The sequence below is a fragment of the Solea senegalensis genome, linkage group LG6 (genome assembly GCF_019176455.1).
Source record: "Solea senegalensis isolate Sse05_10M linkage group LG6, IFAPA_SoseM_1, whole genome shotgun sequence".
Lineage (NCBI taxonomy): Eukaryota > Metazoa > Chordata > Actinopteri > Pleuronectiformes > Soleidae > Solea > Solea senegalensis.
This window is the reverse complement of record NC_058026.1, coordinates 22,392,315-22,534,754: the sequence shown is the minus strand read 5'-3', so window position 1 is coordinate 22,534,754 and position 142,440 is coordinate 22,392,315. Positions and strand designations below refer to the sequence as shown.

At 39.5% G+C, this 142,440-nt stretch overlaps 10 protein-coding genes and 3 long non-coding RNA genes across 25 annotated transcripts in view; 10 read left to right on the top strand and 3 right to left on the bottom strand.

The window, feature by feature from the left end:
- The window catches only part of prom1b (prominin 1 b), a 29,019-nt gene extending 20,025 nt beyond the window's left edge, over positions 1–8,994 (top strand). For 2 of the 8 annotated variants that reach the window (XM_044028390.1, XM_044028388.1), the window contains 18 exons: positions 19–27; positions 121–280; positions 431–583; positions 1,032–1,155; positions 1,281–1,384; positions 1,496–1,580; positions 1,659–1,805; positions 1,900–1,971; positions 2,538–2,630; positions 2,997–3,014; positions 3,160–3,213; positions 3,300–3,380; positions 3,878–3,946; positions 4,866–4,955; positions 5,470–5,585; positions 6,285–6,383; positions 7,395–7,429; positions 7,555–8,994. In XM_044028390.1, coding sequence (XP_043884325.1) covers positions 19–27; positions 121–280; positions 431–583; positions 1,032–1,155; positions 1,281–1,384; positions 1,496–1,580; positions 1,659–1,805; positions 1,900–1,971; positions 2,538–2,630; positions 2,997–3,014; positions 3,160–3,213; positions 3,300–3,380; positions 3,878–3,946; positions 4,866–4,955; positions 5,470–5,585; positions 6,285–6,354 — 1,445 coding nt within the window. In that variant the 3' untranslated portion in view covers positions 6,355–6,383; positions 7,395–7,429; positions 7,555–8,994. The other 6 variants (XM_044028392.1, XM_044028389.1, XM_044028395.1 and 3 more) reach the window with 4 other exon arrangements.
- Positions 8,995–10,398: 1,404 nt separating this feature from the next.
- Positions 10,399–11,860, top strand: fgfbp2b (fibroblast growth factor binding protein 2b). The gene is made up of 2 exons (XM_044028940.1): positions 10,399–11,359; positions 11,499–11,860. Exon 1 carries the CDS (start codon positions 10,606–10,608, stop codon positions 11,338–11,340), a length of 735 nt encoding a protein of 244 aa, XP_043884875.1. The 5' UTR covers positions 10,399–10,605; the 3' UTR covers positions 11,341–11,359; positions 11,499–11,860.
- A 3,832-nt stretch (positions 11,861–15,692) lies between these two features.
- Positions 15,693–17,553, top strand: LOC122771363 (fibroblast growth factor-binding protein 1-like). The gene is made up of 2 exons (XM_044028898.1): positions 15,693–15,757; positions 16,070–17,553. Exons 1-2 carry the CDS (start codon positions 15,693–15,695, stop codon positions 16,815–16,817), a joined length of 813 nt encoding a protein of 270 aa, XP_043884833.1. The 3' UTR covers positions 16,818–17,553.
- A 7,889-nt stretch (positions 17,554–25,442) lies between these two features.
- Positions 25,443–34,974, bottom strand: anxa5b (annexin A5b). 2 transcript variants are annotated; one of them, XM_044028253.1, is made up of 13 exons: positions 34,825–34,974; positions 34,525–34,569; positions 31,660–31,744; positions 31,193–31,287; positions 29,102–29,215; positions 28,913–29,003; positions 28,292–28,371; positions 28,110–28,160; positions 27,551–27,644; positions 27,142–27,237; positions 26,980–27,038; positions 25,865–25,987; positions 25,443–25,773 (listed from the first exon to the last, which is right to left on the bottom strand). In XM_044028253.1, exons 2-13 carry the CDS (start codon positions 34,525–34,527, stop codon positions 25,711–25,713), a joined length of 954 nt encoding a protein of 317 aa, XP_043884188.1. In that variant the 5' UTR covers positions 34,528–34,569; positions 34,825–34,974; the 3' UTR covers positions 25,443–25,710. The 2 variants fall into 2 exon arrangements, with proteins under 2 accessions (XP_043884188.1, XP_043884187.1); XM_044028252.1 differs by lacking the exons at positions 34,525–34,569; positions 34,825–34,974 and having other exon boundaries at positions 31,660–31,753.
- A 2,712-nt stretch (positions 34,975–37,686) lies between these two features.
- On the top strand, positions 37,687–44,568 carry uchl1 (ubiquitin carboxyl-terminal esterase L1 (ubiquitin thiolesterase)). Its single transcript, XM_044028254.1, has 9 exons — positions 37,687–39,452; positions 39,547–39,558; positions 39,980–40,108; positions 41,390–41,531; positions 41,892–41,977; positions 42,149–42,196; positions 43,091–43,160; positions 43,246–43,304; positions 43,555–44,568. The coding sequence occupies exons 1-9, from the start codon at positions 39,420–39,422 to the stop codon at positions 43,636–43,638; spliced, it is 663 nt and encodes a 220-aa protein (XP_043884189.1). The 5' UTR covers positions 37,687–39,419; the 3' UTR covers positions 43,639–44,568.
- Positions 44,569–46,390: 1,822 nt separating this feature from the next.
- On the top strand, positions 46,391–74,019 carry LOC122770763 (LIM and calponin homology domains-containing protein 1-like). Of its 2 annotated transcripts, XM_044027851.1 has the most exons (31): positions 46,391–46,845; positions 54,557–54,627; positions 54,733–54,802; positions 54,889–54,995; positions 55,085–55,115; positions 55,210–55,320; positions 56,311–56,438; positions 56,616–56,686; positions 57,811–58,012; positions 58,132–58,338; positions 58,755–59,063; positions 59,268–59,528; positions 61,083–61,340; positions 62,378–62,737; positions 62,870–63,187; positions 64,272–64,619; positions 64,861–64,899; positions 65,984–66,113; positions 66,209–66,366; positions 66,507–67,146; positions 68,063–68,404; positions 69,262–69,364; positions 69,483–69,508; positions 69,716–69,829; positions 69,981–70,073; positions 70,172–70,373; positions 70,519–70,618; positions 71,726–71,815; positions 71,946–72,054; positions 72,207–72,309; positions 72,660–74,019. In XM_044027851.1, the coding sequence occupies exons 1-31, from the start codon at positions 46,735–46,737 to the stop codon at positions 72,683–72,685; spliced, it is 5,238 nt and encodes a 1,745-aa protein (XP_043883786.1). In that variant the 5' UTR covers positions 46,391–46,734; the 3' UTR covers positions 72,686–74,019. The 2 variants fall into 2 exon arrangements, with proteins under 2 accessions (XP_043883786.1, XP_043883787.1); XM_044027852.1 differs by lacking the exon at positions 69,716–69,829.
- A 680-nt stretch (positions 74,020–74,699) lies between these two features.
- On the top strand, positions 74,700–84,816 carry tmem192 (transmembrane protein 192). The gene is made up of 6 exons (XM_044027853.1): positions 74,700–74,848; positions 76,198–76,347; positions 76,921–77,182; positions 78,155–78,277; positions 83,477–83,582; positions 84,132–84,816. Exons 1-6 carry the CDS (start codon positions 74,816–74,818, stop codon positions 84,244–84,246), a joined length of 789 nt encoding a protein of 262 aa, XP_043883788.1. The 5' UTR covers positions 74,700–74,815; the 3' UTR covers positions 84,247–84,816.
- A 3,482-nt stretch (positions 84,817–88,298) lies between these two features.
- On the top strand, positions 88,299–90,198 carry LOC122770922. The gene is made up of 3 exons (XR_006360570.1): positions 88,299–88,366; positions 88,514–88,609; positions 89,962–90,198. It is a non-coding gene; the product is annotated as an uncharacterized LOC122770922 (long non-coding RNA).
- Positions 90,199–95,043: 4,845 nt separating this feature from the next.
- On the bottom strand, positions 95,044–96,197 carry LOC122770921. Its single transcript, XR_006360569.1, has 3 exons — positions 96,029–96,197; positions 95,711–95,920; positions 95,044–95,184 (listed from the first exon to the last, which is right to left on the bottom strand). It is a non-coding gene; the product is annotated as an uncharacterized LOC122770921 (long non-coding RNA).
- A 3,145-nt stretch (positions 96,198–99,342) lies between these two features.
- march1 (membrane-associated ring finger (C3HC4) 1) lies at positions 99,343–110,669 on the top strand. Of its 3 annotated transcripts, XM_044028145.1 has the most exons (9): positions 99,343–99,448; positions 100,555–100,976; positions 104,110–104,160; positions 104,826–104,899; positions 105,398–106,261; positions 106,406–106,586; positions 106,704–106,848; positions 109,655–109,699; positions 109,796–110,669. In XM_044028145.1, exons 2-9 carry the CDS (start codon positions 100,890–100,892, stop codon positions 110,140–110,142), a joined length of 1,794 nt encoding a protein of 597 aa, XP_043884080.1. In that variant the 5' UTR covers positions 99,343–99,448; positions 100,555–100,889; the 3' UTR covers positions 110,143–110,669. The 3 variants fall into 3 exon arrangements, with proteins under 3 accessions (XP_043884080.1, XP_043884081.1, XP_043884079.1); XM_044028144.1 differs by lacking the exon at positions 99,343–99,448 and having other exon boundaries at positions 99,973–100,976; XM_044028146.1 differs by lacking the exons at positions 99,343–99,448; positions 109,655–109,699 and having other exon boundaries at positions 99,972–100,976.
- Positions 110,670–111,187: 518 nt separating this feature from the next.
- Positions 111,188–114,249, bottom strand: tma16 (translation machinery associated 16 homolog). The gene is made up of 7 exons (XM_044028149.1): positions 114,164–114,249; positions 113,923–114,026; positions 113,800–113,837; positions 113,135–113,219; positions 112,729–112,877; positions 112,601–112,643; positions 111,188–111,839 (listed from the first exon to the last, which is right to left on the bottom strand). Exons 1-7 carry the CDS (start codon positions 114,164–114,166, stop codon positions 111,647–111,649), a joined length of 615 nt encoding a protein of 204 aa, XP_043884084.1. The 5' UTR covers positions 114,167–114,249; the 3' UTR covers positions 111,188–111,646.
- A 2,028-nt stretch (positions 114,250–116,277) lies between these two features.
- Positions 116,278–125,891, top strand: tmem154 (transmembrane protein 154). Of its 2 annotated transcripts, none has more exons than XM_044028147.1 (9): positions 116,278–116,550; positions 117,375–117,464; positions 118,027–118,083; positions 118,226–118,261; positions 119,347–119,532; positions 120,637–120,691; positions 121,399–121,475; positions 122,497–122,554; positions 124,346–125,891. In XM_044028147.1, the coding sequence occupies exons 1-8, from the start codon at positions 116,457–116,459 to the stop codon at positions 122,541–122,543; spliced, it is 642 nt and encodes a 213-aa protein (XP_043884082.1). In that variant the 5' UTR covers positions 116,278–116,456; the 3' UTR covers positions 122,544–122,554; positions 124,346–125,891. The 2 variants fall into 2 exon arrangements, with proteins under 2 accessions (XP_043884082.1, XP_043884083.1); XM_044028148.1 differs by having other exon boundaries at positions 116,282–116,550; positions 122,512–122,554.
- Positions 125,892–131,272: 5,381 nt separating this feature from the next.
- The window catches only part of LOC122770788, a 17,483-nt gene continuing 6,315 nt past the window's right edge, over positions 131,273–142,440 (top strand). Inside the window, exon 1 of the long non-coding RNA XR_006360552.1 lies at positions 131,273–131,759. This is a non-coding gene — a long non-coding RNA (uncharacterized LOC122770788). The remainder of the gene's footprint in view (positions 131,760–142,440) is intronic.

The window sequence follows — 142,440 nt, the reverse complement described above, 5'->3', positions numbered from 1 at the left end:
TGGACAATGAAACCATAGCTCTTCCTCGTAAGTCCTCTTTCGTCCCTTTTCACATCTAAGGGAAACGGGCATTTTCTAGTTTCTCTCTCTGATGTCATGTTTCTGCTTGTGTGTGTGCAGGAGTGAAAGGCATGCTGGATAAGATCGGCACAGAGATAAACAACTTCGCCAAGATGTTCCCGGTGGAATCATCTCTGGCCAATTTCACCATTTTCCTCAATGAAGGACAGATGAAGATTGAGGCCTTTTACCCACAGATTGACCAGATGGATTTCTACAGGTTTGTTTCTGTGGATGCAAAATATGTGTTATTTCAGGTTTATTGTTTGTATTTTGGTGAGGTTATCATTTGGCTGAGGCTCGAAGACATTTATGCAAATCATAATGACCTCACAAACAGTGTCTGTCTGTGTGTGTGTGTGTGCTGCAGGTGGATCGGCTGTGTGGCGGCTCTTTGCATGGTCGTCCTGGTCCTGGCTTTCAACATTCTGGGGCTACTGTGCGGCACCTGTGGCTACGACAAGCAAGCTTCACCCACAACCCGAGGATGTCTGTCAAACACTGGCGGCAACCTGCTTATGGCGTACGTTACCGTGACGACTATCCAACACTCAACCTGAAACGAGTACTGAGACAATGTCTGTCAAATTTGAAATGTAACATATGGTTAAAATATGTCTTAATAGGCAAAAGATACTATTTATGTGTATATATTTTCAATAACATGCATCAAATTAAATTGTGATGTATTTATCTAACATGTTTCTAAGAAATGTCTAGTTTACCTTGTTATCATTACATAAATGGCAGTAAAGTAGTCAGACCCATTGTAGTATGCCCATTTTAGATTTTTCAGGTTATGATTATTTGTTAACTTCTATTTTAAACATGGGAAACACTGGCATACACTGTCATGTGTCACAGGATTATGGCAGCATTGTCCCTGCTGAATAATAATGCCAGAAAACAGGAAGCAGATGCTTCTTCTTCATGAGTATGTGTCCCACACCATCTCTCTCTTGCTCTTTCAGTGGGGTGGGCTTCTCCTTTGTCTTTTCCTGGGTGTTGATGGGCATCGTGACCACCTTGTTTGTTGCCAGTGGCAACGTGGAGAAGCTAATATGTGAACCGCTGGCTAACAGACAGATATTCCAGGTACTGACTTCAAACTTCACTCTTCTCTCTGCCTCTCCCTGCCTGGTTTGTCTTAGAGATATTTATCTGAGCATGGATGTTATTACATAACAGACAACACTGTGTGTGTGTGTGTGTGTGTTCAGATCATAGACACACCGTTCATGGTTCATCCTGCCAAGAAGAACTTCCTTCCTGGGATGCTGTTTCAGAACCCAAACATTGACCTGACTTTGGGAAGCATGTACAGGTAAAATGACAGCATCTGATATGCACACTCTACAAAATGCATTAAGTTAAAAGGTTTTTTAAATAAAATCCTGAGGTCTGAATATGTGAAGATGCTGTGTTTGTCCTGTAGGGAGTGCTTCGAGAACAAAGGTCTGTATCACGCTCTGCAGCTGGAGACCATGTTCAACATCAACTCCTTCCTCAACAGAACTGTCGTGAGTGTCACTTTATTCTGAAGGAACTGATGGTCAGTGACAGTGAGGTAACATGTCGGCATGTTTGTCTCTCCACAGTACAACAAGGATCTGGCCAAAGTGTTTGAGAGTGTGCAGGTCGACTTGCATGACATCACACTCCTGGAGCAGGCAGGCAGAGACAACCTCATCAACTTTGCCAACTCAGGAATTGGACAGATTGACTATGAGACATACTTGGCTGAGGTAATCTGCTCAAATCCAGACTGATGCCTGAGTAAATTTGAGTTGAAAACTGAAAGGTGTTAACCCCGTGTTGTCAATAAATGTCTCGCTGTAGGTGAATAAGGGCGTCACTCTCGTGGATCTCCTGTCCTTCGCCACAGATCTGGAGGCTCAGGCTGACCAGCTGGTGAGTCTCATTGTTACTGTGCTGACAGGTGAAGTTAAGCAGAGGCAGCTCTGATTTCTGTGAGTAAACAGGACACATTTTCTACTCTTCAAACTACACAGACACAATGAGGACCTTCACATATACTTATTGTTAAATATTCCTGAAGTAATTGCTAAACAACTGTAGTGCTCATCATGTCGCACAAGTGAACGACGACTGTTGAGTTACTTGTTGTGTGGCTTTGGGATGTAAATGTTTTTGTAACACTTATTGAAGTCTGCAGGATATCATCCACCATATGTTTAGTCAGACAGGCTGTCTGGAAAATAATTTCCCCTCATGCTGACTGATCAGGGGGAACAGGCTGCCCATTCACTCTGAGCACTCTTACGTTTATAGCATTAACACATGTATAGGTACAGGGACTGTGCCATTGAAAGGCTTGTGGGACAAAGGGATTAATGTGTATACCGCGTGTATTTACAAGAAAATGCCCAAATGAGCCCAAAGATTATAGTATTGTAAGTTGTGTCGGAATAGATGTTTGCGTTCATTGCTTTTTTTGTTTGTTTGTTTGTTTGCAGCCACGCGGTGCCCTGGAGAATGCACTGAGAGGACATGCCAGCAGTATCAGGCAGATTCATAGAGATCAGGTGGTGCCCATGGAGCAAGCAATGGTAAATCCCCTCTCTCACAGCACAAACATGAACAATAACAATAACACAATTCAGTCCCTACACCTCTTCCTCACTTTGTCTTGAAGAAATTGATGTAAAGAGCAGGAATTGTTTTATGAATCTCACAAAATGTCCCTGTACACGGAGATAATTATTCATTTATTTCGCAAAGAGATTCTCAGATTATGTGACTCCTCATTATGTTGCTTTAAAAATACAGTATGGCAAAACGCATGTAAAAAAACAATCGAAACGAGTGATGTTGAAGCATGTTTCATGTCATTCCTAATAGTTAGTTTTACCTGTGTTCACTTCCACTCAGTGCTTTTTTTCTCTACCTCCTTTTCTTTCATAAAATGGTGACAGAAATATGTCAAAGCGCGGGTGAGTCGCTGGTGTCAGTTGTCGATGTCGAGTGTTTTTGTTTGTAGCGTTGTGGTTGGTGTTGTGAGGTGACACAGTATTTCTAAATGCACGTTTTGAACATGCATTTGTCTTGTTTGAAAACTCTCTGTGTCTTCTTTCTCAGAGCACTCTGAGTCAGAGTATCAAGCAGCTGCAGCGGATGTCCAGCGACCTGCCAGTGAGAGAACACACAAGCAAAAACCATCATCATGTCATTTGTAACTGCTTCCACCTCAAGTTCAAATAAATGTTTCTGTGTCTCAGGTCAAGGTCACTAATATCCTGAGTGCCATTGATGCAGCAGAGTACCTCATCATTCATAACGCCTCCCATGTGGTGAAGCAGGTATGAAGTAGCTTTACAGAACTATGTACATGATGTGACCTAATATTGTGGACAACTGTTGTTAGCTGTGTTATATTGGGTTTAAATTAATGCTTAAAATATACTGTGGTTATATACATTTGTCCTTGCCAAGATTCTCTTTGAGTTTCAGTATCTGAAATATCTATATAAACGCTTAATATCCTCAAATGCAGGAAAGGAATATATTCTGTAAATAAAAAAAATGACCCATTGCAACATGTCAGAAACAGTAAAAAAAGAACCACAGACAGCATATTCACAGTATTTTTAGCAATGAAAGAAACAAGTACAAGACTATATTTCCCGCCCTATCACTTAAATTGATCATGCATCAGAAAAGAATGAACATCAGTGATGATTAGAGCATGACAAATGTACTTCACAACTAATATAATATATGTACTAATAACAATTGTGAACTATTTCAATAATCCTAACAGTCCCGTGTATCCTAACACTGCTTCTCTGTTTTATAGGAAACAAAGGGCTACATGCAGAGTTTAGTGGGCTACTTCAAACAGTACACCCAATGGGTTAAAATCTCTGTGAGTATTTTATTCATCTTTTCTTTCTTTTTTTAAGTGTTGGAACACAAAAAAAGCACAAAAACTCTAAGTCATTGTGTTTATTTAGTTGGGGAGGTTCAGTGTTGCTGTAGTGTGTAGGTCTGTTACATTCACACCACTGTTAAATGAGTTCACACGATACTGATGAACCCATCAGCTCCAGTCTTGGTATAGCAGTGTGACAGAGCCCTGAGACGGCTTAAGTACGATTGTTCAGTTTTATGTGGTCGTATGAGGCACTGACATAGTCCGCACTGACAGCGCTGTGAAGAAACAGTCACTCACCCTCACTGAATACATGGCTGCCAGTGTGGACGTAGGGAAAATCAGATATGAGCCGATTAATCAAAAGCTACACCTGCTTAAGTCTATATTTTATGAATATAATATGAAGTACAAATACTTATAAATATTACACCACACATGGGCGACGTCTTTTTATCTGGCTCGCAACTTCCTCACAGGTTACCTCAAGTTGTAAATACAGACCAAACATTTTGCACCTTCACGTTAACAGAAAATAAATAAATATTTAATTAGTAAAACACAGCCACAGACAGCATTTTTACTTATATAAAGTTGGTTTTAATAACACTTTTTATTTGTGGCCCCCTTTGCTTGCTTCATTTATGTCAGTAGCCCACCACTGTATTAGACAGTCTTTTCTGACTGGAAACTGAAGTTTGTAAACTGTTCACTCCAACAGTCTAGAGAGAAAATAAGTGTTTTTTGCTTTTTGATGCATTTTAATTATGTGGGAGCTCCTGCAGGTTCACTTACAGTAACTGTGTGTTCATATCAGTAAAGAGGAAAGGAAGTTTAATGCCATTCATGCATTATCAATATTTTTATATGTATAGTATATTATGTGTGTGTGTGTGTTTGCTTTTCCTTACAGTTGACCACTGAGGTGGCTCAGTGTAAACCCATCAGTAACATAGTGGACAGCATGGAGATCGTAGGGTGCAGCTTCGTAGTCGATTCAGTGGTAAGTGTGTGTGTGCGTGTGTGTGCGTGTGTGTTTGTTTTAGACCACATGTACAGTATGGGAACAGTATGTCCTCCAGTCCTCCACACATGTTAGGAGGCAGGACGGGAACATACAGTACAGTACATGTACTGTATGTACATCTTCTGGCACTGCACACTCTGGCGCCCTTATAAAGTAAAATGCCAAGGATGAAGTAAACTGTTTGGTAGATAACAGCCTTCGATATATAATTATCAGCATTGTACATACAAGCTTATGTATACTCAGTATATTCTGCTCTATATTTGCTTGTCTTACTTTATGTTTGCATGACATTCATATTTATTTCACATTTATATTACTCAACAACTGAGACAGCTATTTATCATAGTAACATAACTAAATAATCCAAAATGAAAAAGGTTATATCGTCATATAGTTATAATGTTAAACATGTTTCAAAGAAGTTCAGTTTTATTCCTAAGGTCAACCAGATGAAATGTGAAACGTTACAGTTGATTTTGTTTTTCAGAACACATTCTGGTTTGGTCTGGGAGCCAGCTGTATCTTCATGATCCCCAGCATCATCTTCTCCATCAAACTGGCCAAGTATTACAGAAGGATGGACACAGAGGACGTCTTTGAAGAGTGAGTTCTAAACGACACGCATGCTCATTTATTCTTCACAGAGTTCTTAGTTTTACTCTGTGCTCCCTCAAACATCTGTCTGTGCTCAGTTAAAACATAATTAACAGATCCTTCTCTTCTCTCTTTCCCTTTGTCATTATTTCGGTTTCATGGCCGTTGATATTCTTCCGTCATGTTTTTTCGCCTCTCTCCAGCTCCTCTTACCCGTGGCTTGTTGCACTTTGATGCACACGTTTGTCTTCCTCCTCATGTGCACTCTCTTTTGTGGTATGGAAAACTTCAGCTTTGAATCTCATCCTGCCACAATCTTCATCACAAATCACACGCACGACTTTGTGTCCCTTTGCATTCTCGGATTCTTGTTTCGTCATCTTCCCTCTGCTTTCACCAGTCCTCCCGCTCTCTTTATCGCCTGTGCTCCCTCGCTCTTGTGTTGCATTCTGGGTAATACAGGTAATCATGGTGAACAAGTGTGCAGTATCCATGGAAACTTCAGGGTGGTCAGGTCCGAGCCGTGACCACCACGTGTGCTTGCTTGCGTGTTGAGGTACTAATCGGTGGAGGGAACATTTGGAGGGTGTGCAGACAGAACTAAACGAGCCACACGAGATTTCTCCACACATGTATTAAGAATTCCCCATGTATGTGTTTGTATTGTGTGTGTTTGTACTGTATGTGTTGTCGTGTGTGCACATGTAGCTCTCCCTATCCCGACACTCTGACGCGGTTTCCTCGGGCCTCTGCTCCCCCGAGCTACTGCGACTGTTGACCCACAGGAACATTCTTGCCTTTGAAGAGGTACTAAGTATACGTTACATAAACACAACCACTAATACACTTCTATATGAAGTAACCATCTAACAACCACCAGCCATCACCAATCTCTCTTAAACCAAACAGAGAGCGTCCCTGATGTCTCACCGTTTTTCTTTCACAACAGTGTTTCGTGTCTTCTTCTTCAACCCTCAACCATCCCTTTTTTTTGTTCTTTCTTTTTTTTTTGTCTTACTGCTATTAACCACTGACATGATTACACTCAACAAAGGACACATTAATACTTAATGACCACAGTCAGTGTCCAATAACTGACACTGGTTTCTTTGGTCGTTTTGAATGTTCCTTTGTGGATTTGCTAAACATGAGCAAACATTTAATGGTTTGCGGCAGGGGTCTCAAACTGGTGGCCCGGCGGCCACATGTGGCCCTCCAGTCGATTTCATGTGGCCCTCCAAACAATATCAAGTTGTAACGAGTCATTTCCATATGTTTTTATTTTTAAATTAATAGATACATTTTGCATCATAAATATGTTTTTTTTTTATTGTTGCATATGAAAACAAGCACTTATATAACTTTATTTGTAAAGCACAAAACAAACAGTGGATCAAAGTGCTGTACAGAATAATGGATAAAAGACAGAAAAGCTCACACGAGGCCAGAGTACATACAGTATAAAAAAAAGGAATTAATAGGGCATATTGATATGTAATTTTGAGCTCATAATGTCCACCGCAACTGTTGCTTTTCCCATAAACGTTGTTTTTTTTTTTTTTACTTGACTGGCCCCTGACTGACCAGTCGAGACAGTCAGTGGCCCACAGGTCATTTGAGTTTGAGACCCCTGGTTTGTGGGCTATAAAAAAGTTCTCACCCAATCCTTTATTTTGTTTTATTATTTTAAGAGTAAAATACAAGATAAGATTGTTCAATGTGCACTGTTGGTATTGCAATGACTGCAGGTTTTAGGCGTCAGGGAAAATAGACTTGTTCATAAACTCAGATTTCATTTTATTTTTTATTTTTCCATAGTGGACAAGAGAACTGGAACTGAGATTTCCCATGTGGTAAGTTTTCTTTTGTTTCATTCTCTTCATTACGTAGGAATAGTGTAAAATGAATTGCTGATGAGTTCTGACACGGATGCTCTCTTTTCCATGACTGCTGGACTGTCCATTTGTGAACTGTTTAGACCTTTTACAACTTCCAAAGACAAACGGGAAGAATGACAACAATCCAGAGCTGTGTGTGGAGGAGGTCCCACCACAGTAACTACTTCAAACCAAAGGACCTCCAATGCCAGCGAACTGTAACTTATATCATCCACACCAGCATCAACAGTTCCTCTAGTGTTTCATCGAGTACTTTAACCAACGTCAGAACATTTTCCTGCAGTTAGATTTACATATAGACAATGAATTTGTACTAACATTATCGGTTTTTACTTGGTGACACATGTCATTTTTTTATGCTTTCAAAACTTTTGAAAGTTTTCTATATTTTGTTCATGTTTGTTTTATAACATGTAAGTAGTTTTTGTAGTAGTAGCAATTTTGTGAATATATTTGTGTTAGCCTGCATCATTTTGGCTCCACGTGTTTGCACTGACCAGGTGGATCTTCAGGAAATAGTGTTATATTTTGATAAATGCCGTCCATGTCCGTGTCAAACTACCAGGAGTTTGATGAGCAGAAACCAATCTCTTGTGCGTATGTTAAATAACAGCAGCCAGTTAGCTTAGCATGATGACAAGACAAGACAGTTTTATCTGTCACCATTTAACTTTTACCACATCTCCATTGCTATAATACACAGGACTCACAGTGAAATAAGGAACAAAATGTGTTCCTTATCTGTTCAATGTGTCTTTTATCTTTCAAATACGGAACAAATCCTTATTTACTGGGGGGGTTTTAGCATGTGAGCATGCTAACATTTGCTAATTCACAAAAAAACCGAGTCAGATTGTTTTAAACCAAAGTTTTTAAATCATCCTCATTAAATATTAAATGTCAGCCTTATGTTCGGAGGAGGATTACCACAGTCAATGGCAGCGTTAACATAATCCATTTTAATTTGTTTTGGTCTGGACCAAAGCTTGTTTTTAGGCTAACATTGCTAACTACTCCTATGCCTTTAACATGGCTAAAGCATCCATTTGAGTTTGATTTTATACATATTAAAGTAATTAGTTATAAAGTGGTGACTACTTACTGGACATTTGGCTGATTTTGTTGCCACAGTAAGAATTTATCCTCTATCTCCAATGTTTGTGCTAAACTTAGCATTTAAGCTGTAGCTTAATATTATACAAACGTCATCTACTTTGCTAATTCTTAACAAAGAAGTGGAAAATTGTATTCACACATTTTTAAAATATTCCTCTCAACACAGACCAACAAAACTTTAATCCTTTAAAAATGTAGATTCTGTATTAGTCCAGAGTTTCCTAGTTCATGCTACCACAAGAGGCAAAGTGCTACAAGCTATTCAACACACATACGACCTAACGCGGTTTAAAGACAAACAACATGTTGTGTCGTAGGAACTTCTTGACAGACAATTTGTGACGGCTTAGTTGCTTTGTTTTGTCAGATTTATTTTTTGTTTGTTTTCTGGAGTTTTACAAATAAAACTCTCAAGAGGCTTTGGTTTCACTCACACACACACTCCTGTGTATACACAATTACAAGCAAAAGCCAGAGTTTGTGGCGAGGACAATAATGTGTGAATAAAAACGTCAATTCAGTAAGTTTCTGCTTTGTTTTTGTGTTTCTTCCGTAAAGCCACTGCTGTATCATATGTTAAAACAACTGAAAATGTAAGTAAGCGCAGGTATGAATGGAAAAAAAAAGGATTTCATCCACCAAGAAACACACCTGGGATTAATCCTGTAACATTAATCCAACAGCAAAAATGGCTCACGACTCTCTTTTTTTGGTGGGGTTGACAGGTTTGAAGGAAGCAATGATGGTCTTGGCAGTAACTGCAGTTTCGTGACGCTGTCACATCCAATCAGACCACACTGACTGTATTTAGGAGAACGTCTGTAAACACACACATCTTTCTTACAGGAGAACATTTTCTCTCCCCCCAACAGATTGATGGCTATGAAAGTAAGTCGTCCTTGGGGCATGCATGTGTGCATTTTTACATATGTGTACGTGCGGTCTGTTCTTCCGGTTTGCGCTTCATGTGGATTATATGCATTTCTTAAAAAAGTCAGTGTCTGTTTTTCTGTTCAGTATTGGACGTTAAAACTGCACTGGCACCAAACCAAGATGATTTAACTGACATTTAAAGCAGAACAAAACATTGATACTGGATACTGTTGTCTTTCCATGTGACATGCAATTATCAATAGATGGTGGTGATTTTTGTGCAAATCTGTCTCACTTTTTGTGCCACACAGTTGAAAGCGGGATAATAATAATAATAATATTAACCTAAAGGTTGCAAAATACTTTACAAAATAACAATAAAACAAACATAAATAGTCAAAAAATAATTCACAACATTAAGAGAACAGGTCAGTTAGTAGAAGAAACAATCAAAACTGTGAAAAGTCTGGTTTCCCTGCAATTCCCTGCCCTCTTGTACATGTATTCTATACACTAAGAATGTCATTTTGTGGCATTTCTTTTGGAAAGTTTTCTTGCCCTTTAAATAAAGTTCTGTGTTTGAATGTAACCACAGCATTAGTTTGTAGCTCTGATGCAAAACTAACGGTGCATCTTCAGGAGAACATGGAGAGGATTTAGTTTTAAAGGGTCAGAGATCGACTTTTAGCTCTTCAGCAAATTACTCCGGGCTGCAGTTGGGCTGTCGTCCTCTCCTCATCATCAGCAGTCAAAGAAACTCTTATGTGAGATTATATAATGTCTCACCACAAACTTTGGCTTCATGTGTAGCCTCCTTCAGTCCAACAGAACCACTGACCCTCTCCCCATTTCCTCCATCAGTTTATGTTCTCCCCCTCCCTCTATCTAACCTATCATTTTTTTTATTTTGTGTGTGTGTGTGAGAGGGAGAGAGAGGAAGAGGGAGGGTTTAGTGCAGGAGGAGGAGTTTGGGTCTTTCGCCTCACCTGAATAATACCTTCTTTGTGAGCTGAAACTTTATAAAGCCATTCACGTATGCGTCCTACCCTGGCACACGCTGACATTCTCTGTGGACACATACATACACATTATCCCAAACCCACATCCATCCATTCATTCATTCATTCATTACTGACACAAGCATGGAAGCTGTGGCGAGAGTGTCGCTGCTGTTCCTAGCTGCGACTGTTTGTGTGTCAAACGCTCAGACCAACAACGGCAGCAACGACAACAAACAGCAGCAGCAACAAAGAAGCATCTGGGATGAGCCCATAAGATTCAACACCAAGGCCAAGGACTCCTGTACTATGGTGGTGTCGGGAGCTGGGGACTATACTCGCCTGCGTGTCTCCTGCAAAGGTCCTAGCCAGGGCCAGACTGTGGGACGCTCCTACTACTGCGACTTCCAGGGAAAACCCAACCTGTGCCGTCCTTACAACGTCAACCCTCGCCACTACTTCACCCAGATGATGTGGGACTTGAGGAAGCTTAGTCATGCCTGCCAGGGAGCCAAAATCTACCGCCCACAGATGTGCAAGAAGCACCCTGACGAGGCCCAGATGACCTTCGTGACCTCCTGGCCCAGGTCCTCAAACCCCAAGCCCTCAAAGCCCGTGCAGGAGCCACGAAAACCTGTCGTGCCAGTCCAGATCAAGCCTGTCGCTACTCCTAAACCTGCCAAACCCCAGACATCTCAGCCCGTCAAACCTCAGCCAGGCAAGGCCCCCCAGATCAAGAAAACTACCCCCAAGCCTGGGAAGACCACTACTCGTACCACAGAGCAGCCAGAGTCCCCATCCTCCCGTATGGCTTCTGAGTACTGCTGGAAGAGCTTCCACGGCGTCTGCTCCTACGTCATTAGCTGGTTCCAAAACTGAGGCGATACTGCAGGCAAAGGTAAGTGAAAAAAGAAACTCTGCATACTCCAAATGGAAATCTATTACTTTTTTTGTAGAAATGTGTCTGTAACAAGCAACAAGAAATAACCTTTATCTTTATTAACGTTTAAAAATTCCTGCATTTCTTATTGTGTCAGGTTTAGAAACGCCAGCGACAGATCCAGTCAAGACTCTTCTCGTCTACATTTGACCACTCCAGGATCTGAATGGGAGCCTCTGGAGTCTTTTCATCACCTTGTGAGGTTTCATCTCCCCGCACTGCAACATCGAAATGGCTGAGCCAAAATCACTCACTCTACGACTGTGTGTTGTTTACAGATGTCATGTAATGTACGTTCCATTTTTTTATATCTGTACAACACCCGCGGCAAGACCAAGGGGAAATACAGCCGGGATGTGATTCTGTTTGTATACGATGTGAAATTCCCCCCTTTGTCAACAATGTTAATCACTGCAGTAAACGTGAAAGACGTAAAGTCAATAAAGTCTCCTCTCCGTCTGTGTGGTTCTGTTTCTTCGTCTGAGCTGAAACAAGCAGCAGTTTTGTTTTTTTTTCACACATCCTTTTTTCAAAGACGCCCTTGTTTGGTTTCACCGCCGTCTGTAACAACATGTCTGCTGTCCGACTGCAGAGGAAGCTGTTAATTCACAGACACAGACCGAGGTGACGACGCCTCAGCAAACCCAAACACTTAAGAGCCACTGTGTGCAGGGACAGAGGACGTCTGTGTGGAGTGGCTGCACACACAGACACACACTCACACTCAGACATAAACACACACACGTATAGTGGGTAAAGAAAGGGGATACAAGTCTCTTTACTCAAGTCAGTGCAGCTTCTTTAATTATTTAATCAAAAATAATTAATTTCAAACCCATCGTGTGCAACTGAAGAGTGTTAAACGACATCAAAATACAATAATAAAATGATGAAATAAGCATCTATATTCAACTTTATGTTATATAGGCCTCCATGAGACATCTTTTCTTTTATATCCTGATTTATTTTTTATTTTAGTTATTTTGTCTGGAAGTTAACGTACATGTCTTAATGTAAATCACAAAATTTACTTAAGATACAGTTTCATATCATATATTGTGTGTATATATATTTTCTATGTATATCTTTTATTGAGCGTTTAACTTCAACATACATTCCACATATACTCATTATGTGGAATGTATAATTATATACTTTATGGTCATTTTAAATTGTGCATGTAGTCCTAAGTCGTCAAATAAAAATGAAAAATAAATAAAAAGTACAAAAAAAAAAACAAGCAAACACTCACAAAGTGAAGGACAATGCACAAGTTGACTTTTCTAACAAGCCCTGAACTACCCCGGCCAAAGTGAAGTCACTCATAAATAAATAAATAATAAATGTTATATTTTAGTCTGATACATGGTTAAAGTTGATGCTTTTGTATTTCCAAACTGTTTTTTCAAGCATGTAAAGGAAAACCCCTGACATGTGTTGGGATAAATTATGAAATTACACAAGTTGTCCTAAATCAGTGTTTGTTCAACTGTTACTTATATTGTATATGCTACGTGGATCACTGATGGAAATGAAACTCTTGGATTTAAAGAGCAGGATGTAAATTATTTGTCATGTGCCGGTCCTACATGATAATCCCAGGGTTGATAAATCTTACTCTCTGCACTAATTTACTTTTACGTTCTTCATATTTTATTTATTTGTACTGAATTTAAATTGTGTAAACTCTGCCTATAAAACCCTCCTAAATGTCACGCACTGGTCCTTTAACTAAACTCTAATCTGAAGTAAATTATCCAGCATGCTCTAATCTTCAGTGGTTTGGATTTTCAGCACTTCACCAGTTCACCTGTTTCATTTCTACTGAAACTTTGTTTCTCATCAGTTTGTGTCAAAGTTGGATGACTTTACTCACGGTGAAGTGTTTTAGTGCAACCAGCAGGGGGCGTCGCAGCCATTCACCACATCAGCTTCAGTGACAGTGGAAGCTGAATAAAAGGAGAGTGTGTGAGAGAGAGAATTTAGATATTTGAGGAACTTTAACAGCTCTGCTGATACTTGACACCTGCACATTTTTTTTATTTTTTGAAAAATAATCAAATATAAGAACGAGCTGAGTGTTTTGAACGGCTCTTCAAGACCCCGGCTCCCTTCAAAGAGCCATAAATCCCAGCTCCATCTCAGTCACAGAACTGTAAGTCGACCTGAGTCAATGTCTAGAAACCAAAAGGTGGCGCTGTTGAGCAGAAAGGAAACTCTCTCTCTCTCACACACACACACACACACACAGATTGAAGAAGACATTTCATTGACTTCCATGCAGTCCCTGTAAATTTACTCTGTCCCATAAACATGAACTTAAACCTAACCTTACACCCTTTTTGTGATTGACATGTTTTTTTTTATTAGAGACACAAACAAGTGCAGCACGTGACTGTTTAAGCCCTAAAAATGAGAAAGAAAAGAATATAGATAATAAATAATAATAATGACAATGGAGCAAAACACAGTAGCATGTAAATATCTGTCACTTATATCCACATTTTGCAGTAAAATGTTTTTATACAAGAATCAGTTTGCCCTGTAGATGACCTTAAATCAGTGCTTCTCAAACTTTTTGAATAACACGTTTATTCAGATTTATTCCCAATAAGATCATTCACTCTTCCTCACATTCACACTGGTATAGTGAAATTAGATGAAGATGGAGCGACAGATAAACGTGACCCTAATTTTTATTATTTAATGTATTTATTAATTTCTTTGTTATTTGTTTCATTTTCAAAATTTCCCAGCTCCTCCTCCTTTTCCTTCAAGTACCACCAGAGGAAGCTCACGTACCATTGGTGGTACACATACCACAGTTTGAGAAACATGGGTTTAAGATAAGCAATGATAACAGAAGTTGAGCGGACTGTCAGGAGGAGCAGAAAAGTAGTAGCAATTTGATAAAACAGCAAAAAAGCAAAGGACTTGCTAATAAATATTAATTTAAATCTAATTTAATTGTATCTTATAATTTTGTTCACTTAAACAATTACAAACCAATCTAATCTTCAACATGAGTGAACCAATCTCGATGTAAATGCTTGGAAATAAATGCTAAAATTACTGAGCACTTGTCTTATCTCTTATCTCTGAGTGAGGATATAAAATGTGTTTTCAATTTTCTTTTTTTTCTTAAAAAAATACTCAAATGTTTCCAAATGTGTAAAAATAAACTGAACATGGAAATGTAACTAAAGCTTTAGGAGCCTCAGACCTCACAAGTTCAGGTAAACAAGAACATAACTTTATATGTGAGCTCAGGTAGATCTCTCACACACTCAAGTACAGGGGGATTCCCATAAATCCTGACACACCTGGAATCCTCAGCTATCCAACTTTTCTCTGACATTTCTGACACGGTGACTCACAGCAAATAAACTGATGTAATCTGTCAGATTATTGGACAGATTTCTATGGTTCCTTCCTTGTTATCACATGTCTTTGTGTGCGGTGTTGCGTCATTACAGGAGAGATAAAAGTGATGTATTTGTACAAACCTGATGTGCTTCTGCAGTAAAAAACATATCTTCTTACTGTATATTTCTATAAAGTACAGCTGGGAATGTGTGTGTGTGTGTGTGTGTGGCTGGGTTATAATCTGCCTTGTTAAAAGTCTTTAGTACAAACGCCCGCCGTCTACGAGGACACACAGATCCGTCCCTTTTACACATGAACAGTGTTTTTGATCTTGGGCTGAGCTCCTCCTCTAAAGCGGCAGTTTTCTTTAGTTTGGACATGTTGCTTCAAGACCCAACAAACACCAAAAACACTGCCAAGATTTTCTCAATGAATGTGCAGGGAGGTGTGTCTGTGTGTGTGTGTGTGTGTGTGAGAGCGAGAGTTTAGAGCTGGGTTTTGTGTTGGTGTTAGATTAGGTTAAGGTTAGGATTAGGCCAGGAGTAGTTATGGAGTAAGTCTTCAGGAAATGAATGTAGATCAATGTAATGTCCCCTGAAGTCATGGAAACCAGACTGTGTGTGTGTGTATGTGTGTGTTTGTGTTCTTTTATGTGTATCTTTGTGAGGACCAAAAACCGTATATCCCATATGGGGTGAGGACATGTTGGCTGGTCATTCTGTCACCTCTTAAAAGCGCTTTTTGAGGGTCAGGACTTGATTTAAGGGGAATATTAAAATTAGGTCGAGGTTAGGATTAACCTAAGGATTAGGTTTAGGCATTTAGTTGTGATGGTTAAGGTCATTGTGAGGGGGTTGGGAATGCATTGTGTGTGCGTGTGTTTGGGCGGGAATGGTGGGCGTGTCGCTCTACATGTATGAAAGCCATGTGTGGGACAACAGACGGTCACAAGGAGCAGCTTTTACGCACAGGAGCGCTCGGTAGTTTACGGTAAGTTAAGTATATATTTATAGATGGATTGTGTGTTTGTTTGTATAGAATCAAAATAGAATAAATGTTATTGCAAAGTATTTTGTAAACATAAGAAAACAACAAAACAACAGTGTTGGGTTCAATAATGTTCAATATAAAGATAAATGACACTAACTTTTACAGTATAGTTAATATAATGTAGGTTACTTTATTGTGGCCCTTTACATTTTAAACAGTTTAACATTTAAAGACCATTCACATGTGCTGAGTTTGAGGATTTAAGATTTATATTTATCTCCTAATTTGCGTCACTCTGTCTCTGTCTTTCAGGTTCAATAATAACTCTTTATTAAAAGACGACATGCTGCTGCTCGGCTCTGTCGCTCCCTGGATGCTGCTGGTCTTCCTTGGTCAGCATCTGTCTCTGTCCTCCGCGTCTGTGCGCAGTAAAACCCGTGGAGCGGACCGCAGCGTGGCGCCACAGTCCGGCAGAGCGCAGAGGAGCGAGAACAAGGTCGCAGCCATCGGCCGCGGCAAGTTCACACTCAAGGACAAGATGCAGTGCACGTGGACGGCGAGGGACGCGAGGGGCGCGGTGAGGCTGCTGGTCAAGTGTGAGAACCCGGAGGCGCGCGTCAAAGGCGGGACCACCGAGATGAAGTGCGAGTACACCGCCAAACCTCAGAGCTGCCCAGGCTTCCAGTCCGACCCCAAGAGCTTCTGGAAGCAGGTGGCCCGCGCGCTCAAGAGACTGCAGGGGAAAGTGTGCAGGGATGAGCGCGCGCTGGTCAAAGCTGGCATGTGTAAGCGCGCGCCCCGGGATGCGCATTTCGAGTTGGACATCAACAGTGCGGTGATCTCAGCTCAGTCAGGAGACCTGGAGACCACACCAACAACACCACAGCCCCGCACCTCCTCCACTCAGTCCTCCACTCGGCCCTCCACCTTCTCCACCTCTGTCAGACCCTCAGCCTGCAGCGGGCGCGCGGACCACAGGAAGACCGCAGAGGAGTACTGCAGCAGCTCCTGGGCCAGTGTTTGCTCCTTCTTCTTCTCTGTCCTGCAAAATGACTGTTAGTCTCCTCTCATCTCGTGACTCATTATGTATGTTGTTTCACTGTCACTACATTTCTAACCTCAGGGTCAAAGGTTAATATTATGATGCCTTTCATTAGTAGTGGGAAACCTTGGAGCAACCTCACTTACTCCCCAGGAGACTGTCCTCCAACAAAAACACAACTATGGGTCCTATGCAGGAATTATCACCCATTTTTAAATAGGCGCCCCCTAGCGGTAGTATGAATAGCATCAACCTGGTACCTTCAGTGTGTCATCATCAAGTAGCTTTAGGTTGTTTGCTTCGTGGTTGAAGATTTGTACTTAGGTGTGATTGTCACATGTTTGACTCCCATGTTAAACTTTTACAAGCACAATTTTTATGTCACAGTCTGTAACTTGCTCCCTAGTCCTGTCTGGTCTTTAAACCTCACTAACACATGTAATACCAGCGGTGCAGCTGAAAACGTACCTATTGGTCGTACTCAGGGGTTGACCAGAACGACCCATAGTTATGTTTCAGTTGCACTGAACTATAAAAATACTACAATCCTCCAACTCAACGTAACTATTGGTTATGGGTTATTATGACCCACATTTATATTTCACTTGCAGGACAGGTTGAAAAAACCATGTCGAGCGTTGCTATCGACAGGAATTGCCATGTGTTCACTCCCAGCTCCAACCTCCGATATAAATGGCACGCAGTATTAGAGCGACAAATTGGCAATAATCTGTGTGGGTGACCATATGATATATATATATATATATACATATATATATGTATATATATATATATATATATATATATATATATATATATATATATATATATATATGTATATATGTATATATACATCAGATTACTATGAGCAAGGACAGGTTATGTGATTGAAAAACTGTGCATTTTAAAGAGAACAATAGTCTATAGTGAGGGGACAAAGATGGGGATAGAGTCTTGTGTCCCGCTGTTAGAGGCTTTAATTCAAAGGGAAAACCACTGTCAAGAATATAATGATATAGCGCCTCAAAGAATAAAACATCATAATATTTTAGTGTATTGATATTTTCTTGCACCGCTTAGTAAATATTCTGTATATTTTTCTTTTACCACAAACATTTGAAACCTGCAGATGTTTCTTGTCAGATTAAAATATTAATCTACAGCATTTAATGAGATTATAACATTTGACAGTATACACAGTACACAGAACTTTATATATATAAATGACAATTATATGCGTGCTATTTTACCTCAATCATTTCTTTTAAAGGTTTACTTAAAAGCCATATTAATAGGTACACCTGTTCAACTGCTTGTTAATGCAAATATCTAACCAGCCAATCACATGGCAGCAGCTCAGTGCATGTACGCGTGTAAAGACGACCTGACAAAGTTCTGTCTGAGCATCAGAACGAGGGACAAATGTGATTTAAGTGGTTAAACATGGTCTGAAAAAAGAGAAAATATGAACTGAAACTACGACATCGAGCACAGAGGTCGCTGATGATGTTAGAAACCGTTTGTCATCCTTGATCTGATATAATGTCTTGTTAGAAAATAGTACATTTAAGTTGTGTTTTTATTTTTTTACTGAGTATTTTTTACCTGTGAATATCCTAAAAACTGTCACCACTGTTGAAGTTCGATGACAAAAAAAAGGAAGAGTGATTTTCTTCTACCTCTGGTCAACTGTAACAATCTGCTACACAAACTGAACCATTTCAACATCTCTGCTTGTATTCATGTATCACAAATAAATGGTTTATATTTGAATGTTGAGAGGAAGGTGGTTGTACAAACACTCGCCAAAGCATCTTATCTCATCTTTTATTATTCAGCCATAAAATATTCACACATTTAAAAAAAAACTACATTATTTTCAACCATAAGTGTCATTTTTTCTTTGTTTTAGTGCAGAAATCAGCCCATGATGACTTCACTCACACACATCTTGAATCCACCTTAAAAACACATAAACATTTGAACATGGACTCAATCTCTTAAAGGTAGAATCTATGCAAGTGTAATGTGGTGAAATCATTCTTAAAAGCTATTAATAGTCACGTGCACATTATCTTAAGTCACTCAAATATTTCATAATTTAGCATTTTTATATCTTTGTGTGCAGTTATTGTGAAAATCTGTATCTGCTCACAGTCTGTCTGTGTGGTTCCACAGACAGTGTTTTCCTGGTAAAGTGCAGTGGAAAAGTTGTTTCATGGTATCTGGAGAAACACAAAGAAACAGAAGAACTGGCACATGTTTTCTTAGACTTAGGTAAACTCATAAACTCATTCTGGGGGAAAAATAAATGGACTAAATGTCATTGATTTACTGTCATGTATACTGTGATTTAACCAATTACTGTACTTATGCCCCCACCTTTACTATCTACAAAAGTGGAGCAGTTGTGCAAAAGCCTCCAGTTTCATGCAACAACGTCTAATTAGTTTTTCTGTGACAGCAGCAGCTGCACGTTTCTACATACTGGACCTAAAGACTGCCATAATCCAGCATTGTGCACTGTTTGAATGTGTGTGTGTGTGTAATCCCTGAACAAGTGCAACCACAGATGTGGATTTTAATGTTTTCCTGTCTGTTCCGGGGGGTTTGGTCACCTCTGACCTCCTGCCCCTTGTCTGCTCAGACAGACACTTAAAAAGCCAACTGGAGAGTGATTTCCACATTTTAACGGAAGTCCACTCACTTTGATGACACAAAAGGGGGATTTTTGTAGACATATTGTTTTATTGACTCCTTTTCCCGAGCTCAAGGACACATTCCAGCAACATCGCTGCAGTCGGGGAGGAAGTATTTACGTAGAGGCCAAAGGTGAAGGAGGAAATGAGCAAACCATCCAAAGACTCCACCACCTTCTCTGCACCTCTTTGACTCATCATGAGGGTTTAATGTTTAAAATCTCTTGCCGCCAGCAGGTGTTGATCAAAAGAAGATCAATCAATCTGCTCAAGGCTTTGTTTAGACAGTGAGTGGAAGTAGCACAGAGCTGTAAATCAGTTTCTTAAAACAATAATTGCTGCTAATTGACCTTCAAGGAAAAACGGTATGTCCTTTCCTTTAAGTGCAACACTGACATAAACCTGACATAACCTTTTCCTACTTAACTCAGCTTAAAGCAACGTTATGCAAAATTGATAATTCATTTTTTTAGCATTGTTGCTCCACAATAAGAAGGATCCCTCTTTTGTGTGTGTGTGTGTGTGTGTTTTCTCAAAAACATACAGAGGTTAATGTGACAGTGAATGGTTGATGGTGATCTGTCCATGCCTTTTCTTCCCATGTCAGCCAGGATTGGCTCCAGCAACCCCATGAACCTCATGTGGAGGATAATGTATGAAAGTATGAAATAATGACTCATAGACAGCACTGCCCTGCATGTTTGAGATGTTTCCCTGCTCCAACACACCTGAATCAGCTCGTCATCAAGCTCTGCAAACGCCGGACAACAAACCACTCATTTAAATCAGGTGTGTTGGAGCAGGGAAACATCTCAAACATGCAGGACAGGAGTCCCTGAGGACCAGGATTGGGAAACACTGGACTACAAGGTGAATCTGAAACTGAAAGTAAGTGGCGACCGACAGAAAAACAAGTTAAAGAGTGATGCAGAAAAGAGGGCTGGTCATAAAGACAAATAAGTCATCAAAAAAACACTTTTACCATGGCAGCAACAACATACACAGAAGAAGTTACATCTTACTGCTTTAAATTGTGTTACTTTACTTTACTTTTTAGCATCTGACGTCAGGTCAGACATGACAGAGGAAGAAGGCCTTAGTGCAGTCGACACTTGCTGCTGAGACTGTGGCAGGAATATAACTGGCAGCATATATGCCAGGCACTATGTCTTGTGTCTTCGATGGCAGTATTCAAATAAATTGAAGATGGTGTGAAGCCATTGTTCACATACTAACTTTAATATCCATCTGTCCATCCACCTTTGTTATCCTCCATTGTTTATCTTGTATGCTTTTAGTAGGATGAAGGTAGTGTTTTTATTAGAAAGTTCAAGATGCCACAGTTCGAAAGGTCTAAATCAAGCATGTTTTAATTGGACTGAGTGTGCAGAAACTCTAGCAACAGAGGTTGGTCCTTTTTTCCCCCTCAATGTAAACTGCATGGGCCCAAATATCAATCAAAACCTTGTCAAACCACCTCTCCAGTTCAGTTCTGGCCAGTAAGACCAGGGCTGAACTTCTCTTCTAGTTCGATTCTGAAGACGGCGTTTGAGGCAGGTTGTGAAATTTGGTGAACGTCCTGCCTGTACTCCAACTCTATCGTTTCACACTCTCAGCAGAGAGTGGGCTGATAAAAGGTCAAATATGGGATTGTAGCAATGGTGACATGTTTGCTCACGATTAGCAGGGTGTGAGTGTGTAATTCACCCGCTCTATCATTTGTCGGTATTTTGAATGGAACTTTTGTTGCCTGCAGTGCCAACACTACAGTATGTAGTAACACTTTCATACACACAGGTATGAAATGTGCTCGAAGCAGATAAAGATCGCTTGATTGTGGTATTTGTGTGACTCAAACGTTTTGTGAAAGTGTTTTAAAATTGCTGGTGTTGAAGAGGCAGAACTGAGAGGTCAAGTGTTCAAAGAGTGAAATGAAGAGCTTTTGTCTTTAATCAATCAGTCAGAACCTGATAAATAAGCAAATATTTACTCCCACACTTTAATGTTTGCACTTAACAACATTGATGACTCCACAAAAATAGAAAGTCAGCAGGATTCTTCTCTCAGCCTTGCATTTGTGTCACATCTTGGCTGCATATTTGTCGCAACCTGGGACAGAAAGTCATGTTTGACTCCAGTAAAAGTACAAAATGAATGACATGATTCATCATAATGTAGAGACGTGTTGGGTATATTAATAGTAACTTGTAAAAGTCTGATCAGAGAGGCCTTTGAAGTGCATACTCGGAAACAGTGTCCATTTTCTATATAGAGTGTTTATTTACAACAAAGGTGTAAACAAAATATACAAGAGTAAAAACTCAGCATGTAACCAACGTAAAGTACCTTAGATCGCATGTGCACAGTGACAACTCCAATTATTATTTACTATTATGAATTAATGTTACATATTTTAGTTTTAATTATTCAGTGTCTAATGCATAGATGTGTGAGCTAACTTTATATACTGCTAATCACATACCGTACACCATCATTTATCAATGATTAATTGTTGTGTTTACATATGACTGTAACAGAAAGACACACAATATTTACCTGTTTACAAGTAAAGTGAGTTGTAACATGAGCTCTCAGCCGTTTTTGTTTTGTTAGCATTATTGTTAGCATAGTTTCCTGTTTTATTTTGTAACTCGTCGTTCGCTCAACACTTCAGACGACTTTACTTCCTGTCTTTTCCCGCCATTGAGATTAGCTGTTTTTACTTTGATGAGTTTCACCTGTGTCCACTTAACTCACCTGCCCTCAGTCTTTATTTAGCCACTGTTCACCTGTCCTTTTCTGGCTCTTTGTCTCGTTTGTGTCCAGAAAACCTTCCATTTCATTTTGTGTAGTGTAGTGTAGTGTTGTGTTTTGTTTTGGTACATTTACTCTTGTCTCTACAATTCTGGTTTGTTTGACATTTTTGATTGACCAACCTTCATAAGAAACTGATATTTATTTACCTCAACCCTCTGTGTCCTGTATCTGAGGTGTGTCTGAGTAGTGATGTTCTTGTTCTGTTATGATCTTTTTTTTTTAAGGAGAAAAATGTATTGGATTCATGAAAATAATTAAATAAATAACACCTTAGCCATTGTTCACATACTAACTTTAATATCCATCTGTCCATCCACCTTCGTTATCCTCCATTGTTAATCTTGTATGCTTTTAGTAGGATGAAGGTAGTTTTTTATTAGAAAGTTGAAGATGCCACAGTTCTAAAGGTCTAAATCAAGCATGTTTTAATTGGACTGAGTGTGCAGAAAATAATTAAAGGTCTTAGGTCTGTTTTTAATAAATAAATCATGTCATCAGATTGCCTATGGGTTGTGCTGGGGAAAAATAGGATATAAGACACACTATAGTGTACATTCTTATAGCCTCTGCAGCCTAAGTGCTCTGTGTTCTCATGGTTTAAGGACAACAAAGTACAGGTTTATTCAGAGGTTTTAAGAGTATGTCAAAAAGAGGACAAAAATTACTTGGACAGGAGACAAACATATGACAGCATTTGTGGCAAGTTACAGAGGTTTATTGTGAAGTGTACAGTTACCTCAGCAGCTGTGGTGCTACAATAGTTAAGTTCACACTCATACCTGGTAGAAGACATTGATTCTAAGTGATTTCTAGCACCTGAGAAACTGGTTTAAGTAAGAAAAGGACAATTTCAAGATGTCACCACATGTGAGTTAATGTTTAGGTATGTGTGTCCTTTTCCTTCTCGTGGTATTCCATATCTTGGTGCATGCTTCATCTTGTTCTTCTGTGTGGAAGGTGCGGTGTCAATGCACCAGCTTTTGACTCCTCCGCACTCAAAGTATTAAAACAGCCTCTTTTAAAAGCACTTTAAGGTTTGCATGTAAAAGCATGATCGCACAAACAGAGAGACCCACCTCTGACTGTTTCCCCTGATCAGACAAATGCGTGCGAACACATTTCAAACCGTAATGGTTTGTTTGGTTTTGTTCTCTTAACCATCCAGCATTTTACTGCAGATGTTACATCATTGTGTAGATTGATTCATCCCTCAATTCATTTAGTTGTTTGGTCCAAAAAAATGTTGAAGATTGTCTTTCTCAGATTATTTTACTCACGACCCAAAATAATTTGGTTTTAATGATCTGTTTGTTATATGTAACTTATTACATGATAATCAGAATAGTTGTTGAGTAATGTAGTAATCAATGAATAATGGTCGCAGCCCTATTTTTCATATTAGAATTGTAGAATTACACATTCACATAACCAAAGGCAAGAAACCCAAAACATATTTCAGTTAAGACTAAGGGGTATTTGGAGGATTTGATCTTCCTAAATTTAAAAGAAAAAAAATCTTGACTAATAAATCAACTAAATAAGTGCATCATGATACTATCAGCTTTTGGCTGCTTGTGTGCAGTGTTTGCCTGATTGCAAGTTCAGACAATTACAGATAAAATGATAAAGTTTCTTCTAAGAATTAATTTAGTCTTCTTGTGTCAGATGTAACGGGAGCTGTTACTGGAAAACAAACTTTTCCATTAGAGTCAACTTGAACTAGAGCCTCACAGAGCTTCAGTCAGTGTGATGGAGGAGGAGGAGGAGGAGGTCAAAACACAAGTCAGTGCTTCACTCGCTGCTTCACTCACTGCTTCACTCACTGCTCACTCACTGCTTCACTCACTGCTTCACTCACTGCTTCACTCACTGCTCACTCACTGCTTCACATGTGACCTACAAATCTGATCAACCACATGCCCACCCACAGACTCTCACACCCAAAAACACGCAAAGCAGCAAGGGGGGGGAGGAGGAGTCACAGTCATTGTTCTTCCTGTGGCTCGAGGTGGCCTGACCCCACACCCTCTACTCTAGACCTTATTATTGGCTGCCCGTTTCTGTGGCAACCATCAATGACAACAAGCGCTTCTATGGAAAGAATAACAGAGGGTAGAATGACAGGAACTGAGATGACACTACTTACACACATAGGTTCTCGTAGCTATCCTCTCACTGACTTCCATTCATTTCAAAGCATTATCCCAAACTTTAACCAGTGTCTTAATGCCTTACCCTTACTTAACCCTTACCTTACCTTAACTTAACTTAACATCAATTCACACATTAGCCCTAAACTTCCCCAGAAATGAGGTGGTCTCATGAAGACTACGAGTCCTGACACGTTCAGTGTTTAAAGCAGAGAGAAAAAAATAAAGTAGACAAAACACATTTTCTCTTTTGAAATCATTTTGATGCTTTTATGAGGTCCAATGTGTGCATGTGAATAACTATGGTTCAACAGGCAGGAAAGTCACAACTGTAACTTTTTTACAAGGCCTCTTCATCAGTAGATGATCTGCAGATTATATCTTTATGTATGTGACGCTGTAGTGAAGGTGTGTTGCCGTCTTTGAGTTTGTAGAGGAACCATACATCCAAAAACTTTTCTGATCAAGGATCAGGTCAGGAGGATTATTTTCTATCTTTTCTAGTGAAGGTCCATTTCAATCAGTGAAATCTATGTCAGACAAAGGTAAAATGGACAAATAAAACATCAATAATGTTTTAAACTTCATTGACCAAAAGAAAAACACTTGATTTGTGAGACAGTTGATGTTTCCATCATGTATCTGTGGCTTTAAAATTTACATTCTCCTGCACCAGAGTGAACAACATTTAGCCTCAGTTCTATCAAGTTTTTAAAATATAGTGAATACAACTACTGTTAGTAATGATTAATGGTTGTACAATCTCAATGCAAAGAGGTGTCAGATAAATGTAGTGTTGTGTAAAAGTTAAAATGAATACTCTGATGTGTCCTTGTGTCCAAGCTTAAACAATGATAAGTGATGTCATGTGAGCTGCTTTTACATTCAAGCCTCTCCTCTCTTCTTTATTTAAGCTCCCTCTAGTGGCCATAAGAGGTCAGTACAGGTCTGACCGAAACAAAAAAGAGAAAAAATAATTCACTGTTGCACACATTTAATGAAATGTTTATTTGTGCATACTGGTTCTGCCATACAATGTGCAAACAAAACAAATGCAGTTTCAAGGTGAATATTTCAGATATGTTAAAATGATTAATTATGGAAACATTAGCTATAGTTAAGATTAGTTGACCAGAAAGCTGCAATAATGTAGACAAAAACAAAATGTTAGCTACCCTTCAAAGACAACATTTGGAATCATAGTTTAAAAGGGCCTGATGGCCGGTGTTGTGCTTGTTGCCACAGTTACGCATCATCTCCAGCACAGAGCAACAGTAAGGCCTTACGGTAATCACCATTTGTATCTCCCTGAAACAGAGACAAATGAAGTCAAATTTAGAGATGTAAAAACATTGTGTATGTGTGTGTGTGTAGATGTTTGATTGTTGTATCATCATACCTTGATCATTGAATGCAGAGAGCAGGCAAACAACCTCCTGAACGCAGCTCTGATGTCCAACATGTCCACCTCACTCCGACTCACCATCACTCTGATCAGGGTGTCGTCGTCAGTACCTGCGCCCTGCAACAGACACATGAACACGTCATCACTCTACACTAGCACAAAAAAGACACAACACGCTTTTATAGCAGTGTCACATTAACATTAACAAGCATGGTCTGGACAAGGGCCTTTCTGCATGTTTGCATGTGTGCGCGGGTTTTCTCTGAATTCCCCGGTTTCCTCCCACAGTCCAAAAACATGCCAATTTGGGGATTAAGTAAATTAGTCTCTAAATTGACCGTAGGTTTGAGTGTAAGAGTGGATGGTTGTTTGTCTCTATGTGGCCCTGTGATGGCTCCCGCGAACCTTCATGTGGAGGATAAAGCGAAGCGGCCCCCAAAAAATTAAAAGAAGAAAACATAAATCACTTTATATTAACCTAACTAATATTATTAAGGTTAATTTAAGGTCCAGGTGCACTTCAGACCTGAATCTTCTATGTAGCAGAAATGTAAATCATGACATAATCAGAAATATTACTATATTACTATGATAATGTTAACAAAACATACAGACATTATTGACCATAGACTGATACAAAAATGGACGTCGTCTTTACTTCTTGTCAAAACAAATACACAATTTGAAGCCTTGAGTTTGGTGAATTGACTGGTGCCATGACATGATTCTTGAAACCTGAAATTCATAGATCATAGGTCACATAGAGCAAGGCACCTACTGACAGTTGTCAGTCATACTGGTGTCCACTCCTACATGCTGTGTATTATTGTATTTTCTGCTCCAAATGGGACCATTTACTAAATTGACTTGAAACTAGTGATTGAGACCATTAACTTGTCAGGAACGTGTTTACTAGATTAGATTTACTGTTATAAATCACGTGAGAAGTAATTTTCTCACAGACTTCCTTTCAAACTGATGTCTTTTTGCAACCAGCAGAGTCACCCTCTGGTGGCTAAACGCTGCTGCAGTTCAACCTTATTTTTCAAACCACAAAACTGTGTCACTTATATATAAAACTCATATTCTTGCTGGGTTTGTTGTCTTACCTTCATGGCGTAGTACAGAGTCTCAGCAAAGTAGGTTGGAACGTCCCTGGCACACTTTACTGTAGCCAGAAAACAGAAATGATTAGAGATATTGTATAAAATGGTTGTCATACAGCAAATCATGAGGACAGAACCAGTGTGTCATGAGGACTTGTTTCTTACCAACAGCGAGGAGCAGGTCTCTCAGGTTTCCAGATGTTTCCCTCTTGATGGTCTCCTCCATCTCATATCCAGTCATCTTCATGTAGGCATCAAACACTGAAACACAGAGGTTCAGAATTAGTCTGATTATGTCAAACTGTGAAATAACTACACACACACACACACGCGCATGCTTTATTCATAGTGAAGACCCTCGTAGACATAAAGCATTCTCTATCCCCTTAGCCAAACCTTAACCATCACAACTAAGTGACTAACCCTAACATTTACCCAAACTTTAACCCAATTCTGACCCTAAGACCAGGTTTTACCCCCAAAAAGCTCTTTAAAGAAGTGAGGACCAACCAACATGTCGTCCCTCCATATGGTTTATATGATTTTTAATCTTCACAAAGCAACACACACGCACCTTTTCTGAGATGTTCTGCACTGCGGTTGCCCAGGATGGTGACAAACTTTTGTTCATCAGTGCCAAACTTCTGCTCTCCTGCCTTGAACATAACCTACAAACACAGAGTCATGACAGTAAATAAACTAAGCTCATACAGTAACATTTCACCGGTTTCAGATTGTATTCAAAGTTATATTATACAAACTTAGAAATGTTTTTATTTGCTATATTTTTAGAACCCTTAATAAGAAAAGAAATACAATTAAGATTAAGGTCTTTCTGTCTTCTGTCTTCTCCTGTAATCAATGACACTTTGACATAGATAAAAGATGTTTAGTTTCTGACGGTAGACATATAGCCTATATTTACATTCCCTCATTGTTAAATTCAAATTATGTATTTCGTCCACTAGAGGGTGTCACAACATCATAATGGATCAGTCCTACCCCCACCTCCAAAATAAACTAAAACAAACTTCTCTTCACCTCTTTTACAGCTCACATGGAACAGTCGACACTCAGAAAACACACACAAAGGACACCATTGATCGTGAACAATAGAAAATATTTACACAAACCTGAGCATCATTCTCAATCTCTGCCCCCTGGATCCCTGTCTGTCTGTTTGCCTGAGGAGAGACAACATTTTTGAGAGGAGAGGCGAGGAGAGGAGAGGAGAGGAGAGGAGAGGAGAGGAGAGGAGATGAGAATTTACCTGAGGAGAGGAGAGGAGAGGAGAGGAGAGGAGAGGAGAATTTACCTGCAGGAGAATAACCAGGAGTCTCTTGAAATGACCTGAAGTGTCGCCACAAATGTCCTCCTCCAGGTCATCATCGTACTCTACAGGAAACCCAACAGACATTTGCTGTTTTAATCTTCACATTCGACTTTTCAGTGATGTGATTGAAAACACACACACATACATGTTAAGTTGTCAAATTATTAGGTACACCTAAGGCAAAACTAATGCATTCCAATAAAACTGTCTAGTAATTGATTCTTCCTCTGAAATGTGTGCAGATCCTTTCATGGATGGATGATAGGTGATCTATTCATCCAAACATCCATTCCTGCTCCTGATGAGGGATGATGGGGGGTGCAATTACTCCAGAAAGTTGATCAAAAACAGATATTTAATTCTATAAAATGCTACACTTGTTACCATTGTACTCATGAGCTTTTAATGCCATGCAGAGAAACTTAGGGAGCATAAAATATGTATGTTTACACTGTGCAAAGTTACAACTTAGATGGTTAATGAAATCACTGGTGAAACGAAATAGACTCTTAACACATCAACATTTTTATGATCTCAGTTGTGTAAGAGAGAGAGAGAGTGTGTGTGTGTGAGAGAGAGAGAGAGAGAGAGAGAGAGAGTTACCCTGTCTGTAAGAAGCTACAATGTCCTTCACTTGCTGAGGAGTTCTGGAGGCAAGGATTTGCACCAGCACCTTCTCATCCGTTCCTGCCCCCTAGAGGCCAAAGGTGGAAATTGTCACATACGTCACATTTAGATTTCCAGCTGCTAAACTTATATATCTGTTCACATTATGGAAACTGCAACTCCTACCTTGATGGCATTGCGAAGTGATGTCACATCATAGGCGAGGGGTGGGGTCATCAGAGCCACTATCAGGGTCTCAAATTTGCCTCCGAGCTCCCCCTTCAGGTCGCTGATCAGATCCTGTTATAAACATACAGTGTTTTCAAATAGCTCTCGTGAAGTATAAATCTTGTGTATATGACTTTTTGTGATTTCTTGACTCTTATTTTATGTGGCTGGGTTGTTTTTGTAATAGCTAGCGTGTCACTCTGTATTTAAACAATTTTAATTTCATTTTAAATGTAATAGTGATTTATGTTCTTGGGTGTGTGGTTTTCATGTTAATGTATTAATATAGCACTTTATTTAGTCTTGACAACCAATTAGTTATTTAAACTATAGTTTTCTTGAATTTATTGGACCAAACACTGCTCATCTTAGCTATCTAATTCAGCCAAAGTGAACCAATTTGCTTTGGATTGATTTTTATACACACTTTTCTGCTCTGCTTTGGTTTGACATTATGAAAAAATACAATTTTTGCAAAGATACAAATGAGACAACTGACATCATGTTTACGTCATTAATATAAAGTTACATGTGAAATTATAATTATTTTAAGATTTACAAGAAAGTAAACAATAGTTAACCCACTTGAAGGTAGCTGTGAAAACATTGATTAAGTCAAACTAACTCGGCCCCCTGGAAGAGTTGCCATAGCAACCAAGGTTGTAATTATACCATAGAAGCTAAGGGAGGTCTCTAGTCATACAGAAATGCCCCTCCCCCATCCCATGAGATTCCTTATACAACATGACTTACGTCTTCTTACAGGTATGGATAAATGTTGTGGCCCATGATGAATATCCTTTAAAAACACCCTGCAAATGTCTCAGGACAGTACTAACTTTTTTTTACTGTTATTATCTCTGTCCTGCTGCAGTTTAAACCATTTGGGTCTCCTCCTGTGACTTCTTCCATCAGCTCATCAGATTTCCATCACACATGGTTAACTTCTTTAAGCATCTGTTTGCAGTCTGCTGCCAGAGAATGGAAACAGACGCTTAAAAAAGATAACAAGCTCTGTCAGCATAATCCTGCTCACCAGCACCTCTGAAGAAGTTCTCTAATTATTAACATTTTATATCTGGCATAACCCCTGATAAAACCATAAAACCACAGTCTGTCATTTTTATGATTCATAAATGCAAAACTGGTGATAAGACAACTGAATCCTCACTATTGTAACATACATTTATGAGAGTGTAATCAGATTTGCCGTTAGGAGTGAGTTGGTCCAGCTTAGTATCGTTTTTAGTTTCAGTTTGTAGTCAGGTAGATCTGAAGCAAACTTAGCAAAGAGGTACAGGTGTTTACTGATTCACAGTCAAAGCGTGCAGAGCACCTACGGTTTGTTTGTTTGCATATCATGATCAATTAAAAAACTGTTGAACCAATTTCAGCTTGTTGAGTGGAGCGGATGTTTTCTTTCTCCAGTTTGTCGCACGAAAAAATTAATTTACTCAAAACAATCTTGGCACTTTCTACTCATCACTGGTAAAATGTATTTATTCTGGCTTATACTGCTTTTGTGTATTTTATAATTTTATGGTTTTACGATTTACATACTGTAAATTTAAGTCATATTCATTTCATTCACATTCATACAACATACAAAATCTAATTTTATTTATGCTGTTTTATGTTTTTTTGAATCACATTGAATGCTACATAAAAATGTTTAATTGATTGACTGATGATTGAGCTCAGAATATTTTAATAACTTATATAAATATAACTCATCATTGATGTATATAAAAAAAATGAATGCAGTCTTTGGTTGCAAAACAAACTCTCAGGCATCACTTTCATTGACAACAGTGACATCCTGTGCTACTGAAGAAGCCGTGAAAAAAGCGACTGAGACATTAACTCCTCAAGAAACTGATAAATAACTGCTACCTCCATCATACTACAAGGGCCTAAATTATCAAACCATAAGGCTACGTTCATTACTGTATACAGTCTATGTACTTCATGCAGACAGACTTGATTGACCTGTGTGTGTATGTGGGTAGTGATGTTATGAGTGGTCATGTGATTGTAAGGCTAACCAACCTTCCCAAACAGAGTCTTGTATGTGGTCTTGATCTCCTGCCTCTGGGCGTTGCTGCGAGATGTCAACAGCTCCAAGATGGCATCCTCATCAGTCCCTATGGCAACAAGCACCATGGTTACTCAGCTGTTTATAACTATTCTCACAGGACATGTGTACTGTATTATAAACAATGATGACAAGTATTTCCCTCCACATAATTACAACTTTCAGAGCAGGACAGTGTGTTGAGGCTCACAGTGACACGTGTCAAGTTTCACTTCGTGGCTCATGTGTTTCTGACTCACTGCTGGCTGGCTGGAGCTCCACCCAGACAGCAGGGATTACTATATTAATTGTTCAGATAGGAACTCCCCAAAGACCACTGGTTTGTTGGAGGACTACTACAGACTGGCATGCCAGCAACATATCAGATAACATTGTGCTGACAGAAGGTACACAGTACAAACACACACTGGCATCATCTTACCCAGGCCTTTCATGGCCTTGCGCAGGGTCTCGGCATCTGCACTGGCATTGAAGTTTCCGCTGGGTTTTACAGTTCCTCTGCTGGCCTGCAACATAAAAGATGAGGACAGATTTTCCAAAGTTATTTGTCTTTTTTTCTGAAAAAGAAAATCCCTTTTTCTTTGCAGCTGATACTTTTTCTTTTTACCCCACTGACACTGACACAAATTCTTATCAAATTCTTCCAACTACATTATACGCATATTACAGAACAAAGTGTCTCATGACATCCATAACTTCAAGGATAACATCATGCAAGTACCTAACAATTATACTGCATACATGTGACACCAACACTCAACAAAAAACATATTTGCCCCCTGCAGATTGCAGATGACACCACAGTGGTTGAGCTTTTATCAGCCACTCGGCCAACAAACTGCCACTGCACACCACTAACAAACAAATTACATGTTACACACTGGATCTTTAATACCTTTTAATACATGTTATCAGGTTAAAATCATATTCTGTATGTAATCTGCACATAAGAAGCCCTGAAACCATAATGCCAGGTGTCTGAACATTGATTTGTGGGTAATCATTTCATACATAACAGCAGTAAAGAATGTGAGAATGTGATAAAGCTGAAACACATTGACTGAATAATCAATCTGAGTTAAATATTTCATGCTGCGCCCATTGTGCTTCATTGTCTTTAAGAGATGTTTGGAGAGAGAAAAAAACCATGGGAGTATCTCTGGAATTCTGACCCTGGAAAACATTTGGGAAGTCCAGAAGTCTTGTTTCTCTGCATAAAGAAATGTCTACAAGCACAAACACTCACAATTGCCACAAGATCTAATTAACAGCTCACACAGACAAGGACGTATTCAGACAATCAGATCATGTCCATCGAACTGCGTGACTTAACTTTGGCTCCTTCAGTTGACAGGAGTTTAGGGAGCTAGTTCAGACATGACTGAGGTGGTGGGGGCTTCAGGTGAAGGTATGTTGACTCTCTACAACATTTCACCTGCTTAAACAACTAACTGGTTTCTTTTCTTTCAAGCAAATATTGTGACCCACTCCTCCACATACATTACTTACATTACGTTACTCACCACAGGGACTGTACACATTCCCCGAGGTCATGCGTGTGTGTGTGTGTGTGTGTGTGTGTGTGTGTGTGAAGTGAGATGAAATTTGTTGCTAACTGTATTTTTACAGTCAACATTGTATGGATGGATTTCTGTGTCTTTATCCACTGGACAAAGAGCATAATTATGTATTTAACTTTAAAGAGACAACAGACAACTTTCGTGGTCCTAGTGGTCCACTGCTGTTGAGTCATAACAAGTGACCCTGAGTGAAAAACATGGGAGAACTGTATTCTTTTCATTGTTTTGTGTAGGGAATAACATGGTCCCTTTGTGCTGTAAATTGAGTTTGTTGATGATCAATACAAGTGCACATTACACTGTGCAATAACATTATAATTCAAATTTTTAACAGTTGTCTATTTCAGCTTTAGAGTTTAAAGTTACATACTGAGTATTCTACAAATTAATAGAACAGTTGACCCTGGTGTCTATGAAAAACACACTGATTTTTACCTTTGAAACCAAAAATCTCTGAAATATATGCTACACATTTTCTACCACAGTTTTTGAGAAGTTGTAACGTTCTACAACAGCTGCTCTTTTTAGACAAAGGAGTGTCTGGGGTTATTTGTAGATGCAAATGCATACAAATATACACGAGTGAGTACAGTTCCTTTCACAACTGTAGTGTATGTGGGCCTGGCTCCAAATAAACCACAGTGTCCTTAAATATGTCCCCAAGCACAACGAGGAACAAACTGCACCTGGCTTTGATAACACAAAGTGAACTGAGAGTATGCGTTAATAAGATCCATTACTTGCTGGTTTTGGTTTTTAGGCCGGAAGTCAATTTCAATCTTTGGATGAAAAGACCAGAAAACAACTGCCTTCGGGCTACAGCAGTGTCATTTTAATGACTTGACTGAATATGATAATATTCATGGAGAAAGACCAACTCCACCCTAACTCACAAAGAAATTGACGGATTCCCCTTTAAGAGCAGGCGGAATGCTTCAAACTCAGGGCTGGTTGTGGACATGGGTGTAATAAACAGAGGAGAGGTGGAGAGACAGAGAGACCCACCCGTTTGGAATACAGCCTGTGTGAGTCATACACCAAACTTCCCAACTTCCCCAAATGAAACCTCTTTGTAGCCCCACAAGCAGCACACTTAAACTTAAACCACACACAAGTGTCTATACTTGTAGGAACCCATTTCTGACTATTATGCATCCTCTAAGTCCTATAAACTCAACCATGCTAATGTCAAACCGGACCTAATTCAAACTTGTTCAAACAGCCTTTAAAAGTATCAATAAAGGAGAGAGATCCTCTTTGTAATAGTTTAAACCGTCCTCATTGGCATAGTAATACAAACCCAGATACACACTTTTAAAGTTGTTTAGGTGCGATTACTCTGTTAAAATAGTGATAATACATAAGCTGCAAATACATGTACATGCCCTGCCTGTTCACTTCTATCTAAACAGATGGACTGACTCATTTAAACAAGTTTAGTTTTATTGCAAATATATAAATAGATCCGTTTATCAAGAGTTAATTAATAGCCCTTTTTTCTTTGTATTGATTTGCTCAGATAAAATCTCAGGATTATATAATGTGGATTAAAGTAGGCGTTGTCAGCGAGTTGAGAGGGTTAAAAACCAATGTGACTCACGCATTTGCATAAATAACGGACTTTTATACGAGGAATTATAACTTCTGTCGCCTCGCTGACATGACGTTTTCACTATTGCTTAATAACGGAAATAAAACAGACTCACCATTTTGAGGGTGCTGGGAGTTTATATCAACGGCGAGAAGAAAATCTGCGAAGGGAGAAAAACGTTGTTAAACTCAAAATGCTAAACTCTGAGGAGCAGTGTTAAAACTGTCACTCGGGTTAGACTTCAGTTTAGTAGTAGTTGTAGTAGTTGCTCTGTCCTGTGGACTCAACAGACTGTCTGTCCAACTTCCGTTTCTTCTTCAGTCCCCAGGTAGTCCGTCTGTCCCCCGCCGCTGTCCTCGCTCACCTGACTAATGCTGCCCGACATTTTCTACTTAAGAAGCCGAGAGAAACTCACCACAAAAGTCGCAGCAGACAGATGAAGCCCGGTGATGAAGGAGACAGAGAGTCTGAGCACACAGCAGCAGGAGCAGGAGGAAGAGGAGAAAGACGTGGAGAGAGAAAACCCACTCGGAAAAACTCTTCTGTGCGCGTGAGTGCGTGACGGGTGGCGCGCGTGTGTGTGAGAGCCACACCCCAGTGAGAACTCTGCCCTCGATGCATTCTGGGAAACGTAGTTTTTGATGGGTTTTGTGCTGAAAAAAGTTGTCCACGTTATTGTGACCTCTTCAGAACATTTGCCTGTAAAAACAGTGTTTATTAGGAAAAGGTCAGAAGCAGCAGTAGTTCTCAGGGAGACTAAAATCTGGTCCTAATGAGGCAGAATCTTAATGTTGAGGTCCTAGTTTATACCAAGATTGAACAATGGCTAGCCACTGTGTTCTAAAAAGTGTTCAGATGTGAAGAAACCTGAGTGTAGCTGTCATGTTTTTCCACAAGAGTAACTTTGGTGAAAACAACATAAGCTGTTTATGAACTCAATAATGCATGTGCTCCTCAGAAGAAAATGAAAATAAACATTCACCAGTGAACAAGAGGACTAGGAGGTAACAGAGAGTACTGCAGCAGGGTCAGTGCTGGTTGTGATCCCGATGATGTTTCTGTGATTATCCGCAGTCAAGATCAGCCATGTGACACCTGTATTGTATTATTGACAGGGCATGCAGATTCCATACATGCCAAAGCAAATGCAAAAGAAAGGCAGACATTCGTGGTGAAAACATGGTGGTTGAGATTAGAGCCTAGATTTGAACTGTGGTTAGGTTATGGTGAGGAATAAGCTTTTGGTTAGGCTGTGCAATCGTGCATATGTGTGTGTGTACATGTCTTATGCAGCCTGTGTGGACCAATTGTCAGACAAACCTCTTTGTGTGGACATCTTGGTACACAACTTTAACTGAATTTTTGAGGGTTAAGACCTGGTTTTAGGGTTAGGGTTAGGCAATTAGTTATGATGGTTCAGGTTAGGGTAAGCAGCTAGATAATGCATTATGTCTATGAGTGTGTATTTATGTGTGGATTCCATGACTTCAAATGACATTACATTGACTCACATTCATTTTCTGAAGACTTTTACACTCACCTTAACCATAACTACTACTGGCCTAACCCTCCACCTAACCTTAACCTAATCACACATGTCTTCACCCTAAAATGTAGTAATTTACATTATGGAGACAAAAGGCAAGTTTACATTTTAAGGTGAAGACATGTGTAAACTCAACACAAACAAACATGCGTATCGCTCTGTGTGTGTGTGTGTGCACGTACCTGTTCCTAATGAGGCAGAACCTAATTTCTATGAGACTAAACTTCAGGGCTAAGATTTGAATTGTGATAAGTTTAAGGTTTGAGTTTGGCTTTAGCTGGTTATGGTTAAGGATAGGGATAATGCCTTAGACTGTCCAAATGAATAGAAGTCAGTACGGACTCCTTTAAATGGTATGTGTGTGAACCTGTGTGCACGCATCCATATGTGTGTGTGTGTGTGTGTGTGGGTGTGGGTGTGTGTGTGAGTACTTGTATTTGTTACCTCACTAGGGCATAAATACTTTATTGAGCAGGTATTGAATAAACAATGTCATGGAATTGATTTGAATTGTTTCTACCATGAATGCCCGGCTTTCTTCTGCATTTGCTTTGGCATGTATGGAATCTGCATGCCGTGTCAATAAATCACCAAGTTAACTGAACCATGAGAGACAGAGAAATTTTATCAATGAGACAAAACACACACACACACACACACAGACAGGTACAAGTGTCACATAGTTGATCTTGACTGCAGATAACCACAGAAACCTCATCAGGACAGGATCACATCCAGCATTGACCCTGCTGCAGTACTCTATATCTCCTAGTCCTTTTGTTCACAGGTGAATGTTTATTTTCATTTCCTTATGAGGAACGCCTGTATTGTTGAGTTCACTAACACAGCTAATGTTGTTTTCACCAAACCTATTGTTGTGGAAAAGCATGACAGCTACACTCACACCCAAACAAATTTTAGAACAAAGATATTGATTGAAAGTCACACGGTAACACAGTGGCTAGCATTGATACCTCACAGCAAGAAGGTCACAAGTTCGACCGAGGGCCCTTTTGTGCGAAGTTTGTGGATGTGGGTTTTCTCCGGGTTTTCCGACTTCCTCCCACAGTCCAAATCATGCAGATTAAGTTAACTGTACAATCTTAATTGGCCATAGGTGTGAGTGTGAGAGGGAATGGTTGTTCGGCTCTGTATGTTGGCCAAGCAATGGACTGGCGACCTATCCAGGGTGGACTGGACCCTGCCTTTTGCCCTGTGTCAGCTGGGATTGGCTCCAGTCCCCCTGTGGTCCTCATGTGGAGGATAAAGTGGTCGACTATGAGTGAGTGAGATAGTGATTGAAGCAACAAGTCTAATAGTAATGTTGACTAAAAACACAATCACAATGAGAAGATAAAAATAAGACAGGCAATTTGTTGATTAAAATGTGTGTTTTGGCTTTTTGTTACTCATTGATGTGTGAAAATCTCTTTAAACAAGGCTAGTGAATCCATGATATTAATTGAATCCATGATATAATGGAATATAGTCACTGCAGTTATAATAATAAGTTTACATTTAATACATGGAGATGTTTTTTTGTCACAGTCGATGCTCAGACCATCATCTACTTCCTTCCTTTAGTCCTAGTAGTGTGTTTACTTTATGTTACCATCTTGTCATTTGTCTCCCCCATCTGGTTTATGTGTGTCATTGCTGTGTCTGTTTGTATGGGCACAGCTCCAGCTTAAAGTGTCTGGCACACCGGCACAGTGTGGGCAATCAAGTCATCAATCACCCTGTCTATAAGAGGTGTAGGCTCCCCTCTATCCTTTGCCAACTTGTGGAGTTGCTTCAGTGTTGTTGTTATGATTGGCCAACATATTCAAGATAAGTCTTGTTTTCCCTGGTTTCATGTGTAAAATAACCATTGTTACTACATGCTTGGGATTATGCTGTTGTGCTACGTCAAGATACTCACCTCTGTCAAGTCACACACCATCTGTATCCAGTCAAATCACAATCAAGTCAGGATACTAGTGACTAATACAACATATCTAGTCTGATGCTGCTTCTGGGTCCATAAACAGACCTTACCCCAATATAACAGTTTTGCTATTTATCGCAGTGACTAATATATCATGGGAAAAACATTACATCCTTGTATTTTCAATATTTATGGAAAATAATCTTTTTAAAGGAACTTAAGACTGCAACCTGTCACTTGCAATCATTTTTTAGGGTAGAAAATTAAACAACTGATCAAAATTAAACATTCAAATAAGGAAACAAATGTAGTGTATCACATTATTCACATTACAATCACCATATGAGTGAATCATTGTACAGATTGTACAGGTTATAGTGCCACCAAGAGGTAGGAAGTAAGAAAATCAACACAGCCCCAACCTAAATTTGAAAATACAAGGGGAAAGGAGGAGGATGAACATGGTGCTAATTTCCACTCATCTGCTTATTTTAACCGGTGTATTGTATTACCATATACTGGGTGAGAGATTTTAAATGATAGTATAGTAACATAACACACACTTTTCTAAAAAGCTGACATTACCTTCATGTGAGTAGAAGCTCATTCTGAGAAAACAAAGGGTTAAATAGTTGAGTCACTGTGGTTTTTTTTTTTAGCCCAGTCATTGCCAGAGAATGGGTTGGGATCCACAGATAGGGTCATCTGAGAATTATTATTTTATTTTTTGCTATTGTTGTCTAATCATTTTGCAGTTTTTTTAACCCTTTACTTAAGATTGATAAAATGTATCATGAGGCATAAGTTGTGAATCAGTTATCAAACATGTCTCTTCGAAATGGCTGGTTTACTTATTCAAAATAATATTGGGTGATACATAAATGTGTGTTTGGGCATCACTGATTTACTTCTGTCTTAATCAAACCAACTGATAATGATTCTAAAAAGGAAAAAAAAACACAAATCTAAGTTACTTAAAGTTAATTAAATTATCAACGCTGTATAAAAGTAATTCTGATGGCAGGACGATTTTTTCACATTAAGTGCACTATTTATTAAAATTATTGCACTTGAAACCTTTTGAGGGGGCATTTATGCTATGGCAGCTAGAATTTAGATGGTCAGTTATGTAACAGTAACAGTTATTATAATTTTATAATTTGTACAGGAGACAGGATCATATTAGGGGAAACACGCCTCAAAGTGATCTCGTTCTAGAAAGAACGAGGTGGTCTCAAATTCAGGGGTGTGATTAAAATTAAACGTAATTTTACAAAACAGCTATTTATTTATATGTTGTCGCTGTGTGTTTAGCAGGGAAACGCAGCGTTTAAATGTGTATAATAAATCCTCAACGAGAATAAAATCAGTGCACCATGAGGCTTTTGGGTTTAGCCCACCCCCGTCTACCTGTAAGATGGTATGACCAGGCAATTTAAAGTCTACGTTGTGTAACTTTAGCTGAACGGCGCCAACGAGCAGACGAAGGGAAAGAACACGGTCAAAACTCGCCGAGTCATCCTGAAACACTGTCACAATGGAGTGGACCGCCATGGAAATTAACCCCGAGGTGGATAAATGACCATGTTTGATAACTTTTACCTGAACGTAACGGTTTCCGACGTTGAAAACTCATATTGTCGCCTTTGTTTTTGTCGTTTCAGATGCTCAACAAGGTGGGTAGCAAATGTTTGATTCGCACTAATGGCGGCATGTTGGTAATTTCAGCAGTCGGGTAAGTTTTAAAGTCAGTAGTTGAATGTATGTACAGTTAAACCGTCTACGGAGGTGACCATTACGATGCTTTGAAGCCACTACGCAGTAGCGGAAATCCGTACAGTTGGATATTTCTTTTAACAGTTCAGTTAAAAAATATAAAATAATATTAAAGGATAGAGCCATAGTAAAAATGTCATGCGTTTATTTGTATGTAATGAGCTGCAGCATCCTCCCCTGCTGCACCGTGTCCCCGCTGTGTCTGGGCTGAAAGGGTGTGGTCACCCTGGATCACCAGTACAGCATGCTCACACCGTGGACACACGTCGTCACTTTCATCTCAACACCGTGTTTTGTCTGTTTACTCCTCGTGTGTTTCAGATGATGGACAAACTCGGCGTGGGTGACAGCTGGCGCTTCGTGGATGTGCTGGGGCTGGAGGGTGAGCAACTCTCCACCGTCCCGGCACCATGTTGTGCCCTCATGCTGCTCTTCCCACTCACACAACAGGTAGTAATAATGTGATGGTGACCGAGGGTGGGGTGAGGGTGGGATGCATTATGCCAAGACGTTTGAAGTTATTATAGCTGGATATGTAAAATATATGTTATTAAATGTCATCTAAACAAATTAATATCTCATATCCATGATACCATTCTTCCAATCCTGTTTCTTTTTTTCAATTCATATTATGAGGTTAATTTATAAATTCAAGATGAGTCCAAGATATCTTAAATTGGAATTGTGTCTAGTCTCAATTAATATAATTGTGGGTAGTTGCAGATATCCATTGTATATAAATTGTAGATATCTACAATTTAAGTAAAGATATCTGCAACGGCACACCCCATACACATGGATGAAAAAGTGATGTCATTTGTAATAGGAAGAATGTCATGGTGGATAGGTTCAACTGTTCTTTTGACTAAGAGAATGTGATTTCTGGGTCCAGACTACCTAGTTAATGTTAAAACGGCTTGCCAGAGATGCAGAGAGGGCATGAGGAGGGCGAAGCAGCTGTGCGATGATGAGGAAGTGATTCAGCAGATGCCAACCCGTTAAATCAAACTCCAAATCAATCAATTCCACTGGTCTTCAAAATTATGAAAACATTTCAGTTCGTCAACATGAGATGTCTTTTGTCTTATCAAAGACAATCATAACAGAAACTTAACCAGCAATTATTTTGTTTTTTTAAATAAATTGTTGCTGCTTTTCTTTGTCTTGATATTATAAGAAATTACATTTGTTATCATATGAAACAAGTGCATATGACATCATCGATGGAAAAATATGCCACGTAAACATGCCAATCTGAAAACTCTGACCCGATACAGCCACAGACCTTTCGGAAACAAATTTAATTCTGAATGAGGGGGCTGGTATATGCTGATCGTCATTCAGATCAGTGTTCAATCGATCTGATCATGACTCTTTATCATGTATCTGCTTCACGTAAACGTGACTTCTGGAAAATTAGATCACACTGCGCATGTCATAATAGTCAATTCTGATGGAACACTTGATGTGTGTTTACACCCATCGGATCATTTTATTTTGCATCCATGTAAACAATGGAATTATAAATTCTAGTCGGAACAAACCAGAAAGTGGTGATGGGCATTTTTAACTGGTGACATCTGTGATGTTCTGTAGATTAAAGTGTGAATGGATAAATCATAAAATAAGAAATAAAACAATTGTAAAAGTTTCAGTTGTACCTTCTGTTTGTCTACACAGTGTGTTCTTAAAGCCAGATGATAATGAACACTCTTTCTGTGTTTATGACAGCATGAGTCTTTCAGACAGCAGCAGGTGGGCAATATTGCAGAAGACTCCAAGGCTTATTTCCTGAAGCAGACAGTAGTCAATTCCTGTGGCACCATTGCCCTGCTTCATGCTGTGGCCAACAATCAGAGCAAAGTGACCTTCAGTAAGTGAAAGTGAAAGTGATGTGCATCCTGGAACAGTAGCACAGATTGATGTACAAAGCAAGCATGATGGGGCGTGGATTAGTAAAGCAGGCACTCCTGAGGATGAGTCCTACTGCAGAGATTATAATCTGTCTTGTGTACCTTTTGCTGCTTGTGAAATTAATTAGGTTTCCAAATCTTTACAAAGTAAGAAATATTTTTGCATCCATTACTTTGTAACATGTATAATCTGTTTGACAATTTCTGTCAGGAAAATGTGCATACTCAAGAATGTACAGAATTGTGTCTGTGGCATGTTCTACAACTGAAAAGAAATGAATATTTATTATTAATCTTGCTCTACTACTCTGTGTTTTCAGATTCTGATTCTGCCTTAAAGAAATTCCTAGATGAGACTGCAAACATGTCTGCTGATGACCGTGCCAAACATCTGGAAAAGAACCAGGTACTGCTGATTTATGTCAAATGTATCTTGTGCAGATTTATCTCACAAGATTATCTACTCTCTATGATCTCTGCTTGTGTGTACCTGGTCATTGTTTTGAAAATATAAAATAAATGTCAAAGTGGGTCATGAAATGCAAACTGAGCTGATACTATTGTGTTTCTTGTGCAGGCAATCTGTGATGCTCACAGTGAGGTCGCAGTGCAGGGCCAGTGCAGGGTAAGTAACTACAACCTCAACAGCTACTTATGGTAGGGATGCACGATATTACTGTCACAATATCAGTATTGGATGAAAGTGGCTTTCAAATCGGAAAATGCACCTAGATTAGGGATGGGAATCTGTATCAATCCGATACTGGCCAAAATCACTGGTTTTAATATCGGACATATAAAAATGTAAAATCCGATACAAATCCAAAACGCTTTTGTATCGCATGCTTCACTATGCACAGACTTTGAATTGGTATGACCGACTAAAACAGAAGGTAGAATAGTCTGCTACCTCATTGACTTCTGGGCTGACGCTCTGCCTCTCTACTATTATTTTTATATGTTCATTTATTTTGTAAAATGAAGAAAATGTATATCTATATCAGCTTTGTCATGATAATGCGTAAAGTACTATGCCAATTTCACTTCAGAAGAGACTAAATGACCTCTGCAGTTGGGCACATGGAAAACTGTATATATCAGTATCAGTTATCGACCCAAGCACTTCTGATATATTGGCATATCCGATAACAGCTAAAAGTCCAATATTGAGCATCCCTTACTAATGGATTACTGCCCATTTAACCCACAGTGGATTCATTATGCATGAACTGTCATCCTAATGGTCACTAAATGTTAACTGATTCCTCACTGCAGATGTTACAAATCTGAAAATGCTTTCAGTAATACCAGATTTAGGTAGATCTCTTCCTCTGTCCTTGCACAATTGCTCTCCCATGCATAAGTTGGGTATTTATCCTCAAAAGATAAGAGACTTTAGTAAACCAGATGTAGACGATGTTCATGAAGTTTGCCCTTTTTGTGCACATTTTCTCTGAAGCTTTTTTAAAATTAATTTACTAAATCAAAGTAATACTTACACATTATTTTACTTTCACAGCCGGAAGCTGACAAAGTCAACTTCCACTTTATTGCCTTTGTCAATGTGAATGGACAACTTTATGAATTTGGTAAGTATGTACATGCATCATGCATATTATTGTATGTGTTTTACATGAGATAGAGACATTGGATTCTCTATTTTTTGTTTTTAAGATGGGAGAATGAACGGGCCAGTGAAACATGGAGCCACCAATGAAGAATCCTTCATAATGGTATGTAAAACAATCATTCTTCAATTTAATGTGTCGGTTATGGATTCTTTTTTTAAATTTTTTAATGTTCCTTTTGAGAGCCCTTTAGTTGTATATCAAGCCACCACAAGATGTCGCCACATGCATTGGTTATAGAAATGAAATATGATTCACTGGAGTAGTATCCTCAGATGTCTTCATTGACACATAGTGGGTAGAGAGACATTTCAAATGTTGTTTCCTGTGTCTTCTTCTTTTTAATCATGTGCAGGATGCATCCAAAGTGTGCCGTGGATTTGTGGAAAGGGAGCAAGGTGAAGTCCGCTTCTCTGCTGTGGCTCTTTGTCGCAGTTAGATCATTGGTAGAGAACGATATCATCAACAGAGATGTCTGTCTGCATTCACATGGCCAACGCAATCAGCAGGCACCCACAGTGACCTGTGCACACACATACATCTGCAGACACTATGCACAATAAAGCACACATTGTTTCCACACATTGCACTCTCATCTCACGAACAAAGCATTCTTTCGCATTAGCACATGCCCACTCATACTATCAAAAACCCTTTCGTTCTGCTTACACTAACTAATACAAGCTGGTCCAAATATCTTTTTTCTGTTTTCTCATGTAGCTGTGAAAACTGTAAAACTTGAAGACCGATGTTGTTCCAGTTTTTTTTGTGTGTTATTATTGGTGCGTCTGTGTCCAACTGGGAAAAAAAATAATACACCGTCTTTTGTGCCTGTTTGTTTAAAAACAAAAATCTACATTTGAATGCCACCATTTGCTGTGTGGTCGAGGTTGTAAGAATCTTACATTCCCGAAGGAAGCCCAAATGTGTCTGTAGGAATAATCTCACCGTTGTTCAGAGCATGCATGCAACCTTTTGCATCGTATTCTTGGGTGTCATACTGACATTTCCCTGAAACTCTGTGTTCTCTCAGAAGTTTAAATTTAAAATGGAGAATTACAACATTAGCGGCAGATCACAGAAACGTTCTTTGGGCCATTTTCTTTTTGTTTTAAATGCACTTTATTTGAAAATGTCTCTGAATGATCTCAATGCCCTCATAGTCAAATGCACTGATACTGTGTTAGTTTAACACTAAAACAAAAAATTTGAAAATTTGCTGCTGTATGTTGCGGTTGTTCAGGATGATTAGTTCTGTATACCCAAGCTGTGTTAAATTTGTTTACTTTTCTGCACTTTGCAAATACTGTTGTAGTTCTGCTGGTGATGCGGCTGTGAAAATTCAATAAAGCATCCATTAAAATTAAAAGTGTCTATCGTTTTCATACATTAAGGATCACGCTTGCCATGTGCACCTGCTTTCTACAATTACCTGAAGTGTGTTGAACTGCAAGAACAATAACATTTGTCAACTTGTCAAATGTAAAAAGTAGCTATTCTTGGTGTAGTTTTGCAGGAGTGGTTAGAACAAAACTGAACATTTCATAAACCAAATAATGAAACATGAAAATTAAGAAAAAGTTGTAGCCCCAAATCTTAATAAATTACAAAACACAACCAATTATGTAGTATTAAATTATTCCGTTGGTCACAAATTTGCATTTAACCTGACCCACATTCATATTTTCTGTCTCTCTGGAGTATGAAGTTGTCAATATCCTCCGGCCTTTATGGCTCAGGGTTCATTCTCGCTGATCTGAACTCATTTTGAGATTTGAAGAGCTGAAACAAGAGAAGAATTCATGATAGACTGGTGTTTTACTAACAAGATCTTTCTTTAATTGGCTGTTAAAGACTAGCATGTGTGACCAGGACCTTTGTAAATGTACTTTTGGCCAACAGGACTGAAACTGAATGCATCAATCTGAGGCCAGGATTCAAACTGAAATCCTTACTCAGACATCTCTCCCTTTAGGTGATTTGTTGCACTGGAAATAAAGGTTTTACCTGTCATTTGAAAGGGCCATAAATATTTGCGCACAATAGGAAAGAGACAGAAGTTATCAATGTCCAAACCAGCTGTTTACACAACTGTTATCAGTGGCTTCTACTGAGGCTATCAGTGCTTATGTCTCTGATGGCTGCTCAGCCACTGATATGGATTATTGAACTTTGTTTGTGACTGAAGACAAAAAAATAGGTAGGTTATAACCTAGAAGGGGTTAACATATTAAGACTCTTGGTCTACTTTAGGGATTCAGGATATGTATTTCTACAACTCTTTGCTGTAATTTCATTACATATGATTGTATTTAGCATACTGATTAACAACAAAATAACATATCTCCACGTCTTTGGCCGTGAAAGGGGATTTAGAACCTCATGTTCTGACAAAAAGTTGAGACAGGGATGTCTGAACGATTTTGCTTTCAACATCATAAATTTTTTTTATGAAATGAGGCTGAATTTAAGTTTGTGACACAAAAAGAAATGGAATAAAACCAACTTTATAACAAAAGGGGCCTCAGACAAACTTTAACAAAAAAGTTCTCGAAACAACAGTTTCCATGCCAGACATCAAGTGTACATTTCTGACTGAAGTGTGATTATGTATGATGTAATGAGCCTTTTGAGTGGGGCTTTTCAGGCCCAATCAGTAAGTAAATCTCTGTTCAATGACTAAAAACCATGGGCACTGTAAGGTGGCGTGATTCCAAGGGCCCAACGATTAAAGGGTTTACACACTCACTGGCCACTTTATTAGGTACACCATTACCCTATCACATGGCAGCCAGCAACTCTGTGAAGATGAACAGCTGAAATTCAATATGAGCATCAGTGTGTGGAAGAAAGGAGTTTGAAGGTGACATGATCGTTGTTGCTCTGGTGTATTTCAGAAACGGTTTATCTACTGGGGTTTTCACTCACACACAACCATTACAGAGTCTTAAAAAGCGAAATTATTCAGTGAGGCACGAGGGGAGACGGGAGGGGGGGTCACAATCCATGGGCCCCAAAGCGTATATATTTGATATGTTCCCTCCTTTTAAAAACTCTGGCTATGGTTGAATGTGAAATAAAAGAGACGTATTTTGCAAGTCCACCACCCCCTCTGTTCCATGCTCCCCCCCCCGGTAGATTCCTGCCTGCGCGTTCACGTGTCCTGAAATGCGCGGCAGTAGGAGCAGCAGCGGCGGCGGCGGCTGAGGACACAGGACACAGGACACGACCACTACACCGCAGCAGCCTCACACAGTTCGGCGGCGCAGCAGAATTGTTATTTTTAGCGCTTGGTTCGTGCTGCAGCGTGGCTCGGTTCGTGGCTCGGTTCTGTCTCTGTTTCTGCCTACCACAGTTTAAACAGCAGTCGCTCAGTGAGTGAGTGAAGGCTGAGTGAGCGCGAGGCTGCGCGGTTGTTGACGGTCGAGAGGGAAAGGAGGAGGATAACGGAGGTGGAGAGACACAAACAGCAGCAGCACACATTTGAAGAGACCTACTTTCATCAGCTTTAAGTGAACTAACTGCCCGCTCACAGATGGCCAGCCCCGCTGCAGGTCGACCTGTCCCGGCTGCTCCGACGAGGGACGAGCCGCGGGAGCCGAACCATCCAGAACCAGCCTGTCAGGAGGCGCAGAAATGGATAGAGGTGAGTGAAGTTGTAGACCATGGGCCTGTTACTCCAGGGGAAATGGGTCAGACTGCCACACACTGAGGCCGAGGATATAAATACACGAGCCCGGCAGCAGCAGCGGCACCGGTGCGTCGTCACCTGTTGTGTGAACGATGCAGTATCGTGTTACCGCAGTAGGACTGTGCTGCATGCGTGTGAAAAGTTTTCACACTCATGTCAGAATCTTACTGAACCGTGACTCTGCTTTTAACACAAACAAAGTAGTGAAATACACAAACAAAATTATAAAAAACACCTAGCATTATTCCTTAATGTCCCGTTTATTTAGCTCGTTCATTACTTGCTAGCAGGGGAAACGCCCCCTATTCCGGGCGCGAGGAGATTCCGGTTGCCATGGTTATGAAACCGGGCCAGTATTCATGCGCGAGACGTTACTGTAACTGTACCAACGGTGGATGGAATGAGATTATTATTTGTGGTCTGCTGCCCGATCACCCCCTCCATCACCATCCCAGGATAAAATAACACCCCACTCTCTGTCTCTAAGCCTGGGAGGTGAAGCATGATTTGCCGGATGGAGCTTCGTTATGACCTATTTATTCCACCATCATGGCTGAGTCTGCTCCAGCCCAGCTTCCTGCCAGCTGCTCTATCTCACAGGGGAAGTCCAAGTTTGGACACACATCAAAATTACATTTAATGTCTACCATAATCTTCAGCTTTTATTTCAAATCCTTGTTTATCCTGAACCAGTTTGCTTTACAAATGACACAACATATTAACACTGTTGGCATTTAAATGAAGTTGGAAGGGAGGAAAAGACTTGGGCTTGTAACCGAAAGGTTTCCGGTTCAATCCTGGGAGGGGCGGAGGGCTGATGTGCCCATGAGCAAGGCTTGCTCCCCAGGCTCAGTGAAGTGCTGTCCAGACTTGTCCGCTTCCAGATAAGCATTTCAGCTCCATGTCAGAAGTGATCGGCATCTAATTTTCATACTATAACAGCTAAAAAATGTATAGATCATCATATAACCATTCAGGCACAATGGACGTATGCATGCCAATGTAAACAGGAAGCTGATTCTCTCCTCTGACTGCAGTTTCAGAAAACAAGATCCAGAACAGTGCTGAAAAGTCAGAAAGCAGTCATTTTTTTGTTAGGTGAAACTGAAACTTTTGTTTACATGTGATTAGATTAGTTTAGATGTGGCCAATATGAACCAACCAGGAAGTGAATGTGAGAGCTCAGTTTTTGCCTGTCCAGACTAATGGTGTGTTGGAAGTGCTGGAAATTAAATTGGTTTCTGTGCCATGTTATGAAGGCGTCACTGGAAGTCATGTAGTGTAAACTAGGCTTAAGTGGCATTAGACCTAATTAAGGAGTTTTAAACCATAGTGTAATTTGAGTCTTGTCTAAGTACAATTTAAAGTAGGTTCTCAAATGTTATTGTTGCTGTGAGGTATAATAACCTGCTGTATTAGGTGGTCCCCCTCTCATCTGTGGGCTCCAAGCAGTTGTCTGTTCCTACCCTGCACCCCTGAACACAATATCAAGTGCAAAAAAAAAAGTATAATCATTATCATCCCTCCAAAACCACAAAGCTGCAGGATATTAAAGCTGAAATCAAGTATAACTTACTGTGATAATAGTGTAGATGCTTTATGTGTATTCATGTGGATGGAGCATCTCTTAATGTAGCTTTCTCTGCCATTATCCCACTGTAAACTGCCTTTTCTTTGGCCAGGTAATTTCCACCCAAGTTTCCCTCATTCATTCTCGCAGTGCCACCGCGAGGAGACATGAAGTACTGACGCCCGGCGAGTGAAAATTGCAGGGGCTGTTTACTTTAGAGCGTGTTAATTTATTAATTAAAATATCTATATTTGCCCTGGTGTACTGATTATGTTATTGCACGAGCAAAGACGATGATATATATCACCAAATTGATGTTTTGACCCACCGCTAATATTAGGTAATAAAATTACCATGATATGTCATGATAGACTGAATTTGAATTGAATTGATATACTGGCTTCACTGCTAACAAAATGTAAACTTTCATTTGTGGCCACAGACTCTGTTTATGTTTTGATTTGGTGTTTTGGTTTTGGTTTTGTTGTGCCACAGCTAGGGCTGTTGTGGTTATGTAATGTTCATGGCGTTTAATGAAAGTGGCTTGACATCGTGCTGTGTAGTAATATTGAAGGGAAGCAAAAGCTTCAAACAAGATTAGCTGTACCTCTCTCATACATATTGTCAATGGATATTTAACATATATATTTCTTCAGTGTGTTATTGTCACCTTGTCTCTTCACATTATGAGATAATTATTTGCTGCTTTGTGCATGAACACAGAGTAATGCTAGGTTTAAGTGCAGCTCCTTTGGCAACCATGTTCTTGTTCTACAGTGTTTTGAATTGGGATTGTAATTGAAACAGTTTTAAATGCTAGAGGCTGCTCTTTTACATTACATCTGTCTCATTTAAAGCTCCTCAGTCACACAGTCTATTAAAGACCATTTAAGACTGGAATTAATTCTTTAACAGGAGTGGCAGTTAGTTTTGACATTTCAGAGGCCATAATAGAAGTGGAGCATTTGCCTTTCATTCACCCAGTTCTGATCTGCCAGTGTCCCATATCCAGTGCAAGAAAACCCAAGTTATCAGCATTTATATAAAAAATTCTATTTCTGTGGTCTGGAGAGTGATGACCCATTTAGTTTTCCATCAAACCTTTCTTCAATGGAAAATGTTGAGCTTGGTCACATGTCTTATGAAGTCACACAAATACCAGATAAATAACATTTCATAATACAGCTATCTTTTCTGTAAATAATGCATTATATCTTTTAAGAATTATTTTCAAATTTTTTAATCTGTCAATTTTTGAAATGAATTCATTAATCAATATCTTATAGTCTCCTGCAGTGTGGTCCTGCTTTGTCGTCTTTCTGTCTCCGAATTCTCCAGTTATTTTCAGTCTGGTCATGCTCACTCCATTTCTGGTGGTGTATTTTTACCCTCTCACAGGTGGGCATGATTCAGGGTTAACCATGTCACCCTATGCTCCATGCAACATTTTCAGTCTCTGTGTAAGAGTATGCAAAGCATATGCACACACACACCACACACACACATTCATGTCGATCAGCTACTGCTCACACACTCCTCAGACACACCCCAGTTGGGTGACGCTGGTCTCTATGGGAACATAACATGGACAGGATCTCAGGTGTCACTGTTTCCAGGGGGGCAGTAGAGCAGTAGGTGACATATCACCACATGACCTAGGCAGGAAATGACACTGGCACAGAGAAGACCATTAATGTCTTTTTATAGGTGAGACAATGGTGGATTAGACTGTCCCAAACCTGATATACATTCTCAGAATCCAAGGTGGTTTTTAGATTCTTTGAATGTGACATTGAGTAGGTCAAACTAACTAGTGACAGGAAACCTTTGCTGTAGAACGTAGCAAGGATTAGGGTCAGACACAGCGTGAATCTTATGTGACTGAGCGTGTGTGTGTGTTTGTGTATGCGTAGCTTTGTAGTGAGGACATTTTGGGAAAGTGAGGACATTTTGGATGGCCTTCACATCTTTAAAAGGCTTTTTTAGGGTTAAGACCTGACCTTTAGGGTTAGGGTTAGGCATTTATTTATGATGGTTAAGGTTAGGGTAAGGGGCTAGGGAATGATTTATGTCGAGGGTCCTCACAACTAATGCTGTAATGCTGTGCAACCGTGTGTGTGTGTGTGTGTGCCAGATGTCGCAGCTGTCCTGAGCAGATTATGCCCTCAGACAGCCAGCTGTGTGGCTGGTTGAGAGAGAGAGAGAGTGAGAGCTGGAATTCACCTTATTTCAGTGCGTCTAATTGTGTTTGAAAGAATGTGAAATAATGTTGACACAGACCCGCTGTTGTGTTTCATACCGCAGGGATTTTCTAAAGTTATTGTGATGTCAGGATGTTCACACTGTGACAGTGAGCAGGAGTACCCAGTGACCATTGAGCTGCGTTTTGGGGCTGTTTTTGAGTTTTTTGAGTTTCCAAAGAAATAATACTGATGTCATTTTGTAAAAATCAAGGATGTTGACAGTGCTAATATCTAAAATTTAATTATAGGAACATTTTGGTACATTTTGGTGTACGTCTGGATAATGAGCAAGATTTTAGTGTTAGCAAAGGTGTGTGCTCTATTAACAGTTTTAAGTTTTAGAAACTAAACACAACCTGATTGGGAACAGTAATATAACGGTACATATATGCTGGATTACACATTACATATTGTTGATAGTCTCAAATAAGAACTGTGCAGATAGTCCATTAAGCACTGGATACAGAGTACATTGAAATGTAATCAGGTTAATAGTATACCTTTGGTACTAATAATTTAATTATACAGATGCACAGTATGATGCAGTGATTAACTTAGATGTACCTAATATTTGTCACTCCAATTTACGTTGCTGAAAACATTTTCAAAATATGTAGTTAGTACAATAACACCTAAATGATGCTGCATTTCCTTGTATTGAACAGATAAAAGCTGTTAGCAGCAGGACGATCTGTCACTGTCTGATGTCGACTCACTCTGATCCAGATTACACTCATCCTCAAATCTACAATACATCTGGATTATGGACTTTATCTCTGTGTTTTTTCTCTCTTCCTTCTGTTCTGTTTTCCTGCTTCTTCATCGTGCACAATGCTTCCTGTACATTATAAGTTTAAATCAAGTGGCAACACCACAAATAAAAACACAAGACTCTCAGTAGAGCTGAACCACTCCTCATCTCCCCATCTTTTACCGATAATGCATTTCACATCAGGACTGGCTTTACTGGAAGCACACAGATGGTTTAGAATGGTTTATGCTATAGTCCCAGTTTGTGCTTCTCATGGATTAGTCATCTGCTAGCAATTTTTCAGAGCGATTCATCTGTTTAATTCATCCCCCAAAAATGTTTGTGTAAATCAAAAAAATCGCAGAAAAAAGTTATCACAGTTTCACTAATGACTTTCACTAAGTCTGAGGTCTTGTTTTGCTCCATCAACACATTTCAAAGCAGTTGTTGATTATTCATTTTCTGTGAAACCGATGAACTGTGTAACAAACTATTTCATCTCTGTTTTCCTCAAACATTTAATTGGAGTCACATATTTAGGTGGCAAAATAGCCATAGGTTATCAGAAAGTATGTATATTCTCTTGCAACAATGCAAACACAAAACTGTTTTGTTTGTAGTTGTATTTTTCAATTCTGATGTTGCTTGTCATTATATTTTTTTATACAAGATGTTTTATTTCTGTTTTTGGCAATATAAAACCTCAGTGTAAGTGTTGGTGATTCATCCTCTGGTTTGTCACATATTTTGATAAAATGATGCTTGGTACTAAGTCTGAGTTTAGAATGACATAAGGGACATCTTTTGTGGCGGGGGATTGTTCGACCCTGATCATCCCATGCCAGAAACAAACAACACTTGAGAGTAAATTGCAGCATCATCATTTTCTGTGCAACTACAGAATTCATGCTCTTGTCACTTAGTTGATTGTATTATGTACCAGAAATAATGCCACCATGTTAACAATGTGCCATTAACTGTGATTCCCAGGCTTCTCATTCTTTTCTGCAAATGCAAAAATAACTTTGGCCTACTTCTGCTTCTCTCTCTCTTGTATGTGTTACCTGTTTTCTAGCATAACACACCGACCTTGTCAGGACCAGTGGTCCTTATGGAGATGAAACGCTGGTCTTAATGAGGCAGAGCATAATTTCTGAGGGACTGGTTAAGTTTAGTGTTATTTGAATTGTGGTTAGGTTAAGGTTAGGGTTTGCCATTATCTGGTTATGGTTAACACCTTGAATGGAAGTCAATGCAGTGTCCTATTAAGAATAGCTGTGCTAACCTGTGTGAGTGTGTTTATGCCACACACCTCAGGATTTAACTTGTAGCTGCTGCTGTCATTCACTCAGACTGAGCAGGGCAAAGCCATCCTCCCTGAGCGCCGAGAGCAAGCGAGAGGGGGTCAAATTACCACTGCTGGCGCTGAAATACCCCAGAGGTCTTTGACTTGATTTTCATGGCAGAAGTGAATGCACATGACCCTCTTTTTTAATCAACAAACATTAATGTCATAATAGTCCCTTTTTCCTATGTGTGTTTGCTGTATTTCAGTCTCTGCTCACAACCAGTGGTCAACCACCTCCACCCCTACACCCACCGACATGCCTCCTCCACATGCTACTGAAACAAAACACAAACACACTGGTCTGACTCGCCTTCAGTACAGCACTTGCCTCAGTCGGTAAATTATGCATGACCATGGTGTAAATCTTTCAAAGACCTGGAGTCCAGCCTTAATAAACATGACGTGTGTGAGTGTATGAGTCTGTGTGCTTGTATTTGTTACGTCTTTAGGACCTTTTCTGGCATAAACACTGGCCCTCATGGGGCAGAACCTCATTTCTGAGGTTAAGGCTATGATTTAAACTGTGGTTAGGTTAAAATTAGGGTTAGACATTAACTGCTAATGGTCACATTAGGGATAATGCTTTGTTTAGTGAGGACACAATGAAGTGTGTCCTGAGAAGTATAGCTGTGTTTGTGTGTATGGGAGAGAGAGAAAGAGAACAGAAGGATGAAAGACAAGAAAAAGGGGATGCTACTGGGAAACATCTGGTTATCGCTTATATAATGAAAAACAATAGACTATTTTCATAGCTGCAGACGAGTGTGAAAACGTGTGTGTGTGTTTGTACACAGCAGAGCCGTCCATAAAGGTTGGAAATAAATCACAAATAAATTAAAGTGAACAGAAACTGAAGAAGCAGGTTGAGTACTCTAATAATGAAAATGCAAGATATTTAAACTTATTTACAAAATTATGAAGTGTTTGTGATTCTCTGAGATTACTTGTGTTTGTAGAAACATGCATCAGATTAGGAGCAGTGGAGATGGAGATGGAGTGTCTGCAGGTTAATGGTGCTAATCTGGATTAGATGTCTAAATGTTGTCAGTCAAACCTGTCGTCTGTCTATTGATCGTTGGCTGCTGGTTACACAACAGATCCAGAAAGTAGTGAGTGTGCGTGGGTTGGTGGTGTCATGGTAGTTTATGTCACTGTTTGTGTCCTGAATTCCTAAAACAGGCGTTGAAATGAGAGGATTGAGGTTATGACTGCATCTAAATCAAGGTCCTGCGTTTGGGAACGAGGACACAGAGCGGTGTGTCACTAACCTGGTGAGGGGAGGGGTAAGCATTGCAGCAGCATGGAGGGACAGAGTTAGGTGCAATCACAGGACTGGAATATGAAATATCTGTGCTATCCTGAGCAGATTATGCCCTCAGACAGCCAGCTTTCTGAGATTATTGATCTTCAATTAGGGCTGTAACCATTATTCGATTGCTAAATTGATAATCAATTATTCTGTTTTTGTTTTTTTTTAATAATTGAAACAAGCTTTCTGATTTTTCAGCTTCTTAAATGTGAAAGAAATCATTAAAACTGAAACACACCCACATGTATAAAAACATCATCATTTCAACCTGATCATTTCCTGATTGGATTTTTAAAATGTTACTCCCCGCTGTTTTGACGAATAATGAACAAAAGAAACAAAAAACAAAGAAAAAGAATATTTTATCATTGTTCCAAAAAAATCATCAGGTTCCAGTCTACATGTACGTCCATTACATCTGTCTCTTCCTGTCCCCCTTCCCAAGGCTGTCACTGGGAAGAGCTTTGGAGAGAAGGACTTCCGCAGTGCACTGGAGAACGGCATCCTGTTATGCGAGTAAGCTGTGACTCCACTTCACTTTTTTGATGTTTGAGGTAAGGGCAACATATATGAACTTGCCCTCAGAGTAAATCTCTCCTTCTCCCATCCTCGTCTATGCAGGCTGCTGAGTGTAATCAAACCAGGCCTGGTCAAGAAGATCAACAGACTGCCCACCCCCATCGCTGGACTGGTAACAAGACACTCTCTAGTCAAGGAAAGCCCCCTCTCCATCAAGTGATAAACTGACTGTCTCTGCTCTCCTGTGGTTTCCTTTAGGACAATCTGTCAGTCTTCCTGCGGGGCTGTGAGGAGTTGGGCCTAAAGGGCTCCCAACTGTTTGACCCCGGAGACTTGCAGGACACTTCTATACGAGCGAATCTCAAGTAAGTTTTTCACTGTTGCTGTCTTCTGTTCCTGTAAATGTTCATTTTAGTGTATTATCACATGATAGTAACACATTTTTTCTCAACAGAGACTCTGACTGCAATCGCAAACTAAAAAATGTGAGTTGTCGTCACTCTTTTTTCTTGCATACACTGAAATACTGGCGTGTGTAGCATTTGTACAATTCAGCAACTCCACATCTCTGTGTCACAGGTGCTGAACACAGTGTTCTGGCTGGGGAAAGCTGCCAGCGGCTGTGCCTCCTACAGTGGCCCTACTCTCAACCTCAAGGAGTTTGAAGGGCTTCTTGCTCAAATGAGGATGGTGAGTGAACACTGGGATGAGGACACAGAGGGGGAGCAGACAGAATGACTGATAAGAGTACAGAGGAGGTTCGGGGGATGGATATCTTTTTTTAAAGTTTCCTGTCTTTGTTTGGGCGCAGGAGAGAGAAGAAAAACACATTTTTGTTTTCATTACACCACAACTACTCCTGTTTCACAGAGCGACGGCCCTAATTAGTGCGGGAATGACCACAGAGTGTCGCAGGAAGTCATTCCTGCCTGGGGTCATCAGACTTTACAATTAATTTCCCCCTCAGAGTGTCAGACACCAGACACCCTGAGTCATGAGATCGGTCTTGGACTGACACTTGTGTGTGTGTGTGTCTGTGTGTGTGTATATATAGACTGCATATAAATATTTAATGTAGTCTTTTGGTTTGCTCGTTGACACCAACCAGGAATTAAGAATATATTGAATACCTGGGGACAACTCCGCTGTTTGCAAAAGCACCTTATTTGAATTTAAAGTAAAGATTTTCCTCTGGAGTAAATGTCTCAGTCTTAAATTCCAGGTCTTCAATAGAACACAGTGGCAGTTTTCAAATAATATCCTATTTATCTTTATTTGTATGTGGCACCAAATCGCAATATACATTATCTGAAGGTACTGTACATACTAAGGCAGAAACCTTTACAATATTATAGAGAGAAGAAAAACCCAACAGTTCACACAATGAGAAAAGTACTATGCATCAGCGGAGAGAAAAAAACAACTCTAACATGTGCGGCCATCTGCTTCAACTGGTTGCGGTGAAAGGAGAAATGGGAGACAGATGAGAGCTATATTAAACTTTATTTAATATTCTAGTTATTGTAATTCTTTGGTCTGTCTGTACATATTTCTGTTATTTTAATGAGTCGTTTCTTATTAGCAATATTGAGGGATCTGTGGAGAAAAGGGGCTTTAAAAATGGGAGACTGGATATGAGTTCAGAAAGAAGAAGCTTGACTCTGTAAAATGTGTTTGTAGGAGAGTGAGGAAGGAGGTGACAGTCCACAGAAGAGAAGTGTTAGAGACAGCGGCTACGACTGCTGGGACTCAGAGAGGAGTGAGTCTCTTTCTCCACCACAACACACTCGGGACAACTCCCTGGACAGGTGAGAGACATCTGTCAACACACATAAGTACACGCATACATACATGACTTAAATAAGACTTAAGGTTTTTGAGTGTTTATATAAAGCTTACATTTGACCCATGTGTGCCCCAAGTTGTTACATTGTGAAAATAATATATTTATTCATCAATGTTTTTTTTGTTTTGTTTTGGGACAGTCTGGACTCCTTTGGTTCCCGCTCACAGCACAGTCCTTCCCCGGATGTGGTGAATCGAGGCAACAGTGATGGTTGGTCCAGATAAAATTTAAATAAAGATAATAAACAAAAATAGTGACATTTTCTGTACTGTGCAAAGAGCTGCAAAAGCTCCCCCAGTGTTCTGGGTCAAGCTAACTGCTACTAACTACTTATATAACTCCCATAAGAGAGCAAAAAAAATCCCAAGCTATCCCTTTAAAGCAGCAATACAAAACCACTCATCCATAAATAGTCTGACTACTGTTCAGTAACATTTTGGAGTTGTGGGCAGTCAGGCTGGCTGTGTGGACAACAGCTGAACATCTCAGCCTGTGTGTGTGTGTACTTGTATTTGTTACCTCTGTAGAAACGTTTCTGGCTTTAACACTGACCTTGTCAGCACCAGCTGTCCTCATGGAGAACAAAACCTGGTCCTAATGAGGTAAAACCTCATTTTTGGGGAACTGGTCAAGTTTGGGACTAACCTTAACATAACTAATGTAAGTGTAAGGCATTAACTACTTATGGTTAAGGTTAGGTTTAATGCTTTGTTTAGGCTGTGTGTGTGTGTCTCTGTGTCTGTGTGTGTGAGTCTCAGACATCCTGTTTGTGTGCTGCCCAAGACAAGTGTGAGATTAATTCTCTGTCCTCTTTGGAGAACACTGCACTTTAGAGGATATGTAGATTTATACATTCTTCTATATAATGGTGCTTTAAATTTTCATAGTTTTTGTTGTTGTTGTATTTCAGCAATACTCACAAATTATTTGCTGAAATTTGGGAACAAATCCAAATTGGGTAATAAACACAACTGGTTAGATGATCGCAGAAGATTGTAAACAAGGCAAACGTTTTTACCGAAAACTGTATATACTCTGTCTTGTCTAATATTATTGCGATGACTGAAGAAATATGTTTTATTATAAATTTAGATTCTTGAACTTAAACTACTGTAGCCTTCTGTCTGCACTTAGGGTATTGTAAGTGCTTTTTATCACGATATACGATAATATCCTATATTGTCCTATATTGTCCCATCACGAGTCTGATTTAGAGTATTAGTGATTTAAGTTGCTAATGGCATGTAATCAGAGCTTATTATGTAATGACCATTTAAATGCTGACATACTTTCTAACCTCACTCTCTTGTTTCTCTTTTCCACTTGCTGCTCAGGGCGAGGTAGCGACTCGGAGGCTGATGGTTCCAACAGGAAGCCAGATGTACGGAAGGACGACATGTTGGCCAGGCGGACTGCCAGCAGCGATTCAAGAAGCTCCATCCCGTTCAATCAGTTTCTTCCCAATCGAACAAACGCCAGCTCCTACATCCCAGCTCCCCGACGAAAACCCCATGCTGAGGAGGGAGAGCAACGAAGGTAACACATTAGTGCGACTGATTATGAAATGTCTGGTATCGGGAACTGGCAGAAGAACAAAAAAACACATACTTTTCATGATATCTAATCTTTCCCTGCAATCACACACTGTTCCCCAGTCAAACTCAAGCCACTGTAGAGCAGGGCAAAAGAACTGGACCACACCACAAAACTCCCAAAACTGTCACTTGGGCCCTTGAGAACAATGGGGGAAAAGTAAAACAGGAAGAGGAGAGAGTGACCCAGGAGGTGTTGGAGCAGAGGCGGCTGCAGAAGTTGGAGAAGGCAGGAATAAAAGTTCTGCCTGCTGCTGCTCGCTACAGCAGGTCAGAGCGGATGGTCATGTGACTTCATGTGCAGTTTTGGCCGTGTTCACTAACGCTTACTTGTGATGGTCATTTTGTGGTTAGCTCTGACACTGTGGCTGCGTTGTGTGGTACTGATTTGTGGAGCGACTGATAACTAATGTTCATTGTTGGTGTATGTGGGACAGAGATTGGTTTGAATCGTGTCAGTTGCTTACAGTGGGAAAAAAAGTTTTGCTGCCTGACTGAGAGAGTGGTTTTGGGTTGGTGTTTCAAAAACCTTCCTTATCTGAAGCATGTCTCCAACTAATCACCAGAAGCTGCTATGAAGAAATGTGGGCACAAGCGAATGTTGCAAGTTGCTCAAAGTGTGGCACGTCGGAATTTTGTATCATTTCTGAAATGACCGTTTTACGTCATACCATCTCCAACTCCAGCCCCCCAACAATGGAGAAACAGGAAGTGAGGTCACCGTCACCAAACATCATCCTTCGCCGAGATAACGACTTTTTGAGCTCACAGAAATCTGCTCGGGAGTCCTCCTCTGAGGGGGAGGAGGAGGCAGCAGCACAGAAAGTTCCAGATGTTCGGAGGGATGACTTGGCGTCCAGACGGACTCATCACAGTGCTGTTGCTCCCAAGGTGCACCAGTTTGTCCCTTCACCTGTCTGTAGCAAGAAAGACCAAGAGCGCTGGGAGGGCATCAGACGAGCCTCACAGCAAACTCTGCAGGAGAAGGAGACCAGGTTCGCCCCGTGTGTGTGTGTGTGAATTTTCATTTTTCCTTCCCTTTCCTCTCACTCACTTCTCAACTATTTTTTCTGTTTCCCTGCTTTTCTGTTTTCTGTGTGTGGCTGTTGTTGTGGTCACTTGTGGTTTGATGTGTGTGCTCACTTGGACGTGTAACATGTGCTGTGTGCGGCCTCTGTACTGGCCTTGCGATTGGACAGTGAGAAGGAAGCAACCCCTGACATCATTACTCGCAGAGACAACTCTTTCCTGAACTCTGCCTCTCACCACGAGGAAGAGGAGGATGAGGAGGAAGAGGGCAGGGTTAAGGCGATGCCTAACAAGCAGAAGGACGACCTGGCTCATAGGCGGGCTCAGAGTCGGACCCTCCCTCACAGGGATGGACCCGTTAGTTTTGTTTCTGCCTCCATCAGCCAGGCAGATATGAAGAAATGGGAGAGATTGAAGATGACTGAACCCAGGTGCCCAACACACACCCTGCTTCAGAACACACACAGTACAAAGCACTTAATGCTGATGTATGCCAAGAGTGTTGTGAGTATGGAAGCTGATCAGAGAACATACATGAGTGAGTGAGTGTGCCTTTGTTCCAGTGTTCATTGCAGACAGATAGATCTACAGACATAAAGCAAATTTACATTTGAAACCTTTATCAAATAGCAGTTTAAATATGAGCAGGTGTTAATCGTCCTCACTAGACAACACAATACTGTATACATCATTTTAAAGGTCCAGTGTGTAAAAATGAATGATATTCTAATGGTTAGACTGCAGTGTGTGGCAAACACAGTCTCACCTCTCCTTTCTCCAAATGCTTCCGTAAACTACGGTGGCCTTCACATACCAGAAAGGATGTAACTACACGTTTACACCTCTCCTCACTCTCTCTGCTGTCTCCTCTACATTCTTCTTTGTTGGTTTAAGCATCGGATTCACATGGGCAGAGTCATTCCTCATTTGCATAGAAAGCCTGTGCTTCAAAATATGAAATGGACGTCCATTTGGACGGCATGTTCTGCTATAGAAACGTGTCAGTGCAAGAATCAAATAACCACTATTTTGAAGCGATTATACACTTATACAAACAATTATATTTTTTATTCACTTTCTATATTACATTTCTGCCAATGAAGCTTCCTTACATGTTTACAAAAATTCCCAATTTCCATTTTTTTCAGGAGCAGAAAAGTAGAAGCAACAGAGGATTACATTTGATTAGACACAAGAACATCTATGTAGATGAATGCAGAGAAAGATGTTGTGGGTAATTGAACGAGCCAGATTTGAGAACTTTCTTCCCTCCTCTAACGGTCTTTAATCGTTCATTCAGAAATATTAGCATACCTATTTGTCCACTTTATGTCTTCATTTTCATCTCACTTCTCTTGAATCTTATTGTAAGCTGTTATATATCTGCACAGACTTTGTGTACCTACTCTCCTTGTCTAAGCTCTCTCTCCATGTTCTCATCTGCCTGTTTATTTTCCTCATTATTGTGCACTTCAATCCTCTTCAGTCTTCTCTGACACACATTGAAACAAAGTAGGGAATTGGCCAGTGTGTATGAGACTCTGTGTGTGTGTGTGTGTGTGTGTGTGTGTGTGTGTGAGAGAGAGAGCAAAAAAGAACAGAGTCGACTGTTGGCTGTGAGCTCTGCTCTGCTCTGCCTTTGTTTTTTTTCTCCCTTGCACTGACGTCATTAGATAGGATAAAGAGTTTGTTGTGTTCACAGTGGAGCAGGAAAATGTGGCTACCTATAAAGTGGATGGAAAGCTTGCCATGTACGTGTGAATGCACTGGTGTGTTGAAGTGACAGTAAAGTACACAACCCCATGCTTTTGCACTGTTTTGTTCATCCATACTTCCTGTTTGATTCATCATTTCCACCTCATCCTTCCTTTGTCTGATTCTCTGTCTGTGGTTGCTCATGATTTCTTCTCCCCCCTGCTATTTTTCCTGGCTGTCGTTGCTGTTTTGTGTGTGCGTCTTCACGTGTGAGGGTGTCACATCTCCAGTGAGGGTAACCCGGCACCTGTGTGTCAGGCTTGTCTGGAGAAAAGTTATGGAAGTCCTTTCAGCAGCTCAGCAAAGGCTGGACGAGGTCACAGCAAAGTTGTGACTTTTGGGGGCGTGACTGAGATCAAGCAGCCAATAGACACAGTCACATCAAATGAAGGGGAGGAGACGGAGTTGCTAAGACGACTCCTTTCCAAGGCAACTGTAGCCATGCCTACCATTGGCCTGGGCTCCCAGCTTTCAGAGCGGGAACGCAGGTATGGACCAGGCCAAATACAAGACAGCCTAATCTAGTCTGTAGTGGCTTGAATCCAATGTGACGTGCATTATTATAGACTGCGAGGAATAAACAGGTCATTTTCTGTTGCATTCCTCATTAGTTCCAATTAATTGCTTGCCATTTTTATTTTGGAGAAATGTCATACCTGCCAAACATATTTGAATGAGTAAATAAGGTCGTTTGGCTGCAACTCTCTGTGCTGCACTGATATGCTTGTAGTTTTTAAGAAACAAAGGTACACACACATACTCAAACACACACAGGTGCATGTATACCTTAGTGTGGTTAGCGACCAGTGCTGCATTTTTGAGACCAATATAGTGTTTAAAAATAGAATTTTAGTACTAGTAAAAAGATAATGTGATAGATACACAATGTCGAAACTACCTCAAACATATCTTTGTCTTTTCTTTTCTGCTGTCATTCAGCAAGTGTTATTCTGAAAAGCTTCTCTAAATGCACATCCCTGATATTATAACACATAAACACTTCTTGCATCGTGTTCAAAATTTTATTTGAAATTGTGACATAAGCTCATTTTACATTTTCTTTAGTTATTTTTTTACTAAATCTTTTTCACACAGAGTTTCATGGGTCATACCATGTTGCATTTCACCACACATATACGCTCATGTATGTGACAAGTAATGTAGTAAATCCTTGAACCTCTCTGTTGAATGTTTTGGGCATTTTGAAGTGAATTACTGGTTATAGGAGATTCACTCTATGGATAAAGGTTGTCACATGACTCTGATGGACTTGAGTGGCTCAGATTTCCATCAGACTTGTCAGTGTTTCAGTTGACTTGCATCACTTTGGCATGTTTTCTTTTTAAACAAATGTTGTTGTTGTTGTTGTTGTTGTTGATGAGAGTCTCTCTTTACTACTTGAAAATGCAGTTTCCTCTGAACTCTAAGGGATCTGCTTTTCTGCATGTATATGCCTGGACTTCAGTTTGGCTTTTGATCATCAGTCTTTGTTGCAGTGTCAGAACTTTATATGATGCTCTCACAGCCAGGTGGACGGAGCTGACCTCAGTCAAACTACGCCTCCTTCTGCTGATCTCCCACCATGGACCCTTGTACTTGCTCAAACTCCCGCTGAGCTGGACGCTCATCTGGCTCAGTATGAAGGGAGAACAGAAGAGGAGGATGAGGACGACGAACAGGAGAGGATCCCAGATCTTCAGAAAGACGATATGATGGCAAGGAGGACCGGAGTTTTCCATAAACAAAGCACTGCTACAGTGAGTTACAACCGTTTCCTGCCTCTGCCTGCCACCAAACGCTGCACTCAGGGCGAGGACACTGCTGATGCTGCTCCGCGAAACAAAAAGCAAGTGCAGACTGACAGAAACAAGAAACTGAACGCCAGGTGGGCTGGGATTTGTGTTGGACTGTGTCTAACAGTGTGCAGAGAGCACTAACACGCTTGATTTGGTTTGCATCCTCAAAGAGATTAATGTTGAATATTTAGTTATTTTAATTGCAAGAGTTTCTTTCATAGAGTGGAGCAAGAAGAACAGCCCAGAGTTCAAACAGAAACTCTACTGCCCAATTTGATGGCAACATCTCGCAGCAAACAGGAATATGACGATGATGAGGATGAGTATGATGAGAACGAGCCTGTGCCTGATCTGGAGAAGGACGACATGATGGCACGAAGGACTGGATTGTTCCAAAAACCAGTTGCACCTAGAACAAACCAGTCCTTTAGCCAGTTCCTGCCTGTTCCTGGATCAGTCAAATATAACGTCAGCCCGGTGTCTGCAATGAAGCAGCTCCGCAGCAAACCCAAACACGCAGAGAAGATGCCTAGTGAAAGGTATTTACTGTGTCTGAATGACGGAGAGATTGTGGTTTTCAGCAACTGATGCTAACAGCATATTTGACTGGTGAAGATTAAAAATTTAACCATGTTTTATGTCTTGCAACTCTAAAATTAATTCACCCCCGTGGATGGTCTGTTTGATCGTGATTTGATGATGATGTGTTGGTTTCAGCATGTGTGCTTGTCTAGCTGAATGATTGATGTGGTCTCATTTTTATTATTTGTAAATCAAAGGACTGATGGATTTGATTTGTTGTTGTGCTTGTGGACACTTGCAGCTCTGTTGCTCACATGGTTTGGCTCAGCTTGTGCTCGGTTTGGACTCATCTGGCCTTTGATGTGTCGGTGACGCCTAACTTTGGCTTTGTTTGGCGTTTCGGCTTGAATAGTTCAGTTGCATTTGAATCAGCTGTGAACTGTGCTTTGAGTGTAAATCAGCACTGATGAAAACTGTTGCTGCACTATGATCTCCCTAAATAACAGAAGGCTTATACAAGTCTATAATTACATCATACGTTTTGAGGAAAGAATTTCGTCTAATGATAGAGAGACTAAATATTTCTTTGACAGAACTGCTGTGGTTTTTATTCAGTTGTTGTTAATGGAGCTTTTATTTTCCACATATGTGAACGTGCCTGAAGTAATTTCACATTTTTGTGTGTTCATTTCTGCTGCTGTGGATTAAAAAAGACCACAAGGCTTTGAACGCTCGTCAGCTCTTCTTTTTCCTATAATTTGTACAAATTTATTACACACTACAAATTATTGACCTGTAAAAAACAAATCCAGCAACACTGATCATTTTGGTTTTATTTCACCAGATTTTGAAATACGTATCTTTTTATGTTAGTCAGAGACAACTCCATATAACCTATTTATTTAAAAAGAAAATAATCCAATGTACAGTCACTGTAGTACACTGTCAATAGTTTTATTAGGGACCTTTAATTCAGTAATTCAGTGTTGTGGTGAGAAGTGAAGTGCAGCTGCAGTTTGTTGTCTGTTGTTTGTGACGCCGTCTCAATTCACCATTTAAGGTGTGTTTCTTAGTAATCTTGGCCTTGTCACTGGATTTTAGCAGCATCGTTGCCATAGCAGCTGAACTTCAGGTCCCGCCCCCCACTACCCCAACCATCCCCAAGTGTGCAAAGCTGAGGGAGAGGCAGGAAGTGGAGGAGGAGGATATTAAACAAGAGGGAGACATTACAGCCCCGATCACCTCTGTCACAGATGTGACTGAACCCATCTCTTCTCCATCACTCACCCTTCCACCTCCCCCACCACCTCCTGCTGCTCCTGCTGCTCCTGCTGCTTCTCACATCTCTAAAGTGGAGGCAGAGTTGAGAAAGATGAGTGTGGAGGAAAAAACTGAGGAAAGAGAGGAGAAACCCTTCTGGCAGGATGACGATGATCTACCTCCCATGATGTGAGATGCCCGTTGAAGCTTTTTGCATAATGTCTTCACTTCCATTCTCAGATCTGTTCCTGTTTTTTTATCTCACTTATGCATCAGATCTGTGAATGAAAGTGAAAAAGAGCCAAACAATTACCACCTGCTGGTGTTTCTGCTGCGACGAGACAGTCTGCAGCAGATCTACATAACACCATGCTCCCTGTGCCCTCATCTGCTCTGTCCTCACATTCACTCTACTCTGTTGTTCTTTTAGGGTGAGCCGACGAGTTGCTTTTATGTCTGAGGACACAGAGTAAGTCTTTCAGCTTGAGCCTGGAAGAGCTTCTGCATGACAACATGTGCTCGCTGTGCACGTTCAGTCAAAAAAATACAAGATACAACAGAATAACTCTTCAAGTCATTACATCATTATTGAATAACATCTAGCTTTTCATTGTCATATTTTGCTTTTCTTTTGTCCTTAATGCAATTCTGTCAATGGTAAGAGACGTGCATTACACGGATAAACGTATAAAAACTAACTCAAGGTACCAAACAGTCTGGTCTAAGTCCTACAAGTAAAACACAATAGTACTGGAGAGCAGGGACACAATAGTATTACCTAAATGTACTTAATCCACAAAGGTTACATTTCTTCAGAACACTGGATATTATATTATGGTACTGTACATTTCTAATTAATGCAGTATATATTAAAATGTTAAAACTGAAAAAGGTAGAGTATATTTTAATTACTTTAAACTGAATTTCCCATATAGGATAAGTTGAGTTGGAATTAAAAGTTATACATCAAAAAGTTTTCGAAAGAATGTTGTTTTATTAACCTGAATCTGCAAAATAAGTCATGTTATCAATAGCAAATTAAATCGAGGGATAAAAACTGAAACAGCAAAAGTGAAGTAAAAACCTAACATTTATTGCATTAAGTAAATGTACTTTTCCACCACTGTTATGTATTTTTTCTTGTTTGTTTGAATTAGTCAAAGATACAGTATATTCCACTCATTAAAGTTACTTGTTTATTTGCTGTGTTAGTTTAAAGATCAGTTACATATTTTTGTTATCATTTGAGGCAACACACAACTAATATCAATCCACCACATACAGAAAAGGTCATAAAGAATAATGATGTAGATTTTGCTGTTTTGGTGGACTGTTATTGGTTGGTATGTTTTCCCGTGTGTTCATATCTTGTAGCAGAAAAGCTGTAATAACCACCAGAATTTCATATTTGTGTCATCAGTTTATTTTTTGATCATGGAATGTACATTAATTTGCTGTGCATATATATCTCTAACATTTTGTTTTGGAAATGCAACCATATGCATGTTGTGTCAAGTCATTACACCAGATTGTCCTGTCTCTTTCCTGTGTAGGAGTGTGAGTATGAGTGACATTCTCAACGAGGAAGAGGCGGAACACTTACCACCGTTGAGCCAATCACGACATGATCGCATGCAGGAACAGTACAACCAGTTTCAGGAAGAGGACGATCCCTGGCGAAATGTGAGAAACTCATGACAGTCATTATTAAATAAAGGAAATATCATATGAATAGACTGAGATATCCTGTATAAACTCTGCCGACTGTTACTTGACAGGACTTGGCTCGCTGGAAGACTCGCCGTCGCAGCGCGTCACAGGACCTGATCAAGAAAGAGGAAGAGAGGAAGAGGGTTGAGAGAAGGATGAAGGAGCAGGAAAGTGATAGCAACAAGAGGAAAAGCATCAAGACCTACAAAGAGATTGTGGAAGAGAAGTAAGCAGTATATAATAATAACACATTGCTCTTGACATTTATCTCATTTAAGTACAACAAACATAAACCTTGAATAAATGATCGAACAACAGCAACAGGACCAGATGCTTTTCATGTCTCTGCTTCCTCCTCTTTTCTAGGGAACGCAGAGAGGCAGAGTTGTGCGAAGCATACAGGAACGCAGCCACTCCAGAGGAAGCAGCCATGGTTTTACAGCGTTATGCTCTCCGCTTCACCATCAGCGATGCAACACTGGACAGTCTGAAACTGCCCAGATCCACCTCAAAGCCCATATCAGAACTAAATCAGGTGGATGAAGAGCACAAACCCTCATCACCTGTTAATGACGCAGAATCACAGCCTGCACACAAACCAGAGCCAACAGAACCGAGGGTCACCGAAATTGAAGAGACAGAGACAAGTTCAGTCACTGAACAACAGCTGTCAGTGTCTGTCTCCACCAGTTCCCCGCCATCTAAAAGTCTCCTCACCACATTCACAAATTCAGAATCTGCACCACGTCAGTCGTTAGAGCTTCATGAACCTCAATCCAAATCGACAGAGTCTCCAGCCACACACCAAGAACAACCGACTACAGGAGACACACAGCCACAGACCAAGCACACACCGCCTCAGATTGCACACGTGCAGCCGCACATCGAACAGCCAGCACACACATTCCCCTCGGTTCCATCTGTCCCCTCCAGACCGCTGCCCCTCCTGGTAGCCAAACCTTATCGCCAACCCAGGAGCACGACGTCTGGACACAAACCTGTCAAGGTGAGGACGTCAGTCAGTCACACCAGTCGGCATTGTCTGCTACTTCATCGGGTATTAGCTTGTTAAGAGCTTTTAGAAAACACTACTATTTCATCCAGTGACATGGGTTTATCCCTCACTGTGGGAGACCTTAAGTCTCAGTGAGGCTGTGTAAGAACAAAGACATCAAGAAATATCAAGCCAATAAGGATGGAAACATAATAAAATAAAATAAAACAAATAAAACAACTCAAACACATACATCATACCAAACAACCGGCTCATTTAAAACGATTTGTCCATTTCTTCTCGTTGCAGACCATGCTCACCCTTTCATTCTTGGCTAAATGTTATTTTAATAATATACTATATGTTTTCTATAATTAAATAACAGTCTTCCTGACTGTATTCTCGCTGCCCAGAAGTCTCTTCTTCAAACCTATTTATTTAATTTTGGCATTTAATACCAATTGAACTTATATATTTGTTTTCCATTTATTAATACCATTATTAGTAATCGTAGTATTTCATTGGGTCTTATTGTTTCCTCTCTATTTTTATGTGTTTTTTACATTGCTTTGTTTTTATTTGGTATTTACTTATTGTATTTTATGGCTTCCTTTAACTTTTTAAGCATGTAAAGCACTTTTGGGCAACAAGGGCAACAAATTTGACCTATAATTAGCATCACTATATGTTGTCATTTCCATTAGTTTGGTAGTAAATAATATAACCTTAAATCTTGAAGGTAAAATAAGTAATTGTATTAATGTAACATTTAGTTTGACATTTGTTAAGAGTAATTTAGCAATGGGCTAAAGAGTACAGACATAATTGTTGTGTTTGTGCAGGAGCTCGGCAAGTTAACCATCTACAAACAATAGAGGTGAAATTTGTAATTCTGATCTTTGTGTATATATCCACTATATCCACTTAGATGGATGGATTGGTCCGTGTGAACGGAGACGCGACAGAGGATTTATCTGCTCCCATCACACCTGCCTCTCCTCAGCCCTCGCCACAGGGGAGTGAAGACACCACCCCCAAACTGGTGGAGGAAGAGGTTCCACCTAAAGAGACTGTGAAAAATCAGGAGACAACAGAACAGCCTCCACCGCGGCCGCCAATGCCACTGCAGACGGAGAAACCAACCACTGCTACAGGCTCCGCCATCAGCTCTTTGATCGGAGGCCGAAACTGTATCATCACAACAACGATTGTAACAGAGCTGACACAGACTCTCGTGGAGCCTCTTCAACAAGAGCAAAGCAACGAACAGGTAATGCAACAATAACACAGTCCTACACGTGGGAGTGGGAATTCTTTTAATTAATTTTCCATCCCGGTGCATTCGGGTGTTTCTGGAAACATGTGACACCTGAGACATGAGTATCACCTGTGGAGTCCTTCTATTCATGACCTGTGTTGGAGGAAATATAAACCTGCAGACAAACAAGACACAAACAAGGACATTAGGATAGAGATATTGTAAGTTTAGGAAACACTGAAGATGATTCTTCATCTATGTTGTCACAAAGTGATAAAACAAATTAAATGTAAAGAGAAAAAGATTATTCCCTGATGGGGAATACTATGCCTCATGTGCATAGTAAAAACAATAAATCCAACAGGGAAAACACTTCTCTAGACAATGAAAAACAATGATAAATGTTACACAGAGTGTAATCAGTGCAAATGCAACCATTTGTGGCAAATTATGACTTCTTACATTTCTTTACATTTTTATCAGATGATAAAAACTGATAAATATTGTTGCAGTCCAATATTTTGATACTTTTGGAAACTAAATGATATGGCAATAAATTATGTATCACAGTGGACAGAAACTCTCTGATGGAGAACGTATGTAAAGCAAGTTTCAAGTGTCTTCAGGTTGATTTTAATAGTGCATTTACATGACCTGAAACAGGTGGCTGCGAGGCAGGTAAAACGACAACACATTACAACCTCAAGAAAGCTTATGCAATATTTTCAAAGAATTTTAATAACAGCGGGGATGTAGTTTAGTAATTATTTTAGAATCAGGACAGCCATCAATCCACTTCCTGTGGTCTGGCTTTGAGTAAATTTTGATTTATAATCTAGTTAAATAATAAGTGAATGTTCATCTTTCAGGTCAGTGGAACCACTGGTTTGTTTGGGAGCCCAGTGCAGGAAAACAGGGAGGAACCAGTTTCATCGCCCACCAGCATGCAAGAATATTCTCCTACTGTCACAGGTAACACTGCTCTTCCTTACATGCTCTCTAATGACTATACAGAGCTGTAATTTATACTCTTGTCCTGCACCTTTTTGTTTTTAGCAGTTGTGAACAAGTTGTGTTTGTCTTTCTGCAGAAGGACTTGAGGAGAGCAGTGTGAGTGTGAGTATCTCACTTAAGTTCCTCCTTGTTTCTTTGTCCTGGTTCTCCTTCATTCTTACATTTGAGCCTGTCCTGACCCTTTGTCTCCAGTAGTGACCGTAGTAGAGACTTGTCTTCTCACCTTTCCTCTGTTTCTGTCCTTTCCGTCTGTATACATGTACTGTATGTGTGTGTGTATGTGTTCCTTTGTTGGTCGTGTTGGGGTAGATTGAGACCCCCATGTTGAACTTGGCTAAACGTGTTAATCACTGGGTCTGGGACCCCAATGAAGAGCGTAACCGCCTGGAAAGGTGGCAGCAGGAGCAGGAGCGCCTCCTACAGGTACACTGGCTCAAATTGTGTGCACTGTTCATGCATGGATCCAAGAATGTAGCACGGAAGACACAGCCTCCTCTGGATGTTTGTATACTGTAAATGTGTATTTATGTTTTTGTGCTTACAGTTTTCTAACATGTACAATGTCTCTCTGCAGGAGCAATACCAGAGAGAACAGGAGAAGCTGAAGAAGGAGTGGGAGAAAGCACAGCTAGAGGTGGAGGAGGAGGAGCGAAAGCACAATGAAGAGGTACAAACTCACAGACGGACACACTTTCACTAAAGAACACTTTCTTCTGGTTGTGTGAGTGTATTTTATCCTTCCTTTTGGGTTTATTGTATTTGCAGGAGAGACGGATTCTGGAGGAGACTGTGACTCCCCTCAATCCAACCAGCTTGTTGAACCAGCAGCTTGTGAAGACAGAGACGACTTCATCAGCTCCAGAGGAAATCAACATGGAGAAGAAAAATGTTCCACCTCAGCAAAACGGCCAAAGAGTCTCCACAGGACCTGAGGATCAACATGTATCAAAGCTGCATTTTTTCCAGGGTGAGGATTCACGCAGAAATACTCACAGGCGGTGTCCATATGTTTCAGTACATGACTCAGGCCCTCTCTCTAAAGTAGTCCTCAAATGATGTTTCCTTTTCTGCATGTGTCATGAAGTTTTTACTCCCTAATGTCTGTTCTGTAGATACTGTGAGTGATGATGAACCGTCAAAGAAACAGGAACTGTGGAAAACAGCCTCATTAGACCGCAACCCTCAGCTGAACCAGCCACATGCTGTTAAAAGGTAGGATGGCGCTGAATGTATATGATGTTGTTGTTTGTTATTTTCAGAATTATTTCACATTTTGTGCTGATAAGATACTGGTGTAATGTGACAGAGGTTGATTCAATGAATGGGTCTGAAGGCACTTTTTTGTTTAGATTGTAGCTATGAATTAATGAATAAAATGACGGCAAGTAATGAGTTCATTAGTCAATGATCCATTCTTCTTAAAACAGTGACTCAGACATTTCTTGGTATTAAGCTACAGGAATTTATGGAACAGACTGCATTAAATAACTTTGATTTTATGTTTGTCTTTTGGTTTGTGAGCATCATAATCACAAAGTAAAGAATAGATTTTAATAGAATCTTTTGGGCCAAAAAAAGAATTATTAGATTGTGGTAATGAGCTGGATATTGTTTTTTTTTGTGAGATACTTGTGTATTCACAGTATGAAACTGACCGACCTGAGGTGCTGGTTTCTGACTCTGATTGCGTTCTTTTGTTCACGCATTAAATCATTATCATGTGACATGCATTAGCTATTTTTGGATTCTTTAATTAATTGTTTGAGACATTTATTTTGAACTCTGGGTGGAGCATGAGACTGCAAGATACTGTGTATACTGTTTGTGAGGTCACTGGAGCAGGTAAACGTGATAGAGGCAGCACAGTGTCTGACCATGTAGTGATGTGGAGCTGTTTCATTTATGTAAGTGTTCAATAAACCTAATTTCAACACCATCTTCCATCTTAACATCTTTACTGACCCACGATCAGTGGCTTTGAGTAGCAATAGTCAACACAACTATTCATGACCTAAGCAAGTGTTTCATACCAGTGCTATAAATTGATTGATCGACTTGTATTGTCTTTGAATTGCAAGCCAAGCTTTTAAATGATGACTAATGCCTGGCAGGACAGCATTAGTGTGTTTTATGACCATGTGGTAACCATGGGAACAGTAGATCATTCTGCTGTATAGATGGCTTATAATTTCTGAGCCACTCTTTCTATGAGAAAGATTTCACTTGTCAAGCAGGTTTATATTAAATTTTAGTTTTTAAATAGATATTTTATTGTTATGGACATTGACTGAAACGTTTGTGTGCTGTTTTTGATCAAAGGTCTGGATCACATGACATTGTAGCAGGCAAACAGCAGTCTTCCTCCGCCTCCTCCTCATCACCATCACCACAGCCTCCTTCACCCAGCAGGTAATGATGACTCATGCACATATGCAGAATAGAAAAGCTACACAGTTTGAGCAGAAGAGACTGAAGTGTGGTGAACTAGGACTAGTATCTGCATTAATGTCTATTTTTATACTGCTGTGTATGTGTGTAGGTGTGTTAGTGGGAAGAGACTGTGCTCTGGTTGCTCCCAGCCTCTGGGAAAAGGAGCGGCCATGATCATCGATACACTGGGACTTTTCTTCCACATACAGTGTTTTAAGGTATTTTTTATTCTGGAACATGCATGTGTACGTATCCCTGAAGCCCATGTGTACTTGACAGTGTTCTCCAAGGTCATGCACACATAATTTAACCCATTAGAAGGATTGGTCCAAACAGTGCTTTAAAAATAAAACCCTGTATTTCTCCTCAGTGTGGAGTGTGTAATGGGCAACTGGGTGATGCCACTGCGGGGACTGACGTAAGGATTCGTAACGGACTGCTGAGCTGTCATGAGTGCTATATGGCAACTCGAGGTGAGAAGACACAAAATGAAACAGAGTAAATGTGTTAACACGCTTACAACTAGTTTAAACTGCTTACTATTACCACAGAATATTATTTACAGGCATTATTCTTTGTGTATTTAAGGATGTCTTTTCTGTGAAATATGTGTTTATTGATATTATATTTGGAATCATTTGTTACATGATGATGACATATGTGTAATAGTATAATTCACTAAATGACACATCACAGCTTGTTACAGTATATTTTTATAGTGATTATCTGTCATCTTCTTCCAGCTCTGTCAGTTCTCCATGCTTTGCATTTACAGTAGAAATTGATATGAATGTTTATTTTGTGTGTGTGTGTGTGTGTGCAGGCAGAGGACAGCCCACCACACTATAATGACCTGCATTTGAACTGGATCCCCACCATCAGCACCACACTCTGTGTTTGGGTGTAGAAGGGTTCGAGAAGCTTGAATCATATTCTGGAAAATTCCTGGAATCTCTTTGGAAATGTCTTTTTTTTGTCCCCTGAAATGAACAAACAGCTTTATGGAAGTTTCTGAGAGGAAAACTGACAAGTGGACTTAACTAAACAAAAGCACACACACAGTACAGTATGTGCTTCTTAACTGTACATGTGTATACCCTTCTTGTTTGTGTAGCATGGACATAGTAAAGCAACCATTGTCTTTAGGCCTTTGCACAGTCAAGACAGCAAAATAAGGATCTGTTCTGTCACAATGTTTCACGACAAGCTAAACACTACTGTCTTTAACACAACACTTTCAATAATCCTGATTCATGCTTCTGCACTGATCATACGACTCCATATCTCAGAACGTGGTGTGGGTTGAAGTATAAGCTGAAGTAGCTTGAAACATTAAAATGCCTTACTCGTCATATTTTATCATTCTTTTTCTTTTGGTTTTGTGTTTACAGTTTTGCATGAAAGAAGAACTTATATATAAGTTATTGTGCGTATTTCTCAGATGGATAGTAAGAGTTTGATTGTTATCCTCTCAACAGCAAAACTTAAACTCTCCTCTCGTATCTTGTACATCGTATTCATCGTCATTTTATAATTTTTGCAAATATGGCTATCTTACACAAGCTATTTCTTTTAGAATTAAAATGTACGGGAATGACAACGCACTATACAAAGTAATAATACTTGTTTTGGATTTTAGATATTTTCCCTTTAAGATGTTTTATCGTGTTGTTTATTCTCATAGACTGACTGCGTCCCAAACAGTGCCTTATGTAATGGATGCGATGGCTGGTGTACGTCATGTGTTTTTCACACTTACACCGACCACTAGCTCATTGCATTGTGTGCATGTGTGTTATGAGTGAGTGTGCACTTACATGTATGCTAAGTGTAATTTGACTTGAAGTACAGTTCCATACCAGCAAAAAATGTTACATGGATCACTCCTAATCACCTGATGTTCTCTTCCATCCTTCTCCAAGAGCTTAACCAATGACACCATCACTTGCTGCTTCCCTGTGAGTTACAGCCTGATAATTTATCAATCGCAATCTCCCTAGAAAAAACCTCTCCTTGTTTGCCTCTCTCAAAAGTGTTGTCTCCCTAAGAGCCTGAGCTGAACTCCTCTGTGTATTATTGCCTCTATCTGGACACTTGACAGTGTCCTCCATCACTCAGAAGAGATAAAGTCCATTGTCTTTTATAGCAAGTGTATGTTTAACAATAAAATATTTTAGATGGGATGATCTTTGTCTTGCCTTTTTCAAGATGAATCCAGTCAAGGGGCCAAAAGCATTATGATCTTATATATATCATAATGAAAAAGAAAACATGAATACCACAGTATTGAAATACTCCCAAGTGAAAGCAATGTTGTAGGTACATATCTATTATCTGCAAAGTTGTTTTGTAAGTGAAAAATGATGTAGCAGTTATTATTATTTGGGTCCGAGCACACAGTGTGAGGAACCCATTATAACTGAAGGTGTTTTTGTTTTTGTTATTATTACATTTTCTTTTTATTGTTACTTAAATTAGTTGTTTTAATCACAATGTGATATTGTAGCTCAATATACATTATGTCATAGTGTCTTGTTGTCCATTTGTTGTTATTAGCATGGTGTTTCAGAGGTGTTATTATTATATGTTCTATCATTTTCCTACAATAATTATTTTATTGTTTTTTTATTCAATTAACGTTATCGCCAATTCCATAATATACAAAACTCTGGATATGAACATGTGCATCCTTCTTACATTATAGAAACATATATTCATTATGAATACAAGGCTATTTTACAATTTGCATGAATGAACGTGATATTTGCTAAAACTATGATAATATTGACCTGTTCTGACGTGCTGCCTGGCGCGGAATCACATGTGCTAGGAACCAAAGTTCAACAGACTACGGAACCAGAAAATACGACACCCGGAAGTGTATGTAAGTGTACCTGTCCGCCTGGTAAACAGTATGTAAGCTAATGTCAGTTGTTTTTGTTGGATTTTTCTTCATAAACGTCGAAATATCTCAACAAAATGGAGTCAAAGGGACGCTCGCTTTATGCTGCAGTATGTACAAGTCATTTCAATTTAAATGGCCACAATATCAACGAGTCGTTTGTTCGGAAGTTAGTCCAGGAGTAGGTTATAAACAACAACGACAACTTAGATATACATCTAAGTAGCTATTTAATTTGTTTATTTCCTCTCCTACAGTTGAGCATTTCTCTTTAACATATTACTAACCGTAACAGAACAGAAGTTAAAACCCACATTTGCATCTGTCAGCTGATTTCTCAGCTGCTTTCCTGTTTTTGATATTGACGTTTTTTGCGGTGCACACAGTAGATCTAACGCCATAGTTTCTCTTATCTGTCTTATCGCTGTGTTTTTTTCCTCTTACTCCACGAACTGACTGTAAATTGAAGTGAATCTTAATGCATGTATTTGATTAATTAAACTCGTTGCTGAACTGAAATACATTTGCATCTGGGATCAAATGTGAGGCTTTTGTTTTGTCTCAATATCTTTCTTAAGTATTTGTGAACACCTCACAGGAGTTTAACAATGATTATATTTCATAATTACATGTGTTGCACTGTATTCAAAATAGTTAATTCAGGGTGTGAATCGCTAATGGTTGCAAATAAATGGAAAATTATATGGATGGGACGATACCACTTTTTTGTGTCCTATACTGACATTAGTCCGATTCACCATTTATGTCATAGAGTCATTTCAAATACATAATTCTCCAACTGTGTAACAAATATTGTTCTCCCAAAAAGAAGTAATAAGCAGCCCTCAGCATGATTCAGTTGAGATCATTTTAATTTACATTTTTACAGTCTGTGTATATTGAAGCATGTGATATACAGGATTTTTGGATTTTACATTTTTTCTGTCCGATAACCGATCCAATGACCAGTATTGGACTGATACTGGCTGCCACTGGAAATTAGCTTCTAAATCACGCATGATGTGAGAAAATTATTTTCAGTGTAGTATATTAATGTGCATGAACCAATCAGCTGCACCGATAGGTGTGTTATGGTCTTTGTCAAGTCATTAAGCCACTGACAATTTTTTGATTAATTTTTAGAAACAGGGCCCAGACATACAATGGCTTAAATTAAATTAAATTAAATTAAATTAAATTAAATTAAATTAAATTAAATTACCTGTTTTAATGTTGAGGCTGACTGGTGTAAATAAACTGGATGTGCAGAGACAGTTGTGTTTGCAGTTATACACTTGTGGCTCATCTGCCTTTATGCCCTGTTTTTAGTGACAATATAAATAATGTTTGGACAAGATTAATACAATATTAAAATAAGATATGTGTATTAACATCAACTAGATAATGGTAGAAGACTTAATTCTCTGTGTGTTATACTGATATAAGTTCATTTTACCAGGCAGGCACCTCAGATATGACGCAGAGTATAGAGGAAGAATCTTTGGTGGATGGACCTCTGATCTCCGCTGACGCCCTCCACTCTGCCATCAGGAGAGAGTTTCAGACTTTACCCACCCACTGCCATGCCTGTCTGCTCTCTCTGCTGCATGTATGATACACACTCTATCACACAAACATCATGATTACTCATATTTTATTCCTTTATCATGGTGTTATTATGATGCTTTTTTCATAGTAAGTTAGAGCTGAATTGACTAGACAGATAATTTATCAACCACAATGTATGATTTTTAATTAGTAAATCAGTCATCAATCAAGTTTAAGTGGGAAATCATTGTGAGGATGAGCTACATTTCACAATTTTATATTGCACCATTTTTTAAATATATTTGGGTTTTGAACTGTTGATTTGACAGAACATGATATTTGAAAGTGTCACATTGGGCTCTGGAAAACTGTAATGGCCTTTTTTGTCTTTTTAAAACATTAAAGTAACTGATTTATTAAGAACATAATTGTTATATGCAGCCAGGTATAATTATTTAATTAGAAATGTAATTGAATCCCTTTTAGATGTTAATCTGACTAAAGAAGCAGAGTCATATAAACTCGCAGTAGGTGTTTTATATCTATGTAGAATAATAGTCTGTGTAATAAAAGTATGTGCTGGTCTGATAAATCTGTCTCACTTGAACTACTCTCCTCCTTTTCCTTTTTTCAGATTGTGTATGTGGTGTTGTCGGTTTGCGTGGCCGTGCTGTGTGTTTTGAAATTTGGCCAGGTGGAGGTGTGTGACAGTATTCTGGGAAACATGTCAGGTGATAGAGTCATTGTGTACGGGAAGGTGTGTTTGTGGGTGCTAGTCCTGGTGTTCACTCAGTGTGTGGATCACCATCACACTAAAGCCAGAAGGAGAGGATACCTGCGATTCTACAGACGGATGCAAGGACTGAATCACCTGCCGCTTGCTGTTCTCTCTGCAGGTAAGGCTGTGTCTACTTATGCTGCTCTCAGACATGCACTCAATAGGTCTGAAGAAGTAACTGTTGCCATTCTCTATAGATTCTCTTGTCAGCTCCCCAGTCAAATCTTTGGATAATGTCTGAGTGAACTCATGTGAGAACACAGCAGGAGAAACTCGTTCATCATTTGCAGTGAGTTAAAGGTTCTCGCCAAGATTTCCCTGCTGCTGTGGTCGTGTCTCACCCACACAGTGTCCTGCTGTGTTATTCACATGTGAACAACAGACTCTTTTTCTGCTGACATTATCCTCTTGGGCTAGTACGATATTTATTTGTCATGATTTGATTTAATCTTGATACTTGAGAGTGCACATTTGATTTGCACCACAATTCTGATTTATTGAGATTCTACAAGTATTGTGATTTGACAGTATCTGTAATAGTGCTTTTCTTTTCCTCCTTCAAACAAAATGGAATGATACGTTTCTAGAGACAATAACCCACAAGACATATTTCCAGAATCAATGCAGATCACATGTCAGTCCGTCTGTTGTCAGAATGGGACAGTGGTACATAACGTACATCAGACCTGCTACATTTAGCTGCCCCTGCTAATAATAAAATAAATTCTACCAGGTCAAGTAGACAATAAAGTTCTTTTTAGCTTTGTGGGTGGACTGAGATAGTGCTGTAAAACAATAAAATGCAGGGTCTGAAGTAGCATGCTTCAGATGAAACTGAAAAAATGTTTTCAATACCCTGGATTGCTTCTAACACTGAATAACATAACCTCTAATATTTTTTGAGGTAAACTGACAACTCCTACTTAGCTTTTTATGTTCATTATAATATGTCAATATATATTAATATTTCAACCTTTTCGCCACAATTCTTTCTATGATCTGGAATTGGTGAATGAAAACATGCTTTGTTTTTATTTTTCTCCACCAGGGGGCAGTGATACTGAAGGAAAAATGTGTGTTGTTTTCACAGGGAACGTTATGCTGTTGGTTGTTGTGGCTGCTGATTTGTCAACATCAGTGCACACCTACATGCTGCTCTGCATCCTGTGGTTGGAGCTGTTGGTGGTGATGCCATGCCTACTCTGTTACACAGGTAAACTTATCATTTACTGTTGATGTAATAATGTTGCTGTGTGACTGCAGGTAGACACTTTGAGCAGTATTTTTTCAGCAAACCTAGATGTGGTTTAGTGACGTTTTTCTACATTTTCTTTGTATGCATATACATGCGTCTTAGTATTTACGTAAACCCCCTTGTTCCCACTTCATCGAGCCACACACACACGCTCACATGTATTCACATCTGTTTTTCAAGTCCCGTCCCTCCTCTCCATCTCCGTCCTGTTGCCCACCCATACACCAAGAGGCTTGTTAAACAGATACATTCTGAAAAAAGGAAACTAAGCCAGAATTCTTCATGGCATGAACTAGTGAAACTAAGTTGGCTAAATTCTGTTTTTGTGCCACAGCTATTCGATCAATCTGTGAAACTGAGTATAAGTCTACTCACATGTTCAACTTCTTAGATATTGGGAGAAATTAGTTAAATGTTAATTGGGGATAAAATTGGTTATAATGCACCCAATAGAAATAAGAGAAAACTCTGTTGAATATAGACTGTAGCAGCAGCAGCAGCAGCAGCAGCTACAGGATAAAGGCTACCATGTGAGTAATGTACACAATCCATGTAATAAACCTTGTGCAGTTATGACATATTATGTCTGATAAATGTTTGTAGGTTTCTCTGTGTTTGCTGCTAGTAACATCAATAGTGATAATACTCTGGAGAGACACACCCTGCAAGTTATATCACAAACACACTCTTCCCCCACTCTCAATCGGAGCAGATTCGCATCACAATGCCTGCCCTGCCCTTTTCAGACTCAACAGCATGACAATCAACCATTCAGCTCTGTGCCCCCCTCCACCGCACCCCACCCCCACCCCTCTGCTGATGCACAGATTTTTCTTTGCTCGTTCTGAAATACAGACTTTGATAACTGATGTAAACATTGCTGGATTATACTTGTTCTGTTTCATTATCTCTGACCTCTCTAGAGTCTGATGGCCATTTTGTTTTTTGATGCCATGAAATTTTAAAGCGTTACCTCTTACATGATTTGTTGTGGAAAAAAAGTCATATTATTTAAAGTGAATAAAAAGCCAGAAACATGAAAGAAAGTAGTGAGTATTTTCAGCTTCTTGATAGTGAGATTATATAATCTTATTTATGAGCATGGGTAGTGTGGTTTCAAAGCTGGTGCTCATATGTTTGAGTTTTGAGCTCATATCTTTTTTTTTGTTGTTTTTTTTTTCAAAAGAAGAAGCTGAGAAATGCTGGAAAGGATCATTAAAGCCATCTGCATTTAGCTTCAGCATGTTTTCTGCACACACTTCACATAAAACTGGTGACACCTCACATGCTGCGACGTTGGTCAAGCTCTGGTTTTCAAGGTATCATGCATTAGGGTCGGCTGTTAGACACCCCTGCTGTGTTACAGAGGTTTTAATAGAACATTGACTGGTTGTATTCAACTCAATAAAAAACTTTTAACATTTAACTTTAATTGCAGCATCAGGCCTGTAATAAGTTGAGAGTGATCTTTTTTGTTGTTATTATAATTTAAAGTAATATTACTTAAATATCTTGTTTGGTTGATTTAGACAATAAATATATTGACATTAATTTAAGAATGCCACCACACTAAGATGAGACACATGATATATAAACAGTAAATACTGCTGAGTTTGTGAGGGCTAATGCAGTGACCCTGCTCTCAATATGTAAAGGAAAACCGCTGTTAACGATGTTTTATCAGAGGATATTGATATTGAAGAATGCGTATTGAAAGGAAATTCATATTAAAGGTGTGTTTGGCAGCTGAAGGGCACAGATTGGAGAAAGAGATACCAGAGAGGCAAAGAGCGAAGATAAGAGGCATTAGGATTTAACCTAGCCAAGGGGTAGGTAGCCCTGAGCCCACTCCACCCAAACACAGACACTCTCACACACACACACACACGTGCATGTATTGTCCTTGTGTTTACAGTGATCCAGTGTATGAGGGGGTTTCTCTGCTCACCCGTTGCATTCCTGCTCAGATCAGTGCAGTCAGGCACGACGGCGCAAACTGAACCGATGGCCTTAAAGCGCAAACATTTAAAACATCACACACACACTCACAAAAACACACCGACTGGTACAGAATGTCAAGTTGGCACTGACAAAAAAGACAAGGGAACTTTTTAAAAAGAGGAGTCAGAGAGGGAGTGATATAAAGCCTACAGCTATGAAGACCATACAGGAAGGCCTCGTTCAACTTCTCTTTGAAGTGCGGGCTGCGTGTGTGTGTCTTTGAGGTTTTTGGTATGTTTCTGCCTCTCTCATTTTAACATGAATGCTCTCTCCTCTATAGACCTCCATGCACATCAAAGCAATGCCTTGGCCTTCAAAGACTAAACTTAGAATACATCTCTCTCCTCTGCCTGGTCAGAACATAGTTTAAGCACTGCAGGGCAGGCACACACACATAGCACGTAGCATGTAACTATTCTTCTTAGGACACTGCATTGACTTCCATTCATTTGGACAGTCGTAAACAAAGCATTATTTCTAACCTTAACCATAACAAGTTAATGCCTAATCCTAATAAACACAATTCAAACGTTAATAGAGGTTGACAACACAATAGGGAAACAAAAAAAACAAAAAAAAATTTCACTTAGAGATATTCATGGTTTCTGGGAACAAGAATGTGTCATTTGTAATAATCGACCCTTTCATGAATAATAATTGGCCAATGTCGATGATCAAAAAAATTACTAATTGGCCCAACCGATTAATCCGGGTAACTTAACCGGGTAATTTAACCGGTTCCTCAAAAATGAGGTGACAAGTGGTCCTGGTCAGTGTTTTTGCCAGGAATGTTCCTAAAAAGAGAACAAATACAAAAACACACAAAATCATATCATAAGATCATAAGAAACTGATTACTGTTGTTCGCTGTGTCTCCCATCAGGACTGGTTACATAATAAATGTAAATGTTCATGTTAAAATTACACTTATTTAGCATGTGTTCAATTAAATCCATGCCAATTGTGGCATTATTTTATTTGGAAATATAATAAATTAAACTCATGACTTAAGTTTCTGAGTGTGTTGTTTATTGTGGAGAATAAGTCTGAGAGAAGCGGGTTTGTTCTTTTAAACTTTTGATGTTTTACATAGAGTGCCCCCCACACTGTGTTCAGTGTGTTCTGTGGATTGTGTTCACACTGCTCTATTCAAAAGTGAACACCTCAGTTGTTGGCATCTATTTCCAACCACTTCCTACCACTTTCAGTACATCAGGCTCTGCATCTTTGTTGAGCACTCTGAGTGCTACCGTTAGCTGTTAGCACCTCTGCAGCTTCACTGTTATCACCTGGAAATGTGCTCCTCTCTCTCTCTGGATGGACGCGTGATTGAAGCCTCTCAGTTGTGAGCAGACATTGTCTGAGCAGACTGTCTGTGCAGCAGCATGAGAGTCTGTGACAGGGACGTGTGAAATGTGTCACCTTCCCTCTCACTGCGCCATCCATCCATCTCTACTCATCCTTCCAGTTACTCATCCTTCAATACATCCACCCAACCATCCATCCATCTATCAACTCATCCTTCCATCCATACACTCAACCATCCATTGATCCATCCATCATCCTTCATCCACCCACCCATGCACGCAACCAACCATCCATACATATACCCATCCACTCATTATTCTATCTATACACCCAACCACCATCTACTCATCCTTCCATCCATCCATCTACTTATCCTTCATCCATCCGTCCATTCAACCTTCTATCCATACACGCAACCAACTATCCATTCAGCCATTCCTCCATCCAACCAACCATCCATCATCCATAAATCCATACACCCAACCAACCATCTACTCGTCCTTCCTTCCATCCATCCATCCAACTATTCTATCTATTCATCCATCCCTCCATCTACTCATCCTACCTTCCAACCATCTACTCATCCTTCCACCCATCCATCCATCTACTCATCCTTCCCACACACTCATCCATCATCCACCCATCCTTCCATCAATATACTCAACATCCATCCATCTATTCATCCTCCCATCCTGACATGTCTTTTCTTCCTGCAGTAAACCTGAAACTGAAATCCAAAAACACACCTCTCTCATGTTCCTTAACAAACCACAATGTTTCACAAATCACTGCTTTTTAACCAGGAGGGACAATAATCAATCAATGGTGATAGTTTTGATTCAAGTTTTAATTAAAGTAAATTTTGTGTGACTGTAAATTCATTATGTTGTGGAACTAAAGTATCTACAGTACTTTTTAGTACTTCTTAGACTTACATCTGTATAGATTTCATTTTCCGAAAAATGTAATGAAAATGTCAGGAAATGGCAAGAATTTCTCGTCTTGGTATTTATTGTAAACATTTGAACCCTAGTCGCCATTTTGTGTCATTGTCTTCTGCAACAAATGCTCGGAAAACACCGGCTCATCATCGCTTTTAGTCTTTTTACTTGCTTCTATTCTTCTCCTCTTCACAACCACAGTCATTTCTCTGCCTCTCTGGAATGTCTTTCTCTCACACATACCTGCTTACTATTTCTTTATTTACACACACACACACACACACACACACACACACACACACACACGCTCACGTAGATTCAGGGCTTCATTATGCAGGAATGTGCAGTATTTCTGAGGATTGTGTTTGAGTGGAGATGCTGAGATGCTTGACTGTAGCAAAGTAAAGATAGCGCTCTTTAGAACCTGCCTGACAATTTCCTCTGGCTAATGACACTCACAGTCTTATCAATTCCCTCTGCTCTTCCTCACTCACTCAACCTGCATCCACACACACACACACACACACATACACATATAGCACCGCCTTATCTGCTTTTAAACAGCTCCAGCATTCAGCCAATATGTTGGCTCTGACTCCTCTTACTGCTACTGTATCCTACACCCTCACAACTTCCTGCTAACCCCACCTCTTTTGTAAAGGTGTATGTTTAGGGTGTAAGAATTAGAGGTTTGAGTGCAGGATATGGCAGCCCGTAAGAGCTAAGTGCAGGATATAACAGACTGTGTGTGTTTAGGAGAGGGAGAGGGATGGACAACCAGTAAAAAAACAAATGTGTGCTGTTTCTCACCTGAATGATTGCCATTTTTAAGAGCGCTCTCACTGCCCGATGCTGTTTGTGTGTCTGCATGTGCAGCTCACTAAAGATTATGTGTTTGTGTTTCTAGTCAGGGTGATGCGCTTCAACAGGGAGCGAGCTGCTCCAGACGTGAGCCAAGAAGAACATTCCCACAACTACACTATCACAAGTCTGCCGACTGAGACCGGCTTCAGGTACACATATAAGTCACCTTTACCTCTCTCAATTCCCTTTCAGACACGTTACATGATATATTGTCTGAGCCATTTTCAGCTCATGTTACATCTGTTCCAGAAATGTTTTTGTATATTTTTGCATCATGTGGTTGAAATGAGAGATTAAACAGTCAGAAAATCACAGAATCACACGTCCTCTATATCGTATCGTTTTATTAATTTTTGTACATGAGGGTTAAATACAGTATAAATCGACACATGACAACATATATATGCAACAATATAACAATATATATGCTAAATATCTAAAAACAACTGCAAAAATCCTTTGGATAAGATAAACAAAATAATAACCATTTGATATTTTTAACTGTTCTTGGAGAGTTGCAGATCACTGTGATGCAGACAAATACGCTGTATCAGCCTTTGGACATATGTAATATTAACAATGATCAGGTTATTGTTGCGTTTACTGATTGTATTGGTCTTGCAGACAGACTTATGTTAAAACAGAATGCCAATATTGTTCCTGTCGTAATAGCGTGTATTTGCTATTTTGTGTGTCAGAGAGGGATCCAGTCTTGAGGAGGTGGTGGAGAAGCAGGCTGACCTGATAGAGTACCTGAAACAGCACAACACCTTACTGAGCAAGAGGCTGCTTAACCTCACGGCTCAGCACTGACCACAGTCCAGCAGCCTCTTCCCCTTCTCAAGTGACGGTAAAAGAGATAGAGCAGTGTGCCACTGAGAGAGAATCTATTGGTTTAAAAGAAAAGACTGAAGCCCTGAAGAAACACTGGATAAAAGACTGAATGAGCCAAATGCACCTGTACGTACAGACTGAGACGGACAGATAATGCCGGAGGAGGTGAGCCGTACATGTGGCCAAAGAAAGAGGAGGAAGACAGGAGAGGAGTCAAGGGTCACAGATCAGAGGTGAGGGGTTTTTATCGCTCTTTTTTATCACCCCCAGTGACCCATGTATGCTGCCGCTGGTGTTACAGAAACAGTGAAGGTGAAAATGTTTGAGATGATCTGCACTTAAGAGAAACCAAAAGAGTAGAAGATATAGGAGGAAGTTTCTTCAGGGTCAAATATGAAAGAGTGCTTAAATACTATGTGCTACAATGTGGTATTTTAATGTCTGAATGTGTGTAAATGCATTATTTGTTGAAAGTTTTTTTTTCCTCTTTGTTTATTCAGTTAGTTTGTGTATTTGTGATCAGACTCCAATAAATCTTTGATAAAATCATTTATGTTTGAAGTGTTTTTAGACAGAGAATTAAAAGAGTAAAGTGAAAAAGAGTAAGTGGCTAGAGTTCAGTATTTATCTTGTGTAGTATTTGTAAACACTGAAAGAGCCCAAACAATAGAAAGACTGCAGCGTCAACATTAGCTGGTGTGAATGTCTTTTCCCGCCTCACCTTTGCCGTGTTAAATTTCAACAGACACGGGAATCTACATTAATGAAATATCGAGAACGTCATTTGAGCCCTTGGTGTTTGTTCCCCCATTGTGTTTCCTTTATGCTCTGGCGTCCGTAACTCCACAGGGAATGCAGCATTTACGACTTCTTTCCCATGTGACCTCTGCCACGAGTAATTCAGAGAACTACACATATCGGGAGCAGTGATTGATCTAGGACTTCTCGATCAAACAATACAGACATATTTATTATGCCGTTCTGACTAGAAGTACCCTAACATTTAAATACATATGGTTGGGTCAGTGACATGAGTATAAAATAACACTTTTCAACTAATCAGGAGTCAGAAAACTCTACAAAGGTCTCTTTTTTGTCAGTTTAGGCTTCTTATCTGCATTTGTACCAAACAGTATGGTAGACATCAGCTCATGATTGGTATGGTTTGAAATGGTAAACACTGATATGTAAATAGCACAACATCACAAATATCTCTGATCCACCTCTAATAGAAGAGTGCGAAATAAATAAGTATGGATCGCTTATTTTAGTATCCTGCACAACTTTTGACATTTTGTAACTTACGAAACTGAAGTATTTGGTGCAAACAGGGCTTTAGACTGTCCATAGATGTTTTCTCTCACCAAACATGTTCATGAGGTCAAAAGACGACACCACTGCACACAAATCTCAATAAGTATATTCATACATTTTTATTAAAAAGTAATTCAATAAACATTTGAAGTGCATACATGCGTTATAAACACTTATTAAGGAATACTATGAGTGTGCTGTTCATCATAGTTGCAGTGGCTACGACGTTTCCAGCTCTTTGGTCTGTAGCTTTTTAGCAGTGTCTAAATTAATTAAATATGGATGATGATGCTGCAGCTCCGTCTCCCATCTCGTCTGCAGCGGTGAACGTAGTAAAGGCTCTTGAAGACGAGGAGGAAAGGTACGTGCAATGTGAGAAATGCCGATCCATGGCCAACAAACTGCCATACTCCTGCTAACGTTTGGTAATAGTTTCACTTTGTCTTTGAAATGAAAATCAGTATTGCCAATGTTGATGTTGCTTGTGATTGTGTGTATATGAACAATGACATATACAGTATATAGCATACACATTGTCTTTAGAAGGCATTTTTCCTGCTATGCCATACAGTTCTTTTTTTCCTCCATTTCAGTGCATGGCTTAGCACCGAGATCCATGTACGGATTTTCCTGTAGCTTCATATATATTTTTCTCTCCTTACATCGATCTCGTGTATATGATTTCACCTGTAAACGAAAAAACGACAACATTTAGTGTCCTGCTGAGACAAATTCAAACAGAAATGTGTTTGTAACTGTGGATGTAGAGGAATGAAAATTAAAGCTGAAATCCCCCCTTCTCTCTGTCCACCAACTCTTCATGGCACTTAGGCCTTTCTCAGCATCATTAGTGAGATTTATGTCTAATCCTTTCCCCGACTGCACTCCAGCATGAATACACGCCTCTGTCACTAATCACACACACCTCCTTAATTGCTACCTGGCAGCTCTGTAACCAGCATTTTACTCCATGTATCACACATTTAAGCCCATAATAACATAAACGAAAATGTAGGGGTGCATGTCTTACCTCAAGGGAAGGGAACCCTCGAGTGGAGAGGCAGACAGCGTCTGTGTGGGCAGTGGTGTCTGTGGTATTTTCTCCTCAGGTTCAGGAAATCTGAAAGAAACATATTTTTATTAAAGATGCAGTTTGTTTCAGTGCAAAAGTCATGTTGACTCAATGTTGAACAACTAATTGTGGTTACTATGCAGTCTCAGCAAACATTAAAGATAAATCACATCATCTGCAGTCACAAATTTCTAATATGGGGAATAATGGCTCCATGAATGACCAGGAAAGAGCCCAATATCTTGGGTTTTATTGTTTGGACCCATTTACCAGGCAGCAGCAGCAGGGCGACCCCCTTTGCTAATAAAGTGGGACCTAACACATGATTATTTTAAACGTCCCTAATAAATCCACATTGACTCCCGCACAGACTTCCAGCCAAGCCCAGGAAGAGATAAAGTGCCAGATGACTTTATGGCCCCCTCCTCCCTGTGAGCACCTCCGTCACAAACTGCTCCCCACCACCGCCTGCAGAAACACTGCTTTACACTTAACTCTGCTACTCCATGTCATGTTAATAAACCTCGTGTATTTGCATGGCGTTTTAACACCGTGACTCACAAAAGCGCGCCGGAGAGCCCTCCAGCCGCGGACAAAGGTTCTCACTGGGGTCACTGTGCGATCCCCGGCGGCGATGCGCTCCCGTCCCCTCCTCCCCACCATCCTCTCCACCGACATCACAGTCACATGAATCTAATGACGGCGTGACCAGCCACCGTTACCGTTTACAAAAAACTGCGGTTTGGTTTTTAAAAACACAAAACCGCAAACCAGCTTGGTTTTAAGCATTACGCGCACCTGTTACACCAGATTATTGGGTACAGCCGCAAAAACATACGCTTCTTCGTCACAGCGTCGTATTAATGAAAGAGCCGTTAAGATCGTTCCACTACGTTAGAATGTGAAGGGTTACAGTAGGACATGGTAAAATATAACAGAAAAACTAATAGTAAACATGAACTATAATAAAATAATATAAGAGCAGATACTGAGATGACAAAAATATAATAGTAGGCCTTGTAAACAATGTAAACAATGTGTAACCAGAATATAGGTTTACAACATTTACACATTAACCTTACTTATACAACATTATATTAGTATGCTAAGTGTATTGTTGTGCCGTTTCCATTAGTGGTACATTTTTAAGTAGCTGACTAAAAACCAACAACCTTTGACACATATATTTAACGTTGTTATAAATTCGTTTAATAATTAGTACTGTTGCTCAGATTACGCATCGCGCAGTGATTTAAAAAAAAGAGACCGGAACTACATTCTGACTCAGAGGTCGAAGTTAATAGACACCTGTCGGTAATTTAATGAAACTGGACAGAAACCAGACATCATGACATTTTTGATATATTTATTTTATTTTTTGTCTTCACCGTGTGTTGTAGTAAAGGAAGTGTGTAGTTCAGGATTTAAAAACAACTTTTCAGCTGTTACTAACCTACTACTAAAAGTTGAAGCCGTTTCACTAATTAGCTTCAGCTAAAGTTAGTTAACCTAGCATAAAATAACATACTCTACGCTAGGTTAACCACCATACTTTATACAGATTAAGGACTGGTCGAAACAGCGCGGTGTTAAAGCGATGACCATTATATTATTATATTATATTATGATGACTCTTTCAGGGAGAGGTGGATGCTTACCTGGTCGTGCGGAAGAGGCTGGTGCTACAACGGCTACAAGCAGCAACAACAGCAGGTAAAGCAGGTTGAAGATCTTCATGGTTTTCTTGTAGTCGGCCTCAGAAGAGCTTAATTATTTTCCCCCGAAGTCCTTGACGGATGAAGATGATGATGACGGTGATGATGCTCAGTCAGGTGATATTTTTCTTCTCCTCTCTTTCAGTCCAGAGGGTCTGCTGCCACCACAGAGGGCGAGAGTGTCCAGTACCACAGAAGTTCTTCTTTTCTCTGGAGGATGACCAGTTTGTCCCTGAAGAATGTGAGTGACCACAGAGTTTATGTGTGTTCAGTGAGAGTGTGATTGTCTGCGTCTAAGAGCAACGTGACAAAGGTGCTGCTCCCCCAACCTCCTTTATACGGTTTTAGGAGGGAGGGAGGGGGGAGATAGGGGGTGTAGCACCAGCCTCAACCCCTCTCTCACACACACACACACACTTAAGCATTGCACATATTGACCCCACATGTAGAGGGTAATTCAAATGACAGGAAGCCCCCTCCCTATCCCCCAACTGCCCCTTGAACACACACACTCTCCTGCATTTTGTATATATGTGTGTGTGTATGCAGCTTACATTAAGTGATTGATATGTTTCAGCAAAGAAAATATGCAGGCATTTTTGATTTATTACCTCCAACAGTAGAGCAAAGATTTAAGAAGCTGTAATTAGAAATGGTAGGTCCTTCAAGAGACTTGTCCTCCTCCCTTGGCTGTCCCCTGCCCCCGCACGGAGGGCACACACACACACACACACACATCTGGGGTCTTTCGATGGTGTTGATGGGCACTAAGTATTTTGGGGCAGGACCTGATTGAGATTCAGAGGTGCACTGAACTAACTATAGCCTGACTGTCTGTCTGGACCTCCAGCTACCGTCTCTGTCTGTCTGCACAGACATAGTAGCTTTGTCTGTTCATCTTAATAAGTGCTGCAACATTATTTGTTTGCTGTATCAGACCTGACTGAGGGAGCATTCGTGTGTATACAGCAGCAGTCAAGAAGTGTTTATCCTGTCAAACTGCTGAACCACCAGTAGCATTGAGAGGTGGAATTCACCTCTAAAAGTTTATCTCTGCACTTCTTTGTGCTTTCGCTTTTTTGTCATACTCAAACTTGTTTGCATCATCTCACTTTTCTAGTGCAATGTTGCTGTTGCCTTCATCTTTACATAAAATAAATCACTTTCTGTGTGCAGCGCATGACGCAAGATCTATGTGCTGCTATTCTGAGAAACACAGAGAGACTGAAAAGTTCTTCAAAGATCTGAAAAGTTTAATCAGCATTATGAACTAATTTGCCATTGATTTAAATGTAACGGACATTTGTTTATTTTTTAAATGCTACGCACTGCAGTTTTAAGTTCAGTAAGTTTGGTTCCCTTTTTTGCACTTTATTCTCAGCACACCTGTTAACTTAAATTGTTTTTTTTTTTTTCTGGATACAGAGATGACTTTGTGGGTATCATCCACAGCAGTGGCAACATTGAAATCATATTTAAAGCTACACTTACATCTAATTATTTTGTTTTGGCAAAGTTAGCTCAAGCTTGTCATTGAAAAAATGTCAGATGCAGGTTGTCAGTTTGTGGTATAACTGGATTTTCTTACGGCAGGTAACCCACTTCACTTGGCATTACATCTGTGGTTGCCGGAGGCTGTGCAAAGTGTGGGGACTCATTAGCTTGTCTGCTTACAGCCGTCTCTGTGGACCGAGACTCTCCATTCAGCACTCGGCTAATGAATTAACACATTATGATGAAATGTCAGCCATTACATGTGAATGAGGATTAGAGAAGCAGCAGGACACTAATGGACCACAGGGCTCAAACTAGTCACTGAGACTTTGAACAAGCGTGTGGACCATCAGTTCTCTGTAGCCTTGAAAAAGAGACAAAAGAGGCCACGATCTCTATTTGTAATTTTTTTTGTGCTTGTATGTGTCGGTGTCGCTGTGTCTTTATAAATGTTGCCTTTATTGCTTTATGGTGTTTTCAAAAATGACAGCAATTCCACATGGATTTAGGTAACGTACAAACACAAGCCCTCATATACACACATTCACTCTGTTGAGGTATGCTGTTAGTTTCTGTGGCAAGCTGCACTTTGCATATCGGCTGCCATTGTCTTTAAAAAACTTCTATTTTCACTATTTGAATATGCTAATTTGGTCTCAATTGTCATTCAGAGCCACCTGGTAACCACTAACCACAAAGTGCTGGTAACTCTGAGTTTCTGCCTCTGTCTGCCCCTAAAAACAGAAACAAGTGAATCTAACCATGTTGTCCTTGCCTGGTTTTCTGTGTTACTGATTCAAGTGTGTTGTAATATTTGCTCTCCCTGGGGATTATATGTTTTTGCAGGGATTACCCAGCCTGCTTAAACATTCCCCTACGAAAGACACACATACACACACACAAACAGGGCAGACGCCTATTAAACCACTTCACTAACTTGGTATTGCACCATACTCACTAACTTAATATTTTGTGTGTTGGGACATAAATTATTCTCAATAATCTCAATTTTTGTAGTCAATAAAATGGTCTACTGTTGTTCAATCAACAATCCAAAAACAAAGAGTGTTCTCGGTTACAATACACACCAGTCATAAACCATAATTGTTGTCATTTGACTAGTTTATTAATAACTTACACTAAGGAGGTCATGTTTCTGGCCAAGTTTGTTTTCCTGCCTGTCACTTTGTGTGCATTATAATTCAAAACATGATTAATTTTGATTAAATTATCTGAGGTTGGAGGTAAGTAATTATGTGATTTTGGTGATCAATTGTTGGCACGTTGTGTTGGATTAACTTAGACCCTGTGGTTGTTATATTGACTTTATTGTCACATTTCACATGTTCCTTCATACTGAGTGCACGTCCTGGTGACATGAAGGCATAATGCTACATTAAAAAAGAGAGTATGATCTGTGCTTCATTGATTAGAGTTAGATTATAGAGCTGATGTTACTGATGCTGTGAAATCAGTCGAGGTCCTCGTCATAGCTGAGATTTTTATGATTACAAAGGAAGTTCCAACCTCTCCTCCCCTGAGAATTTTCACTTTCTTCTCCTTCCTCTACCATCCTCTCTTGACCAGGAATCCACTGATAAAGAACTTCCCCTCTGATAAAACTTGTCAAGAAGGACAGTGGGCCATAAAGTGAGTGTTTGTTTTCCACTGGGCAGAACATTGTTGCAATTACTTGTACAGGTGTGATTAACAAATAGTTGTATACAGGGCATACTAATAAATGACATACAGGTTATTGAGTAAGGTGTTGAGTCATCATGAGATTGGTGTTGGGTTCATTTGTGTCTAAATCTTGTGACGGCACTAATGAAATCAGGTTTGCGTGATCTGAAGATGTATTTCCTGCTAAAATATACCTTATTTGTTTGCAGTTATAGCTGTTGCCTTAACATTTATTATTCACATTACTGCAGTTTGATATATGTATCAGACCTTCATTGACAACAGGACTGCTCCATGGGAATTTAAAAGTATCAAAAACAAGTTTTTCTGCAGAATTGCTCGAAAGTTAATGATGATATTGATTAGTCGATTTCTCTGAATATGTTTTATAGTTTTGCTTGTATGTGCAATAATTAAACATTAAAATTACCTTTACAATTACTTGTAGTGAGTACAGTGGAGTACAGAGCAGAGATGCTATGTGCCACTTTGTCTGAAATTGTTAGGGTGTAGTCCAATGTCTCTGGACGAGTGCTGATTGTGATGTGATGGGTCAGTTCGTTGTCCATCGTCAGAGTGATGGTGTCTCTCTTGTCATGCCAAAGGTCTTCACTTTTAATGAGGGCCACTGCCAGCCAGAGCTTAATTACTCTTAAGACCCTTTATCTCCATAATTGCCCAATACAGACCTCAATGGTTGCACATACACTTGAACAGCAGTGGACACACAATACACAGACGCATACACAGATAACTCATCAAGACCCATCACACAGGCTGAATCACAACACAAATGAGCTGGGTGTTTTTGTTCTAATGCAGTTCTGTGAAGAAAAAGATCTCACGACAGTCGATTAACTGTGGAACTCCTCCTCTGCTTCGTGTTGGTCACTACACGGCTGACTGCGGAAGAGTGACGGAGGGCTCAGGGGTCAAGGGGCAGACTCAACAGGGAGCAGCCTCTAACCCCCCCCAGGATGTCGCCCCACTAGGGCTACAGGGGCCAAAAGTCATTTTGTTTTGTTTAATCCTAAACCAGACATGGCGGCTTCTATGGACACAGAAGCCCAGTGTTCAGGCTTTGCACTGCAAGGCAATGAAGGATTGCATGTGCAATTGTCTATAGTAGAAATTCATCAAGTTCTGCAGAAGCTTGAGCATTGTCTTTTGGGTAATTTGGGTTCCATGTCCCATTCATTCATTTATTTTCTCCCACTTTATCCTTCATATGAAGGTCACCGGGGGAGCTGGAGCCAGTCCAAGCTGACAAAGAATGTGCGAAAGGCGGGGTACACTCTGGACAGGTTGTCAGTCCATCACAGGGCCAGCATACAGAGACCAGAACAACCATTCACTCTCACATTCACACCTACGGTCAATTTAGAGTGTCCAGCTAACCCAATCTGCATGTTTTTGGGCTGTGGTGAGGGAAGCTGGAGAACCCGGAGAGAACCCCAGCACACAAGGGAGAACATGCAAACTCCACACAGAAAGGCTCTCGGTCAAACTGGGATCCGAACCAGTGACCCTGCCTGGGTCATACTATCTGCATTCCACATTTTTGGAGAGCCACTTTGCATTTTCTTTACTGAGTTGAGTTGTATATGTATGGGCATCAGTGGACTTCCTTACATAAGCAAGCGTCCATGGTTACTATGTTCTTGTTTATTTTGACCAAAACAAAATAAGAGCACACCACCAACTGGAGTGGAAGGTGTTATACAGGGATTGTGCACAGTCGGCCCACATGTCAGGGAGACCCTAGTGGATCTCTGCAGACATACACACAAAAACTAAGACCGAGAATGAGCAGATCAAATCAAATAATGAGCAAATCTTGAATCTTTAAATTGCCACTTTTTTTAAATGTTTTTTTTAGCAGTTGATGGAGCTAATTTGCAATTCCTCTCTGTGGAATGCTGTCACGCAATTCAGCTACAGTGCAGAGTAGAGTATTTGAATGCATCGTCAAAGTAAGAGGGGTCTGAGAATTAGAATGGACTGGGAGAACATTTCCAATGTCCTAAATTAGACTTGTCAGTTAAAACGGATTACTTCAGACCTTTAAACTGGATTATTAAAACTGTCACTCAACACCCATGAATAACATGGTGATGTTTTTCATTGAAGTTAAAGTAGCAAAACAAGTAGTGGGACAAAAATGTGCTTTAAGAGTGAAAAGTAAAAGAAAGTTCATAAAAAATAATTCTTTGATGGATGCAGATGTCGTGGAAATATAGTTGATGTCGTATTTGGTCAGGGTGGAGCTAATTTATAGGGATGGGAATCAGTACCGGTCAGTATCGGTCCGATATTGGTCAAAATCACCGCATCGGATAGCGGACAGATACAAATGTATAATCCGATACAATCCTATATATGACGTGCTTCACTATTCACAGACTGTAAAGATGTGAATCAAAATCGAGTCAAATTTGATCTGTTTATTTCTTCTATTTGGGAGAAGAATATTTGTTACACAGTTGGAGAATTATGTCGTTAAAATGACTCAGTACAACAGCTTGGTATCGTCCTGACCCAAGCTTATTTCAGATAATCCTTTAATTAACTTTTAGATAAAAGTAGCTGGGAAGTAAAACCCTCTGAAAAGTATATAGTATTAGTTATATAATACCTTTATTGAAGTACTATTTTTACATTTCAGTCATCATCTCTCACTCTTCCTCCTGTCCCTTCTTTATTGTACAGCAGAAATCCTGCAGGTTTTCTCTGGTTTGCTTCATTCTGCTTTGTGTTCAATGGTCTCGGAGTGTTTGCTTCATAGACCTCATCCTCTGAAAATGAACAAACGTACAATTGACAGCATTAGACATTCGTCTTTGTGTCTGATTAAGGCTCCATCAATTTTTCTGCATCAACATGCTCATCAGGTTGTGGTTTTACTAGTTTATCATGCATTTGTCTTAACATTCACACACTCTTGCACTTTTCCCAAGCCACACTCCATTTCAACTGTGATGGTGGAGTTTTATAACTTGGAACATGTGTAGTAGACAAGCATATAGTTGCACATTTTTGGTTTCCTCCCACTGTCCAAAAAACAAACTGAACAGATTTGGGGATTAGGCAAATTGGACACTCTAAATGGAGTGTGAGAGTGGATGTTTGTCTCTATGTGGCCCTGTGATGGAATAGCGACTAGGATTGATAAAGTGATTGATAAAGTGGTAGAAGATGAATGAATGAATGAATGATTCAGAACAGATGGTGTTTGGTACCTGGCTCTGGTCCATTAAACCTGGCATAGATTGAAGCCAGAGTGAAGAGGGTGAATATGAAGAAGGCAACGATGATGAAGGTCAGTTCTAAGTTTGTGAATGGCAGTCCCATCTACAAACTATACAATACAAATCACATCATTACAATGCAGAAGAACAGAGAAGGATTTAGTGTGTTTGTTAAAAATACACTTTGTAATTGTGACAACTGCATGAAGAAGAAAAAAAATCCCCGGCGCAGAATTGAGCTCACCTTCAGCAACAGCTGTAATTCTTGGCTGTTAGAGTTTTCTTCTTGGTTTACAGTCACACTGGCCCTTGAGATGACCAGGAAAATATCCTTGGTTGGTACACGGCATTCACAGCATTCATTCTCTGCATAAGAAATCTAAGCTGTGGTCTGTAAATCAAAAGTCTACAATCAGGATAGAATCTTTCTTGTATTTATAGTGAAATTCTGTTTTGCTAAAATTTACCCAATCGCTATTCTTTTTCATAATAGTATTTCATAGTAATACTGTTTATTGCTACTTGAAATGCAGCAGCCTTTCAGTACCACTAGAGGGCATTAAAACCTTGTTTTTTGCAATTATCAACACTGGTTGGTTGTGGTTAAGTGACTGATGGTTCTCGTTCTACCTCCAGTGTTGGGCTTCCTGAGTTCAACACTCGACTAGGAGTATTTCATTTACTGGATATAGAGAAATTAACTGTAGAGAATGTACTGAATGAATTTGGAAGCTGGACTGAAATAAAAAAAAAGTAGGATTTCAGGTTTCAGTGAAATTTAATTAATCCATTTTTGATTTTGAGGTTAAACCTAATTTCAGCCACAGAGCTGAAGAGAACAAAACCTGACAAAAAATGTACATATGCTCTTAAAAAAATCCCAAAAAGACAGACGATCCCTCTTCTTCCCCCCCCACCTTTTGAAGTAATGCAGTTGTACATTATTGCTTCAAGGCTGAATGAATAATTCCGAACACAGATGGCCTGTGATTCGCTCAGTTTTTTTCTTGCTGCTGTGGATCTGCTCATTGACACGTAATCTTTGATGGCTGTCAAGAGTGATTCAGATGATGTAATCCTGAGGAATAATTTGAAAACATATTGGCAGTGCACCTGTTGTGTCTGACCTAGATTGAAAGAAAAAAACAACAAAAAAAACCTCAGAGCAGCTTTAAATTTAAATCTCTTGAGCAAATCAGTTACAAGAAGAAAAATGTTAAGGATATGGAACTTACCAAGAGCAGAATCACAGCAACTTTAAAAAAAATATATTTTATGTCTAATATGTGTATATGTTTCCCCATGTACACGCGCTCTCTTACTCTTGTAGAAGAAGAAAAAACAGGCACGAGATACTACTCTGTCACTCTGCAAGCAAGCATTTATTTTTTTTTTTTCCAGTTCGACCACACCTCTGTCTCATCCTGGAAGCAAATTACACTGGATCCTGTATCAAAGTATACATTGACACACACAGTCATGCACACACTCACACACATCCAGAGGTTGCCATTTAGACCACCACTCCTGGTAGATGATTACACACACTTAATCCCTAAGGCTTTAACAGATGCATCCTCATAAAAGGGCAACACACAGGAAGAAGAAAGAGTTTGCTGTGGTCAGCAGAAGTTCTTCATTCTTTGTCCTGACGCTCATCTGGAGTCAAACGACTTGCTCCTCACTTTGTGGTTGTGTCTCTGGAGAAGAGGAAGTATGAAAAAAAAAAGGTTACCTTAGTTTTCCAACTCGATTAATAGCATTTTTTCAGTGTGGAAAGAAAGAAGAAACATTCTGGCTGATGGGTTTAGCATACATATTTGATGTCATAAGAGAAATCTACCAATAAGTGCATTGTGCCTTTGCATTTAGCTTTGACTTTCACTATATGGTCACTAACCTCTCACTCCCTGAAAACAATGTTCTTAACAGTTTGTCTGTCATATAGAAAAGTAATTATTCATTTTTTTTGTCTCTTCTTTAGTATTTTTCTGCAACACCACTGTCATGTTTCCAAATGGACTTAAACTCGTGCTACTGTCCTGAGTAGTTTCACCCCTATGTCCCTTTTTAATGTCTGCTGCCTCATTACCTTCCTCACAATATCTCCTGGCAGCCAGAGGAACCCAACTGAGTGCTCAGCTACTTGACCGACATCTCCACCACTAGGTTTAATCAGCCCCCGTGTCTTGATTTCACTCATGTCACAAGAAAAACATTAGGAAAATCACACCTGCTTGACATCCTGCACTGCAGTGGACATGTAACCAATACCACACGAGAGATTTGCACTGCTGCACTGAATGTCAGCACGGCTGTGATATCTGCAGCATGACCACATCACAGCCGTGCTGATGATCAGTACATTGGCATAATCTCTCATGTGATATTGCTTTTATACAACAGTTCTGCAAATGATATTTATTAGTTGACAGAAGCTTGAACAGATCATGATTTTAAAAAAATAGAATAGTTATTTGGCCCCACCAAATCAAACTGGACCAACTTGACTGATGGCTTGCAGCACCAACAAATCAACATATTTATGCACTTGTGTTTACTTTACACATTAGAGCAGGTTGTGGCTGTTAGCTTGTTACTTTTTTTTTATCAAGCTCAAGACCTGCAAGATTTTGTGTTTACAAAGCTCTCTCTGTGATAGTAAATCACCTGGGCCAATTTACTGCCATGATCTGCTTCACCTCAAGTCCTACATCAGACACTTTCTTCTGTATGTATTTCTTGCTGTGGCTCTCTGTCTTCGGTTGGTGTATGACATGTATCACATGTATGTATGACCCAGCTTCTGTGCACATTCTGGGGAACATCAGTGACGGCTGCTTCACTCCCAGGGGAACTGTTGTTTAGCAGAAGGTGTCTTTTGCAGCTACTTCAAGTTCAGTCACTGTCTTTCATCAGTTGTTCATAGGGTTTTTCAGTCAGTTAGACATTCTATTTTCCTTGCTTATTTCATTGCTCATGTTATTTTAACAAATAACAACGACCTGTCATCACTCATCTTACACATTTTATACATGTTTTTATTTAGGGCTTGCTGAATTCCGAAAAGAATTCATCACTTCATATTAGCCTAACAATACCTTGCTGGGGTGTTCTATCATCAACACCTGTGCCATTAAAAAAACATGGACCCAACTGTACCCAGTGTCTGGTTCTTCAGAAACCCTTCAATCCACTTAATGTAGCTTTATGTTCACTGTCAATCTACTGCCGTCACGTAATTTCTGATTTTATTGTTGCATTAATCTTTTGCATTAGTTATTATTTTTTATTAGACAGCTTTATTTTAATGTGTTTACCCAATTATATAACTTGTATAATTGTGTGAATCAACATGCCATACACAAAATCAATTAATTATATCAATTTAAATCACATTGTTAGAGTTAAACACAAAAACAGAGGTTTGTAGTGTGCATGTATGTACTTTTATGTATATTTTATATGTTTTAGGTCCTTGTGTAGGCTAAAACCTGGGCCAAACCTCATTTCTGAGGAACTGTTTAAGTTTTGGGCTAAGATTTGAATTACAGTTAGGTTAAAGTTTGGGTTAGACATTAACTGGTAATATTTAAGGGGTTTGGTCTCTGGTTAGGCTGTTCAAATGAATGAAAGTCATTGCAGTGTCACAGCACACCTGTGCTAACCTGTACGTGTGTGTGTGTGTTCCAGATGTAGCAGCTGTTGGTCTATCATGCAAATGTGTGTGTTAGCCATACCATGCAGATGTGCACATTCCTCATTGAGCATCCCAGTAAATGTGAAGAGGGCAAACACCAGGAGAGAGAACAGGATCGTCAGCGCCTCCAGCTCAGTGAAAAGAGATTCCATCTACATGTGATGGGATGAGACCACTGCCACCGCTGTGTGTCGACAGCAAATACTTCATCTGTCAGATCACCTGCTTTCCATCAAAAGTCAAATCCCCTCCCAATCACACGGTGAATCAGAGTTAGAATAAACACTTACCCTCGGGTGTTACAGGAACACTGTCAAACACGTTCTCTCTTTATCACCATCCCTCTGTGTCTGGGTGTGAAACCCACATGCCCTCTCCATTTCAGGTGAGATCATATTAGCCCTAATTATTAATGGACCCTGTGCCTCACTGTGTGTCTGTGAGTGTTACACTGTAGGATTGCCCTACTTACTTTGTGTGAATGTATTACTTTTTATACATCTATGCCTTCTCAGTTGAGTATTTGTCAAAGGTTGTCAGAGTACACGTGTTATTTATCACTAAACATTTGCATGTGATTCTTGTCTCAGCCGTGTTAGCTGAGAACAGACCTGCTGATGTGTTACAGACAACTTCTGAATACAGGTCAGTACAGTTCAATTTTATTTTATTTTTTTAACTGCCTTATGATAAAATCAAAATATTACAATTAATTTCTGAACTCAGGACTCTACAATGTTATGGTAAAACAGGATTTTGGAATGTTAAATACATTTATAAAGGAAAATCTTATCTCATTCTCATTCTTCAAGTATTCAGATTCTTTGCCGTGACACTTTATTTTTTTCCATATTTACTGTTTCCAGCTTTGGGAAAATGTCCCTGATGTTAGAGTTCAGCAGCCAATTTCACAAAGGGGGCACTGCATTCCTATCATTTGCTCAACTAAGCAGGTGTGAGTAATCATCCCTTCTTACAAAGATCACATTCAAGCAAGCATTTTGGTGTTTGAACTTGCTCATCACTTTTTTTCAATTTCCACAAAGAAGTCAGTTTGTCCCACATGGTGGCTCAAGGTCTTAAGGTGCTTCCTCTCACCTCTATGCTACAGATTTTCTCTTAATGATCAAATCTGTTCTCAACTAACAAGCTTTGCTTTAGAAAATTCATTTCTAAAGCTAAACAAAGATAAAGGATAGAATGCAATCGGAGAGTGGAAACCTCTGCCAAGGCCCCTCAGTTTCCCAGTGTCAGTACTCTCCTTTATACTTTATACTGCAATAAATCACCACCAAAATTGAATTATTTCTTCCGTGGATGGTAATCTTCATCCCTAGAAATTGTCATGGAAAGTCTGTCGTTATCCTTTGGGGTTATGCTGCCCACATTCAAAAGCCCAAAACACATGTTCCCATGTAAAAAATATATTATACAAATATGACACAAATATGTTAAATAAATGATTAATATGTTTTAAGATTGTAAGATTCTAACAGTCGAGAGCATCAAAACATTTTTGTGAATTTGCCACATGCATGTCTTTGGTCAGTTCTTTTACTCTTTTATTGTACCACTCATTCTTACGCATTTGCCATTTAAACTGAGTAAATTAAATAATCACTTTAAGTCCCTTATTTTCTGGTTAATTTAACTGTTACATAACACACCGACACATCTATATAAATGATCTGAACAGGCTGATATGTTCATATGTGATTACTCTTTTTACTTCATGGCCAGTCAGATGAGAAATCTGTCTTTATGCTTTTAACACAGCAGAGTAACCAGGGAGTCCCTGAGCAATTGGGTTGTGTGTGTATGTGCGTGTGCATGTCTGAGTGCTGTCCATGTGTACAAGTATAAGCTTATTAGCAGCACCACTGGTCAGAGGAAGCGATTGAGGTTAGTCTAAGCCTTAATCCTCATGGACCATATGCTTATTACCTAGCTGCAATGACAAAATCCTGGCTCCACCCCTTCAAGAAACACACACATCACTTTAAAACAAGCTTGTTTACTGCTCAGCTCCATCACAACTCTTGCTCTCTCATACTCTCCCAGCAGGCAGACAGTGGAAGAGGAGGAGGAGGAGGAGGAGGAGGTGTGCACTGTTGAGGAGTTTCCCAGTCGTCATGACGACCTCACACCCCGCCATCTTCAGATCTATCTTTCTGTTGCCACGGTGACCTGATCCTGTTCCATCTCCACTCCTAGTAATGATCCAGTTCGGACGGATGAAGGAGAGCAACCCTGGAGTGCCGGCTCTTTTCACTGACAACAGCTCTTGGATGGGACGGGGAATTACAGACAGCAACGAGAATCTGAAGCCAAGGAGGTGCAACACACTGGGAATGCTGTGGCAATAACGCACAGGAGTGTTGCCTGGAAACAGCAACATGCCAGTACAACAGATAACTGTGGTGCCATCCAGGGACGCAGTCAGCAACGGCAAGAGCGCGCCTAGCTCCAAAGACAAAAACGAGGTGAGTTTGTAACATAGTTATGACATTTATGGTCCGGGTCATTGTGACATCATAATATTACACAAAACATTTTTCTTCCCATTCACTTTTATTTTCATTTACTGTACACCCAAGTAGTGATAACCCAAAAAACACTTTACAACTTTTATTAAAACGCTTCACTGTCTCTACAGCACATGCGTCTGGACAGACACTGACTGCAGTCAGGTATATGAATAACCCTGTGGCAGTAATGATGTAAATTTTGAGTTTTGGCTATTTTGTAAATATTTGATGGTAGGAGGCTTAAAAAAAAAGAGAGAATTTGTGCGGCCATCGTAAGATTGTAGTGCACAGCAGTTATTAGATCATTAGGCCTTGAGGATTACCACTGACTTCATATGTAACACGCAAATCTCTTATGATTGTTTGGCTACACCACAGTCTACAGTTATATCATAATGATAACTTGTACATTTATTTAGATTTGTGGATTTGCTGGCTGGTTAAAGCCTCTATCCATAAGATTTTTTCTAATGACCCAGGCCTCCATCAGTTGCCATTTGTATCTTTTTGTTTAAACATCAGGGTTTTATACACCAGTTCAATTCCTGGCTGAGGGAATTTACGGTCGACCTAAGAATCTTCTCTCTTCCGACACTGTAAATTATCAGTGGCATCTCGTTTAAGATGTCAAAATAACCTGCTTTAATTTTCCCTTTTTTACTCTATAGAAAGGAAAATTGAACTGAAAATGAAAACAATTTGTTTTTGAATTTTATTTTTGATTGTAAGCTATTTGGTTTCCTTCCACAGTCTGTAAAACATGCAGATTTGGGGATTAGGCAAAATTGGACACTCTAAATTGACTGTGGGTGTGATGGTTGGTTGGGATGGTTGTGTGTCTCTCTGCGTCCCAGTGATGGCCTGTTGACCTGTCCAGGGTATACCCTGCCTTTCGCCCTATGTCAGCTGGGATTGGTACCAGTGCCCTCTGCGATTATGTGGAGGATAAATCTGTAGAAGATAAATTAGTTAATGAATGTAGCCTATTTAACCACAAATATATCACATTGTTAAGAAATATCTCAGGAAACTGAAATGTCCCTCACATTCACACCATTGCTGATTAAGCCTATCAGCTCCACACGACTCTCTCTTGGTCAGTACAGTTGTGTTCAGGTCTCGTGTCGCCTGGTGACATCATGTCATGACAGATGGAGGCAACAGCAACTGGTAAAGCTGGTAGAGCAAGACAGCTGCAGACAGGTTGAAATATAACTTAAAACACAGAAAAAGCAACCCATGTTCGCCTGGATGTTCTGCTGTTTGATGAGATAAATGTTTATTGCCCTCTTCCTCCATAATTCAGGTCTGTATTGTTTGACAGGGTCTGTTTTCAGATGAGGGACACAGCATACAAATCATTTTTCCTTATCTGTTCGCAAAGACCAAACAGAGGCAGAAAAATAACATTAAAAAATTATCAAAAAGTTACAGCCTGCAGCTTTGTTTTTCTTTAGAACATTGATTCTAAGAACCTCTGCAGCCATGCTGGCTGCTTGTCTAAATGTGGCTGTAGGTGTTTTTGATCCAAAGCCAGAGTGCAGAACCATAGTATAGCACTTTGTCCACACTACATCACCTAATCCCCTCTGCAGCAACATGCACATGTCCACACTTGAGTCTGTGCAGTGCATCAGAGTCACAGAGAGATTCAGGTTCAAGTGACAGATGAAGCACTTGAATGGTACTGAAGTGTAAGTTGAGGCATATACAGTACATGGCTCTGGTAAAACAGACTGTGTTTTTGGTTTACCACCATCTTCAGATGTTCGGTTTCATTGTAATCACTCACAAGAGTTGTGAATGATTTGTTGCACCTTTGACTTGTCAAAGCGCTATTTTAGTATACTTTGGGTGTTAAATTGCAGTATCTATGCTTGTTGTTTTTACAGTTATTTTAATCAATATTGAAATTGGGATTATTCATAACAGCATTTTAATTTCAATGTTATTTGTCACCTCTCATGTGTTTTATCCTGGAGGTCTTGACCAAGGGTTCGTTATCTCTTTGGTCTATTTCTTTTTTCTTTCAGCTTCTGCCTCTCTAGGGGTTGTCTCTTAATAAATCTGACCCTTTCAGTCAACAAAATAATCCAATTAAATTGTATTTGTAGCGCACCAAATCACAGCATACATTTTCTCAAGGCACTGAGATTGAGAGGAGAGAAACCCAACAGTTCACACAATGAGCAAACACTAGACATCAGCGGAGAGAAAAAACTTCCTTTTAACAGGATGAAGACATCTCTGACAGAACCAGACTCAAAGATGTGCGGCCATCTGCCTCGACCGGTTTGGTTGAGAGGAAAAATGGGGGAGAGAAAGGGATAGAGGCAGGTGAAGTAGAGACAGAGAGAGACCAGGAGCAGATATAAGAAATAACAGTTCAGTAGCCACAAGTAACAAGTGGTAAGTTAATAATGTGAACACACACACAGTAAACAACATACTCTCAAACATAGGAAATTAGCTTTTTTTGGGAGGCCATTCATAAAGCAATTTTTCGTCCATGAACTTTCCCCAAAAACCGACATCTCTGCTGTAATTTTACCGTTGACCTCTTTCTCCAAAATAACATGCATCATGATTTGGTTGCATCCATATTCACCACTTGTAAACTGACCTGGTTTAGAAGTGTGCTTGTGTCTGAAAGTAACACCAGATAAGTTACTGTAGGTATTAAACCGCATCCGTCCTTGTAAACTCTTACACACCAACGTCTACTGTTAAACTTGTGTCAAGAGTGCATGAGGCCACAGGTGTCTGAGTTCAGGTTCTACCAGTGGAATTTCATCAGTGCTCTATGTAGTTCTAGAAAAGTGCTTGACGTTGACTTTAAATAGAGACACATTGCAGAGCAGCATCAAGTAGATTTAGTGGGACAACCAGGTAATAGGATTGTCTGGCTTTAGCTCAGGTCACAATGAAATACCAAGGGCACGTAGCTGTGCTTGGCTCCTCACGCTGGATTTCAGCCCATTAACACATTGTTTGTTGCAGCTTTAAAGCAGGTCACTCTGAAATGTTATGGTGAAATGATTCTCCACTGAGTTTTCAAAGGATTTTCTGCCTCTCTTTCTCCCTGCAGGGAAGGAAGGCTGCTGGTCGCTCAGGAAGTCGATCCAGCAACATCTCCAAGGTAACTGCTGAATATGAGTCTCCTTCAAGGACCAAATTTAAGGTCACAGTGCGTCATTGTTTGTCCAGGAAGAAGTTTGTTTATTTGAGTTCACAGTTGTGTGACCGATGAGTCACAATGCCATGGTTTAAGCTTCTTTTATTCTTTTACTATTTCGTCATAAATTAGTCATATTTCTTTATGTAATAAAGGTTAATCAAAGTAACAAACCCAAAGACTTGCATTATCCTGTAGCTCAACAGGTGAGTCTCACTCATCCTTTTTTGTCATGGCCTTTGTCAAAAATCAAATACACACCCAATGACTTGGCTGCTTAAATCTGAGAGAATATTACACTTAAATTTAAGAAATGCACTTTATACAAACAGGGAAAAAAGGTATATTTATTTTCAGCAGCTTCTAGATGAGAACAGAGACTATGATTATTCACAGCAACTTTGTAATTTTATATATTATGGCTACATAAGGTGTCAGCTTGTGAATTTTTTTTTTTGTTTGTTTGTTTGTTTTTTTGCCCTCAGGTGTTCACAAACTATGTTCATGTTATGTTTTTTCAAAATTTTTATCATTATTTACATGTGTGCCATCACTATGATAATTTTTTGATTTAAGTCTATAAAGAATTCAGTAATAATTGTCTTATTCATGTTTCTTTGTCGTTGCAGGCCAGCAACTCTACGACAGGACTAAATACAACCTCAAGGGCATCAGTCACTCCTTCTTCTCAGGACATATGCAGGTAAAACAGCTGCCTCTGTCCAGTTTTAGTTACATGGGCAGAAAGTGAAAAAGCAAAAGAAAACAATGGCTCCTTTTGTTGTTGAAAGCCAGTCACCAGAGCAGCCACAGTTTCCCCTGTGATATTATATCGTGCATAGTTTAAAGCTTTTTCTCCTTTGAGTGGGAGAATGAATTTAATATGTTCTGATGCAACCCAAGGACACAATAAAATTAAAATGGATACAATGGTGAAAATCCAATGGTGCTCCCATCAGAGAACTTATGCTTGTGTGCTTTGGCCTCCTACTTACCATGATCAGTCATTCAAAAGTCACCATTTCCTGTTTTCTTTGCCTTATATCACACTAAACTGCCATTTTGTTTTCAGTCTGACATGATTTTGTTTGCTGTTTTGTACACATTATAAATTGCTTTTGTTTAATTTATGTCCTCACATTCATTACTTTCATCTTGTTTCACCTGTCACCTCATTTTTATGTGTGTGTGTGTGTTCTAGCCAGCTGATGCGTTTAGAGGAGGATGCCTCTGAAACACACAAACACAGTAAGCACACACGCACCTCTGAGAGGACAGTCACCAGCAAAACCATGGCTTCATCGGCTCATGTCCAGAAGAAACTGGTGAAGCGTTGTCACCGCCGCAAGAGGAGCAGCTGTGCTGCCACAGACTGCGTGGAAACCATCAGCAAACAGGAGCAGACAGACCGCAGAGACCGTAGCCTTAGTTCTGACCGCAGTGAGAAGGGGGAAAAGAGGGAGCAGTCTTTCAAGATTCGAAGGGAACTTCCCCCTCGTCTCCGCTGCACAGGTGCCCCACAGTCTGACTCCTCTTCTGAGAATGAGACGTGGCGTGAAGCTCGCAGCTGGAGTAAAGAGAAAGCCCGAAGGGTGCACCGGTGCAACAGAAACAGTCGGGAGAAGGATGGGGCAAACAGGAATAAAGGAAGTGAAGACAAAACAGAGATCATGGAGCTACAGTCAGTGGTCTCAGATGAAGGGACAGAGAAACTGCCTCTGGAGGAGGACAGTGATGGCTTGAACAGGGGGATGGAGGAAAGGCCTTTGGTGGAGGACAGCGGAGGCCTTAAGAAGCGGCACAGCAGCCAGAGTTCTATGAAGAGAGATGACCACACTTCACAGAAGGAAGTTTCACAAAGCAGAGATAAGGAGAAGAGCTACAAGTCACATGACCCAGGAGGCAGTTCATCACAGGCGGAGTATGACAAAGAGCTCACCACAAAGAGATACCAAGAAAAGGGATTCGGGGGTGGAGACATGTCAGTGCCCACTCCACAGACTCACTGCAGTATGAATGGAGATGCACCACAGCTCTGCTCTGAGGATTCTGAGGAGGTCTGCAGGTCAGTGGATGTTTGTGTGCAGGTTTAACTTTATGTTTCAGGAACGCAGGAACAAATAAGGTGAAACAACACACAGTCCATAGTAACAGTGCATTAATTGCACAAATTGTACCTGATGACTGAGTGTGTTTTCTGTGTGTGTAGGATCTGCCACTGTGAGGGGGAGGACGAGTTCCCACTGATTATGCCTTGTCGCTGCACAGGGAGCCTGAGTTTTGTGCACCAGTCTTGTCTGAACCAGTGGATCAAATCCTCAGACACTCGCTGCTGTGAACTCTGCAAGTTTGACTTTGTCATGGAGACGAAGCTCAAACCTTTAAGCAAGGTATGCACACACATCAGTCTGTTACTGCTTTCTCTCCCCTCAACCCTCTTCCCCTCCTGAAATCCTATGTTATCTTGCCTCTTATCCTTTCTCCATCTCCTTCCCTCCGGCTGCCAGTGGGAAAAACTACACATGTCGAAGAGTGAGAGGAGAAAGATCTTCTGTTCAGTGTTGTTTCACCTCATAGCAATAGTGTGTATGTTGTGGTCAATCTACATACTGGTCAAGAGAACCACTGAAGAGATCAGGCTTGGGAAGAACGGTCAGTACTTTCCCCACTCCTCCCCACATTTCTCTTACTGGAGACATACAGAGAGACATTTGAAATTATAATTACAAGAAAAGTATAAATATAAAAAATATAAATATTAAATATAAAGTTCTTCTTGTTCAACATAACTCACCTCAAGGCAATGCAAGTGCACGTTTGGTCTTCCAAACATTTGAATACACTTGCAAAGCTTTAACCTCCTTTAATATTCAAGTTAGAATGCATGACATTTACAGTAAAATGCTGCTAGGCTTGTGTGCCATGAAGAATATTAATGAGAAGTATGTGAACACAGCTGTGAACATTTTTGCTGGTAAAAAAAAACAACATAAAATGAAGTAATTATTTAGTTTTAGTTTTAAACTGTGGTTGTATGAGGATTTGGTTCTGTCACCTGTAACTGTAGCTCATTGTTATTAGGTGCTGCTTACTCTCCTGCACCAAAGTCCATTGACAAAATCTGTTTTCAGCCAGCTCCTGGAAAGGGAAATGCTGGTCTACTGCTGCATCGTTTGTTAAGTTTGTAACCAAACAAAGGATCTTAAACACTGAAGTCACAAAATAACACATTATTGGTAGAGGCAGTATTGGATCAACAAAATCCCAGATTTGATCTCTGGATTTGGGTGTGGTGAGTGAGTGAGTTACAAAGCGACACTAATGACTCCTGACCTAGAAGAAGGTGTAGATTGTATGAATTGAGTCTTAGTCAAGTGGCTAAAATCTGGTTTGCCTTGCAGCCTTGATGGCAGCCACATGTTAAGTCAGAGTGAGTGTCCTTGTTTGTGGCTGGTTCCCAGCACAGTCAGGGCTGACTATGTGTCAATAGCCCATACAGCCACAGTTTCAAAAACCTGAACCACAATTTTTTTAAATCACAGCAGTGTTTGTGTTTTCAGTGAAACTAGTTAGAAGTATGTGTATGTGCACTTTGATGAACAGACTGCAGGAGTCATCACTCACTGTCTCTGAACACTTGAAGGAAAACTCAAATACATTGACAATAATTGCTCATAACTTATCTGTGTTTAAACACATTAATGCATTCAAAGTCTTTGCCACCACTTTGTTTCACAATTATTACATGCTAATCTTAGCTTGATCTAACTGTAATGATAAAACAATTCTTTATATAATTCTGTTTTAAGTCATTTATCTAAATGGAGGACGTTGTAGTAATTTTAACATGATTTCAGATCAGTACAAGTACATTTTTACATGTGTCATTCATATTGGTTGTACAATCTGCTAATATGTTTGATTACATGATGATGTCATTGGAAATAGTATGTTTTTGAAAATGCTGGAGAGTCTGTGGTGACAAAAAGAGTTACAGTGTGGTGCTGGAACTGAAATCCAAAAACAAAACTGTTTGCAAACAAAAGTCACGTGAATGTGAGTTTTGGATGTTGGAGTTTAAGCGATACCTCAACATATCACATTTTAGTGATCGATGTATAAAGTCAAGGATGATTACAGTCTGAACACATCAAATTCAATCCTGTTTGAGGTTGTCACATTTTATGTCATTGTTTAAGTAAACACACTGACCCCTCAAGTGCTTTTGTCTGTTCATGCCCAGTGACTGTGCTGTGTTGTGCTGTGATCCCAGTGCGCCTCTACCTCCATTCTCTCATGTCTCATTTGAGACTAAAATCATTCACTCAGTGGACAGTAGATTAGTCTGTGGTAACGTACTACTTTTAATACAAAATACATCAGATCTGCAGTAAATCCTGCCTTCATGAAGATTATTATTTTCCAGGTTTTTGATCATCATAAAAGCTTTAAGGAAGACTTTATTGCAGAACTGTTGTTTTACACCAGGTGTAATAAATGAATTGGTAGCACAGTGTAGCTCTAGTATGTTTCAAACACTTAATTTTTTAAGTGTATTTGTATGAGGTACAGAAATATGGTCAATGCTGTCATTATGCCCCACCTGCACGTCCCCATTGCCGGGCACCATCCTCAGACACAAGGATGCTTTCCCTCACTGAGAACAGAGCTGCCAGTGTGGGAAACGTAACAAAAGGATTGCATGATACAACCTGCACCTGCCTAAGTCTAGAAAATCTTAAGAAAATGTTTGTTCATTTTTCTTGCCATTTGACTGGAAAGTTAAGTTTGAACTGTTCACTCACCACACCGAAGTCCATAGAGAAAATCTGCCATTTTACATCATGATGAGTTGTTGATCCACTGCTGCATCTATTATTAAGATCTGATGCATTATTCTTGTGACCTTGATGTTTAAAATGCTTTGTACAGATTAAGCTAAGGACACAAACTTACCAAACGAGGCAGCAGTAGACTAGCAGCTCTTGTGTACCCGCAAGCTAAAAACGTTTAATTTCTCTATGGACTTTGGTTTAGGAAAGTGAGCAGCTAAGAAACTTCCATTTCCAGTCATAAAAGCTATGACTAACACTGAGATAATTCAGCAAACATATTTTTACGATATTGTAGAGCTAGACAAGCATAGATTTTTATTAGCTTTGCTTTTTGTTAGGAGGCAAAAATATGTTTATTGTTGTGTAGCCACTGGTGGCAATATTTTCAGTGAGGAGGAAGTTTATGTCTGAGGTTGGTCCTTAGACATGAACATGCGAATATGGCACACATAAGTTAGTGTTCACTGCATGCAAGTACCTCATGCAACCACACAAACTTTCAGAACTTTCTGAAGAAGTTCACTTCAATAAATATCAATAAAAAATATTGTTTGAAAAGCAAAGAGCACATTTCTGCTGAGTTAAGGGAAATTAAGTGAAATTACACTCGCTCTTGATTGCAGACGAAATATGGAGAGTTACTCTACTGAAGTACTATTCGGAGCATGGTAAGCACAGCTCAGCACACACCACTGATCATGGTCCATCACATGTGCTGTAGGTTAACTCACACTGGCCCTGTGTGTTTGTGTGCACATCCTCAGCTGTGCTGGAGTGGCCCTTCTGGACCAAGCTGATCGTGGTGGGCATAGGTTCCACAGGCGGCCTCATCTTCATGTACATTCAGTGTAAAGTGTACCTGCAGCTGTGGCGCCGTCTCAAGGCCTTCAACCGCATCATCACTGTTCAGAACTGCCCCGAAAAGGACCCACACCATTCTCAGACCCAGTCCTTCACCATCTCCAATGGCAGACGTGAAGCTGCTGAGGTCCCGGTCAGCCCGGTGGTCAGCCCAGCAGTCAGCCCGGTGGTCAGCCCAGCGCCCATCTTGGCTCCACAGGCACAAACAGACTCAGACATGTCAGTGGAGGCTGCAGTGGCACCGGTTTAATCCAGCAATCCTTCAGAATCCTGAATCACATCACGCTCAATCACAATCTGGTGTGACCGAGGTGTGATTTTGACTCCTGTAGTATTTTCGGTGAGTTGTTCTTGGCACTTGGGATTACTGATCTCATCACATGACATCATAAGTGATCCTGTTCCTCAGTGATCATGACAAATTGAAGGGCTGCAGTAAGATAGCTGTTGATGTGGGAGAGGAGTTAAAAGGAAAATCAAGCCATCAGCAAAAGTGACTTTGTTATCAAGTAAACACATGCTTTTCTATTTCTGTATGCACTATCAACAACTGCACTGATGGTTACATATTTAAACAGCCAGTGGAGGCTGTTAAACAAAGGTCTCAGTGTGCTCCGAAACAAACCTGGGATTGGGAATTTGTATGAACACGTCAGCTGCTTTAAAATTTGCCACCAAAAACACCATGAACTGTTGAAATGCACATAGCAGTGCAAACTTAGACTGTTATTCAAAGCCTTGGAAAAATTCAAATAGTGACACAAGTACTTTTATCAAAAAAAGTTTAATCCCTGCCTCCTCTCTGACATCTGCACTGAGTGAACAGGCAGATATACAGTAGACGGTAGACACACACACAGGCACACAATACTGCACACACATAAGATGCCCTGGTTAGAGCCTCCACACTTGTGTTTACTGTTGTCTGAAGAACAGAGGTGGAAAAGATGATTTTTAGACACGGTCCAACCAGGTTTTTGTTTGAAACGTTCTGAGGTACTCTCTCCCTTTGGACAATCAGATCTTCAGGCACCAAAGAGACAAATATACACAGAACTATTGACTCAGCATATTTAGCTCACTCTTGATATTGAATAAACTTAAGTGTTTTGAAAAGTAATTTACTGTATTAGGAAAATGATTATGTCTTAAAACAGCAAATTGTAAATAGCCTGGTTGTTTATGATGCTTTCCTCATACAGCTGTATGTGATCCTACTCAGAATATACTCTACACTCTTAGTTTCTTAGACATAACTACAGCACTAACATATTTAAATTATTGTAAAACAAGTGTTAATGTTTTACATTTTATTTTCAGTGTTTGTCTCCATTTGTACTGACACTGTTATGAGTGACTGTTTACACTTTTCTACAGGTTTATTTCTTCTTTTCACTGTCATGTCACAGAAAAGACAGTTTTCTCATATTGTGTCTACACGACAATATTAGAGCACTCGACACCTTTGTATGTGTGACTGTATAAGACGGATTATTCAGGTTTAATTTGATGCATGTTTATGTAATAAACAATGAATGTAGAACCTCTTACAGGCTGCTGTTGAGTCACTGAACAGCAAGACAAAGAAAAAGAGCACACTGATGAGTTGGTTTTCCAAGTCTGAGATGTTGATACCATCTGCTGGACAGAACGTGAGTAGCAGCATCTTCTCACACAGGCTGTTTCTCTGTAAAAAGTCTTTCGTGAAGGACATCTGATGTTTTATAATAACATATGGCAATGATAGAAGAACATTAGTTTGAGTCTGACATCAGAACCTTCTCATCTTCCTCTTCATCATCATCATCCAAATCATCATCTTCATCTTCAATATTGTCTTCTTCTACTTCATGTTTCTCTTTTTTCTCATTATTAGTGTCCAGACCTTTGCAAGAAACCATTCGCAGTTTGATGTTTGGGAGTTTCTTCAGATCGCCAGTCCACTCTCTGACAAAACAAAGAATCAAGAGGCTGAAAAGTGATAGTCTTGATAATTTCTCAAATGCTGATCCTTTGATAAAACAAGGTAAATAAAATACACTCCTGAGAAACATTATTGAGCTTCAAATGTCACGTTACCTAGTTTATTTACACCACCATGTTGGCAGAGTTTAGTAAACATTTAAAATCCATTAAGATGGAGAAATTTGACACAAAACTTGACAGGACTCAATATATCTGACCCTTTAAATAACACCTGATGCCTGATGGAAATTGTGTGAAGGCAGCTACCAGAGCACTATAAAGGTCAAAGTCCACTGAAAATTACAATAGTTGAAAATACTTGCTAGTGTTGCAAGAAATACAAACAATAAAACATGTTGAAGCATTTGTCCTTTTTGTCATTGCAAGTCAATGATAGCGTGCTGCTGTTGTAGACTTTTTATTTTTTGATAAATCTTTGTACTTATACTGATCATAAGTCACTTTAACAGTAAAAATGTGTCACCCTCTCAAAGAGCCTGCAGTGTTGGATGCCAATTACATGTATGGATTTGAACAGTGCAGCCTCCTGCCAAAATGGTGTTATTAAGTTATTTAAATAACTTAAATAACACCTGATGCCTGATGGAAATTGTGTGAAGGCAGCTACCAGAGCGCTATAAAGGTCAAAGTCCACTGAAAATTACAATAGTTGAAAATACTTGCTAGTGTTGCAAGAAATGCAAACAATAAAACATGTTGGAGCATTTGTCCTTTTCACTCACCTGAATGTTTTCAGATGCTTTGCATTGATGATATCTGGGATTTCTGTGTTAAACAAAGCAAAGATGATGTTACATTTTCTCAAACGACTGCAAATGTGTGTATGTAAGTTTAAACAACGAGGGCTTACCAAACCCAGCGCCCTCATACAGAGCTCGCTCCCGTTCAATTGTTTGTTTGATGACAGCTTCTCTGGCGCCATGGAGGCGACCCTGACGACCTTTGATCCCATTCACCAACTCGATTTGCTCAAGTTCAGAATCAAATCTTTGCAGATACCTAAAAAGCACAAAAAACAAACATTATGATGGTTGGTTGTATTTGTTTGAATATGATACTACTTAGTCCCAGAATACTATCTGAGGTTTCAAACTATTCGACATATGTAACTTATTGTGTACAAAAACATTATGAGCTGCTGTCATGTGACAATGACAAAAATCTTCATCACTGCCAAAGTAATGAACTTAAAGCCACAAAAATAAAGTCTGACTGCTCTAGAGTACATATAATATAAAATACTAAAATCTTATGACCTTTCGATGATGTCACAGGCGTCTTTCTTGGTGTACGTTGCCTTTGCTGGATCCAGCTGTTCCTGGAACCACAACAGCTTCTCACCTGTGAGTCAAGACAAGTGCTATTTCAATCATTTATTTTTGGTTTTCACATGCATATTTAAGCATAGATAACATTTGAAGAAGACAATATACATCTAATTTTAACAAGTCAATGTAAACACACTGGCCAATTTATTAGGTTCATCCATTCATCTGCTTGTTAATTATTTAACAAGCATCATAATTTGTTATTTAAAAACTTCACACAAGGCCTGGTTGTTGGTGTCAAACGTGGCATGTTTGAGTATTTCAGAAACTGCCATTTGGCTGCTGGAATTTTCACTCACAACCATATGCAGTCTTAGTAAATGAAGACTGGTTTCTCATACAGCTATTGCAATGCGTATACAGTACATGCATTTAATTCACTATTAACTATTATAACATTGCTCCAAATGATAGAAACTCAAATAACTACTCTTTACAACCAAGGTATGACAATTATCTCAGAACATACAACACATTGAACAGCCGTCACTCCTCCTGTCACTTATCACGTGTATCTAATAAAGTGACCAGGTAATGTAAATATACGCTCAAAATAAAAGGGTATAAGAATCACATTTTTATTATCAGCCTACCTATGCTGCTCAGACGTGCGGCTTTGTCAGTTCTCTGCCTACAGAGAAAACACAACAATATCAAGTGTAAATATGATGTGTCGTATGTATATTTATTTCGTGTTGTTTTTCTTCTCCTCGCACCTGTCTTTCTTCTTCAGTCGGATTTCTTCTCGGGCGAGGTAAGCCGCTTTCCTGCTGAACGGATGTACCACCTTCTCTGGCGCTTTTCCTTTCTGAACCTTCGGCTGAAAAACAGGTACATTTAGTCACAACGTTTAAACGTATAAAGTCTTGAAAGTCACTGCATGTGCTTTAAAGTGTTTATATTAACTTTATATAAAGATACAAACTAATGTCCAGTCACGACACGCAGGAATTTTACCATTTTCACAGTTTGGAAACACGCGTGGAGCAACTCAGCTGTTGACAACTAGACCGGAAGTGGTCCGACATCAAATGATGTCCGAGTGCGTTGCGGATACCATACAAACGTTCCCAATTTCCTGAACTTTTAACTTTGAAATAAGGTAATAAAAATACTTTTCGCAATTTTTGAGTAACACATATGCATCCTACTTTGTTAGTAAACCATCGCTACCAAAATATGAACCTAAGCCTTGAAGTTTAAACAATTTAACATTAATGGCATTACTGCCAGATTTCTTTTTTGTTGAATGGCATCCGCTTATTTCAGTCCACTTATTGATCGCAGCTCTGACATATTTTCCCTTGAAAACAGTAAACATGCAGTTTATTTCTTTTTTGGAGAGATTAATGGTATTTTGGGAACATGGTATTCCAGGTGAGATCAGTATGACAGGACACAAAGAAATACTAAAGTTTCAGTAGTGAGTTCAGGTTAATGAATCTGACCAAGACGGCCACGAGGAAAGGTATTGGTCTCATAACTGGAAGGTTGCTGGTTTAATCTCAGGATGGGCTGGGGTGCCCCCTGAGCAAGGCGAGGACAAATTCACTTTCAAAAATGTAAATTTGCAAAGAAATATTATAAAGTATATTTAGGGTTTCAAAGATGACATAAAATGTCCATTATGAAAGTACATACTTTATATGTATCGAGAAAAATGCAATGCATGTGAGTAAATGTGCAGCAGTTAGCTCTTTTTAACCACTGGTGAATGTACTATCCCAGTCACAGTTGGCACAAACAAAACAGAGAGGCAGGGCGGGACAACTCATACAGTGGTTTATACAGATAAATAAATAAATAATTATTATCAGGTTCTCAATAGTATTTCAATTTGGGGGCATGAAAAATCTCTGTCCTCTCGGGGGGCATGGCAGAAAATAATTGAGAACCACCAATCTACTGGAACATACTGATGCAAATCATGTGACTCGGATAAATAAAACAGCATGAATGAACTGGCTACGCCAATAAAGGCATCAACTGTAAAAAAAAATAAACAGCTGGTTTCTTCTATTTGATTTGAAGTAGCTCACTATATTTAAAAGTGTCAAATTACTGCTGTTTTTCTGGGTCAGTTCAAGAAAGAAGAAATGATACTTGAAGGATATGAGCGAAGTAAGATATTTCATGACTAAATAGTCTATTTTTAGTGCCATCTGTACCTGAAGACAATCAGTCATTATCATTATCTGTCATAAACAAATTCCCCTTTCAAATAATGCATACATTAAAAAAAATCCATACAAGTGAAAACTAGTTGTAACCTCCAGATTTGCCATTTGACCACTGACATGCTGATGGTTCACCCACAACAAGGCTCTTTTTTATATTCTGTTACAAGAGGTTTACATATATATATATACATATATATATACATATGTGTAGACTTTTGAGTGTGTAATACTTGACATTTATGGGTTTGGGGATAATTTCGTTGTTGTCATTGCAAGTCAATGATAGCGTGCTGCTGTTGTAGACTTTTTATTTTTTGATAAATCTTTGTACTTATACTGATCATAAGTCACTTCAACAGAAAAATGTGTCACCCTCTCAAAGAGCCTGCAGTGTTGTGGGTTACTTTGCATTTCAGCCTGACATTTCCTGACAGCCTGATAGAATCACAATACTGATATTCAAAGGAAGAAGTGTAGTATAAATGGTTTACTGTTTTGTTCTGAGTTCATAATAATAGCCGTCCTGTTGCCACCATGTCTATGCTGCTCAATGAAAGAAAACTAGTCTGAAGTGGGCCAACAGCCTTTGCCCATAGATAATCGTTACAGCATGACCCTCAACTTCATGACCACTTTCACCACAAAGACTGACTTACAGTACGAGTTTGCCTGAGCTGAGCATCAACAAACAGATTAACAAACATATTTACAGCCTTGGATTTATTTTTGAACATTAACAACAGATAGCAGACCAGCTGCTACACACTGAACTCATTCAAATTGTTTTTTTCTGCCCTTCTTTAAAGTTTGTTCAGCTTGCCCCTCTCTCTCTCTCTCTCTTTAAGGCCACATACCTAACCGGCAGGAATGTGATTGTGCTGCAGTCGAGGAGCCGTCAGACTTGTGGCTACAAGCTCACAGCCGATTGCATCACATCTGAGTGAGTTATCTCTGTGAGTGTGAGGGTGTGTGAGGGTTTTTTTTCCCTCTGCTTCTATTTAATATGTAAAGCCAGACCAGGAAGTGCGATGCTGTGACAGAACAGAAGACAGCTTGCGCACAATGGCACTATGTCTGCCTCTCGGCCCGGTAACATGAGAGGCCCTTGGGTGAAGACCCCTCTCCTGCTGCTGCTGCTGCTGTTGATAACTCTAACTGGGACAGGTGAGACTGGGAACGCTGTATTTTTTTTAAACTGACCCATCTCCTCGCTGATCTCTCATTTGTGCTTCAGTCCGCTTTTCTCACTTTGTTGAAGCTCCTGTATAAATCTTTGATGCTGTAGAAAACTTTTATAGGTTTTATAATGTACTGAGAAGTGTCAGACAGGTACATTAAAGAAGAAGGGGTGGTGAACCAAATTACAAATCTTGGTGTTCTTCTTTGGTTTTATCTCACTTGAATCCACTTGTCTCAACAATGCTGTGTTTAGAAAAAAGAAGTGACCAAGAACAAGGAAGGAGTTTTATAAAGAATTGGATGATTAAATCCAGAACACGGCTGTAATACAACATCACAGATGCTAAAAACTGCTTAATACCACCTCTGGCTAACTGAATAACAAATTAAATCCTTGCCTTAAACTCTCGTACATTATAGTGTATCAGTATTCTACAGCAATTTTTTCTTTTCCTCTTATACAATCTAGTATCTCCTCTTAGGCAAGAGAAACAGAACAAGTTGCCCAACATGTTGAATATCGCCACCTCCTCTGTTTTGTCCAATGCAATAGGGATATGTTAACAGTTTCGATTTTTTTCTGGCCAGGGTTTGAAATTGGATGTCTTCAGTTCCTGTGTGATCTGAGAGTTCTACTCTCCTCCGCAGACAACACCCCCGTTACAACATAACTGTCTTCTTCTTCCTCCTCCTCTTCCTCTTGTGTTTCCTTTGTAACATAAATGCCACGTGTTTCCCTTCAAGTTTCACTTTTACAATGAAGTGACAGTGGTATGAGCTGAAGTACTGAGAGGGTTTTTTTATTGCAGTTTCAGGCCAATCAGAGGGCGATTATGCAGATCCAGAGGCTGAAAGCACTGACGACTCAGACCCAGCTGACGCTGACGCAGATCCCGCAGGTGAGCTGTCAATCAAAAAGGTTAACCAAAAGCAACAAATACAAGAAAATATACTCCATTACAAATAAATCCTCTGCTTTATAATTCTACTAGTGTCACACAGGTGTTCTCAGCAATATGTAAATACAGGCTTTAGTGTTGTTACTGACTCTGAAGCTTGATTTGCTTTTATTCAAAAAATGTAAATCCTAGGTTTATTTTGTCAGAGGAGTGGCTGTTGTCATGCTTTTGTCCACACTGGTGTGGATTAAATAACATTTTTCTTAGTTTAACTCATTCTTAGCAAATAATTACATATCAAATTACAACCCTGGTCCTCAGGGAACACTGCCCTGCCATGTTTTAGATGTTTCCCTGCAACAGCACACCTGATTCAAACGGTCAGCTCGTTAGCAAACACTGCAGAAGCCTGATAACGAGCTGTTCATTTGAATCAGGTGTGCTGGAGCAGGGAAACATGTCAAACATGCAGGACCAGGATTGAGAAACCGGGTGTTAAATATATTCTATGTATGGTATGAAATATTGTCATCACAATCATGTGTTGTTCTCTCTCTATTAGAATCACTGCCAACTGTGTCTGATGCCACGTTACCACCAGAGCCTCCAGAAGACCCAGGTAAGTTCGGCTGCTCCTGTACAATCATCCACCCTCAGGAATAATACAGTCCATTTAATATGCTAAATATACAGTCCTTAAAAAAATGAAACAGTACTCAAAGTTAGTGGTTCAGTGTTTCCTCTGTTGTTGTTCCCTGTAGAGATCATAGAAGAATATGTCGGCTCAGGATTCACTGGTACGTCACTCACACTATGAGATTTCCTACATTTTTTTTGTTTTTTTTTGCAGTACTCTTTTCACTGACCCTCAAAGATTCCTACACATATTCCTTCAGTATTTTTGTTTGTTTGTTTGTTTGTTTTTATGCACTTTGAGGTGTAAAAAAAGGACAGAATGAGCTAAATATTTTTATGTCGAAGTGAAAAACAACTTGGCTTGTAACCGGAGGGTCGCCAGTTCAAGTCCCCACCTGGTCAAAAAGGGCTGGGGTACCCCTGAGCAACTCAGTATAGCAGCCCACTGCTCCTAATTCTAGGATGGGTCAAATGCAGAGAAGTAATTTCCCTAAGGGGATTAATAAAGTATATGATTTAGACTCTGTTCACGTACAGTTAATAAACATAATTTTATTGTTATTATTATTATTATTATTATTATTATTTTTATGCAATTTGTTGTGTGTCTTTCAAGCATTTGCACTCATTTGGTTTGAAAATGAGGCCCAGCTGAGTTTGTAACTGAATAGCCCTGATATAACAGGAAACACTTTACATTACGATACAGCAACAACATGGTAATAGTATGGGGATCATTTGGGGTTTTCTCCGGGTTCTCAGGCTTCTTCCCACAGTCCAAAAACATGCAATGAGGGGGATTGGGTAAATTGGTCACTCTAAATTAACCATAGGTGTGAATGTGAATGTGAGCGTGAATGTCTATCGCCCTATGTCAGCTGAGACATAGGGCGATAGAGCGACCCTCTAGTGAAGGATAAAGCGGTATATAATGGCTGGATGTATAGTTAATGGCTTAAAGAATGAGAATTACTGTCATCACCATCATCACAATACCTTCTCATGAAAGTATGGGAGAATCAAAATGGACAAGTAATAGAATTACCTCCATATTACCATAATTACCTCTGTTCTTTTTACTGTTCTGTAATATCATGTGTTCCATAATCTTTGTAATAAATGTTCGACACTGTGTAAAAGAGGAAGTTTAGCCTTTTAAATCTGCATAAATTCAGCTGCTTTCGTTTCTAGTCTTCTTTCGTGAAGACTATTATTTTTTATCATAATTCAAACGTTGTCTCTGCAGAATCTTCATTTCTCGGCACAGAGGAGCCCAACCCGTCAGGATACAACAGCACATCAGATGAGGACGACCAGAATTTGACCTTCGTCGTCATCCCGGCTCTGGTCGTGCTGGTTGTTGTTGTCATTGGAATGATAGTGTGTGGTATTTTCATCAACCGCAAGTGGAACAACAAAAGAAGAAGTCAAGGTTTGTCCAACTCAGAGGAGAGCACTTTGAAAGTTATTGAAATAGACGGTTAAATCTCTGAAGCTTCTCTCATTAGATGAGCGTGGACTGTAGGGCTGAAACAAGTTTTCAAACTTTTCAGCTTTTTAAAAAAATTAATCATTTTGGTTTGTGGACAAAACAAGATATTTGAGAACATCATCATTTTCAGGTTTTGGAAACATTCATCAACACCTTCTGGACCAAACGATTACTCGATTAATCGAGATGATAATCAACAGATGAATGGATTATGATTATAATTGGTAGTTGCAGCCCGAGGGACAGACTTTCATACTTTACACAGAAACACATGGTATTTGTCACTAGTGTACATTCACATATTTATTAGACCATCTGTCATAAAAATTGGAAAACATAAATATTTTAGAAAACTTTTTAAAAAATTGTATTTTTATTTATTTGGCAAGAAACTGAATTCATTGTTTTGGACCCACATTTGAGCCACTAAAACAAATGTTCTGTTCATGAATGCATGTAAATAACTATAATTTGACATCTTAATAATATACATAATAATTTGCTTTACTACTTTTTTCAGTTTTTTTGTAAAACAGTGAATTTGAACATTCATGGATAACAACAATAATTATATTTTAGCATTAAAATATCATATCAGTTGAAGAGCTTCTACATACTGGTGTTTTTTTTTTTGATAATTACCAATGCTGTTAATTTAGGGCAGCTGTGGCTAATACATTTGTAAAGCAGCACTGTACTGTATATGCAGGGTTTGTTCCAGATTTAGCTGTGAGGCATTAACTGAAGAAAAGCAGAGGAGCAGAAGTATCGTACTTCCTCAAATCACTTGATTTACACTACTCTGAAAGGTTATTATGGATATATGGATCAACACTGAAATGAATCCCTGTTTCAAACTCTCTGTGCAGTTAACGTTGACTGTAGGTGTCAGTGTGAGAGTGGATGTTAGACCTCTGTCTGTTGTCAGTGTGTGTCAGTGTAACCTGCCTTTCGCCGTGTGCTCTTTTGCATATTTTTACTTGGGACTGTGATGCCGTTTTTACGTGCCAATAACAGTGACTGAAGTTTGTTCTCTACTCACAGAGCTCAGAAAAGATGACCCGTATTTGGATGGACCAGACACAGAGAAGGTACCAATGTAAGTACTGATCACTTTGAAAAGTTATTGCAAATTCTTTGGAAATCGTAGCTAAGCTTACAGCAAGTCATTTGAACAAAGGAGTCATTCACCTGGGTGTGAACTTCATGCAAATTAGCCGATGATACTAACCCAGTACATCCTCTTTCTAATGCCTGGCAGAAACCAAGTATGACCAGTAAAATCTGAGTCACCACGGTACAGATTCATTCATCTGGAAAGTGTATTTTTGGCCTTCAAAAGAACCAGTGAAACAGTACATTTTGTGTGGAACATGATTCCCACTTAGCCTTTTTGCCAGGTGTTCCTGACCACATCCACGCTGTCTCCGTTTAGTCCATGTAAGTCAGGGGAAGGTGTGAGTCAGCGTGTGCACCCTGAAACTGAGCAAGCTAAATGGAATCCAGCCATGGTTATTTTTGATTAATCACACCTGTGCTTTCCCTACTTTGACTGCAATGTCTGCTGTGAAAATAACAAACAAAACTCCACACCCCACAAGTACCTTGTAGTTTATTGAATTGCAGCATGTATGGAGAGGACTAAAACATGTTTGTTTGTTTGTTTGTTTGTTTGTGTCATTGGTTACAGGTCAAACACTGCAGTGAATCATAATAATATATCTGTGTCAACGTATTCACAGTTGCTGTTGTGACAAGTTATTTCACTAGGTTTTAGAGTCTCACTTGATTTCTTTACCATTTCAGGCCCATGTTTGAAGAAGACGTGCCCTCTGTGCTGGAGCTGGAAATGGAGGAGTTGGACCAATGGATGAAAAAAGATGGTTGGTTCCCTTGTATTTATATAGTGTTTTTCTGGTCTTGATGACTCAAAGCTGCTTTATACTACAGTTTTTGCCATTCATCCATTCATATTCACTCACAAATCGCATTTCCTGTCACTCATCTTGTGTCTTACCCAAGGACATGTCAGCATGTAGACTTGTGAGCCGGGAATCAAAACCTTCCAGTTGAAAGACACCTCGCTCTGCCACTGAGCTACTGTCAATGTTTGTTTTTTATATGAGAACACAAGACAATAAGATGTTCTTTAAAGTACACTCACGTGGTACAAACTCCTAAAATTGTACCTTCAAAAAAGTCATAATATTAATGTTTTATTTGACTCTGAGATGTCATTTATAGACGAGACATCAGAATATATAAAATAATTACCTGTAACTTAATTCACTTCAGCTCAGCTTCACAAAGCTGAACCAAATCTATTCCCTTAAACGGTTTCAACAATAACTGAACATGAATTATAACAAAGGTGGAATTTATAGAAGTGCATTAGACGACGTGAGCTGGTGGTGTCCAGCAGAGGTCGCTGTTGCTGTATAAGTGGAGCACACACAGCAGTAACAACATGGCGTTTGAATCTTTGAATCGGTACATTGATAACTGATTAACTAAGAACATGTTTTTTGATTTATTATATTCACAAGTGTGAATGTTTTCTGGTTTATTTTGTATAAAGGAGCATAGACTCATTTTATGGACAAAACAGGACATTGGACAACGGCGGCTACATTATGATGTTACTGGTCGACCTTATTTACCGTTTTCTGACATTTTATTGACCAAAATCAAGGAATTAAACCTGCTGAGAACAAGACTCAATTTCCCTGCAGGGATTAATTATATATTCTGACTCTGATTCTGATTGTTTGTTGCAGATCTACTAATCAATCACACTGTTTTGTGTGAGATTATATTTATGTCTCTAATTTCATGTTTATTTTTAAATTGGTTTGCATAATTTCCCTGACAAGAACAATCCCATGACTCAGTAAACATTCACAGGTTTGCTTGTTCTAGGTGAAACTGCAGAAGGGTCTAATCATGGCTAAATCTAATGATGGTGAGCATGGTTTATATTTGTAATCTGTTTTTGTGTTTTATTCACAGTAAAGGCACAGTATGTAACACATTTATTAGACCGCCTGTCATAAAAATGAGAAAAACATTGTTTGTTTATAACTAAAAATGTTATCATTATTTATTTGGCAAGAATTCACCTTTTTATACCCTGATTTGATCTGACTCACTGGGCTTCTTCTCAGAGAAATCAGAAATGAGTCAAGCATAACATTCAACCATTAAAACTAACTTTTCTGTTAATGAATGCAAGTAAATAACTATAATTTGATATTTTTTTCTGAACAGCACATTCGAAATTCATGAATAACAATAATAATGATATTTTGCATTAAAAATAATTTGGTTAAAGAGCTTCTTTATACTGGTGTATTAAAATGACAGAAACATAAAAAATGATTTTGATAATTTAGGGCAGCTGTGACATAAACCTTACATTGGGTGGTGGTCTAATACATGTGTTAAACACTGTATATCCTCTGAAGATTGTTGTTTGTATTGCTCAGCATCACTGCACCTGTGCTTTCAATCTTATTATGAACACTATAAAAAGATTGTGACAAACCTGTTGTTACACAATGCTGCTGCTGCTGCTGCTGCTAACACAACACAGATCAACAGTCGACTTGGGCAACACCAAGTTCTTTCATGTGGTTTCCGTCTTTCTGTTTGTTGTGATGCTTTGGCAGCCGCGTTCAGTGTAGCTGCGACTGACGAACTGTGACCCTCTCGTCGTGACACATGGTATTGTTTGAGCGCGCATGCACATTGACATCTGCTAGTGATCACAACAGGCACGCATGGGAGTGTGTTGCAACTTAACTCTGGGGTAGCCTGTGTACTAGAAGTGCGAGGTCAAGGTCCACGAGTTGTTGACAAACGTCATTTACACACGGCTTCTTCTCAGGGTTTTTACTTCCAAGGCTGTGCAAGGGTTCCATGTGGCGGTCATTCGGCAACGACGCCGTCTGTACACACTAGGTTACACAAGAGAGCTCAAAACAGAAGTGAGCGGGACCTTATCGCTGCTGTTGTGGTTGCAGCATGTGATGCTACTGCAGCGACTGGGCCCTGTTTGTCAGAGCTGTAAAATTCCACAGTAACTCAGGGCAAATTTAAAGAAGACAGCTAATACAAAGCAACGCTCAACGTAGGTTTCAACTTACATGACATACAAGAAACTAAATGTAGGAAAATGTATGAAATGCTGCAATGCTACCGAAGAACATAAATGTGTTATCACCTCATAAAATCACTGTTGAACATGTTAACAGACTGTTTAGTTACTCGGCAAACGCAGAACAATTAGGATTTGTGTCTCTTTATACCAAAAGGTTGCTCATGCTTTGCAGTCTGCAGTCTGTAATGGAATTTATCGCTTTCTTTATTTTTGTCAGTTAAAGCTGCACTCAGTGAGTTGTGATTCTGCTCACAATCGCCGGCTTTCAACAGTGCTGTCACTAAATGCAGCAGACTCCTCTGTTAGATATTGAGATTTTAGACATTTCCTTACTAAATGTTTTCAGGATTTTCAAGTCTTTGTTCGGTTTGATTCCTGTGTCGGACGTCACGCTCATGACTCTTCCAGTGACGACACTCTCTGACCAATCAGAGGCCGGCGGTCTATCGACGTCACATTTTAGTATCGAGTCGTTCAGAACTCGAGCCCAAAAAAGTTGATTGAAACAAAACTATAGACTATAAACGATATCTCTCTGTGCATCTCTCTCTGACGTGGTCCCCTCTCTCTGTCCCATGATTCCTTTGTCTCCAGTTTGACTGAGGACACTCTCCCGGTGTGCGAGGACACACAGTGAACTGTCGACAACTCTCTACAATCATGCAGCTACATTTGTGACCACAGGAGGGAATTTCTCTGCCAGGAAACAACATCAGACGACTTTAGGGACATGAACACACTTTTTTACAGTACAGTTGTGTTAAATATTGGCACCTTCTTTTGTCAATGATACGTTTTTTTAAGTTTCTTTCATGATATGTCTGTTTTTATTGTTCACCCAAATGCCTGTTAAACAGTTAAAAGGAAATTTAGCAGTATTTTCTCTTACATAGAATCAGCCGGGGGCTACACAGTGGCTAGCATTGTTGCCTCACAGCAAGAAGGTCACTGGTTTGAATCCCACTTGAACAAGGGGCTTTTCTGTGTGGAGTTTGCATGTTCTCCCCGTGTGTGTGTGTGTGTTTGTGGGTGTGGGTTCTCTCTGGGTTTTGCAGTTTCCTCCCACAGTCCGAGAACATGCAGAGGTTAATTGGACACTGTAAATTGACTGGATGTGAATGTGAGACTGAATGGTTGTTTGTCTCTGTGTGTTTGTGCTGCGATCTGTCCAGAGTGATGACCTGAAGATAAAACTATTCAGTATGGACTGGATAAAAACATGGAATGGAAACAAACACTGTGCTGTAATAGCTATCACCAAGTGGTACTATGGCAGAGTAAATATGATCATGTTCACAAGGTCAGTTCTCTTCCTCGCCCCACACAGACGCGACTGCTCGTCGCTGCCACCGCCGCCTCCGCCTTATCTCCAGCTCAGAGTCTCTTTATTATGTTTCACAGCATGACTCTCCCTCCAGCTGCAGGTTTCAGAGGGGAAATATCCTGTGGATGATTGTAGGCATGCATGACACAGAGGGCCACTCCTTCTTCATGCCTGTGCAGCGCTGGCTGCGGCTAATGGAGAAAGAGTTTTTATTCCGAAGGTGATTAAAATCTCAGAGTGTGAAATCAGAAACCCTCTTTTCCTGTGCGCTGTTGAAATAGCTTTTTTAAAAAAGCTGCTACTGATAAGATTTCAATCTCACCGTGGGTAATGTCTCTCTGACTGAATACATTATGCTGTTTAGATGTTATAATATAAGCTTTTTGGCCTAGAAGTGTTGGATCTTAGTTACATGTCATTACACTGTTTTAAACGTGAGAGCAGCTGTCTGTCACTTAGTATTTTGCAGAATCTTGTGTTTGTAAATATTGCAATAGCGAAAACCAAGAGATGTTATTTTCATGGAAATCCTTGTTTAAATATTTAAGGCTGTAGTATTTTTATTTTGCTGTCGAAGCTTTAAATAAAATTTCCTTGTCAAATGAACGAAAATTTGTACTTAAATGTTTAGGGGTGGTGGTGTCACAATGGTCCAACACTTTTCTCCTGGTTGAAATAAATGAAATGATCAACAAATAATACAAACATCCATGAGCCCTTGACAGTGCATGCTCTAAAAGGCCTTCTCACACCAACAGGAATCTGACAGTTTTGAATTTAATACATTTAAATCATAAAATCTAGTTCATTTCTTAAGTTTTGGTGATTTTCTGACTTTTCATCAAGCTTCACCTTTAGTTTTTACTTTATATTCCATGAAATATGTTGACATTTACACAAGACTTGGCACAGACATTTTATCTTTTCCAAACAATGAATTTTAATGTCTCTGGAGTAAAATGTGCCAACAGTTCTCAGATGGGTTACCAGAAATCATGGCACAACCCCTGGATGAACTCATTCCCCACACACTGTCATCATGAGGTCAGAAATAACCTGTCGTCTTTAATATTGTGTTAAATCATTTCCGTATTGTGAGTTGAATGTTATTTATTTGACAGATGCGTTCCCTCAGAATGGAACAAATGAAGCCACAGTTTCTGTTTTGTTGTGATATAGCCAAACCTTTACAGGCTCAACGCAATCCTTTTAGAATCTACAGAACACAAAGCAGCAGATTTCACACACACACACTGTGTCGTCATCGTCACACTGTGTCAGGCTGCTCACACTACATGTTAACTAAATGTTAACTACTGACTTACTGCTCATGTCAATGGAGAAAGCAGTATTTTTAACTCATCTACAGTTTGGTATTGTTCGGTTTGATTCCTGTGTCCCTTTAAAAAAAATTTTAAAATCCAAAAAGTGTTATTATTTACAAGCTTTGCAAAATAAACATTTAACTATAATGGACATCGTTTTGGGAGGAGAATTTAAAGGGTAAAAAAGAGTTTTCCACTGAGTTTGAGCGGCTCGAGCGGCACTCTGACCAATCAGTCTGACAACGGCTCAGCACAGCTCAGAACAGTTCTTTTGTCTAATTTTTGCTAATTAGTTTTATTTAAATGATCTTTTAAAAAAGCCTAAATGATTTGTAAAACATCACATCAGACAGTTATAAAACACATGATTTGTGGATTATCGACTGTGGCTCAGACAAAACAAGTGAACTGTTCATGTCGCCAAGGAGGAAAGGACAAACTTTAAACATTCCTGCTTTTCAAATGACTATTGTTATTTTCCCTGCTTTAATGCACCGTATGCTCGTGATGCAGGGAATGCAGAAACACCTTTCTACCTGTGGCTCGACTAATACTTTGTCTCATAATAATCAGCAAAGGATTTTGCTGATTGTGTGTGAATGCTGCAGCGTCGCCCAACAGCACTACGTCAGACACCAGCCAAACTGGTTTACATGGGAATAAAACACAGGTGATTCTCACCAAAGACACGTGTACGTACTGTCTATAACGTGTTGATGTTTATAATTCAGATTATAGAGCATACATTTATATTTGCACTGACAAATGACTCTGAATTGATCAAGCTTTTGTTGACTGAATGGCAGTTTCCCCAGCAGACACTGTTGCTGTCTGTCACACACTATCAGCAGCAGCAGCAACATCAGCAGCAGCAGCAACAACAGCAGCAGCTCTGTTTGTTTGCCTGCAGAGCATCGCGCGTCTGTCGCAATCCTCGCATTCACTCGTTCTTGGGCAATCTTTAAATGGGAAACACATATTGTAATTCACGTGGGAATCTGCGTGTGTTACATCTGAGCTGTGATGAGCAATTTAAACCGTGTGAAACTTTCCTCCGGCCTCTTATGAAAGAGTGTCTCTTGCACCAGTCAAGTCATATCTGATGGGATCTGGAGCTACAGAGAACACAGAGGCCATGTTCTCAGGACCTCCAGTGCACGTTACATTTTATTATTTTTATGGGCACACTGCTAATTATTTTTTATAAAAAGTAACCTCTGGTGTCTTGAAACAGTGGTTCTCAAACTTTTTTTGACCAAATACCACCTGTGAAAATATTGAGCTCTGGAAGTAACACCATTATCACTGAGGGACTTTTTTTCACAGGAGGCAGATTTCTTACTTTTTCTTCCCAATAAGATCATTTGCTCTCTCATCATCCTCCTCTTCCTCACATATACTTCACGGTGAAATTTAGAGTAAGATGGAGTGAGAGATAAGGTGGCTCTAATTATTATTATCATTATTAATTACTTATTTTGTTTAATTTTCTACTCACTCCAGTCAAAATTCCTCAGCTCCACTCTGATCAAATACAGTAGAACAGTATTTCTCATTTTCCTCCAAGTACCACCAGAGGAAGCTTGTGTGGTGAGAACCACAGGCTTGAAATATTACTTATTTAGGTGAAATAATACTACTGCCTTTGTCTCATCTCGATTAATTGGATGAAGTGTGTCTGCATCTGCTGTGCTGGGAGCAAAATTCACGCTTTCATCTTGTCAGTGTAACACAGTTTCAGGTTTTAGCATGTGGCTATTTGCCTTTCATAGTCTTCCCGCCGTCCATTAACTTAAAAACATCAATTTCTTTAAGCTGATAGAGCATAAAATGAGTCAATCCAAAAAAAACGTGCCGACCTTTAGCCATGCTTTTGTTATGGTAGTCCTATTCGTCTTCTCTTATTTTCTCTTACCTTACGGTTTACATGCAATAGCAGCCCAGAGGTTAGTCTGACTTTGAGAAATTCAGTATAATAAAATTTAATGTTTACATTTTATTTTGAAAGGTCCAGTTTTAGTTGGAAATTAGTGGTGTTCAGGTCTTGTGACATTTCCACACTGAACACATATCAAGACAGCAGCATTGTAAACAGGTTAGAGTTTGACTCACAAATGACACACAAATGGTGCTTTTCCACTATATAGTTATGGCATGACTCGGCTCAGCTCAATTCTACTTGGTTTATCTTGCTTTATCTTCCATTAGCGATAGTACCTGGTACTTTTTTAGTACCTGCTCTGGCGAGGTTCTACGTGAGCTGAGCTGATACTAAAATGTGCCACCGATTGTTCAGAGAGTGTCGTCACTGGAAGAGTCATGAGCGCGACGTCCGGCACAAGAATCAAACTGAACAATACCGAACAGTAGATCAGTTAAAAAGACTGAAAATCCTGAAGATGTGCGTTAATCTCCAACATTTAGCATGACATTTCTAAAATCTCAATATTTAACAGAGGAGTCTGGTGCATTTTAGTGACAGCACTGCTGAAAGCTAGCGATCGTGAGCTGAATCACAACAGAACTAATAAATAAGTACTGAAGTCATCTTTTTAATGAACTGATTCTAATGATTCAGTTTCACTGAAAACACTGTTTTGTGTGTTTGTGTCGCGTACAAAATGACGTCTCGGCAATTTTGTGCAGCCGTGCTATGACGACCCCGCGCCATGTTGAGGAGGTACTTTATAGTAATGGAATACGACGTGACTGATACCAAACTGTGTAGAGTCAGGCCGAGCCGAGGAGTGCTAGAACTGTATTGTGGAAAAGCACCCAAAAGAACCACACACAAAAAGTTTCAGAATAAATTGTTCAGGTTGTTCTCTTCTTTCTTTTGACCCTCACCTGCTCCTGCACTGCTGCTGATTTCACATGAAATATGCAGGAGACAACACTGTGACATGGTTTCTGTTCACACAGATCAAACCGAGGCAGAATAACAACAAAAATCTCACTCTGCAGATTTAACATGTATTTCTTTGTTTGACACTGCTGGAGCTGATGCTCAAAGACAAAGACAATGTGCACGACTGTTTCCACCGACCGATAAAAGAACGTTTATTCGCTCAACTCATCATTTCAAGTTCAGGTGTAATCTTAAAAGAATATGAGATTTTTATGATGATTTAAAAATCTCATATTCAATCGAAGTTGACGAATGATCCATTTACTCCACTGTACTATTGTATTCTAGACTTTGTGCTTATAAATGAGAGCAAAAAGAAAATACATTGTCCCATTTAACATTTTAATTTCCACATAAATGATGAAAGATTATTCTCTCTAATTCTGATCTCTTAAAATATTAAACAGAAAGGTTTCCTTAGATGAGCAAACTCATGTCCTCACTGAAAGTGTAATCTGTAAGGCGTGGGACCATCACATTTTAAATAAGTGAGACTTTTAATTACAGTTTGAATTAATTAATTAACCATAAATATTTGTAGGTTCTTGTCATGTCTTTCCATAATTATTTGTGATAATATATTGTCATCAGCACACACAATACTGAGAGAATATTCAGGTTAATAGTAGTTTTGTTTTAAATAAATTGACTCAAATGCCAGGAACAGAAACCACAGCAGTGGTTTCAAGACAGGACCTGAGATTATTGTGAGGAGTCACTTTCAGAAGTAATTTACATAAAAGCACACACAGCCACAGCTGCTTTTAATCCCATTTCTGAGTGTGTTTAATAACAAAGCCTGGATATTTACAGTCGTGCTTTGTTTCCAGGGTCTGCTTTTCAGCTTTCATTGACTGGATGCCAGCCTCATTTCCACACTTCTCAGGATCACATGACTGGTGCTTAGTGATATCTCAGGCTTTCAGACTTTCCCTGGGGGTTCCAGATACCGGGCATGAAAATCACCCTCAGCCAAAGCTAACCAAAGCTGGCACTGCAGGGCAAACTTCGGCAATTTCAGCACACTAATCCACTGGAGCCTTCTTTTTTATTTCTCCTCCCTTTTTGCCAGTGAATAAACAAGGTTCAATATAACAGGAGGATATAGTTTTAGCTTTTGATCAACATGAATTGTGAAAAACCTCATGTAAAACACTTAAAATACTAAAATGAAATTGATTTTATTAGTTTGTGGCTCACTTTCACATCTTATGGATTACCTAGAACATGTTTTTATAAATGTAACAGTAAGCTTATTAGAAGTGGAAGAGTAATACAGATATTTTACGTGTGTAAGAACTCACATTTAAGAGAAAGTAGAGAATAATTAACAGATCTATCTATCTATCTATCTATCTATCTATCTATCTATCTATCTATCTATCTATCTATCTATCTGTCTGTTTATCTTGTGATTATTAATTAATTATCATAAATCTATAATAAGGTTGATTACAAAATACTGCTTTTTGTGTTTTGTTTTGGTCTTTAGGAAACCAAAAACCACATTTTCACAGTCACAGATGATATTGTCCAGAATAAATTGATGCAAATTTGTTTTGAACTTATTTTGTACATTAACACAAATAACACATTAAACAAACACATATACAATGCCATGGGTTATAGACAAAACACACATATGAAATGACAATGTAAAAACTATTTTATTATAAAACAATTATAATTATAATTACAAAACAATTAACAATTACAATAATCAAATAAATACCATATATGAAATTATACATTACATTTGGAGCACACATCTTTCACAGCATTTTCACAGATTTTCTATTGCAAGCGGAAGATACTGTTTTAATGAAGGACTTTTAACACCTTACATTTATGAATGTGAAAATTGGTAGTTCATGTTGTATTGTCCATTTAAAAGATGTTGTTACATCACATTTGAGCGCCCGCTAGCAAACAAAAACTTGTCGTCATCAAGCTGCGACACTAGTCGGTGGAAAGAGTCCGGAGCAGGAGACGAGCGAACCTGGCGGGTGTCGTGGAGGCTGTGAACGGCAAAAAACTGCTCTCTGTGGATGTGTTTTCTCTGTTTTAATGGTCGGAGGACATCATACGGCGCACAGCCGAGGAACACACTCCAAGGTTTGATGGACGCGGGCTTCAATTTGACAGAGCACCACATGTTAGCTCACTTTATTTTTTGAGCTACTGGCTATTAGCATTACCCGGACTGGACTTGCAGAGGCTAGTTAGCTGCTGATGCTAACGTGGTAGCCTCTGGTAGCTGAGTGCGAACCGGTGCTAACATCCACTGCTGCAGGTGGGAAACCAAGAGGCGAGACAGGAGCGCGTTATATCTCACTGGAGCATACAGTGTTAGCCTCATCTGGCTCAATAACACACCTTGGCTTGGATACTCGACTACGAGGAGCCGCCCGGAGAGGCCTCTACCCCCGTGTCCAGCTTCACATTTACCAGGTAAAAACAGTGTAAACGAACAGAATGCGTGTTTTGTAAATGTTAGAGTGCAGTGATGCACTGGTGGTGGAAAAGGCCTAGCATTAGCCAGCTAACGCGCAGCTCAGTGCTTAGCCGAGTTAGCATGGCTAACGCAGATGTGTAGATTGTTTAAAGTAGTTAAAGTAAACTCCTCTAACTGTGCCTGGATGTGCGCATCATGTGTTTATCTCGGCTGCATTATTTAAAGCTCGAAGAGTGAGTTTACATGCACTGGATCAGTCAAATCGATCTCACGGAGCCCTTTAAACAAACTGCACAAAGTGATCCAAACATGCGAGCAGAGCCATGCAACATGTTGGCTATAACAAATGGAGCTGGACTATTAGTTCTTAAACTCCCCGGAATTTTTAGAAACGAATGACGGTGTGATTTTAGTTAGTGGGTGATCGATTTAAACTGCCGTTCATCGTACAAAATCTCGTTTGGACGCTCACTCCATGTGAATTGGGGTCACGGTTATCTGGCTCTAGTCAGATAAAACAAATTAAGTTTACTCAAAAACATGACCAAAATACAATTTATCTGTTATTGGACAACGTGTGTTCTGCATGGAGATCAGGATGAATTAATTTAGCAATTTGAAGTAAATATAATGATACTTGATAGTTAAATATACACTGACACATGTGACAAAGCCTGATGGTAAACTTGGTTAGGGATTTTATGCATTCTCCTTATCTATTAGATAACCCAAGGTAATGTACTGAGCTGCATTGAAACTTTTTTTTTAAAAAAGGATAACTTCTGAAATTCGGATTCTGATATCTTGTTTTAGATGTGTCTTTGTCTTGTGAAATCTAAATATCACAAACTTTGAAATACATGGTTAGGGTTGACGTTGTTCACGCAAGAAGTGATCAAAACATGCTAAACCCGGATCAGAGGCAGAGGGATGTGATGGCAAGTCTTTGCTGTTACAGGTTAAACCTACACCTCTGGTTTTTAGACTCGTGGTTTCTTCTTAAGGAAAACACTTTTCAAGTCTTTTCTTAATGAGGTTGCAAAGACACAAAGCGTCGGTCTCTTGGTCCGGAAATCAGACATGTAAGCCAATGTCCTACATCACGGACTACATTTTCTTTTAGCCAGTCAGTGCGTTGTGAACCCACGATAAAAGGAACATGTAGGTACCACCTCATGCGACCCCTGTATACCAAAGTAAATCATAAAGGTCCTCACTTGATGAGAAGTTTGGCTGATGGAGCCCTTTAATAAGGTGGATGTTTGGAGAGAGCTGTAATTGTCTTGTATGCTCAAGATTAAAGTTGTAAAATGCAGGAAAGGTAAAGAAGTTTCAGTGTGTGCATTTCTGTTGGTTGTCTTTATTTTAATTTGTATTTAAAAGTCTTTAAGGATAATATCAGATAAGCGTTTGTACACAGCATCTTCAAGGCATCAAAAATGTTCAAAGGTTTTTAACCACATGGATTATACAAGTGCAACTACAGAGGTTTTCCTTAATGCTTAAGATCAATGTAATGCAGACAGCCTAACCACAAAATCCACCTGTGCACACACTGTCAACAGGTGGACACTATATACTTACAGGTGGAATGACACACTGTTGTCATTTGTTATCAAAAGGTCTGTACAGCTTACCGTTTTCTTTTACAACCTTTTTGTACTGAATGTTGCAAACAGGTCAGTGCTGACTACATAAATAAACTACAAATATAAAGGCAACTCTTACTTTTGGCCATAGAAAAGAATATAGACATATTCCAAGGAATAAATTATTTCTCACTCTCCTTTTAAGGCACATTGAAGGGATGTGAACCTACAATAATAAACCAATGCATTTGTAGGATTCTTAAGTGAAAACATTTGGCATTTGTGTAAAGGTACAACTAGATTTGGTTTTAAGTGTGTGTGTCTGGCTTTGTAGTTGGTTGAGGTATTAAAAGTTTGACCAGAACTGGAAAACATGAGTGCAAATTTATCTCAACATCACCAGGACAAGAATGGCATAGTTTCAGTTCACATGGATCTGTGTGATGAAATACCATTTTCTGGCTGTGATAATTGCTGCAAGGCCTTGGAGACTGAGAGATGATGGGTATCCTAGTCTTTGTTTGCAGAAAGCTTCACATTCCCACAGTCGTGGCTGTTGCTGTTTTCCTGACCTCGGGGCCTTCCTCAAACCATTCTCACATGGACAGTGAGATTTCCTGGCTTTGAAGCTTGTATTGACAAAACATGAAGGGAGTCAAAGTAAGATGAGTTTTTATGCATTTTTGTAGTTGAGATTTTTCAGATTATGCATATTTTAGAGACTGAGACTCTTTCACATAAAATTATCAGGTATTTTCCAGGATTTATAATCCTGAGTGAGCTTGTTAAAAGGACATTTGGCACCATTTCCATTGCCGATCAGTTATCCCTGCACCACCCCTTAAGGAATTGTGACATCACAAAAGTGTCGGAAATAAAAGCCAGAGAGGAGACCTGTAGAGAACAACTCTATAGCTCTCAGTAATGTAATGATGCTTACTATTTTGCGTCTTTTACTTTGGTCTCCTTAAAACAGTCAATTAGATAATCTGATTAATAAACTAAATGGTATTGAGCACCACTGTCACAATAAAGTGAGGATCACCACAAACATGAACACTAACGGCCAGAAAATGAATGTGTGTTATAGCATTGTGGAAAAAGTCACACATCTCTTTTAAAAATAGAGCAAACAAAGTAAATTGGCATGTTCACCCGGTCTTGTGCTCACACACATGCTGATTGGAGCCAGAGCTGATACAACCTATGAGCATTGCAGGGTCATTTGACCCTGCAATGCTAAAGTATTCCCTCTGTCAAAACCTGTGGTTAAACAGGGTTTTTGACCTATGGGAATCTGGTATTAGTAGATCTACACCGAATGTTGTGTTATTAAGAACAGTCAGAAGCTTATGTTTAACCTATATGAGAAGTAATATTATTTTAAATATTATAAATAACTTGAAATTGCTGATAAACACTATTTTGCAAACACGTTTTTGTGAAGCTGTGCTCTTTGTTATTACCTATTCGCAACCACATTATCCTGCTGAATTTGAACCCAGTTTGAAAAGATGTCATGGTATTGCAGCGGTCTTGGATTTCTCTTGTTTTCAACAGAAGTAAAATACCAGTTCTCTTTGTGCTCATTACTGTTAAATCCACAGCATGTCTGAGGAAGCTGCTGACAGAGTTGTTAAAATCCTTTGTAGCCTTAAATGTAGACTGTCAAATTTAGGAGAACATTTGCTAGGGGGTCAAACAAATGTTGCTGATTGGAATCATTGGTTAAGGTACTCTCAGTCAAATCACACTTTGTCTTGTCACATCATTGCACTCTGGTAAACTGCATCATTTGTCTGGGCAGGGCAACAGCATGGCGGGCTACCAACTTTTACACATTATAACATTATCTTGTCTCGTTCAGCTCCTACTACAAAAGTGTAAAGTGAGTAAAGCTGATGGAAATGTAGAGCAGCCTGAAAAACGTCCGTTTATGTGCTAATGCTTGATGTTTGTGAGGACGTTGGAAGACTACAGTCTCCTTTCTTGTCATTTCTTTGGCTCAGGGATGCTGTTTTGCACGTGGAATTTATAACACTATTAGGACTGGAAGTTGTTATGGTTTTTACTGTGTTTATGTTGAGTGCGTGGTCTCGACCAGTGATCTTGCAAGTTAAAAAAGTTCCATAGCTGAATCTGGGGCATTGGTATTATTTATGCACACTTGTATATTTTCCAGTGTTACAACGTTTCTGTTACATGGGGTTTTCAAGTGAGAGTCGCACAGTCTTCCCATCACTTTCCTCTGTTTAGGTGCCTTGCATCCAAATAAGTTCAGGCAAGGAATTTGTCCACGAGTGTGTTAATGTTTCAATATAGTTTCTGCTGTAATTTAGTTTTCATAAAAAGTAACTGTAATAGAGCTTCTGTACCATCCACTTGTTGGGAGGCAAATCAATAAAGGCAATATCTTCAATAAATATAGTGAATATCAACAAAGGATGAAAAATCATCTTTGTCTTGGCAGCTGAGAGTTTAGACCAGTGCCGATAAGCATGAAAACTGTGGCAGGCTGTACAAAGATTAAACTTGGAGGCTATACTGTTGTTTTGTCAAAACAAAAGGCTTTATTTTTTTATTAAGATGAGGCATTAGCCATGTAAAGTTTTGTCACACATTGTGTATAAATCAGGTCAGCTTAGATGGTAAGAACCCTCTGGGTGATGCTGTTGGGGTCAGTGGAACTAAGTGGAAGCAGGACTGAAGAGATGACTCTGTGTTGAAACGGAGTGCTTCAATAATGCAGTCTAATCAGAGTGGGCAATCTTCCAGGCCTCTTGGGAACCAAAACAAAAACACTGTTTTAACAAGAGATACTGGGGCATTTGGTCAGAGAACAAAAGATGAGTGATATTTGACATCAGATGGATTGAGGGAATTGATAATGGTAGTCTGAAGAGCCCAAAAAGAAACAAGTGATTGAAGTTCACAAGTTAGGGATAATGCTCATGATGAGTTTAAGGGTTTCTTCTTGGTGGAGAGTTTTGAAAGACGGTATAAGTTACTGATGAGGGGAGATGAGTCCGTTGCAGAGTTCGATTTTAGACGAGACACAGAAGGTGTCGTTTGTCTTGTTAATCATCTGCCATTTTTTTCCAGCTACAAATTCATCAAATGATGAGGTTGTTAATGAAAGGTAAGTGATTGCAAGAAAGACAGTTTGGAGGATTCTGTGGGGAAAAGGCAGCAAATGAGAAGGTTTCTGTGAGGGAGGGAAGAATAGAGCTTTTTAAGAAAGTCATTCAGTTGGACAGTGGACAGCAAAATTGAGGAAAGCAGAAAAAGGTAAGGCTGTAGGAAGACAAGGATTTAGTATTTGGATGTTACAACACTCAACAGGGATTTTAGATGCTCACCTTAGTGATGCTCTCTTGAACTCTGTTCAAAAAAGATAGACATTTTCAAAACATTCTTGGTGTGGTATTAGATAAATCATCTGTCTTCCACCCAGCATAAATGCTTTTCTATGGCGAGAATGCCATTAGTATATTGTCTTTCTCATTGACGAAATATTTTCTAGGGTTGATATTGATGCAATCTCTCCACTAATTGCGCTAATTACTCTTTTAATGAACCATTATTGTTAATGACCAGTCATGACTAGCTCATATCACATCCAAAGAATGCAGACAACGATGGATTTGGTTTCTCTACTTCCACTGTACATGAGGTCCTGCCAATGCAAACCTTTCATTTTTAAAAAATTGGGCTGTCTTGAAGATTGGTTTTTTGTGCTGGTTCACATATTTGAGGACAAAATCTAAACCATTATATCAGTATATATTGAGCCTTTGTTATATTGCTATTCAAGACAATATTATATTGTGATAATAGCTGTTAATAGATTATAGCCTTGCTCTATCTGTCATGACCTCCATCTTTACATGGACAGTGGCTCCTCCCTCATTGGGTTAGTCTGAATAACTATGTTTTTATGCACATCGGTGAATAGCTTGGAGCTTGATGAATGGATGTATTCTTACCTGCCTCTCAAGTTTAAGGAGTTGTAGAATTACTCACCTGTTGTTCTGCATTTTAATAAGATCAGTGTTCCTAGCGGCCTGGTATCGGCTCTGTGGTCTGGTACCAGACATTCATGCCACAAAGCCACATGAAAGCGAGGCCATGCTAAAATTATCTTTACACCCTGTAGGCACACAATGGCTTAATCTCACCCCGAGCCAGTTTGAAACTGTTTAATGTGTGGGTGCTTAATTTCTCTTGTTTTAAATGCGTTTTGTGCATTTTCATTAATAATTTAGTGGGTCTAACATATAACTATAAAAATCGAATTTCAGTTAAAGCATTTTTAACAGGCACATAAATGACATTAGATTTGTGACACAAATGATCACAAACATTACTAAACTAATAAAACAACAATGATTTTGCATAATTAACTCTCCGATGACCCAGAAGTCCACACAGTTTACATTCAGAAGAGAGTATGTTGAATGTTTTAGTGCTGTTCGATACACTACAAATAATAAGTTATCCACAATGTAGCTGCGTTGTTCACTACCTGATATGTGGTGATATGCTCCGGCAAGGGTGCAGCTCAGAGGCATTTTTGTAGAAACTGTATTGTATCATATGTATTGATGTCATAGCCCCACCTCTTTAACCCACCCCTTAACTCCACTAGATTTACGAGCATGCTTCACATCTTCTTTTACAGCAACACATACAGATGAAGACATTTCTTGAAACAATGCTGTGTTTAAGTAATCTTTTAAGAACCGAAAAGAGTCTGGATAGAGAACTTTCTGTTTTCTCATTACGTCAGTGCTTCAGTTGATGTATGCCCTGTGCAAATCATTGGTTTTACATAAAAATTGTATGGCTTCATGGCTAAGCTATCGTCGGGTAGAAAAATGGTCAGATGTGTAAATAAATATTAGATATGTCAGCATAATGTTGTAAATTAAATATGACACATTTTGTACAACCTTCAATGATAATTTAGGCTTCACTGGGATCCAACAATACAAGCTGTATTGTTCATTAAATATTGATAATTAATTGTATAATTTTATTTTAGAATCAAGACATTTATCTTGCACAAATTTTTCCTGCATTGCATTTTGTCTTGTAGTCCTTATCTATTATTTATCTGTTCTATTCATTATATCTTTCTGTTATTCCTCTACTGTAACACATATCTCCCATGGGATATTAATAAAGTGGTATTCTGTTCTATAATTTGATTTGTTTCTCATGCACTCCAGTTGTATGTTCGTTATATGGTCCTTTTTCAGTCCTACTTTCTCTTGCGGTCTCTTTTGCTCGTCCTTGTGAGATATTTTTGTGTTAATTGGTTTCTTTAATGATCCATTTTTGTCTGTCTGTTAGATTATCATTCATCTCATGATATTCTACTCTGAGCTTAATTTCAAAAGTTTTTATCAAGTTTGTGTCCTCTCACTCAGATTTTATTGTCAAACATTACAGCAGAGTGTGGGTGTGTTCTACAGTTGTAAATGGCCCTCTGCTCTGTATCTGTGAGGCACAACGAGCATGTTAATAATTCAGCATGGTGCCATACAGCTCTGCGTCTCTTAATGAACACAAAGGAATCTCTTAGGGATGTGTTTTGTGCAGGGACAAGAGGAAGTGTGACAAAATAAGTCATGATGAAGAATTATGATGTGAAATTGAAGGAGTGGAGTGCTTCTTAATCCTGTGCTTGGAGGGACACATTGTTTGTTGATGCTGTGGTGCTGAACAAGCGCAATTTTAACTGTTCCACTATCTTTTCATTATGTTTATAGGAACGTGTAATGGTACAGTCAGTGTTTTTACAAAGAAGAGACCTTGCCTTGTCAGCCGGTCTTTCTCCCCTTGTAAATACAAGTGTCCTGTTCACCCTGCAGGGTTGTAGTTTGTAAGGATGGCTTTGGAGCATTCGTAGAACCGGCTCTCTTCCAACTGGAATGTTGGGAGGTTTGATCCTCGGGTCTTTAAGTTGACATGCAGCTGTGTCTCTTAGTAAAACACTGAATGATTACTCTGCAATGTGTGATAGAAGATGTGTTGCATAGAGATGCATTATATGAATTTGAATAAACCAAAAAAGCACTAACTCAATAAAACAAAAGATCAGTATATTTGTGTGTATTGCATAGATGCACTTTAAATGTTTTGGTTAAGATGTTCGTTTTGTTTTCTGCCCAAAGGAAAAAAAAACACATGAATGAACTAGTTTCTTTAAAATTCACTCGGGAGCAAAAATAATCAGCTCATCTGAAGATTTTTTTATCATGATAAACCTGTTAGCCATATCTACTGACTACTTTTTTTTGTTACATGATTGTTCACCAAATAATTCTTAGTGATAATGGATGAAAAATCTGTCCATCTCGGACAGTCATTGAAACAAATATTTGAAGACGAGGTTTTTCACCGCATTGTTCAAAGCAGGAATTCTTAATCATGTGCAGTCGTCCTTCAGTGGTTCTTGATTGGTAAAATCTCATCAAAAGCTCAGATTAACCGTGTTGTCTCATATCATTATGTAAACACATGGTAAATAGATCAGTAAATCAAAATAATTGTTTTTTGCAGCCCTAATTTATTCAAACTGAAGTTCTGGTCTAATAGGGATGGAAGCAGCTCTCTGGGACACAGCTCTGTCTCCAACCTGCTTTTCTATCACAGACTCCATGTAGGCTCAAGGGCTTTAGCCTCCAACATTTTCCATCTTGCCTAACACAAATGCATCTCTTCGCTGCCACCCACAACTTATTCCCTCTTAAATTCCCACTCGTTCTTCTCTGAGACTGCAGCGGAGGTGCATGATGAAAAAGGAGGCCTCTCAGCAGAGGTCCTGTTGGCATGGAAACAGCTGTCCTTGTGAATGGAGGCTTCTCCTACAGGCCTGGTGAGTGGTCTCCCACTGTCTCATGGTCCAAGAAGACATTGTTAGTAATCTCACAAACTAAACTTAAGTCTGTTTACTAAACCTTTTGAAGAATTATAATAGTTGTGCAGTGTTGTGTGATTTTGATACTTCAGAGCTTAAATTCAGTTTTACACTCTTGGTGATCACTAGAGTGCTGATTTTTTGCTCTGAACTTAGTGGACCTAAGGGGTAGGATAATGAAAAATTAGAACAATCTTGGCATTATGCTGAATTGGCCTCATGGCATGGTGAGGGTGATCTCACTAAAAAAAATCTCACTAAACCTTTGTCTACTGGCTGTAGCCCCATGTTTTACCAAATACTTTCTTGTCCTTTTTAAAAGAAAACAAAGATTTGTGCATGCTGTCTTTATAAACACACCAGGGATGAAAGTAAATCGTGCCATATGTCCACCTGTTTACCAAGTGTATGTCATGTTTTTTCCCCAATATTATAAACTAGATAAATTCTCTAAATTAGATTGCATTGGATCATTTGAAGGAAAACCAGCAGGCCCTTGTACTCCTTGTCTTTTCTCTGCCTCAAAAAAGTTTCCAAATATTCAAAATGGGACCCTTTTTAGCTGTAGTTATTATTGTACAATGTCTGTTGCAATCAAACATTCCCACGCTGCACACAGTTTGACGCATTTTACATCATGACTAAACAGGCGAGTCAGAAGCCTGAAGCGACAGCTTCATATAGCAGCCTAACCAACCTAAAATGTTCAGTAAAACTTCACACTCATCAGGATTTTGACTTCTCTTGAACGTGATTATGCTGGTGATCTGTCCAGGGTGTTCCCCGCCTATAGCCCTATGTCAGCTGAGATTGGCACAGCACCCCCCGTGACCCTCCTGTGGAGGATAAAGCGGTAGAAAATGGATGGAAATGGGTGAACGTGATTGTCCGATTTTATTGAAAAGGAGTGCTCAGCCCACAATGCTCCCTAAAACAACTGCCTGCCTGAGCCACTTTGCCTGGCGTTGCACAGCAGCACTATAGATGAAAATACCATCATCTATAGTGGGGTGGAGTGGCTCAGTGGTTAAGACCGGTACCCTTGGATAAAACCGTCTGTGCGTAAATGACATATAATGTAATGTAAAAGTGCCCATGAAAGGTTTCAGAAGTGGATTTTAGTGCCAAAAACAGACCTGGTCTGTCAGTCGGACTTCACAATCTTGTTTTAATCATTGTGTCAAATTTGTCTTCTCAGCAGTGCGATCATCCAATATTAAAAATGCTTTCTCTGCCACTCCCTGATCAGCTGCTTGGCTATGTGCCTGCTTGTTCGGTCGCAACTGCTGCTGTTTCCTTGACCACGCAGCTCCAATAGAGTTTCCCAAATGCAGCCTGGATGAGTAATTCTGTGTTAAAGAGACACGACTTACCAATGTACTGTGTCAACGACATCAGAAGACACCGCTGCTTTTTTCACTTCTTGTTCTCACTGTTTTATCTCTCACATGTGAGTGGAAAGAGCTAGGGGCAGAAAACTAGTCCATTCACCACAGGGTCTTAAAAACTGCAGACTATTTTGGTGATTTCTCAGAAATCAACAGGGTGCGATAGAGTTTCCACACTGGAGCTTTAATGTACATGGTATGATGGGAATATTAAGTAGTATAATTTGTGCAGACCTAAATGAACCTAACATTTTTGGCTCTTAAGTCTTAAAATTCTGAAAATCTGACTGTTTGAGGATGCAGTGCATTCTATTCTTTGAAATGTATTGAGGCTTTTCTCTTTTTTGCATAACAAATTAAGTTCTCAGATCACAGTTCTCTGGCCCAAATTCTCATCTTCCAAGATGAAGTACAGTTGGTTGGTCTAACTCGTGCAAACTTTTACTTTCACTATAAAATGTTTCTTATTAGAAGTGATCTAATTTACAGTGAATATATATATAATCTGCATGTTTATAATATATTGAATTATTTATTAATTAATGTGTTATCTGCAGCTTCTTGGGTCAGAGGTCATTGTTTACTCTCCTGACAACCCTTTAAGACACAGTGTGAAATGGCTCAAGTGCAATGTGAATTATCTGCTAATACTTAGTGAATTGTAAAATTGCTTCTTGGATCTGAGCAACTACTTGTCTTAACTTAAAAGGTGGTATATGTTTATGTATGAACAACACGTTTCCACTGTTTCCATGTTTCCAACATGTTTCCACCT

Coding starts and splice junctions, on each gene's coding strand:
- fgfbp2b (XM_044028940.1), top strand. CDS start 10,606: ATGGAAGCTGTGGCGAGAGTGTCGCTGCTGTTCCTAGCTGCGACTGTT.
- LOC122771363 (XM_044028898.1), top strand. CDS start 15,693: ATGTGTGGGACAACAGACGGTCACAAGGAGCAGCTTTTACGCACAGGA. Junction 15,758..16,069: donor GGAGCGCTCGGTAGTTTACG/GTAAGTTAAGTA, acceptor TCTGTCTTTCAG/GTTCAATAATAACTCTTTAT.
- anxa5b (XM_044028252.1), bottom strand. CDS start 31,753: ATGTTGCAGGCCAGCAGAGGAACTGTAAAACCCAGCGGAAACTTCAAT. Junction 29,004..29,101: donor CACTTCGCAATGCCATCAAG/GTAGGAGTTGCA, acceptor TTTGGCCTCTAG/GGGGCAGGAACGGATGAGAA. Junction 25,988..26,979: donor CTCTGTACTACGCCATGAAG/GTAAGACAACAA, acceptor TGTCTGTTGCAG/GGCGCAGGTACTGACGACGA.
- uchl1 (XM_044028254.1), top strand. CDS start 39,420: ATGGAGTGGACCGCCATGGAAATTAACCCCGAG. Junction 41,532..41,891: donor TCAGAGCAAAGTGACCTTCA/GTAAGTGAAAGT, acceptor CTGTGTTTTCAG/ATTCTGATTCTGCCTTAAAG. Junction 43,161..43,245: donor TGGACAACTTTATGAATTTG/GTAAGTATGTAC, acceptor TTTGTTTTTAAG/ATGGGAGAATGAACGGGCCA.
- LOC122770763 (XM_044027851.1), top strand. CDS start 46,735: ATGGCCAGCCCCGCTGCAGGTCGACCTGTCCCGGCTGCTCCGACGAGG. Junction 61,341..62,377: donor CTTTCAGAGCGGGAACGCAG/GTATGGACCAGG, acceptor ATGCTCTCACAG/CCAGGTGGACGGAGCTGACC. Junction 69,365..69,482: donor ATATTCTCCTACTGTCACAG/GTAACACTGCTC, acceptor GTCTTTCTGCAG/AAGGACTTGAGGAGAGCAGT.
- tmem192 (XM_044027853.1), top strand. CDS start 74,816: ATGGAGTCAAAGGGACGCTCGCTTTATGCTGCA. Junction 76,348..76,920: donor GTCTGCTCTCTCTGCTGCAT/GTATGATACACA, acceptor TCCTTTTTTCAG/ATTGTGTATGTGGTGTTGTC. Junction 83,583..84,131: donor CCGACTGAGACCGGCTTCAG/GTACACATATAA, acceptor TTTGTGTGTCAG/AGAGGGATCCAGTCTTGAGG.
- march1 (XM_044028145.1), top strand. CDS start 100,890: ATGCCAGTACAACAGATAACTGTGGTGCCATCCAGGGACGCAGTCAGC. Junction 104,900..105,397: donor TCTTCTCAGGACATATGCAG/GTAAAACAGCTG, acceptor TGTGTGTTCTAG/CCAGCTGATGCGTTTAGAGG. Junction 109,700..109,795: donor GAAGTACTATTCGGAGCATG/GTAAGCACAGCT, acceptor GCACATCCTCAG/CTGTGCTGGAGTGGCCCTTC.
- tma16 (XM_044028149.1), bottom strand. Junction 113,838..113,922: donor CGACTGAAGAAGAAAGACAG/GTGCGAGGAGAA, acceptor TTTTCTCTGTAG/GCAGAGAACTGACAAAGCCG. Junction 112,878..113,134: donor GCCTGTGACATCATCGAAAG/GTCATAAGATTT, acceptor TGTGCTTTTTAG/GTATCTGCAAAGATTTGATT.
- tmem154 (XM_044028147.1), top strand. CDS start 116,457: ATGTCTGCCTCTCGGCCCGGTAACATGAGAGGCCCTTGGGTGAAGACC. Junction 116,551..117,374: donor GATAACTCTAACTGGGACAG/GTGAGACTGGGA, acceptor TTTTTATTGCAG/TTTCAGGCCAATCAGAGGGC. Junction 117,465..118,026: donor CGCTGACGCAGATCCCGCAG/GTGAGCTGTCAA, acceptor TCTCTCTATTAG/AATCACTGCCAACTGTGTCT.